General features: G+C 43.5%; 2 protein-coding genes across 2 annotated transcripts in view; one reads left to right on the top strand and one right to left on the bottom strand.

Annotated features, from left to right (window-relative positions):
- The window catches only part of SPACA7 (sperm acrosome associated 7), a 10,038-nt gene extending 8,297 nt beyond the window's left edge, over positions 1–1,741 (top strand). The window contains exon 3 of the mRNA XM_087435777.1: positions 1,614–1,741. Coding sequence (XP_087291903.1) covers positions 1,614–1,741 — 128 coding nt within the window. The remainder of the gene's footprint in view (positions 1–1,613) is intronic.
- Positions 1,742–59,529: 57,788 nt separating this feature from the next.
- TUBGCP3 (tubulin gamma complex component 3) lies at positions 59,530–139,845 on the bottom strand. The gene is made up of 22 exons (XM_004423180.3): positions 139,637–139,845; positions 131,328–131,435; positions 130,207–130,274; positions 125,258–125,335; positions 123,881–124,098; positions 122,163–122,335; positions 119,897–120,015; positions 119,043–119,168; positions 115,752–115,820; positions 115,247–115,379; positions 113,349–113,515; positions 99,499–99,609; positions 99,051–99,159; positions 94,970–95,159; positions 91,497–91,632; positions 90,356–90,424; positions 85,987–86,122; positions 76,890–76,978; positions 76,627–76,758; positions 70,169–70,309; positions 63,028–63,144; positions 59,530–60,620 (listed from the first exon to the last, which is right to left on the bottom strand). Exons 1-22 carry the CDS (start codon positions 139,710–139,712, stop codon positions 60,462–60,464), a joined length of 2,724 nt encoding a protein of 907 aa, XP_004423237.1. The 5' UTR covers positions 139,713–139,845; the 3' UTR covers positions 59,530–60,461.
- Between the last annotated feature and the right edge of the window lie 4,334 nt (positions 139,846–144,179).

Here is a 144,179-nt window from a genome sequence, read left to right as displayed (position 1 = left end):
GGTCAGAGTGCCCACTGTGTTGCGGAGATGGGGGGCTGGTCAGAGTGCCCACTGTGTTGCAGAGATGGGAGGCTGGTCAGGGTGCCTGCTCTGGTGCAGAGATGGGGGGCTGGTCAGGTGCCAGTAGTGTTGCAGAGATGGGGGGCTCCTCAGGGTGTTCACTGTGGTGCAGAGATGGGGGGCTGGTCAGGGTGCCTGCTCTGGTGCAGAGATGGGGGGCTGGCCAGGTGCCGGTAGTGTTGCAGAGATGGGGGCTCTTCAGGGTGCTCACTGTGGTTCAGAGATGGGGGGCTCGTCAGTGTGCCAGTAGTGTTGCAGAGATGGGGGGTTCGTCAGGGTGCCCGCTGTGTTGCAGAGATGGGGGGCTGGTCAGGTGCTGGTAGTGTTGCAGAGATGGGGGGCTTGTCAGGGTGCCCACTGTCTTGCAGAGATGGGGGGCTGGTCAGAGTGCCCACTGTGTTGCAGAGATGGGGGGCTCATCAGGGTGCCACTTGTGTTGCAGAGATGGGTGGCTGGTCAGGGTGCCTGCTGTGTTGCAGAGATGGGGGGCTCATCTGGGTGCTCACTGTGGTGCAGGGATGAGGGCTGGTCAGGGTGCCCACTGTGTTGCAGAGATGGGGTCTCGTAAGGGTGCCGGTTGTGTTGCAGAGATGGGGGGCTGGTCAGGGTGCCCATTGTGTTGCAGAGATGGGGGGCTCATCTGGGTGCTCACTGTGGTGCAGGGATGGGGGCTGGTCAGAGTGCCCACTGTGTTGCAGAGATGGGGTCTCGTAAGGGTGCCGGTTGTGTTGCAGAGATGGGGGGCTGGTCAGGGTGCCATTTGTGTTGCAGAGATGGGGAGCTGGTCAGGTGCCTGTTGTGTTGCAGAGACGGGGGGCTGATCAGGGTACCCTCTGTGTTGCAGAGGTAGGGGGCTGGTCAGAGCACCCGCTGTGTTGCAGAGACGGGGGACTCAGTGCTGCTGTTTATTCATTTAGCCTCCACCACGGACTGGACTGTGTTAAGTGCTTCCTACGTACACTGCTTTATTTGAACCTCATGAAAAGCCCAACGAGATAAATACAGACCTCGTTTTACAGCCGAGAAAATGGAAGGTCCAAGAGAAACTTGCCCACGGTCACGTTCTGGAGAGAGCAGAGCCAGCATGTGGTCCGGGTCTGTCTGACACAAAGTCCAGGATCTTAGGTTAAAAGCTTCCCAGGAGAGGTCAGAGGATGTAAAGGAAGAAAACAAGGCCGTGTTATGTAGAAATGAGGAAAGACATTCGCGCATACACGGGACAGCTGGGGCCGCCTCAGAGAGGGCCGGAAGGACAGCAGGGGCAGGAAGGAGCGTTATGACCACGCCCCGGGCCAGGTTTCCCGCCGTGTCTTTGGGGGCAATGTTTATTGTCCAGGGTATCTGGTTGGTCCCAGGTTTCAGAGATGAGGTAGGGAGGCGGTGGTCTCCCCGCCCCAGACAAGGTTCTTTAGAAAGCCCGTCCCACAGCCGCGGAGCTCCCTGAGTCCCTGTTTCCAGTCTCTGCGTCCACAGGCTGCCTTAGGTCCCGGGGAGCAAAAGGGTCTGGGTCCTGTGTCGCTGGCTTTAACGTGTCCCTGTGTGCTTTTCCCAAGATGAGATCCTAGTCCAAGAGATGCTGGATCAGAACAAGTCATCAGTGCCTATAACACAAACGCCAGGAGCCACTTTATCCACAGGGTTATTCAAGGAAAAAAGCAAGTATCATTTTTTAAACGCATAATTGCACGTCATCCTCGAGGTCAGTGGTTTGTGTGCTGGTCCCATCGTGTTAGCGTTCTTCAAGGGGCAAGAGCAGGGGAGATGTGAAGGAAGCCGTTGTCCCAAACCACTTCCATAACCTCCCGAGACTGAGGAGTCAGACCTCGACTGGCAGCGACAAGGCGCCTTTATTTTGGGGTGTCCCTGGGGTGCACGTGCAAGCAAGGTCTTGTGCACAGGCTGCAGATGGGGTTTAGCCGCCGCAGGAGCACGGGGCCCAGGAGAATAGGCGCTTTCCAGCAGCCAGGGCGTCCGACGCTCACCTGAGCCTCCTGAGAGAGCCAGGCAGTGACGATGCCCCCATCCACAGGGGATAAAGCTGGGGTCTGAGAAAGACTTGCCCAAGGCCGCACAGCTAGCAGTGAGCAAAATGAAGAGAATCCTTTTCCAAAGCGCAGCTTCTGTTGTTCAAAATGTACCAGATAAATAAAATAGCGTGCTGAGAGCCAGGACAGAATATTTGATTGACACTTGGTCGGGCGAGAGCCGGGTGTCAGGAATCTACAAGTGGTGCATGAAAATGCATGCAGCAGCAGCGACGTGCAGCATTTTCTTGAAATTTTGCATCCAGGTGTCAATTCCAGTTCCTAGGATTAGCTCACCCAACACCTGCCGAGGCCCAGGTCCCTGGGTTCAAGGTGGTGAGATGAGGCCTGACTCTGTCTACACACTGACTTTCCAACACACGTTTTCAGTAGAACTTGAAAACTCTAGTAGCATTCTAACCCGATGTGTTAACATAAAGTATGGACCCAAATGTTCCTAAGAGTGTAAACAAGAAAACGTTTCTTCATTTTTCCCATGTTCTTCTCAAAGATTCCGGCATTGATGAGAAATATCAAGTTGGTGGTCCTGAGAGTCACCATAAACTCTCAGATAATTCACAATTCTCTGTCGGCAGTGAGGACAAAAGTCTCAATGATGGTAAATACAACCCGGTAATGCCCTTCCCGAGTTCAGGACGTGGTGGGGGGACAGAGGAGCCGGACAGAGGCCGGTGGAGACATCTCCTTTACGGAGGATAAAAGCAGGGCTGGAGCGATCCCTGCCGGGGCAGGCAGATATCCCCAGTCTCTGTTGGGCTGAGGGACCACCCGCCCCCCTGCTGGGGTCTGCCCGGGGAAAACCAGAGCCTAGAGGAGCGGGGCAGAAGTGTTGTCCCAGCAGGGGGACGCCAGAGGGAGAGGAAGGCGCTGCCGCACTGCCCCTTCCTCCCCAAACTTTCAGTTGTCACTGCTCCCCCCCTGGGGTCAGTGGGCAGCAAGAGCCCAGAGTGGCCCCCCAAGGGTGCCCCCAGGAGTGGGGAAACGTGTCCCTCCAGTGGACGAGTTTGTGGAAATGAAACCTGTGTGCCAAGGCTCCGAGACTGGGGAGCTAGCATCCCAAGGGGTAACAGAGTCTTTTACCATAAAGACCCCACAAAAGAAAGGGCATGTGTAGCTTGTGGGACACCCGGGTGAGGCCCGGTGGAGGGGCTGAGAAGCAGGACCAGGTCACGGCTCCCCAGCCCAGTGGTGCTCCCGGCCCAGGGGATGCGAGCTGACTCAGACACATATTCCCAGGCCCCACCGAGGGGTTCTGCAGGCAGGGCCTGGAAACCCGCATTTCAGTCCATTCCCCAGTCTCCTCCAGTGAGCCAGCCTCTGGTGTTTGGAAGGACTGAACGAGAATAGGATTCTAGTTACAGTTACTATTTCTGACACCTCTGGATTCGTCCCCCTCGTGGACCTCTGCAAGTTGCCTGATAGCTAGTGTGGTGTTTGCAAAATGGCGATTTTCTATGTCTATCATTTTTTTCCTCTACTTATTGTTGGGGACTCTGCTTTAAGGAGGACCTTGTCCCTTATAATATTTAGTTACTTATTTGAATGTTTATTAATGTCCATCCTGGCTCCTCAACATTTACTTTATTCTATGGATTATAAAACATCAACGCCCTCCTTTTCTTGGCCAGATTCCCCAGATTTGCCTCGGGAGCCCCTTCCCTTCAGGTCTTCTTTCCTCTTTACGTGCCCGTCCTCTTCGAGCACTTCCTTCCTTTCCGGCCCCACAGGATGTTCTGGACCTCTTGTACTTTCCCTGCCCCGGCCCTGGAATCTGGTTTCTCTTACTAGAGACCTGAACTTAGAAACCAAGAACTGGGTGCTGGGAAATTCAACAGAATGTCATCTTCCAGGCTCTCTGAGCAGACAGAGCAGGGAAGACTATGACACACACAGAGACGCACACAGAGAGAGACACACAGACACACACAGACGCACACACACACACACACACGCAGATGCAGACGCACAGACACATCTGTATTGAGCTCTGTCTCCCTCCCTCCCCTCTCTTTCTCTGCATAAAACCACGAGTTCCAGTGACACCTCAGATTCCACTCCAGCATGGAGGGGTGCTTTCGGGGTTCCTTCCTGTTCCTTCTTTGTAACTCTTTGTTAGAAATCCCGCTCCCATTTCCCACAACGTATTTAACCATTTGCTTCATCCTAGAGTTTTAGAATTGCTAGCCTGCATCCCTGGGAAAGTCGGATTTCCCGACAAGAGAAGAGTGAAGAGTTGTGTGTCCAGTCTCACAGTCTATAGCGCGTATTGTCTCCAAAGTTACCTAGGGCAGGCCTTTCCTGCCCTCCGCACTGTGGCTGTTACTCGTTTCTCATAAAGTCAGGCTCGTTTGTTACTGTTTGCATTTCCTTTTTGGTCCCCTCATCATGTTTATTTTAAATATTTACCTATATTTGAATATATGAAGGATTGCCATGGTTTTAAAAGTCGTAACTGTAGAAAAAGATACATATGAAAAACCACCACTCGCCCAGATCCCGTCTGTCCGGTACGTGACAGTCTCATGAGCTCTGTGTTATCCTTCCTGTATCTGCCTTTGCACAAAGAAGGACATGTGTGGATATTCATGTGACCCTCCGTCATTCCCTGAGGGGCCCACTCCGTGAATCTCCTCTAGCCTTCGCTTTCTTCACTTAACATTGCAAGCTGGAAACCACTCCACATCGGTTAACAGAGATCTGCCTCTGTTCTTCGCAGCTGCCAAGTACTCCACAGGGCTTATGAACCGTACTTAGTGCCCCCGTTGTCTTTGTACGGTCTTTCCACTTGTTTCCAGTCTTCTGCAGTTACAAACAACGCTGCAATGAATAGCCTGGTGCATGTGTATTTTCGTATTATTGGAGACATATCTCCAGGGTCAATTCTTAGAATTGGGATGACTGGGTCAAAAAATGAGTGAATATGTAGTTTAATAGTCAGGTGATGCCTGACTGTATTTACATAACTTTCCAAAACATATCTTCAAATAAAACTTGAAAACAATATCAGCATTTCAACTTAACCTTTTAAAATAAAGTCTGGGCCCGGGCCGGCCCCGTGGCTTAGCGGTTAAGTGCGCGCACTCCCCTGCTGGCGGCCCAGGTTCAGATCCCAGGCGCGCACCGAGGCACTGCTTCTCCAGCCATGCTGAGGCCGCGTCCCACGTACAGCAACTAGAAGGATGTGCAGCTATGACGTACAACTATCTACTGGGGCTTTGGGGGCAAAAAAATAAATAAATAAAATCTTTAAAAAAAAAAAAAGTCTGGGCCCAAATGTTCATAAGTGTGTATTCAAAAAAATTTCCCCCAGTTTTTTCCATGCTCTTCATCAAAGAACCCAGTAGTGATGAGAATTACCACGTCAGTGTCCTGAGGGTTATCATGAATCACAGTTCTCTTCTGGCGGTGAGGACAGAATTTCCAGTCAGGGCGAATGGAACCTCGTAGTTGCCCCCACCTACATTCCGAACGTGGTGGGAGAGACGATGTGCGCATCTGAGCGGACTGCTTCCCACAGCCTCGCCCACAGTGTGTTGTCGTACATTTAAATTATCACGACTTACGGATGAGGATCGGCATTTCAGTGTCATTTTAATTCGAAATTCTCTAATTATGAGCGAGTTTGAATATCTCATATGTGTAAGGGCCATTTTAATATCATTTCTGTGAATGTTCTGTTCATGTCATTTTCTCATTTTTCTACTAGGTTTTTCATCTTTTATCCTCAATCTCTGAGTTCTTTGTATTTTGAGAATATTACACCTTTTTTCTGAGATACACGTGGCAAATGTTTTTTCGACTTTGTCAGCTGTCTTTTGACTATGTTTATGATGTTTTCATGCAAAAAATTTCAATTTTTGTGTAGTCTAAATTATCCATCTTTAGTTGCCTTTGGCTTTTGAGCCGTAGCTACAAAGTTTCTCCCTACAGCATGGCTAAGGAGGAATTGGCCCTGTTTCCTCTAGTACTTAAATGACTTGATCTGCTCTGTTTGCCGTGATCCTTCATCTATTTGGAGTTATCTTTGGGTGTGGTGTGAGGTCTGTTCCTAATTTTATCTCTTCCCAGTACCACTTATTAAAATTTTGCCGCCGAGGTTTGCAGTGCCATACTGATTTTGTACTAATCGTCCATAGATGTGATTATCTCTCCTGGGCTATGCGTCCTGTCCCGCTGCTCTCTTTATCTACTAACGTGCCAGCCCCACTTTGTTTCATTTAAAGTGTATTTTAACTTCTAGGAGGCTAGTACCCCTCTTAGTTTTTCTTTTTCAGTGTTTTCCTGATTACTCTTGTATGTCTTTTGGCAACATATCTAATTTCTGTTTTTCAACCTGTGTTTTTATTGGGATTGCATTCCATTTCTAAAATAACTTGGGAGGAACGGACGTCTTCGTGGTGTTGAGCTGTTCTACCCGAGAAGAGGTGCTGTCCTTCCATTTGTTCAAGTCTACTGTCACGTCTTGCAGGAGAATTTCTAAATTTTCCTTGTTGTACATTTCATGTTAAGTTTATTCCTAAGTATTCAATCTTCTTTGTTGCTATTGTAAATGAAATTGTCTCTCCCACTGCATACTTGAACTGGTTTTTATTTGTGTATATAAATGCTATTGATTTCTGTAGGTTAATTTTTTTATTCTACTATCTTATTGAATTTTTTATTGCTTGAGTTCATTTTATCATTGATTCTATAGGGTTTTTCAGATACACTGTATTATCATCTTCTTTTTTTACCAGCGTTCATGCATCTCATCGATTTCTCTTACCTAATTGCACTGGCTCATCTATCTAGGATGATTTTATAGTTTTTTTTTTTTTTTGAGGAAGCTCGGCCCTGAGCTAACATCTGTTGCCAATATTCCTCTTTTTTCCTTTTTTCTCCCCAACCCCTAGTACATAGTTGTATATCCTAGTTGTAGGTCCTTCTAGTTCCTCTATGTGGGACACTGCCTCAGCATGGCTTCATGAGAGGTAAGTAGGTCCCTGCCTAGGATCCAAATCAGCGAACCCCGGGGCCGCCGAAGCAGAAGGCAAGAACTTAACTGCTACGCCACCGGACTGGCCCCTGGGGTGATGTTTAACGGTGGTAGAGCAAGTGGGCATGATTGCCTCATTCATGATCTTAGCAGAAATGCCTCTAGGCTCTACCGACTAAGTAAGGTTCTGGCTTTCGGACAGAGGTATATATATTTTAAGATGTAAAGAAAGTATCCATCAATTATTTTATGTTTTGTCAAAGTCTTTTTCATCATCTTTGAAGACAAGCATGTTTTTTTTCTTGAGATCTGTTAATATGGTGAATGATGTATTAATGGATTTCCTAATATTGAACCAATCTTGCATTCCTGGAATAAATTTCAGTTGGTCCTGTTGACTATTTTCTTAAAATAGTATTGGATTCTGCTTGTCAATATTTTATTTAGTATTTTTGCACCAAATACACAGGTGACATTAGTCTTTAATTACTTGTACTCTTTATCAGATTGAAGTATCAATGTTATACCTGCTTTATAATAAAGAAATAGCAAATTTTCCTACCTTTTTGATTCTCTTAGAAAATTTATAGAGCATTGGAACCATCTGGTCATTTCACATTTGTTAGAAATGCCCTGTGAAACCATCTCATTCTGGTGCTTTTTCCTGGGGTAGTTCCTTAGTAACTTTCTCTATTTCTTCTAGGGAAAGTGATTCATTTATGCTTTCTTAATCAAATGGGGTCAATTTTCACAATCTATATTAAATATAGAAAATTATATAGAGAAAATTGTCCGTTTCTTCTGTATTTTCGATTGTATTTGCACAGAGGTCTTCAAGTCATCTCATGATTTTTGCAGTATCATTTATTTCCACTACTGTTTCCTCCTTGTCACTTCTTATTTCGTCAATTTATGCTTTTGCTTTTTCTCCTTGATCAGAAAAACTAGCAGTTTGTCTAGCTTATTAATTTTTTCTAAAATCTAAGGTTTTCATATATAAATTAACTCCACTGTTTTTCCATCTAGTCCTCATTAATTTCTGCCTATATCATTAATATTTCCTTCTTCATACTTTCTTATAATTAGGTGACTCTTGCCCTTTGTCTAATTTTTAGAGCTGACTCATTCTTTTATTTAATTTTTTTCATTATACCAATAGGTGTCTAGTGCTATGCTCTTTTGAATGTATCCCATAGATTTTCATATATAGTGTTTTATTATCATTATTTTCCAGAAATTCTATAATTTTAGTTGGTACTTATAATTTTAGTTGGTACTTTCGTTTTACCCAAAAGTTGTCTAATAAAATGTTTTCTAATTTCCAGTTGGTAGGGTCTTTTCTCTTTGTTTCTGTTAATAATGTCTAGTTTTATTGCACTATAATCAGAAAGTATTGTTTCTATGGTCCTACTTTATGAAATTGACTTATATTTTCTTTGTGACGTAGTATATAATCAATTTATGTGACTATTCCATGAGCACTTTAGAAGAAAGTGTATTCTCTACTATCAAGATGTAAAGGGTACTTGGTGTATATTTATAATGTCTACCTTATTATGTTGTTTAAGTCTCCTCTCTCCTTACTTATTTCTTTCTTTCTTTTTTATTTTTTTGTGAGGAAGTTCAGCCCAGCGCTAACATCCATGCCAATCCTCCTCTTTTTGCTGAGGAAGACCAGCTCTGAGCTAACATCTATTGCCAATCCTCCTCCTTTTTTTTCCCCCCAAAGCCCCAGTAGATAGTTGTATGTTATGGTTGCACATCCTTCTAGTTGCTGTATGTGGGATGCCGCCTCAGCATGGCCAGACAAGCGGTGCGTCGGTGCACGTCCAGGATCCAAACCTGGGCCGCCAGCAGCGGAGCGCGCGTACTTAACTGATAAGCCACGGGGCCGGCCCCCTCTCCTTACTTATTTCTTATCCTCTTTATCTCTTATTGAGAGTGGTGTACAAAATTTTCCTACATAAATATGTTTCTGTACATGTATCCTTGCATTTCCTGTAGTTTTTGCTTTATAACTGTGACTCTTGTGTTATTTGGTGCATAGGTTTTCAGGACTACTATGTCTTCATTGTGAACTCTAGCTTTGAGTATTAAATAGAGCCCCTCTTTGTCATATTTAATGCTTTGGGGCTTGAATTTTACTTGCTCTAATATAAGGATCACTATTCTCTGCTTTCTTCTTATTTCAATTTACCTGATATGTCTTTGTCTATTTCTTTCTTTTTAATCATTCAGCATCACTTTAAATATAGAGCATATATTTGGATCTTGCTTTCTAAGGAGAATTGCAACAAAAAACTTAATGGATGAATTAACGCCCATTTAATTATTCACATGACTGACACATGCTGGAAAAGCCTGAGAGTTTTACATTGATAGAAGTTTATTTTTTAAAAAAAACTTCATAAAGGAGTAAAGCAGGAATGGAGAAGTGAGATGTAAGAAGCAACAGTGAACAACAACAAAAAGAACTGGTAAATATGGGAGTGGATCCAAACAAGGGCTCCCTGAGTAAAACAGTAATCACAAAGCAGTTTTCACCTCATGGAATTAGACAACACACAGGAGCGCTGGTTTCCCCTGATCTCAAACAGGCATTTCTGCTGCTGGCCAAAAAGTTTAGGCAGGTTCCGGTGTGTCTGCATGATGATGGTGGTGGAAACACTCCCCTCGGGCCCACTGCTGCCATTTTGATATTTTTTCAATCTTTCTCATTACACAAACATAATGTCTTCTACTTCCTAATCAGACACTAGTTCCCTCTCCTTTTGCTCTGCAACAGTCCATTTTGGATTTTGCAGTGCATCTAGGGTGATGGAAAGCCAGAGCTGGGAGAGATCTGGACGATCCACCAGAACAAGCCGGTTTTCAGAGAAGGATGGAATGGCAGAGAGGCACACGTGGCTGACGGGTGGCTGGTGACGTTGCGTTAGAGGTTGAGCTCTTTCAATTAAAAGAAAACTGTATCAGGAAGTCCACACCCCCTCTCGGGAGTGGGGTGGAAGAACAGAGTCTGAGCTTGACAAAGGGCCTCCCTCGGGGCCGTACCTGCAATTACTGGCCTGCTTCCTCTCACTTCCTCCTACAGCCTGAGTCAGACCTTTTCATTTTTAGAAAAAGCTAAATGGAAGTGTTAAGGCAGCTCCCAATTTAGCTCAGGTCCTAAAAATCAAGGGAAAGATGCGGGGCAGAGCTGGTGGGAGCATTGGCCTCCTGAGGGAAAAGCACTCTTCGTGCTTTGTTTCAGCACCTACCACTACCACACGGCACTGCGCGAGTCCCTTGGCGTGTCCCCCCCCCCAGCATGTGGCCTCTTGAGGGGAATATTGTTTCCTCCATGCCATTGACTCTGAATGAATGGATGGATGGATGGATGAATGAATGAAGTGTCACAACTGAAGGGAACATGAAGCCTTGGAGCTCATTTGAGCAAAGGACTGGCAAAGACGTTCTTGTGGGAATGTGTGGAGAAGACTTAGATCCATTAACACGGAGAAAAGGCAAAATTCCGTAACGGTCTAATAACTTTGCAAGCAGCTGAACACAATTTGGCAGCGTTGCTGTGTGTCGCACAAGGTGCTGGGTTCTGGGGCCCACAAACGGACAGGCCAAGGACCTCGCCCCGAGGAACTCACAGTCTTGCTGGGAAATAGGCCAGGAAAACAGTATACTGGAAAGACACGTGTGTGCACAGAGGAACTGAACTGGGAAAACAGCTGAAGAAAAGATGAGGAAATCTTTTCTCCACGTTCACTGAAGGCAAGTGACAAAGATAACTCCGGCAGAAAGAGAGAAGAGCGCAGACAATGAAACGGCTGCAACTGGGGAGAAACCCATCTCCTCCCTGGGGGTCAGGATGCCAAAGGGCTTCCCCTCAGCTGGCCCGGTGAGCTGGACACCTTTCCAAAGGAAGGAGCCCTCCATCAAGCCAGTGGTTTTCAAACTGTGGGTGGCTGCTGATGAGAGGGTCATAAAGTCAAGTCATTGGGTTGGCACCAACATTTAAAACAGAATGAAAACAGAGTGCATGTGCTGATGAAACTTTGGAGAGAGAGAGAGAGAGCGCACCCTTGATCACAACGTAAGGCCGTTTCCTTACCGCGGGTAGAGATCTAAAGAACGAGAAGCCACTGCCTCAGGTGTCGCTCTCTCCTCCCCTGTAAGTCACTGAGACCTGAGCATAAGTTGGCTGCACGTTGCTGTGCGAGCCCTACGGTCTCCTCCTTGCACTGGAGTTGGAGCCAGGATCAACTTCTGGAGGGTGGATTCACAGCATGTTCTGTCTTCGCTGGAAGCCTCCCTTCCTGGCCGGATGGTCCGTTTTCCCAGGGAACTGTTTGCTTTCAGCATTTTATTTACCCTAAGCAAAAATGAGACCCATAGCCTGCAGTAGTAACCAGTTTATCCCTCTGTGTTCGTTTTTATGGTGACCACAGCAAGGACGGGGTGGCTTAAACAGCAGGAATTGATTGCCTCTCGGTTCTGGAGGCAGAAGTCTGAGATCAGGGTGTCAGCAGGTTGGTTCCCTTGAGGCTGTGAGGAACAGTCTGCTCCACGCTCTCCCCCAGTTCCTGTGGTTTCCCCCAGTCTGGCCTGCCTTGGCTTGTAGAAGCATCACTTGATCTCTGCCCCATTGTCACATGGTGCTCTCCCTGTGTCTCTGCCTCTGTGTCTAAATTTCCCCCTTGTTAAGGACATCGGTCATATTGGATTAGGGACACCCTACTGCAGTGGAACCTCATTTTAACTAGTCACACCAGCAGTGACCCTATTTCCAAATAAGGTCACATTCTGAGGTCCTAGGGGTCAGGACTTCAACACATGAACTTTAGGGCGACCCCTAACACCATGTGCCAGCAAAGACCTTCAAAGTCAACTCCCGGAAAGTCAGTCAGGCCAAGGGGAGTTTCTAAACTAAATGCTGACTGCATTTTTTTAAAAATAAAAGTAAATACTTTTCACTTTATTTTAATTAAGAAAAGAGCACGGCCCAGGGAGCCTTGTCTTCTTCCTGTATAATTTCCTCTTGTGCTCAGATGTGGCCCCTGACACCTGGGGCCCCACTGGGTGAGCGTGGAGCCTACGTTTCCAAGGAGACTGCAAATGTGGCTGCCACGGCTGCTGGACCCACGCGGTCGGTCAGAGGTTGTTTGTGAGGGATCCGCGTGCAAAGCCCATTAGGATATCAAATCCATCATCAGAGCATTTCTCTGAAGAGGCTGTGGACCGGTAGAGAAGGTGTCCTCTCAGACTCTTCCCCCTTCTGAGCCAAGATTGGCGTGTGTTCAAGTTTGTCAAGTTGATTCTATGCTGTAACACCAGGAGCATTCAGCTTTCTTATTCGTGGGCTGGAAGTGTTTTTGTCTTGATCCTGGTTGTTCTGGACAAGAAAATGTGTATAGAAATTCAACTAGCCCATGGTGGCCAGTAATAGTAAGATTAGTAATGATGCTGTCTCAACGTGCCTCTCGGTACCTCGTAGAAGAGAAACTGCCCCACAAATCTGTGGATCCCCATGGCTGCCCTCGGGCCACGTGTGGACGCATATGGTGATGGGGATGGTGGTAACTGGCTTGTGGACAGGCCTGACACTGTCATGTGCATCATCTTATGCCACCTTGCCAACACGCTCATGAGACAGGTGTGTGTGTGTCTCTTATGGAACAAGAAGTTGTTTAAGGAACAGTCTGGGTAAGGAACCCACTAGGGTAAGAAGCCACATCACTGTCTTCTCCATTCTAGAAAAGTACAGACTTTGCAGCCGCGCCACAATGGCCGAGAGAACAGCCGTCTCCCAGGGGGTGACTCCTCCGTGAGCACTCAGAAACTCGGACTACAGTGAGCATGGTGGCACCTGCTAGGAACCCTGCAAAGTCCACACTCTGCAGAGGTCCAAAGCACCATACGTAGGACCCAAGAAGGTGCTGCCCAGGAAGGTGCTGTGCTGGGTAGCTGCATACAGCAGGCACTCAATAAAGACTTCCTGACTGAGTGGCAGAGAGAGTCAATGATTGAACCTAGCATCTGCCAAATTCTTACTTTCTTCCAAGGAGCTACATAAATTCACCCCTCTCCAAAGAACTAACCCATAATACTAAGAAATCTGCCATTTGTGCTTATGTGCCATGTATCCAGCCAGACAGACGACAGAGAGAGATGCATAGATAGATAGATATAGACATGATTATAGATACAGGTATGGATTCAATTTGGGGAAAAGAAAGCATATTGTCTAAGATGATCTTTTGACTTGAAAAGCAGTTTCTTCAAGTAAGTAACTTTTATTCTCCTTTCAGGAGGGACCGGAGTAACTTGTGGTTGTTTGCAGTCGTTCTCTAATCAAAGCATTCTTGTGCACAGGATTGTCCATGTCCCTCTCTATTTGCCCTTAATCCTCCTCCATGTACGTAACTGGAAGTGGGCTTATAACAAATAGCAACACTAAATATGTGTGACAGTCACTGGACTGGAAGCCCCTCCAGGGCAGGTGGCAGGAAGCAGTGGTTTACGTCCCGCCCTCCAGCCTGGAAGTCAGTATCTGGCACACGGTAGCTGCTGACTAATGTTTGCTAAATAAATGAATGAGCTGATGAGTAGTGAATGTATAATTATCAATAGTGCATAATTATGAAGAATAATGAATAATTGTTCCTCTGTAACGGTGATAATCATTACCATCACCGTGACGTCATCGCTCTCGAAGCACTCGCCATGGGCCAGCACTGTGGGGTTGAATTACCCCATTGGACCCCATGCCAATTCAATGTGGGCCACGTCTCTCTTATCCCCATTTCACAGATGTGGGTTGTGAGGCCCAGAGGCTGAGTGACTTACCCCTAGTGAGCCCTGGAGTGTGAGCCCCAGGACCTGTGAGAGACCCCAGGGGTGATCTGAGCCCTTTCCAGGGACACCTGGAGAACCTGCGCTAGAGAGTTTCCCGGAGGCCACCCACAGCAGTAGTGACCACTAGTTCTCAGTTTCTCTAGCTCTGATGGCCACCCAGCACTCCTCCCTGTCTTTCACTTGGTGGCTCCACCTGTGCTGTTAATGTGCTGGAAACGTTGCCCTCGAGCGCTTCCTGCCTCCCTGTTGTGACCTGGAGGGGACCACGAGCCCTGGTGCCCCACGGAGCTTGGCTCCATGGAGCTTGGCTCCCCGGAACAGACATGAACCGCGCCCCCCAGCCTTTGCGGGCAGATTTATCTGGAACTTTCTCATGTCGCCAAAGATAAAATCATCTCCACTACAGTGCACTGGAGTAGTCGGTTTCCCTGATATTCTCTTCCCGTCAGGAGGCGGCCTCCACGGTCAGCATCGATTTAAGTACAGGATGGACTTTTGCTCCTTCATCTTCCAAGACCCAGTGGTTGCAGTGCTTCGTCTAAACTAGGTGAGAAGTTAACCCCATAGTCTTCGTAGACAAATGTTCACCTTAGGAGACAGTCATCATATTTGTCTCTGGCCAACAGTGGTTTTGGGAGCCTCAAAATTGGAAGGGATGAGTAGATTATAACACCTCCCTGAGGACCAATGTATTAGGTTGGACTATTAGAAATTACTGTTTGTGCAGATCAAAAATGGTCCAATACCTGCAATTTCATTGGTCCAATCCAATCCCTGGAACCCATTCAGGAGCCCCTGCCCCATGGAGCAGCTCGCCCACACCTTGGGCTTCCTTCAGGAAGGGTGTCCACCTGTCTTCTCTCCATCCATGGTTCTCGCATGACACCGGACCTCTGCTGGGAGCACATGCAGACCCTCCTGGTCCTATCACCACAGGCACAACGTTTCCTTTGCTGAATGACCTTCTTCGGAATTCCAGCTTCCTCCCCAAATGGACACAGACAATGCCCAGCACACAAGCTTGCTCACAGCTCTCTGTGTTGTGTTCGTTTACCCCACAAGCAGAGCAATCCCAAGTTCTTAGGACTCGTCGTTCGGGGCTACACTGGCTCCACACTGACTCCCCAAAGATATGAAAGCACAGACACCGTAGCATCGTCCTTACAAGCCTCTGTAACCCAGAATTATGAGGCAAAGAGGTTTTTAAGTAGGACTCCAAGGAGTGAATCTCTGATGTGAAATTCCAGCCACCACAGCAGGGACCTCTTGGAAACTCACTCTCCTTCCTGGGTGGGAACAGTTCTCTCACACCAGTAGATGGCGTGATGCCACTGACGACGTACTATTACCTTTCCCTGATGTGTGATCATTTTTAGCTTAATCTAACTTGGCTTCCTAATGGTGTCTGTCATATCCCAATGGAAATCCACCTAACCCTTCTAATGTCTTCCTGGCTGAAGGGGAGTGGAAACGAGAAAGTTTCTGTGGGACAGGGAGGCGTGCGAAACAGTGCGGGGTAGAGGCAAAGAGCCCATCAGATCCTGGCTCCACCTCTTACTAGCTGTGAGATCTTGCTCAAGTTACTTCACCCCTCTGAAATCTGTTTCATCACCTGTAAGCTGAGGGTGATGGTACCTTAACCTATGGGGTTATTGTGAGGATTAAATTAATTGATACAGGTAAAGTACTTGGGCAGAACCTGCTCCATAGGAAGTGTTAGGCATTATTACTAAACTTTTTGTCTTTTATTAAGGTATAATTTACATACAGTGAAATTCATCCTTTTTAGCCTACAGTTCTGCAAGTTTTGACAAACGCTTAGAGTCATGTCATCTCGCCACAAACAAGATATAGAACAGGTCCATCACCCAAACAATTCCATGCTTCTGTGTGGTCAATTCCGTCCACCATCCCCAGCCCTGAAAAATACTGCCCTGTTTCCTGTCCCATAATTTTGCCTTCTCCAGAACTTCATACATCGTACACTATGTAGCCTTTAGAGTCTGGTTTCCTCAATCAGCACAACGCGTTTGAGATTGATCCGTGTTGTTGTGTCTGTCACAGTTCATTTCTTTTTGTTGCCTAGTGGTCTTCCATCCTAACCACAGTCTGCTTATTCATTCGCCAGTTGAATGATATTTGACTTGTTTCCAGGTTTGGGAATTACAAATAAAGCCACTGTAAACCTTGGCATACGAGGTTTTGGGTAAATATAAATTTTCCTTTCATTTAGATAAACATCTAGAGGTACGGTAGCTATGTTTACTGTATCAGAGGCTGTCAAACAGATTTTTCATTCCCATTAGCAGAATTTTAGCTGCCCTGGTTCTCCTCAACACTCCATATTTTCTTCTATTTTTTTTTAGCCGTTCTAATAAGTATGCAGTTGTATCTTACTGTAGCATTAATTTGCATTTCCCTAATGACTAATAATGTTGAGCATCTCTTCATGTGCTTATTTGCTATCTGTATGTCTTTTTTGGTCACGTGTCTCTTCAAATATTTTGCCTATTTTTTATTAGTTTATTTTCTCATTATTGAGTTTTGAGAGGTATTTATGTCCTCTGGATACAAGTCCTTTATCTGATCTGTGATTGGAAAACATTTCCTACCAGCTGAAAGCTTGCTTTTTCACTTGCATAACTGTCTTGCAAAGATTAGAAGTTCTTGATATGGATCAAGTCCAATTTATCAATTTTCGTTTTATGAATTACACTTTGGTGTCAAATATAAGAAATCTTGGCTGAATTCAAAGTCATAAATATTTTCTATGTTCTTTTATAGAAGTTTTAAAGTTGTGAGTTTTACTACATTTAGGACTATGATCCATTTTGAGTTAATTTGTGTATAAGGTGTAAGGTATGGATTATTTTGTTTTGGTTTGATTTCTTGCATATTGATGTCCAATTGTTCCAACACCATTGTTGAAAAACTCAGCTTTCTCTGTTGAATTGCCTCTGCAAGTAAGTCCACAAGCAGTTGACCATACATGTGTGGGTCTATTTCTGGACTCTGTTTTGTTTCATTGATCTAAGATCTGTTCTTTTTCAGATGTCACGTTGTCTTGGTTACAGTAGGTTGATAACAAGATTTGAGATCAGGCTGTGTGAATCTTCCCACTTTGTTCTCGATTTTCAAAATTGATTTGGCTGTCCTGGTTCCTTTGTCTTCTCACGTAAATTTAAGAGACAGCTTGTTGATTTCTACAAAAATTATTTTGTTGGGATTTTTATTGGAATAGCTACAAATTGATATTGATCAATTTGGCAGGAGCTGACATCTTAACAATATGCAGTCTTCCAATCTATGAATGATTCCATTTATTTAGGTCTCCTTTCATTTCTCTCGTCAGTGCTTTGTAGTGTTCTGCATAAAGACCTTGCATATAGTTTATTAGATTTACATGTAAATATTTCATAATTCATGGTGTTCCAACTGTTCATTTCTAGTAGACAGAAATGCAATTGTTTTGTACATTGACTCTGTAACCTACCATCTTGCTCAAGTCACTCTTCAGTTCTAGGAGTTTTCCTGTAGATTCTTTGGGATTTTCTACGTAGAGAATCAAATCATCTATGAATGTTGTTTTCTTCCTTTCCAATATATACACCTTTGTTTATTTTTCTTGCCTTATTTCACTTGCTGCAGTACACTGTTGAATGTTAAACAGGAGTGGTAAGAACAGACATTCTTTCCTAACTTAGAGTGAAAGCATTAAGGATGCATTTCCTGAGGATGATATTAGCTGTAAGTATTTTATAGACTCCTTTTATTGGGCTGAAGAAGTTGCCCTCTACTCGTTTGCTGAGAGTTTTGGTTGTGAATGGGTGCTGAATTTTGACAAATGCTTCTTCTGTGTCTGTTACACGCATAGTGAACTTTTTTGGAAAAAGTCAGGTAGTAAATATTTTAGTCTTTGAGGGCGATATGGTCCCTGTCACAACTACTTAATTCTACCGTTGTACCGCAGAAGCGGCCAGAGGCAACGCTTGAAAGAACGGCTGTGGCGGTATGCCAATGCAATGTGGTTTACTAAAACAGGTGCTCACCCATATTCGACCCATAAGCCATGGCTTGCCGACCCCCGCTCTATTAAAATGCTGAGTTGGTTTTTCTTTATTCTGTTCATATGGTGAATTACATGTGATTGATTTTAGAATGTTGAACAGCCCTGTATTCCCAGAATAAACCCACTTGGGCATGACATAGTTGCCTTTTTATATATTTTGGATTCAATTTACTAAAATTTAGTTAAGAATTTTTGCATCTATGTTCATGAGTGATATTGGCCTCCAGTTTTTGTTCTTCCAATGCTTTTCTCTAGTTTGGTTTCAAGGTAATAATGGCTTCATAGAATGAGTTGGGAAATGTTTCCGCCTCTTTAATTTTCTAGATACGTCTGTATGAAGTGAATATTATTTCTACTTAAAATGTCTGGTAGAATTTACTAATGAAGACACTTGGGTGTGTATTTTCTTTGTGAAAAGGCTTTTAACTACAAATTTCATTTCTTTTATAAATAAAAGGCTCCTTAGTGTATCTATTTCTTCATAAGTGAGCTTTAGTAGTTTGTATTTTTAGAGGAATTTGCTCATTTCATCTAAATTGGCAAAAGTTGTTCATAACAGTCTCATTATCTTTTTCAATGTCTGCAGGTACTGGGGTGATGTCACTTTCTCTTTCTTGATATTGGCAATTTGTGCCTTTTTTATCCCTATTGGTCTAATTAGAGGTTTATCAATTTTATTGATCTGCTCAGAGAACCAGGCTTTTGGTTTCATTTTTCTGTACTGTTTTTCTGGTTTTTGTGTGTGTGTGTGTGAGGAGGACCAGCCCTGAGCTAACATCCAATGCCAATCCTCCTCTTTTTTGCTGAGGAAGACTGGCCCTGGGCTAACATCCGTGCCCATCTTCCTGCACTTTATATGGGACACCGCCACAGCATGGCTTAACAAGCGGTGCATCAGTGCGCGCCCGGCATCCGAACCAGCAAACCCTGGGCCACCGCAGCGGAACACGCACACTTAACCGCTTGCACCACCGGGCCAGCCCCTGTTTTTCTGGTTTTTTTAATAGTGATTTCTGCTCTTAACTTCGTTATTTCTTTCCTCTGCTTACTTTTGAGTTTTATTTCCTTCTTTTTTATGATTTCTTAATGTGAATACTTAGATCATAGATTTCAGACTTTTCTTCTTTTCTAATATGAACGTTTAGTGCTAAAAATTTCCTCTAAACACAACTTAATCATATCCTACAAATTTTGATGTGCTATGTTTTTATTTTCATTAAGTTCAAAATACTTTATAACTCACCTTTAAATCTGTTTTTTGAACCACAGGTCATTTAGAAGTGTGCTATTTAGTTTTCAAATATTTGGAGATTTTTCCAATACCATTATGTTGTTGATTTATAATTCAATTCCATTTTGGTCAGAGAACATACGTTATATGACTTGAATAGCTTTTAACACATTTTTAAAACTTTAAATATGGCTCAGAATACAGCGTACTTTAGCAAACATTCCATGTGCACTTGAAAAGAAAGTGTATTGGTTAACTTGTGGAGTGTTTTATAAATGTCAATTAAATCAAGCAGGTGAATAGCCATGTTCGAGTCTTCTCTATCCTTCCTGAATTTCTGTTTATTTGTTCAATTGATTATGAAGAAAGCAGAGCTGAAATCTCAAACTATAATCATGGATTTGCCCATTACTTCTTTTAGTTCTAGCAATGTTTGTTTCACGTACTTTGAAGCTCTTTCATTACATTTCATCGACACACACAAACGTGTAGAATGTTATGTCTTCTTGATGAATTATCCCTTTAACAAGTAGAAATGACCTTCTTTATCCCTAGTAATATTCCTTGCTCCTAAATATACTTTGTCTGAAATTTAAGTAGCCACTCTAGCTTTCTTTTGATTAATATTAGCATGGTATATCTTTTCCATCATTTTATCTTTAGCCTATTTGTGTCTTTATATTTAAAGTGGGTTTTTTGTAGGCAGTATACTGTTGGGTCTTGCTTTTTTAATCTAATCTGACAATCTATGCTTCTTGAACATACAGTATATAGTCTAGTGTTATAATAGTTTTTAATATCCATGCTTTCTAATTCTACTATCTATGTCATTTCTGGGTTAAGTTTTATTGATTAATTCTTCTCATTATAGGTCACATTTAATCGCTTATTTGCATGCCTGGTAATTTTTGTTTGGATGCCAAACAGTATGAATTTCACTTTGTTGGCTGTTGGAGAGTCTTGTATTTTTGAAAATATTACTGAGCTTTGTTCTTGGACCCAGTCAAGTTACTTTGAAGCAGTTTGGTCCTTTTGAGGCTCACTTTTAAGCTTTGCTACATGAGACCAAGCAGCATTTATTCTCAGGCTCATGGGCCCCAGTACCGAGGGAATAAAATTCTGAGAACTCTACCCAGTGGTGGACTTCTGGACTCTCTCCCCGGACCTCTTTCTTGTACTCCGTCCTTTGAACTCTAGCTGCTTTGGCCTCTCCCGGCTCCCAACTCCATCTCCTCAACGTATTGAGACCTCTGGGCTCTGCCTCGGTCCCGCTCGCCGCCCTGGCCTCTACGGGCAGGAGCCCGGAGCAGTCGTCGGGGCCCCCACCGGGCCCCTCTCAGGGGTCACTGTCCTTTGCTGCCTTTCGTCTGATATATTGGAAATCATTGTTTCATGTTTTTCTAGCTTTTTAATTAACTTGCGTGGATAAATCTTGTCCTTGTTACTCCATCTTGTCCAGACATGAAAGTCCATATACTAGATTTTTACTCACGTGGTCCCATCAGGAATCCTGTAGCTATGAAAAGCTCTGCATTTCAACCCCAGGAAAAGCTTCAGGGAGGCCTGGAAGGAGCAGGGGCCAGAGGCCCTAGCCCCCTCGTTCTTACCCAGCGAGGCCACACACCGCCTCAGTGACCTTAGGCAAAAGCTGCTTTGCCTCACTGGGGTCTCAGCTATACATGGAAAGCAAGCATCACCCACAAGCCTCCTCAGGTGCACTGATGGTTGAATGGAACCTCACCTACACCGGCACAGCGTGAATGTCGTCATGACACGTGCTTCCTCAGGACTCCTGGAGCTGAAGCTCATACTCCACAAGCAAGCAAACTTAAGTTTTCTTATAAATTCTGTATATTTATTGATGTAAATTTTTTATATTTATTGATGAATTATATATGTTTCCATAAATCAGTTAGCCTGAATTATCTGCCAAAATTTCCTAAGCAATTTCTTCCAAAAAATATAAATGTGGTTCTAAATATTCAGTGAGAGTATGGTGTTGGAAACAGTCTCTACAGTGTAGATGATCCGGGGAAAGGACACACAAGAAACCAATGACACCTGTGGTCTCTGGGAGGAAACTGGAAATGAGGGGTCAGTTAGTGGAAAGGGACTTTTCATGGACAGTCTATTTTTTTATTTAAAAATTGTACCAAGGGCTCGTAATATTTGTTAAAAATATAAATTTGGTAACCTAAAATAATTTACATTAATATTTTCAAAGCCTGATGCAGCTTGAAGGATAACAGATCTATAAACGTCTTCCCTTTCTTGTTGTCAGAACAGCCAACTCCCCCTGTGTGATTCCCAAGATGTCCGAAAAGTCCTCCCGGTCCACAACACCATCCCTGACATCTTGATTGCAGTCTAAGACCCTGGGCTCTGTTAAAATCTAAGTGTTCAGTGGGACATACATAATTTTATGCCATGATCATTAATTTCCTATTAACATTAGCTCTAACAAAACATTCCTTCACTCACTCAGTAAAGACCTCCTGAGCACCAGCTACGAGCTGATCGGTACACGAGCGGGTGTTCTTTTCCAAGAACCTGCAGAGCAGTGGGAGACCCAGGCCAGCCAACAGCTAGTTACTACTTGTATGTTCAACAAATATACATGTGCTAAATGCAAAGGTTTTCATAAGTGTTCCAGGTTGTACTCATGGAGTTTTGGGAAAACTGAAGGGAGGTAGGTCGTCTTGATGCGCTTTGAGAGTGGGGGGCGGGGGGGGGGAGGAGAAGGATGAGAGCAGCTTGCAGGACAGGGCTCAATGAAGGTCATACCCCAAGAACAGGCAGCCTCATGGGCTTGAGCTGCCCTGAACTGAGCTCACCCACCCTGACTCTGCAGGGGCCACAGGCAGAGCTGCTCCTGGACCCACGCAACCCCACATTCCGCTCCTCCGCAACAGAGAGACCAGTCCCACACAATTATTGGTAAAAAGGGCTGGACAGGAGGAAGGGTGGGGAATTGCCCTTTTGAGGAGTGAAGGGTCTTACAAAACATGTGTCCAGTTCCCAGGACAGTGTCCAAGCAATCAGGAGCATTATCCACAGAAAGATCCAGTGCTCACCCCTGGGAACGAGGTGCCCTTGCTACACACGGTTGACAAAATAGATGCCTGCTAGGGCACCCCAGAGTGTGGGGAGAAAACACAGCAAGGGCATGATGAGGTCAGCCTCCTCCCGCACGATCTTGGTTCTGGGGTCATCGAAGGAAACAATGTTTCAATGGCCTCACCTGAGGCTGTGCCACCGTCGCGTGCTCTGTGAGCCGCTGCTCTCTCCGAGCTAAGTTTTCTGAAGTCGAAAAGAAAAGGTGTTTGGGATCGGCCTTGATTATTTACCAAAGCTTGATCGTTGTACTTACTTTTCCCACAGTAAAGAAGAAATCAAAAAAAGACCAAAATGAAAAACTATCAGTTCTGGACAAAATCCTTCAAAATATTGGAAAACCTTCAGGTAAACTGGAATAACAGATAAGTGGCCCCTCGTGCTGGGATTTCTGTCCCTGGTATGAGGAGAAGGGAGGCGTCTCCTCCAGGGACGTGCGTGCGTGTGAGCAGCTCCCTGAAGGAGCAGGTGACAGTCAGGCCCGGGGTGGACCAGCCGGGACCACACAGGAGTGTCCTGGTGGTTGTCAGTGCGGGACACTGGCCGGAGTCCACATCCAAGGAGTCCTGGGCCACGTACAAGGGTGTCCCCTCTCCCTCCTCAGCCAAACTGAGCGAGGGCCGTTCCTCTTTCCCAGGAGTAACTGGGGCGCGTGAGGCCACTGTCACACACCAAAGTTTCAGCAGGTGCCTGCCCCTTGTGCCCAGGCCCAGGAAGGTCCCCAAACCTCCCGTCAGACCGGCCCCTCACTGCAGGCGGCCTCCCCCCTGGGGCTGAGCCTCACATCGGTGGGGCCCCTTCCCTCCCGCCCTTCCCCACTGCCTTTTCAGGTACCACTTCCTAACTGCTTAGGTTAGTCCACGCATTTCCTCCCGTGGCTCCTGCCCCCACCCCACACTTCTCCCTGGAACTTTCCAGAACACCTCTGAGCCTCTTCTCCAGGCCAGTCCTCCTCCTGTCCTCCTGCCTGTCTGAGGTGGACGTCCACAGTCACGCTGATGGCTCTAATCAGCATCCAGCACTCTACACAACACACGTCTGTCCACAACCCTGAGTCTGCATTGTTCTGGGACACATCACACCATCAATTTCAAGCTAACGTTAGTGGGAACTTCTAAGGCTTTGGCACGTGAACTGTGCTAAGCCACATCAGCTGGCTTTTTGCAGATCCAGGCGCAGGACCAAGCATTTAAACCTGGTCACCTTCCCTCAACCTTCATCTTATGTTTGTTGAGCACCTGCCGTGCGCTGGCCCCATTCTGAGTTCTCGGGATTGATCCCCGTAGACACAGAGCCCTGCCCTCATGAGCCCACATTCTAGGGGTGGTTAGATGTGCCTCACCGTTCCAGCCTGTCGGGAAATTTCTGGGTCCTGACTTTCCTGTCTGCCACCCCTCCAAGCCCCTGTCATCCTCAACGAGGCAAGCCTGCCATCTTGCCCCTTGTCTAAATGCCGATGAGGATGGAGTCCCAGACACGTCCCTAGAGACCTCCCAGTCATACAAGTTGCTGTCAAGCACAGGCCAGGAGCTGCTCTGAAGTGGGACCCCCCAACTTTAGACTTCGCGGGGTCAGAGCGAGTCCTGGGGCCACGAAATCCCAGCCCCACGGTCGGCACCTCCTTCCTCAGCAGGACCGTCCTACACAACCAGAGGAAACAGGGAGGTTAGCGTTGCTCAACCTGCTGCACGTTTACCAGCCTGCACTGTCATCCAGCCAGTTTCTGCTGCTCTAGACACAGATTTCCAGGGAGACTTTGCCACATTCCCAGCTCCCTGGCGCTTGAGTGTTCCGACACGAGAACAATAGCATCTCCCCTAACCCAAGTGTCTAAGGACGGGGCCTCTCCACCTGACGAAGCTCCTGTACGTTTGGGGACAGGCAATGGAAGCTCTGGGGCTTGGGGCCCCAGCAGTGCTTGGACAGGGAGGACCAAGAGTCCTTGGTCTGACATCACAGGAATGGCTCCACAGAGGGCCACCCCTGGGGGAGGAGGGGACCGCCCGGCCCAGCAGAGCTCAGAGAAGTCCCACTGGGTTTTGAGGCAGAGATGGTGGAAATGAGACGCTGGAGGGGACAGATTAGCTGGGGAGAGCAGACCACAGCCTGGCCCCGTGGATGCCTCTCCTCCACTCTGTCCTCCGTCCCTGTGACTGCCTCCGCCTGGCTCCTCCCACCTCTCTGCTGGCTCCTCCTCCGTCTGGGCCACGGCCTCTTGTTCCCCAACATCCTGCCAGTTCTCTTCTCTCCCCCTCCTCACTCACTGCCCTCTTCACCTAAACCCCACTTTCCACTTTTCCCTCCATGCAAACACTGCCCTGTTAGCCCGACCTCTAGAGTTCTGTCCTGCGTCTTTAACACCCTCTGAGCATCTCCAGGTGGTGTGCAGCACCTTCAACTCAGAATATCCCCAGTGGCCTCATCCCCACCCCTCCAGGACTCTCTCTTCTTCCGTCTCCTTCCAGCCCACACAGCTCTTCTGATTGCAGCCCACAGACCAGGGACGCATGAAGCTTGTCTCCGGCCTCTCTAGTCCTGCAGCTGCGGGGCTCTAGGGGGGGTCTGAAATGCAAGCTTATGGAATGAGTGGGACACCTCACATTTCTCAAGAAAATCTCTCTCCAAACAGGACACTCTTTGCAGTAAATGGAAGAGGAGGCGTGAGGCTCAGAAGAGGAGCAGAGAGTGGTCAGCGTGGCTGTCAGCTCTGAGGGAGCCCCCTAAAGCAGGAAGTCCAGACTGCATGAGAACACACCCACCCACCCCATCCTTAGCAATAAAGGACATATATGTACACACACATATGTATCGTTAGCCATTCCTTAGGAGGAGAGTTGTTTTATTCATGTAATCCCAAGTAGAGTTCATTTATTTAGATGTTAAGCTAGAGGGTATGCGGGTTTCTTTTCATTTTTTTTTTAAAGGAAACAGAACAAAAAAATTATCCAGTCTGAGAAGAAGAGCATTGAAAGGTTCCTGTTTTCTAACAGAATAAGGTTTGAGGAAAGTTAACCTCGGAGCTTCTGAGAATTCTGTCCATTTAACAACCAGAGTTTATGAAGGCCTGAAAGCCAGCCAACCACCCCTCCTCCTGTAGCCCGCTGCAAAGTGCACAGGCATGTGTACAAAACACACACACGATTTCTCTGCACCGTCACGTTTACCAGGCCTGGGAAAACACCGATTGGGTCTCTGTGGTGTGGGAGGTGACAGCGTGCCCCAAATGGGGTATTCGCCCTACAGCACTTTCTGGGGGTGACTGGAACCTATCTTTCAGGTCACATAGGCAGGTTACAGCTCTGCTGACTTGTGAGGTGACCACGCTGGAAAGAGTCACTCAGGATAAGTGTAGTTGTCCCATCTCTCCACAATGGCAAGTCGGGGGAAGTTCGTGAATACTGTCTGAGAACAACCCTGGATAGAGAACTCCTGTCGCTAGGTACAATCTTGGCAATGGATTGGTATTTGTTCTAAGACACCATTTTTCAAGGCAGTTGGAAAATGAACTACAGTAAACCATTTTATTTGTAATTGCTGGCTATGGGCTCTTCTCAAGAGAGACAAAAGTCTTATCTTCTCTTTCCCTAATGTCATCAAGTCAACTGTAAGATAGAGGACTGGGGATTGGAATCAGAGAATTGAGGCCTTAATCCAACCCCATGATCCCAAATGAGGAAACTGAGGCAGAGAGAGGTCACAAGACTTGCTACTTGCCAAGTAAGTTGGTGGCAGAGCAGGATGGAAATATCTGATTTGCAACCCTATCCTATTTCTACAACACCATTCTGCAGCCTCTCTATCAATAAATAGATATTTCAGTGTTGGAGTTTTTTCTGGTTTTGTGCATATAGTTTTAATTTTTCTGTTTTGTGCTTGAATCTCACAAAACATTTTTTGAGTACTTTGTGATTTGGAAGTTGTTTCCATGCACATAATGCCACTGAGCCCTCACCACAGTGCTGGGACGGAGGTGTCACCTCCATGCTACCTCCACCCGGAGATAGTACGTGGCTTTCTCATTGTCACACTGTCATGTGGTCCATGGTGGACCCAACACTCTGTCTCAGGATGGGATCTTCCTGCTGGATGTTCTAACAGTCAATAGCATCACTGTATCCAAGCAGGACCTTCCAATGCTTGTCCCCAGGGGAACTTTGACAGAGGAGGACTGACCTCAATAAGACAAAATATAAAAACATCGTTGACTTGGCCTCTCCCTCTCCCTCACTCTGTTCCTGATCTTGTGGGATCCCTGATTGCAGTGATTTTCAAAAGTTGAAAGTTTAAGATTTCATAGTTTGACCACATCAAAATGTCTCCTCTCAGTGATGGCATCAAAAACAGCCAAGTCCAATGTTGGCTCTCAGTGTCACTGAGAGTCATGGAGTGTCCAGGCCTGCTTCTGAATGCTGTAAGGACATTCTGTCCCTACTGTCAAAAGGCTTAAAGTACAGCTGAGGAACTAAATTTATGAATAAAAACATAAATATTAGAAATAGCTAGCAAAAATCAAGTGGTGACTTGGCTTACGGGCAGTAAGCATTAAAGACGTGCCTCTGAGCTAGAAGTGAGCCTTCCACTGGTTCCCAAGTCTAAGTGGAAAGGTGCTCCACAGAGAAGATTCAACCCTCTGCAGGTGAGAAGCACAGGTGGGTGACTATGGGCACTGCCACCCTGGGAGCCAGAGTGGTCCCCTAGTACATCTTATGGATTGGAAAAAATGTTGAAAAATACTGATCTACTCTGTATGATTTCAATTTTGTGAAATTTCTTGAGGCCTGCTTTATGACCAAACATGGCCAATTTTGGTGACTGTTCCATTTGGAACTTGCAAGGAACATGTATCCTGCAGTTGTTGGGTGCAGGGCCCTACAAAGTCAGTGGCATGGTTTACCTTTTCTCCTTTCTGATTGATCTTTGCCTGTTTAGTCCATCAGTTTCTAAGGGAGGTGCATTCAAGTTCCCCACTGTGATTGTGAGGGATTTATTCCTCTACAGCTCTGTCAATTTTGCTTTATATATTTCAAAGCTATGTTATTGAGTTCATAAAGACTAAATTGTTGTATCTTTCTGGTGGATCAAAGCCTTTTTTGTTGTGAAATGTTCCTCTTTATCTGTAGTATTTCTTCTTGCCTTAAATCTACTTTGTCTAATATTAACATAACCATACTAACTTTCTTTTGGTTAATGTTTGCATGGTATATCATTTTCCATCCTGTAATTCTCAACTTTTTGGTGCATTATATTTAATGTATATTTTTTTAGACAGTATATAGAAGGATGTATTTTTTTAATTCAGTCTTTTTGTCTTTTAATTAGATTAATCCATTTACATTAAATATAATTAATGATATAGCTGGACTTTTATCTACTATATTACTATTTGTTTTCTATTTGTCTCACATACCTGAATTTTCTCCTTCATCACCTTACTTGGATTAATCAAGTATTTTTTCACTCCATTTTTCCATTAGATTGTTAATTATACATTCTTTTAATATTACTTCAATGGTTATGTTAGAGATTACAATATGCATCCTAGACTTATTGTAGTTGAAAATAAATTAGTACTTTTACTACTTCCTGGGAAATGCAAGGATGGGAGAATACTTAACCCTATTTACTAACCATATTTTGTATTATTTTCATCATGAATTTTAACTGTACATATATTTTAAATGCTACAAAACATTATAGAGTTTTATACAGTTAATATTCATGGATATTTACCCTTTGATCTTTATTTTGTTGTGCACTTTAATGGTTGTAACTGATAGTATATTGCATATGACTGAAGAACTCCTTTTAGCATTTTAGTGTGGGTCTGTTAGATATATTATCAAGTTTTTATTTGTCTGAAAATATCTGTATCTTCATTTTTGAGGAATATTTTTACTAAATATAGAAATCTAGGTTAGCAGTTTTCTTTCATTGTTTTAAAAATGAGTTTCCATTGTCTTCTGACTTCCATAATTTCCTTCTAGAAGTCTGCTGTCTCTGTCAGGGCTCTTTTTGCCCCTTTGACAATAATGTGCCTTTTTCCCTCTGGCACTTTTGACAATTTCTCCTCGTCTTTTGATCTCAGCAGATTTACAGTGATGTACGTGGGTGTATTTTCACTGCATTTATTATACTTGGAGTTCGTAGTGATGTTTGAATCCGTGGCTTGATTTCTTTTGTAAGTTTTGGAAAATTCTTGGCTATCTCTTCAATTATTGATTCTGCAAGATTTTATCTCTTTCCCCTTCTCCAATTATACATGTTAGATCTTTTTGTTGTGTCCTATATGTTTCTTATAATTCTTTTCATTTTCCACTCTTTGTTTTCTTTGGCTTTTATCCAGACATTTTCTACTGACCTATTTCCAGATAACTTGCTCTCTTTAGCTGTGGCTAATTATCTATTTTGTACTAAATTTCAATCACTGTGTTTTTTAATCCTATAATTTCCATTTGATTCTATTCTATGGATTTCACTTCTTTGTGAGGTTCACCATCTTGTCATTTGTTTTATTGAATTATATGTCAGTTATTTTTTACTGTATACAATAACTCCAATATCTAGACTACCTGGAGTCTGTTTCTATTGCTGGACTCTTGGTATGATTGGTGTTTTTGACCGAATGCTGGACTTTGTGTTGTGAAAAACTGCAGAAACTGTGGAGGGCTTTTAGTTCTGGCATCCAGTTAGAATAAGGACAGATCATCTTGGGTTATTTTGACACTAGGCTTCAGTCTGTAAGATCTGGTCTATTTCCAGTTTCTCTTATTTTTTTATTTCTACAGGAGTTCTAATTTAAATAGCAGGCAATTTACCAGGAATTTACCAGAATTTCATTTTTATTTTTACACTGTGAGACTGCTTGAAAGCTTTTTTCAGCTGCTCAGCCTCTTGGCTACCACTTTCTGCTCACTTTATCTCAGCATGTGCAGCTAAGGACTTAGAGAGTGCTTCAAGGGGACAAACAGATCAAATGGTTAGACTCACTACACTTCACGTGCTTTCTCTCTGGCACCTCAAGTCCTGGCTGTTTCAGAAGCCCTGAACTCATATTTTTGTCTTCCCAGCCCTGGGATATTACTGAAAGCCTCTTAGCATCCACTTTCTGCTATGCTTCTCAGGCTCTCTAACTGTGATTGCATAAGAATTAATAAATGCCTCAGGGGGGATGATGGGCTTAGAATATAAAGCTCACATCAATGAATTTTCCTTCTCTCTAGAATCTTGACCCCTCAAGTTCTTGGTAGATTTCCAAGCTACATATTTGTGTTTTAACAAGGTTTACTAGTTGTTTTCAGTAGGATAATTGGTCTGCTACAATCTAGTTCACCACTTCCAGAAGTGGAACTCTGAGAAACATTGATCTATCCTGGGCAGTAAGAATAGATAATGAAAGAAAAAATATTTTGAGGAAAGATTTATGACCTCTCTATTTTTATATTTAGAAAAATAGCACAAAACAGTATTCCCTCTTGTTAACTTTTGGTCTTTCTGATCTGAAAACAGTGTTATTGGCTATCATGAGGGAACATTTTGAGTTATTTCATAGAATTGAGGGGAGATTCCCCTGAATCATTCACTGCCCCCCATTCACCATAGATCAGTCTATCCAAGAACTCCCCCTCCCACCCCAGCCCATGCCCTAGATTGGGCATCATCCTCCAAGAGGCTTAAAGTTGTATAATCATTAGACTCTAATCCACATGTGCATCGGTGTCTGCTCCACATGTGTCCCAAAGAAAGGAGAAAAAGTAGATTGCTACCTTTGCTACTGTGTGTCAAGCTAAAGATGCAAAGAAGATTAAAAGGAAAGAGAAGAATGAAAAATTAAAGACAGTAAAGGGGCCGGGCCAGTGGCGCAAGTGGTTAGGTGTGCGTGCTCCGCTGCGGCGGCCTGGGGTTTGCCAGTTCGGATCCCCGGCACGCACCGACGCACTGCTTGTGGAGCCATGCTGTGGCGGTGTCCCATATAAAGTAGAGGAAGATGGGCATGGATGTTAGCTCAGGGCCAATCTTCCTCACTAAAAAGAGGAGATCAGCATCAGATGTTAGCTCGGGGCTGATCTTCCTCACACACACACAAAAAATTAAAGACAGTAAAGAATCTATTTTAATTTGATGTGCAGGGAATTTGTCATTAACTATCAACATCTCCTAAGAATTATGGAAGAAACTATGAGGAAGCAAGTAAGGAGTTTTTCTCTCCTGTCTGGTGCAAATATAAGTTTTTCCCCAGGTAAATCTAATAAAAATGCAATATCAAGTAATTTTACTCTTATTTTAGGTATCTATTGTTTAATTGTATGAGAATGGATTCTAAATCAGCCCTTTAAAGAACAACAAAACAATTGATTGAGAAACCCAAACTACAAAAGGAAAAATACATAGTTTCCTGATAGGTAACTTAATCCACAAACACAGAAGAGAAATTCCAGATAATGTATGGGTGTAATTATTTGTGATTCTAATGCTAAATTTCATTTCCTCCTCAACAGTAGGAAGAGCCCTTTGCCAGCAATTCCTTCATGCACACACCCACTCATTCACCACTTACGTATTGAGATGTTTCCTTCCGCAAAGCACCTTGCCAACATCATGTGGGTACCAGTCTTACCCTGATCCTGAGCCCGCTCCCTCGGTTCTTCCAACAACCAGGTCTTATTGTGCTGTTCCTGGCACATGTGCCCTAGCCATCCACCGATATTGGTGCTACTGTGCAATGCTCAGAGAACTCTCAGTCCCTCTGTCTGCAATGAAGTAACACTCAATCCTTCAACTACACAGAGTTCAGGATGATCTCTGCTGACCAGAGGCTCTTGTTATTTTGGTTTGTAGTTGGTATTACCCAGATCCTTGCAGTGCTGGACTTGTGATGGTGAGACACTGAGGCATAACTCCCTGCAGATGCGCTGGATGCCTGCAAATGCCTTGGGGCCAGCTCTGCCCTTCCTGGTGCTGCCGCAACACTCTCCACCAATATGTGCAACGTATTTTCCTTTGGGGTTATTCTGATCTATCCCGTCCCCAACCCCAAGTGCAGAAGCCTGTTTGCAGCAAAACCCTGTGTTCCTTGCAGGCGTCAGGATATAGCTGGTTACCTGTCGCTCAGATTAGTGGGTCTCAAAATGAGGTTCCTGGATGAGCAGCATCCACATCCCAAGGGAGCTTGTTAAAAGCAAAAGCCCTGTGGCCTGGTGGTTAAGTTCGGCATGCTCGGCTTCAGCAGCCCAGGCTTGTGGGTTTGGATCCCGGACATGGACCTATACCACTCATCAGCCATGCTGTGGTGGCAACCCACATACAAAATAGAGGAAGACTGGCACAGATGTTAGCTCAGGGCGAATCTTCCTCAGCAAAAAAAAAAGCAAAAGTACTCGGGCCCCATGTTCTATGTTATTCCAGGTGATTCCAGCACCTGCACAGGTTGAGAGACACTGCCTCAGGCTGTTCTATTTCTAAAACACACACCAAGGTGAAATGAGGCTGTCATCCGTACCTTTGTCCAAGATCCCCCTCAACTCCTGACTTTGATTCCAGAGGAAGTTCCCTCCATCACAAAGTCAGCATCACAGGCCAACGGCTGTGCTTAGAGAAACAGATTCCCATCCTGCGTCTTCTGAGAATCACATGTCAGAGGCCAAGTGATCCAAGGGTCCTCCCACCCTCCCGTGATACGAGTGAGAAACTTTAAACTCCAGTGGGTAGAAGGAAACTCGAGGAAGTCCGCAGTTCAGATGGTCATTTACAGAGCCGATTGTCTGCCTCCACACAGACGACTCCAGTGCGTCTCTGCTGCTACGTGTTTTCACTGAGCACACGTCGACACACCTTTACTTCACTCACAAAGCACACACTCTGCAGCTGCACCTGCTCCAGGACTCTCACCCACCTCCCGAAGACCCCGCCTGCGTGGAGCTCCCACACAGGCCTTGCGGGACGCGGCTGCTGTCAGTGAGCTCCTCCGTTGTGCCCCCACATGGCTTTCCCATGGGGAGGTGGACGGAACACAGTGGTTCACTGGCCTCTCACTGGCCCGACAGCTTCGCTCTCCAGCCAGCTGAGCCCAGCCCCCGAGTGACTAAAACAAACCTTCACAGCCGTGCTGGCCCTAAGCCCCACACTGCGGCGTGTGCGTCCGAATGCGACTTCGGCTCTGGAAGACTTCGCCGTCAGCGCCGGTCACCGTCATTGCTTTGGTTCCAAGTGGGAGCTTCCCCTCCTCTGGAGTTTGTGCCGCTCCAGTGAACTTCATTTTCTAGAAACAGCCCTGCAGAGATGACTCTGGCTCCTGGTACAATTGGGAATAAAGCGCCTCTTTCCCCAGGGGACAGTGAGCCAGGAGGCCTATTATACCCGTGGTCTCTCTGGAAAATAACCTGGTGGCCTTTTCCTGTGAAAAAGGTGGTTTCTGCTCTGGTGTGGTCCTACCTCTCCCTCTGCCCTGTAAAAGGAAACACAGCCTGTCCTGCCACTGCCCATGGAATCATTGCTCGCAGGCAGGCTGGATGTGCACCCCACAGGAATGTACATACACACTTGTGCACACGCATGCACACACACGAAAACACATGCACACCTGTGCGTGCACACTCGCGGCCGTCTGTCCCCACGTCCCCCACCCCAACAGCCTGCTCTGGGACTTGTGCCTGAGCTGGTGTGCACAGAAACCCCCGTGCCCCCTGCCATGGCACATCCTGACCTGTCCACTCCATTACATCACAGGAGGCCAGCACTCAAGAGCCCCTCGTGGCCGGCATCAGTCAGCTCGCCACAGCGCCCTCACAGACACACCCAGTTTGACCACAAACCTGTGGTCTAGTGCAGGGTCAGCAAACATTTTCTGTAAAAGACCAGATAGAAAATATTCTAGGCTTTGCAGTCATGCAGTCCGTGCTGCAACTCAGCTCCGAGATGGTAGTGCAGAGGCAGCCCATGCTCACTTCAGCAGCACAGACACTGAAACGAACGACACACAGAAGACTGGCGCCTGGGCAAGGAGGACACGCAAATTCATGGAGCGTTCCACACACACAAAAAAGCAGCCATAGTCCATAAAAAACGGGTGTGCTGTGTGCAGTAAACTGCATTTACAAAACCAGGCAGGAGCTGGGTTCGGACCGAGGGCACAGCCAGCCTGCTTAGGGTCACACCGTCCAAGGGGATTTCTCAGTGAAGCAAGTCTTCTCCGCGGCACCACCCAGGGCAGGGACCACTAGCCGCTCGGGGCTGGTGAGCAGGTGAAACATGGCTCGTGTGACTGGAGAGCTGAATTTTTAATTTTATTTGATGCTGATTAATTTAAACGTAAATGACCTATGTGGCTGGTGGCTCCACCACACACCCCAGCCCGAGCGAGGCTCTGAGACCCCCGGGACTGAAGTCCGAGCAGGATTCACAGCTCTGCTGCGACTCTCATTAGCAGCATTTCCATGTATGCACAGCAGCCAATGTCCCAGCACTATCCTTTCTGTCCTTAATGTTTCATTTAGACCCAAAGAAGGATTGCTCCTTGTGACAGACTAAATTGCTGCATAGTTTTATATGAAAGAGAAAAAATATCATTTGAGTCTTTAAGAGGCTAAAAGTGTCAAGCCCAGAAAACTCTTCTTAAAAAAACATTACCTTTTAAGTGGCCAAATAGACTTTAAAAATATTTGTCAGAAAATGTTTTTTAGCTAAAGATCCCACATGATGTTTTTCAACTCAGAATGCACTTTTACTGATCAATTCTAAATCACTGATAATAGAGCTTGACAAGGTGGCTCTGACAGCCCCACACAGCAGGGGCCCGGCAGACAGTACCCAGCAGGGAAGTCCCTCACCGTGTCCAACAGGAGGGGAGGCCAGGGGCTGGACCAGGGGGGTGAACGGCAGGGTGAACCCAACGCCGCCACTGGCTACCCCATATGTGCTGGGCAACACCACATCCCCAGAGTTGATTACAGGTTTTTTAACTCAAAATAGGAGACGGTGGCACTCAGCTCACAGGTGGGTCTAAGGATTAATTTATGCAATTATGAAAAATAGAAATAACAATTTTGAGTAAATAATGACCACTATTAATAAGAACAACTGACACTCCCCACCACCACTGAGGGTTGGCTATGTGCCAGGCACTGTCTCAGGGGTCTTTATTTAGATTATCACATTCCATCCAACTGTCACACTGCTGCCAGAGCTCACTGCCATCACCCACGGCCATCACCTCCTGCCATCACCACTGCCATGACGACTGCCATCACCACAGCCATCACCTCCTGCCATCACCACTGCCATGATGACTGCCATCACCCACAGCCATCACCACTGCCATCACCTACTGCCATCACCCATGCCCATCACCACTGCCATTACCACTGCCATCACCCATGGCCATCACCACTGCCATCACCACTGTCATCACCCACAGCCATCATCCTACTGCCGTCACCCATGACCATCACCCACGGCCATCACCACTGCCATCACCTACTGCCATCACCCACGGCCATCATCCTACTGCCGTCACCCACGGCCATCATCCTACTGCCATCACCCATGGCCATCACCACTGCCATCACCTACTACCATCACCCACAGCCATCATCCTACTGCCATCACCCACGGCCATCATCCTACTGCCATCACCCACGGCCATCACCACTGCCATCACCCACGGCCATCATCCTACTGCCATCACCCACAGCCATCACCACTTCCATCACCTACTCCCATCACCCACACCCATCATCCTACTGCCATTACCCATAACCATCACCACTGCCATCACCCGCTGCCATCACCACTGTCATCACCCACTGCCATCACCACAGCCATCACCCACTGCCATCACCCACGGCCATCACCACTGTCATCACCCACTGCCATCACCACTGCCAACCCCACTGCCATCACCCACTGCATCACCACTGCCGTCACCACTGCCATCACCCATGACCATCACCACTGCCATCACCACTGCCATCACCACAGCCATCACCACAGCCATCACCCAGTGCCATCACCACTTCCATCACCCACGGCCATCACCCACTGCCATCACCCACGGCCATCGCCCAGTGCCATCACTACTGCCATCACCACTGCCATCACCTACTGCCATCATCCATGGCTATCACCACGGCCATCACCCAGTGCCATCACCACTGCCATCACCCACTGCCATCACCACTACCATCACCCACGGCCATCACCACTGCCATCACCCACTGCCATCACTCACTGCCATCACCACTACCATCACCCACAGCCATCACCCATGGCCATCACCACTGCCATCACCCATCCCATCCTCCCTGTAGCCCTGTGAAGGACACACACTATCACACTTTCATTACCTGTATTAGTCAGGGTTTTCCAGGGACTCAGAATCAATAGGATATGTGTCCCTGTTTGCATGTGTGTGTGAGAGATAGAGATTTATTTTAAAGAATTATCTCATCCAATTGAAGGACTGGCAATTGTGAAATTTGCAGGGCCAGTTGGTGAGCTGGAGACGTGGGAAGAGTCTGGAGCCTTCATTTCTAAAGGCCGTCTGGAGGCAGAATCCCTCTTATCAGGACACTGTTTTTCTTGAGTGTTCAGCGGAATAGTGAAGCCCACCCACATCATGGAGGGTGATCTGCTTTGCTCAAATCCTACCAATTTAAATGTTATTCTCGGGCCGGCCCCGTGGCTTAGCGGTTGAGTGCGCGCGCTCTGCTGCTGGCGGCCCGGGTTCGGATCCCGGGCGCGCACCGACGCACCGCTTCTCCGGCCATGCTGAGGCCGTGTCCCACACACAGCAACTAGAAGGATGTGCAGCTATGACATACAGCTATCTACTGGGGCTTTGGCGGAAAAAATAAATAAATAAAATTATTAAAATTATTAATAAATATTATTCTCATGTAAAAACATACCTTCAGAGCAACATGCCTAGCGGAGTTTTACCAAACGTCTGGATGGTGGCCTGGCCAAAGTGACAGGTCACATGTCCTATGGCTGTCACTGCTATTAAAGAGATGGGGTCTGGAGGCACAGAGGTGAAGGCTGAGGGAGGATGGGCCCAGAGGTAGAGCCAGGTGCCTGGCTCCTGGGTCCAGGACCTCAGTCACCGTCCTGCACTGCCTCTCCACAGCTCGCCTGAGAATGACCACCACTGTGCCTTTGGGAAGTTCAGGCTTTGTCAGTTAGGTGTCACCTCAGCTTAGGACTTGGCCACAGAGTGGAGAGTGGGGGTCAAGGACTCGTCTCAGACATGTGTTCCCCTTGAAGGCCCTCACCCCCCATACCTCCCTCCTCTGCCTGGAAATGAGATGCCCAACTCACTCTGATGGAGTGAGGCAGGGCCAAAAGGAGACCCTTTGTAGAAGGATGTGTCGGCCCTGGACAAGACGGCCCCCTGGGGACCAAGGCACTGGGCTGCACCAGAGGCTGGAGCAGTGGGTGCACCGGGCAGAGCCAACCCTGAAAGGGTCTTAGGAGACGGGGGGGGATTTGCATGTGACAAAGCCCCCAGGTTTACAGTAAATAGACGAGGGTGAGACTCTGCCCACCCCTCAGGATCCATGTGACCGTACACAAGGCGGTTACCCTGTCTAAGCCTTGAGCTCCTCTCCTGCAGAACAGGTGAACAGGAGGAGTGGGGGAGACGTAGGGAGATGCTGAGTGGACAGCATGCAGCATGTGAGCTCAGACAAAATGCTCAGCAAACGCGAGTTACTGTCATGCACGATTCTGGACCTGATGCCGCCAGTCAAGATGCTACCGTCGTGATGCGGAGCGTTAAAAACCCCGGTAACTTCTGCACCTGCATCCTCGTCGCTGGAAAGGCTATCAGTCACGAAACGGCCTGGGAAAGCACCGTGCCAGGTCAGATCCGCCTCCAGGACGACCTTGTGGGGCGACCCAGGAGATGGCCGTGTCTGACCTGCCCCCGTGTCACTCCCTGCCTGTGTCCCCATTGGTCTCAGAGGGCATCACAGACTGACACTGACCACAAAGCGTGTGGGGGCCGGAGGGCACCGACCCCTCCCCTGACATCCTCCAGCCTCTTCCCCATGCTTTTGTGGGGCAACACGCCGGGCTTTCTCTTTCCACATCTTCTGAAGGGCCCCGCACCAGACTGAAGCCCCGACTCCAGCCAGAGGCCCCACTGTCAGAGGCACCACTGTGCTGACGTTCACAGTCCCTGTTTCTAGCGCCCTCTCCCTGATCTCCCCACGAGAGGAGAGGCAGGGGCGGCAGGCGGGAGTGAAGAGGCTGCACGGCCCTGAGCACCAGACAGGCTGCGTCACAGCTGCTTTTGCTATGAGCTGTGTGACCTTGAGCCAATTCCCTGACCTCTCTGAAACTCAGGTCTCCATCGGGGAGGTGGCAGTAGCTGTCCCTTGGAGTAGCTGGGTTAGCCTGGTGGCTGACACGCGGCGGGGCTCAGGGCCTGCCCACGGCCTCCTCTCTTCGTTGCCAGCACCCCATCACCTGCCATGCTGTGCGAGCCGAGCCAGGCCCTTTGCCATCCACACTGGGCAGCCACCAGGGGCCCTCGAAACTCCGAGCAGCCGGAGCCCTCACGGCCCTGGAGAACACGCAGCCGCCCGGGAGACGCACGCTGCCTGCTGGACTTTGAGGAAGGTCACTCCGTGTGTCCACACTACCCCGTCAGGCTTCCCAAGGAAACGGCTGTGATGGGTGGGGTGATCAGGGGTCACAGACGGTCGCCGCCCACTCATCGTCGTAGACAACCAGGTCGGTTTGTCTAGTTTTGACTTGTGTCACACGCAGTGCCCTGAACAACAGCACATTTTCATAACCTTCTGTTGGCCTAAACTGAACTGAATTTCAGTCCCCCGAGGGGCATGTGACCCCATGAGATGGTCGCTCGAGATGGCGAGTAGGGGAGAGGAACAGCGGCTATGTCACAGAGACCAGCATCCACCCAGGCTCTGCTGGTCTGCCCGGGGCAGGGGACGCAGGTGGGACGGGGACAGATGGGTGAAATGATGGGAGCAAGGAGCACACCTGCACCGAGGGTGCGGCTTCCGGCCCTTCCCTGACCACACCCACGAGGCAACAAGTCCCCTGCTCGTCCAGATCCCAGCTCACCTGGATCCCAGCTCGCCTGTAAATTACAGCTGGAACAGCTCGTCTCCACTGCCGTGTTCATGCACCTACTGAATGCTGAGAGAGGACATCGTAAAGAGCCTGACATGCATTTTGATGGGGTTTACCTGTCCTTAGTTCTTTCTGACACCCAAGGGCTACAGTAACATTACTTTTGAGGAAAGCAACCATTTCTAATCAACAGCAGCCCAGAATGATGGGCCGAGTCCTGCAAAACAAAATTTATAAGAGTCAGTGTGAGATCCTGCGAGGGGTCCTAGGAGGAGTGTCTTAGTGACAGGGTGTGGACGACCCGGCTGTTTGTCCCCAGGAGCTCAGCTCTCAGCAGCAGTGGGGCCGCTACACCAGAAAAAGAGGAGTGTCTACAAAGAGGCGATTGCCATCTCTAGGGTGAACCTTCCAGGCCAGCTGTGTGTTCAGCTGAATCAAGAGGATATCAGCAAACCAGAGCGCTTGAGGGGACGTGGAGCCAAGGTCACGAAGGGACTCCAGGTCATGTTCAATGAGAAAGAGTTGGCCTGAGACAACACGAGACACAGACAAGAGGTCCAGTGGATAAGAAGACACTCCGGCACACCGAGGGAAGACCTCTGGCGGGGGCGGGGCTGAAGGCAAACGCTGGATGGGGGAAGGGAAGACCCACACCCAGACCTGCCATTTCCCAGCCCATGGCTCCCTACACCTCCCCTTCAGCCAGTTATTCAACAACCACCACCACTGCCTAAGTCACCTCGCGTCTCCTGCTCTGACGACCAGCAGAATAGTCTCCACACGTGCAGTTAACCTCAAACCAAACTGCAGTTGTTTTCCAAAGGCCTGGTGTGGTAGGTGGCCCCTAAAATGTCCCGGTGACCCCTGCCTCCTGGTGGCTATGCCAGTGTGTAATCCCCTCCCAAGTGTGGGCTGGACCTAGCGACGTGCTTCTAACTGGCAGGATATGGCAGTGATGGGACGTGCCTCCCAGGAGTAGCTCACTCACAGACCATGGCTTCTGTTTGGGACATCCTCTGGTGCTTCTCTCTCCTGCTCACTCACGACGGGGGCAGCTGCCACGCAGTGACCTGCTCTGTAAAGAGGCCACGTGACAAGAACTGAGGGAGGTCTCTGGTCACAGGAACTGAGGCTTCCACCCAGCTGAATCCTGCCCCACCACGTGGGTGAGCTCAGGGGTGGATCCCTCTCCAGTCGACCTTCAGATGAGACCACAGCCCGACAGCTGGACTGCAACCTCGTCCCTTCCTCCCCCGTGCATCCCTCGCCACCACTGCTGCCCCTCTGTCCAGCCACGCCAGCCCCATCCCCCCAGACCCAGCCTGATCCAGTCTCCCCCAGCTCCTAGAAGCCTCACTCCTCTGAAGCTCTGCCTCCCTCTGTGTCACTCGGCCATCACCATCTGCTCCTTCTTATTACAGTTATCTCCCACGCTTCCCATCTCTTCAGGTAGCCTGAAGTGTCTCACAGGCAGGACGTGGTCTTACTCATCCTCGCACCCCCACACGTGGACAGGGGCCTGGATTTGAATTTTGGATAGTAGTCTGACCTTCGGATAAGTTATTAAGTGTCTACAAACCTCAGTTTTTTCCATATGTACAATGAGAATTTGTAAATTATAACAACAGATACATATTGATTTGTTGATTAAAGAGGGTTGGCGTCCTCAGTTGCAGTTCTGTGCCAGCCCTTCAGAAAAGGTGCTCCACCCCAGAGGTGCTGTCAAGTTTCTTCTTGCTTCTCGTCTCCGCCTGTAGTCGAGCACTTGGGCAATCCCGCCTCCGCTGACCGCCACCCTGTCTCCGGATCATACAACTTCACTGAGTGTAAGCTAACCACAGCCTGTCAGCGCAGCGATCTCTTCTCTGCTCTCTCCTCAGGTGTCTTCGTTTTCACCGACAGGAGCGCCATCCTGGCCCAGACGCGCCGGCTCTTGGGTCATGGGTTCCGTCAGGCTCCAGCCTTGAACTCTGCCCGAAGCCTCACTGCGTGGATAAGTATTTTGTTTCCTTCCACAGACATGGGAAAGAAGAACAAGAGCAGATTTTGGCTTCTGAATAAAGAAAAAGGTAACCATTTTACAATCTTATTTCCTTTGCGAGTCTCCCCCTCCAATGCTGACTCATTGTGCCAGAAGACTTCCGTAGGCCTTGATGAGAGATGAACTGCAGACACAGTGAAATATTGAGGAGGGCAAGTTGAGTTTTACCAGCAACACTGGGCTTTGCTGTCATTTAATCCTCGACTAGTCTATTGACATATGAAGCTCTTCCAACCCTCGTTCTATTTCTAAACTCTGATTTATGCCTTTCACTTGGAGCCTATTCAACGAAAACTGTACTGTGTGTTCAGCTGACAGAGAGTAAACACATTTTCATGGCCATGGCAATATGTTTGCAAAGACCTCAATTACAAAATTAACAGGGCAGATTTCATTGTCTTTGCTGAGCCGAAGAGATGACAATAAAAACCTCTAATGAAGGGAGACATGAGAAATAAGACCTAAAGACAATACTAAAAGAGAACGGCCGATGTATTCACCAAATTTGATTTACTAACCAGCTGTGTTGCTTCAGCTTTAGAATTCAACAAGCAAGAACATCATCCCTAAATTGCAGCAAACCTCCTAAACCCTGGGTGGACGCAGAGGGTGTGCGGGGGGAGGAGGTGAAAATGAAGACGAGAGAGGCAGCTACCAGCTCACGCCTGCCCTGGGCCTGCGGTAACAATGCAACCCAAATTCACATATGCGATCTAAGGGCTCTGGAAATCTTCTTGCCCAAGGTTTGACTCCATGTCCCGGCCCTGGAGGAAGGCGGGAGGTGGGGAATGGCTACCCAAGCCCTGTGATAGAAAGGTCCAGAAGGTCCAGGCTGGCAGGGTAACCACACAATGCTGAATTATTCCAACAGAGTCCCAAAGCAGCCTGATGCAACCCTTGGAGATGGCACAGACGCCCCGGAGAGAAGGCAGGTGAAGAGCAGGCCCCATTCCCTCCCCGTGGGGCTAGAGGCCGCTGTGGGCTGGACCAGACCTGTTCCCACGAGGGAGCATCTCGAGACAGAAGCAGCAGTGGAGGCCCTCTGGCGGAGCGATTGGAAGATGGGCATATTGACGTGGAAAGCAGAAAGAAAAAGTCAGCTGAGAGGGGCAGAGGGATGCAGCTGTGCAGGAGAGGGGAGCAGGGCTGAGCCCCACTAGGCTGCACCGGCCGTTACAATATTGAAATATGTCTCTGTGGGCGGGTCAACGGCCACCTCCCTGAGCACCCCCCAGGGTCATATTGCCCTACCACCCTAGACCACCCCCAGACTCCCAAACTGCCCCATGAATCAACTGAGAGGCTAAGGCCTGGCGCAGCAGTGGCCCTCAGAAACACGCCCGGCATGGCCATTCTAAGCGGTCAGCATGAGCTCAGGGGGAGAGCAGCCACTGAAAGTCAGAGAGAGCTTGTGACATAAACCACACGCTATGGTCGCAGCTGGAGTTGTGCAGCTCTTTCTGCCCTCCACCCAGTCACTGGCTCTTGGTAACAGGAGAAAGGGCAGCTCCTCCCACGCCCCCAGAGCTGGAGCCGACTCCACGTTGTGCCCAGCTTGTTCACGGGCATGTGGGACAAGGGCCGAGGGCCCTGCTGCTCACCCGCAAACACCTCCCCGCCGACGCTGCAGGATGTAGACGCCATCACAGGAGGGCTATGGCGGTCTCTGAAGCACCCTCTCCAAGGTTCCCAAGACGGTGAGCCATTCGGAGCAGTCCTTGCCGCTCTCTCCTCTGAGACAGGGAGCGGCCGAGCCCTGAAAGTGGCAGAAGGACAGACACTTTACAGAGCAGGACGGTCTGGACCGCTAGTGTCTCTACAGCGACTCTGCTGCCTCCCATGGTTCTGAAGGATCATCTGACCCCCACTCACCACCAGAGCTGTGACAGTCACTGAAGCAGCAGTGCAGGTGAATGGGGCAGCCATGTCCCCAAGCTGTCCTCCCACAAGGCTGGGACAAATCAATGAAGGACTTCATACTAGACTTAACGGTCAATTCTGTGCCAGTTTTTATTCGCCACCTGGCATCAAGGTCAAAGTAAAAGAAAGGAAGAAAAGAAGATGCGACTTATCCTAGAGGTTATATTCAGGATCTCCAAAAGTCTAGGTGCCTTTAATCTTGAGCGGACAAGAAAGTCAACTCAGTCAGAACCTCATAAGGAAACAGGAAGCATACTCAAACGTGGGCACCCAAGAATGTGGGCACTGGAGAACATGGGCACCTGAGAATGTGGGCACCAAGAACGTGGGCTCCGAAAACGTGGGCACTGAGAACATGGACACCCGAGAACGTGGGCTCTTAGAACATGGGCTCTGAGAATGTGGGCACCGAGAACGTGGGCACCCAAGAACATGGGCTCCAAGAACGTGGACTCTGAGAATGTGGCCACCAAGAACGTGGGCTCTGAGAATGTGGGCACTCGAGAACATGGGCGCTGAGAACACGGGCACCGAGAACGTGGGCACCGAGAGGGCAAAGACAGGTGGGCAGAGGAAGCAACGGGGATGGAGGAGCACCTGCCGTCAGCAGGAGCAGGGGGCCGTCAGCACCAGGGTAGGGAGCAGCTGCCAAAACCCAGGGGCTCCAGATGTAGGCGAGGGCCACAGGGCCGTGGTGTGGCCTTGATGGAGGGACAACAGGAAGACACTTGGGGGGGAAACACGGGCATAACTTTCCGGCCCCCCCACCCCGCCCTCTTGTCTCCCACCAGCGACTCTTGACTTCTGTTGGGCAAACCCAACAGGAAGCTAGAAGGTACAGGAGTGTGTTCACGGGATCAATGGTGAAGGTGAGCCTCCCAGGGCTGGTGGACAAGGGTGGACAGCGTGTCTGGAGAGGCAAACAGAAGATACCCAGCAGAGTCCATCTCTTCTGTCCCTCAGCGTCCACTTGATCTTTTAACGGATAAGAACAAAGTACTACAAACCAGGTGGCTTAAAACAACAGAAATTTATTCTCCCATAGTCTGGGGACCAGAGGCCTGAGATCAAGGTGCCAGCAGGGCTGCGCTCCCCACAAAGGTCCCAGGGGAGGATCCTTCTTGTCTCTTCCAGCCTCTGGGGGCTGCTGGCTTTCCTTGGCTTGTGGCCGCACTTCCTCCAATCTCTGCCTCTCTCTTCACGTGGCCTCCTGCTCCATCTGTGTGCCTCTCAGGAGAACACCCACCCAGATAAGCCAGAACGATCTCCTCATCTCAAGAACCTCAACTTTTCCAAATAAGGTAACACTCGCGGGTTCCTGGGATTTGACATGGACATATCTTTTGGGGGCCATCACTGAACCCACTGCAGTCCCCAGCATAAAGGACACACAAATTCCCATCAGACAGTGCATCACTGCTGGGTGATGCCACTTCCATCCTACTCCCACCTGTGACGTTGAACGACAAGCGGCACCTCCTCTCTGAGCTTCCGGTGTCCGGGGAGGAGCAGAGAAGAGGAGACGCTGCATCAGCCAGAAGAGCCAGCCTAGATGGCGGCAGGAGGCTGGGCTGCTGTCACACGATGGGGTGGGAGGAGTTCACAGCAGGTGCCCCTGCCCAGGGCAGCTGGAATGGACAGGCGCAGCAACCTGGCCTGAGAAGGGTGTGGTAAGCTGGGCCTCAGCCCCTCAGGAATGAGGGTTTGGGGCACACCACCAGGTAAGCCACCAGAACCAGCAGAGGCAATGCTGAGAGCGGGGGAAGCAGAAAAGATGCTGCAGGACGGAGACGAGGAGGACCAGTTGAGGGGCCAGGACCACCTGCACCGACAGGGCTGGTTCCTCCACGGCCCTCTGTAAACGTCCCTCAGCAGGACAGGTGTGCCCCGCACTGTATGGGGTGATCAGCCCACAGCAGCGAGGGCCGTGGCCCAGCAGGCAGTGCCGCTCACCCCGCCAGGAGCAGCCTCCAGCCCTCGGCCTCCAGATCGGCCTCAGCTGTTGGGATGACGGTCACTGACCGAGCAAGGTGGTGGCACAGGGCCCGGCCGTTTCTGCCCGATGCTGGCCTCACCAAGGAGCAGGCCCGGCCCGAGCTCCTCAGGAGGCCGCTCCTTGTCCAACCCTGCACACCCCCTGTCACCCCCAGGTCTCTCTCCTCCACACAGCGTTTACACCCTGTGTCAGCATGTTTCCGGACAAGCACACAGAGTTCGCTCCATGTCAGGCTGGGTAGAGGCCCCGAATGACGAGCCCAGGCAGGCAGTAAGCAAGAGAAGGCAGGAGCCGGCCCCCCCACGGCTCGGGTGCCCTCCTTCCTCCGCCAGGTTACGAGCAGGGCAGCTAACCGACGCATCTCCGATTTTCTCCGTTTATACACCGCTGAGAATGACGACATCTACAAGGCTCTGGGACGTGATGAATGGGCACTTCAGAGCCACGTGGGTCCTGGCACAAAAGGCCACACAGTGGCACGAAATACCAAACAAGGACATGCAGATAAAGCCGGCAAGCTAACGACACGGGAGACAACGCAGCGGCGTGGGCCGGGCCGGGCCGGGCCGGGAGCTATGTGCTCACTTGGAGACTAGGCAAGGCTCCTCTTCCCTCTTCAGAGGGAATTAATAAAATATTTGCAGATTGTTATGAAAAAATATATCAGCTCCTGGAGTGATGACTTAAACTCAGTTACCTGTGAGAACCCAGTTGACACAGCACATCACGATGCAGCTGCCCTGACGCTGACGCAGCCCCGGATGGGAGGGGCGGCAGGGCTGGGCGCTCGGATGCCACGGTCAGCAACGTCCCGGGTGGTGAAGCCAAGCGGCCACAGGGAACTTAACTTGAGGACTAAACTGGCTTAATCCTGTTACCTCATCTTTTAGTTCAGAACCAGAACAAACAGAAGTGCTCTCCGGGGCACAGACTGTCAGTCTCAAGTTGGGCATCCACACTGCTGGGCCCACATTTGTGCTGATGACAGTCACCAGGTGGGCTGAGGTGGGCAGGGGTCTGGGTGCCAGGTGGCACAGCTCAGCTGTGACCTTCTGCTCCGTATGGGGGCCCCAGACACCTGCCCAGCCGCTATGCCAGCCTGGCCCCAGCTCCCTGCACCGTGAGAACTTTGCTGGCCTCTGGCCCTTCCTGAGTCTCGAGTCCCAGAAGCAAAGTTACACCAAGTCAACCGAGGCACAGAGCAGGATCCGAGAACGTCTTCCTGCACCCTGAGGAAAAGAACTCAGCACTGAGTTCTCGCTCCTGCACCCCTCCCACCCCTACACTGTGGAACAGCCTCCCCGCTGGAACCTGCCGGGGCAAAATGCAGCAGCCTCCCTTGCTCCAGGAGCATCAGGAAAAGGCCCTCGTGGATACCGCGTGGAGAACTCGTGTAACAGAGCAGGGTGACCTCACGCAGCAAGGTTCCTCCACCACCCGAGCAGACACATCGCACCAGTGGGCACCCAGCCCAGCAAGGGCAGCAGGGCCGCTGGGCTGAGGGCACGGCTGACACGCCCATTTGCTCAGCCATCTCAGTGGAACACACGCGGACTCAGACAGTCCAGCCCAGTCCCCAATTCCCACGGCCCTCCAGGGCACACCGCCGACTGGGTTTGAGAACTAGGCCTTGGGCTGGGGAGCCTAACCTTCCGTTTTCCAGCAGCAACAGGACGAGGGTGTCCTCCCTGCCATCGTCCCCTCTTCTTCCACTTGGCAAACCTCCAGGACGCAAGCCAAAGAGAAGGCCACAGGCGTAACTTTGAATCTGTTCTATTGGTGTGAAGAAAACGAATCATGGTTCTCCTCTGGGACTTTATGATTAACAAATTATCTGCAAATCCCCCCAAATCCTAACTACACCAGTGCTCTTGATAGTGCAATTAAGAACTGATCAAAAATAGTGATCTCTGAACTTTTTAAAATGAGAACTATGATTTAAAACTTCGAGCATGTGTTTCAACGAGCATGTTCATTTATTTACAAACTGTATACAAGAAGTAAGAATGTATTATGCATATTATAGTATAAAAACTAGAAATTTTAGAAGGATGAGATAAGGATGAAATATTTTAAAATTTTCGATTTATTAATGTTTTTGCTTTACTAAAATATGGTATAAATAATAATGATTTCAGTAAGTGCCATGCTTCTTTATTCATGAAACACTGGGTTTAACACTTTACAGTACAAACATTTGACATATTTAAGTTCCGTTAACTTTGATACTTAGTTTTAAGTACTATCACATCTGAAAAAAGATCCCTCACAAGGAAAAGTAGACCAAAATGGAGAGGTGCATCACAGGCACTACTTCTAAATCGTGTTGTGCATTACTCAACCCCATTGACCAACGCTGCCTGGGTTTTGTTAAAATTTGGGCCACAAATTTCTATGCTCCATGATAACAGTCAGTTGTTGCTCCAGACTAATTAGAATGTGCTGAATTTTAACAGTTTTAACAAATGGATCCAACCAACTGAAACCCTTTGCTTGGAATATTTTAAAACAAGTTTAAGTTTTTAAACAAGCTTTTTAAGTGTTTAAGTCAAACTTTTTTAAAAAATAAATGACACACATCCCTCTTAGCAACAAAACCACATAACAATAAGATAACATTTCTGAACATTCATTTTCAAAATGTTTTCTCTGAAGACACATTTCTCTTGAAAAGTAGCTGCTTCCTTCCTCATTGTCCAACACCGTTAGCAGGGTTCTCCTTTGCAGGAATGACTGAGTGTTTCAATGCTGTTGGAAATATTTGCTCTGTAGCGTACGACTGGGAGCCATTTCTCCTCACCGAGAAGATCTGCAAATTTGGAACATTTATTCTTTGGTAAAATAGAATGTCTAATCATTGTAAAAGCTCGGAATCCTTTCAGTGCACGGCCCCGAGGTCACTGGCAAACCTCTGTATGTCACAAATAGGTTCAGGGTCACTTCCCAGCTCCTTACAAGCTATTGTAAAGATTCCACTAATTAAAATGATAAATTGACACTTCTGCTTCCACATGGGCTGCAGAAGGTCACGAGGAGCGCTCTTCCCGCCCTGGGATCCTGCAGCCCAGACCCTCTGCACAGTCGAGCTCGAGGGCTGCCCACGCGGCCGCAGCCTCGGCGGAGCAGTTCAGGAGGAGGCGCCAGACACGGAGAAGACGGAAGGAGGTAAACCTGTGACAAACACGGGAAGGCAGGGAGTGGAGTGAGAGTTTATTTACAGTGCCTGTGCGTGCCAGATGCAGGGGAATCTGCAGACACACTCCAGGGATCTTCCACGGGAGGAAGACTGGGGGACAGCGGAGAGGCCCCCTCAGACACAGGATGACGAGCTCGTGCAGACTGAGGGCGCAGCAGCAGGGCGGTGAGAAACACGGGGGCCCCAGGCCTTCTTTAAAGGCAGGAGAGCCGAGAGGGACCCCAGCTCTCAGGTGCCGCACAGACACTGCACACCCCACCCTGAGGACCAAGTGGAGGCCTTCACCAGGGGAGGAAGGGGAGCAGGGCAGGGGCAAGACGAGGCAGCAGAACTGAGACGAGGCCCACAACCACTCTGACGAAAGGGAACCATTCAGCCCTCAAATAATGTGAAGCCTCTGGTGGACTGAGTCTAACTAAATTAACAACGAGGCCCAAATCCAGCTCAGCTACAGAGCAGGTGACTCAGCCACTGCAGCGGGGACAGGGAGAGGCCCATGTGGGTGTGAGCATCATCCACTCCAGTTCCCGAGATTCTTTTTATCCTTTTTTCAGCTTTACTGAGATGTAACTGATGAACAAAACTGCAAGACACGCAGAGCACAGATCGTGATGATCTGATACACGTACACAGTGTGGAAGGGTCCCCGTCTGGCTAACTCGCACACCCATCACCTCACGTATTTGTCTTTCTAGTTTCTACTCTTCTTACACAGAGACAAACTGACTTCTGACAGTCAAAAAAAAGTTACAAGACACATAAACAGCAAGAAAATGTGACACCAACAAGAGAGGAAACAGTCAATGGAAGCAAACCTGGAAATGGCCTGGATCCTGGAATTTCAGACAGAAACTTTAAAATAACTATGACAGGTCTGTCAAAAAATCTATGGGAAAAAAAGAGCAATATCCATGAACAGAACCATATGGAAATGCTAGAAATGAAAAATGTGAAATCAGAGAAGGAGAATTCTCTTTGTGGGCTTCTCTGCAGACTGGAAGCAGCACAGCAGGCATCAGTGAACTTGAAGACACGTGACCAGAAATTATCCAAACTGGAAGATGAGGGACAATTGAGAGGGGAAGGAGAAGAGAGCATGAGGTCCAGCGTAAACGTTAACAGCCCAACACGCACGTGATTGGAACCCCAGAGAGGAGAGAGAGAAATGGGACATGGAAATATATGAAGAAACATGGGCGAGGACATTGAGAAAATAATAGAGAGCCACCAAGTCAGGAAGCTGGCACACCCGAGGTAGGAGAAATACCAAGAAACCCTCCAGGGCTCGTCACAGTGAAACTGCTGAACACCCAGGATAAAGAGCAAATCCGGAACACAGCCAGGAAGAAAAGACGCAGCGCACACAGGGGCAAAGACGAAATACGACTGACTTCTCACCTGAGACAAAGGAGAAGATGAAACGGGGTCTTGAGAGGGATGGAGGCGTCAGCCTAGATTTCCACATCCACCAGAAACATCCTTCGAAAGGAAAGTGTCAGAGGGCGGGCCCTGCATCTCTGCGGGCTGTGGACCCCACACCTCTGCGGGCTGTGGACCCCCTCGGGACAGCTCACGACAGTGTATGACATGTGTCCTTCCCACATATGCACAGTGGCATACCACCAGAGTCCGTCTGGATTCTAAGTATTAATAAGGCGTACCTTCCGTTTCCTACAAGTTTAGGGGCTGCTCTGTCAATCTGTGTGAATCCGTCAGTCCTCTTTCAGGGTGCTCCCAGACTTTGCCTACAGTAGCCTGGTCACCAGGGTGCCCCACGGTTGGAGCACATTTCTCCACCCTTCTGGAATCTGCCCTGCAGCCTCGTGTGAAACTCCTCTGGATTCGAGATGAGACAGCTCACAGCTCACAGGCCCAGGTGTCTGATTCATCTCGGCCTCTGGCTCCCAGGTGGCGGGGTGAACCCACCCCCGCACCGGGCCTGCAGCCACAGCCTCCAGAGGCAAGGACACCTTACCCTTCACATCATGGGCGTCGAAGGGAAGGAACCTCACTCTCTGCAGGGTAGTGTGGGAGGCATGGCGCCTGCTTTCCAGACTGAAGGACAGGGCGGCACCCACCAGGTGGGGTGGAGGCTGAGACAGGCCACACCCGGCCCGGGCGTCCCCAGCCAAGTCCCGTGGCCGGGGAACTCACAGGCCCTTCCAATGACACAAGCCCCAGCTTTCAGACTAGAAGGACAAGCAGAGGGTGTTCTGAGGGAGGAGGCTGGGCCCCTGCATCCCCGGGTGGGGGCCAATGCAGGCTGTCAGACTTTCCGGTGTCCCTCAGGGGTGATGGGGTTAGATTACAGGTGGAAGCCTGCGAACTCGTGTGAGACAAGGCAGTCTGAAGCTTTTGTCAGCAGCGTAGATCTCGGCTCCAGACAGGCTGCTATGCCATATTCCCTCGCTGCATTTTTACTAAACCGTAAGCCCAGAATAAAGGCAGAGAGATACAAATTTATTTCTCTTCTTGAAGAGACACCTGGCAACATGTCCACAGAACAATATCCATAATCATTTAGCCAAATTTCCATTCCATTTGAGCCAATTTTCTGGAAAGCAGAGGTACATTTTCGGAGCGCAGAGAGATGTGTGTGTAAGTGATGCTTCCCCAGCTTCTTCCCGAGCCGCCCCTGCGGCCCCTCGCTGAGCTCTGCAGATGTGCCCCTGCTCCCAGCAGGGCAGAGGCTGGGCTGGGGGCCCGAGTGCCAAGGCCCCGGGGCAGGAGGGACGAGGCTGCAGTGCCAGGCCCTCTCGAGCGCCTCCTCTAGGCAGCAGGCCCTGCGTGTGGAGGGAGCTGGGCTGGATTTTGGCCCTGCGTGTCCCTGGCTGGGCACCCGTGCCGGTCACAGCCCAGCTAGGGCTGGCCCTACTGCTGGGGTGGGGCTGAAGCCACTTGAGCGCCTGGCAGCCTGCTAGTGCCAGGCCAGGTGACCACTTCACCTCCTGTACCCGGGTGTCCCCAAATTACACAGGAGTAGAAACCCCCTCGGGGTGGCTGTGCGGGGACAGGCGAGCTGCAGGAGGTCCTGGGACGCATCAGGGGCTGACTATTTTGGAAACCATCCCTCCCACGGAGAGGCCGCTCCCAACCACATGAGCCTCAGGGTAAGCAAGACCTCTGCATGCTGGGAGCCCACACACGAAGAAAAGGTCTCAGGTGAGGCTGTGACCCCTTGGGACACACCTGCCAGGTGACACTGGAGGTGTCTTCAGACATGCAGGTGTCTGGCCGTTGATCCAACAGGGTCTTAGACCCCAAAGCCCAGTTAGAGCCCCTTGCTGCTCAGAAGGGGAGAAGGGCTGTCCCAGCCCAGACGGCCGCACTCCGGGCATCGCTGACCTGCCACGGAAAGCTCACACAACAGGCTCTCCAGACTGCAAATAGGTCCTTAAACGTCCCGAAGCTGACTGTGGAGACTATGCAGTATTTTCAAACAGCGGGGAGATGAGGAGCTAAAAACACACGTAAACGAAAAATATTACTGGTTCTTCAGTGCAGCCTAAGAGGAAATCACCTGAACTGAGTGCGTAAATATCTGCAAACCTGTCACGCTCAGGCGTGGGGACTCACAGCGCCCTGCCAATCGATTCTCCCTCCAACACCAGCGTCCAGTAGACCCTCCCAAGCCATTGATCTCGCCCTTGTGCTTTCTGAGCCCGTACATTGGTCCTATTTCTATTTCACTCAGAAAAATGATTCGTCATGTTATTAAAGTATGAAATTCATGCAGTACAAAAAAGTACAAAGAAGAAAACAAAAGTCTCCATAAACTCTATAATCACAGAGAACCCTTGTTATTTTAGGGGCATATCTTCTAGTCTCCTTCTCTCTCCCCCTCCCCTCTATAAAGCTAATATACATATATGTAAATATTTATATTTATATATAAATTTAGTATACTTACATATGTAAATAAAATTTATATATACTTACATATATGAATATTTATTTAAAAGTATACATGTATATATATGTGTATACATATACTTTTTTAACAGATTGTCTACTGAAAAAAAAATATAGCATACTTTCTGTTTTGAAGTCTGGTTTTTCTTTAACCATTTAACAGTCTCAAAAATATCACATATTGGGGGCCGGCCCAGTGGCGCAAGCAGTTAAGTGCGCGCGCTCCGCGTCGGCGTCCTGGGGTTCACTGGTTCAGATCCCGGGTGTGCACCGACGCACCGCTTGTCGAGCCATGCTGTGGCGGCGTCCCATATAAAGTGGAGGAAGATGAGCACAGATGTTAGCCCAGGGCCAGTCTTCCTCAGGAAAAAGAGGAGGATTGGCAGATGTCAGCTCAGGGCCAATCTTCCTCACAAAAAAATAAATAAATAAATAAATAAATAAAATATCACAGATCATTATATCCTGCCATAGCCTTGGTTTTAATATCTAATCCTCTTTAATCATACGGTCATACAATAATTCACTAATCCACACCTCTGTTGTTGGCCATTCAGGAAGTTTCCAGTTTGCCCCGAACCAGTGCAGCTACGACGACCCCAGACACTCGGTATACGTTGCTTGAGGCCGTGGACAGACACGTGAGCTGCTCAGACTGGGAGATACCCCCTCGAGGGCTCAGGGCCTGCCACTCCAGGGGAGCTTCAGGAAGTTGGGAGTGGACTCATGACCAGGGCTTGCTGGCTGAGCCACACGCTCCGAGTGGAACACGGCTTGGCCTCCCGGGTGCTCCTCACAGAGCCACTGCTCTGCAGAGCAGTGATGAGAGCCACTCCACGGCACCGTGCCCTACAGCAAGGCTCCCAGGACCACGGGGATGGCTGCTGCCACCTGGGCATCTCGTGCACAGGGACCACGGGTGGGGAGTCACCACACGGCAGGAGGGGGGAATGGCACACACACGCCAGGACAGGAAGTAATACATGTGGGACCCAGGGACCCCACCTAGACACCTCCAGATGTCCCTGCCTCATTTTAATGCAGCAGCCCTGGCCTGAAAGGGGTAGGACTACAAAGATTCAGATCTCTCCCCTCTGCCCCCTCAGGAAGGAAGGTTTGGGCCACGTGGTGAGCAAGCCACCAGCATCAGCCAAAGTGAGGCCTAGGGGTGAGGAAAACTCAAAATGAACAGTGGAGGAGGGAGAGGACGACCAGTCACAGCCTGGCACACGGTGACAGGGCGGGGGCTCCCCCCACTCACCACTTTCTTCTGTGCTTTCCCTCAGGAAGAGAGGCTCATGGGAATACAAAGCAGCAGCCCCCCAAACCTGTGTGGGGAATCAGATCTAAGGGCCATGGAAACACGCCTCCAGATCTTCACCTGAGAGAATGTCAGATCTGAGACCCGATGCCACACTCTGAACCCACTACGGCCTCGTGCCCAGGCCATGCTTCCCACAGGCCACTCCCAGCCACGACCAAGAGGTGCAGGGACACTAATATAGACCCATCCTTGGAGACACAGGACTCCTCTGATGGGTAACTCTGGCTCAGAGACTTCCCGGTGCCTGGCCAAACGTCCTCAGACCCACACTGCAGTCCGAGACTCTTCCACACAACCTTCCCTCCCTCGTTCCTGCCCCTCCTCACGAGGATCTGAGCCGAATCATGGTCTGCTGGCTTTCCCAGGCTCCACAGAATCCCTCCTCATCATCCCTCTCAAGTATTCCTCCCAATAAATCTCTTGCGTATCTAATTCCATATGCTATCTGCTTCCTGGAAGATCCAGACACAGGTACACAGAAAATCCAATGAACCTACAAATGAACTATTAGAATTAATAGATAATTGCAGGAAAAAAACATTATTTTAATGTGCACCCAGAACATTTACCATGATAAACTCCATCCAGGGTCATAAAAAAAGTCTCAATAAATTTGAATGGATTCACCTCATACAAAGTATGTTCTCTGACCACAATGGGATTACGTTAGAAATCAATAACAGAAAGATATCTGGAAAATCCATAAAAATTTAGAAATTAAAAACAAACTTCTAAATAACTCATGGGTCAAAGAATAAATCAAAAGGGAAACTAGAAAGTACTTTGAAATGAATTAAAATGAAAAAACGTATTAAAATTTGTAGAATGCAATTTGTAGAAAGATCGTAAGTCAATTACCTCACCTTCTGTATCAAGGAAAAAAAGAGAAAAACTCAGAGTAAGCAGGAGAAAAGAAATAATAAAGATCAGAGTAGAAATCAACAAAATACAAAGCAGAAAAATGAGAAGATCAATGATGACAAAAGTTGCTCATTTGAGAAGATCAATAAAATTCATTATCTCCAACCAGACCAATCAGGAAAAAAAAAAAACACAATTTACCAATATCAGAAATAAGAGAAGTGAGATCATTGGTTTCTATAGACATTAAAATAAGAAAATACTATCAACAGCACTATACCCATAAATTCAACAACTTAGATGAAATGGACCACAAACTACCAAAACTCACTCAAGGAGAACAATTCAAGAACAATTTAAGCAACAAAATAAATAAAGTAGGATTGAACTATAACCCAAAGTATAAAATAAATATCTGTGAGTCCATACTGATATTTTTAAATGCTTGAATAAATAAATATATGGGGGAGAAGAGACAAATCTCCCATGCAGAAGAATTTTAAATATGTAAAACATCTCCCCCTCGAGTATGAAAAAGAGGAATAAAGGAGGAACCCTGCGGTGGAGAAAACGACCTCAGCCAGGTGACCAAGGTCAACATCCACAGTGATGAGCCATGCTGACGGTGTCCACCTTGCACACCAGAGGACGAGAAGGGCACCTTACCTCAAACACCTACAACCCCAGTCTAAACATGACAAAAACATCAGACAAAACCCAGTCGAAGGACGTTCTGAAATGTCTGACCAGGATGCCTCAAAACTGTCAAGGTCATCAAAAACAAGAAAAGCAGAGAAACTGTCACAGCAAAAAGGAGACATGCAACTAACTGACATGTGGTGTCCTGGATGGAATCCTGGAAAAGAAAAAGCGCCGTCCAACAGAAATATACAAGAGCCACTATGTAATTTAAAAATTTTTAGTAGTCATATTAAAAAATTGAAAAGAAACTGTTGAAATTAATTTTAATAATATTTTTTAGGGGGCCGGCCCCATGGCTTAGCAGTTAAGCGCGCGCGTTTCGCTACTGGCGGCCCGGGTTTGGATCCCGGGCACACACCGACTCACCGCTTGTCTGGCCATGCTGTGGCGGCATCCCACATACAGCAACTAGAAGGACGTGCAACTATGACATACAACTATCTACTGGGGCTTTGGGGAGAAAAAAGGAGGAGGATTGGCAATAGATGTTAGCTCAGGGCTGATCTTCCTCACAAAAAAATAATAATAGTAATATTTTTTACTTAAGCAAACATATACAAAATATTGTCACTTCAATACATAATCAGTAATGAAAAAATATTGAGCTATTTTACATTCCTTTTTCTCCTACTAAATATTTAGAATTTGGGGTGTACTTTACACGTTTCAGTTCAGACGAGGCACATTTCAAGTGCTCAGTAGCCATCTGTGATGGAGAGGGTAGATCTAAAGTTGACACAATTACATTAGTTTAACCATGGTGATGACTCTGACAGGCTAATACATAGATGTTAGTTCCCCTGACAAATGTCACTTTGTTGTTAAGATGACAACAAAAAGAGCAGTGGCAGCTTTGCTGTAATTCTCCTCGCAGGTTTTTTTGTCTGGAGTTTCTTTCCCACAAACTTTACCCAGGGAAGCGTCTGTCCACACGACTGACTTAAATAAAAATCTCTATGCTGATGAGCAGAAAACCTCGTAGATGCTCAATTAAAACAAGAGAAAAAAAGACAAGCCACAAATGGAGAAAATATTCGCAGATCACCTGTATGATAAAAGACTTATATCCAGATATATAAAGAATTCTCAAACTCAATAAGGAAACAAACAATTTAATTAAAAATGGGCAAATACTTAATAGACACTGTGTCATGGCAAATAATCAAATGAAAACATGCTCAACATCATTAGAGGTTAGGGAAATGCAAATTAAAACCACAATGAAATGCCACTACACATCTAGTAGAATATCTACAATTAAGAGGGCTGACCACACGAAGTGTTGACAAGGCTGTGCAACAACTGGAACTCACACACACAGCGCTCAGGATGTAAAACGGTCTCATCACTTTGGCAGTCTCTTAAAAAGTTACATGTAAACCTACCATAGATGACCCAGCCATCCTCTCCTAATCACCCAAGAGAAATGAAAGCATTCATCCACAGAGGCTTGTACACAACTGTTCACAGCAGCTCTATCTATAACTGTCAAACACTAGAAACAATGCAAATAGCCATCAACAGGTGACGAGATAAACAAACTATGATATACCCACAGAAACTACTCAGGAAGAAGGCAAAAGGAACTCTATACAGGCAACTAAAAGGAACACATCTCAAAACATCTATGGTTAGTAAAGAGGCCAGACACACACAAAGCACATTTTCTATAGTTCTATTTGTATAAAATTCTAGAAAATGTAAATGATCCATGACAGAAAGCCTAGCAGTTGCTGGTGGGGGAGTGACAGGTGGCGGGGGGTGGGTTACAAAGGAAACTTCTGCGGGTGGTGGGGTGCTCTCTGGTTCATACACACATCAGGGCTTGTCCGACTTTGACTTGAACCATGTGTGGTGTGGTTCCACTAACTAGTGAGGCTGCTACTGCATGTCTTGGGGTGTTAAAGGTTTTCACGTGTTTGTATTTCTTCTTTAAATTACTAACTGACATGCTTGGAACTGTCTGAGGATTTTATATTGGTTTATAGGGGTCTGCTGTAATTTATAGACTTTGCTATAAATGTTGCAATTAGATTTCTCAGCCTGTCATTTGTCTTAACTCTTGTAATGTTGCCTTTTAATGTGTAAGTTTTCCACTTAGGTAGTCAAATCTGTCATTATTTTCCTTAATAGTTTTGTCCTTGATGCCATGTTAAGAAAGTGTTTACAAACTCTGAGATTATAAAAATATTGCTTCATTTTTTTCCAGTAAATGTAACGCTTTTACTCTTCATATTTAAACCAAGTCCTCTGAATTTGTTTTCTTGTGTAATATGAGTTAAAGCTCCTAATTTAAATTTTTTCCAAATGGTTTACACAAAACCATTTACCCCAAAGCATTTGTTGACTAATCAGACATCTCACGTATCTCTGAAGTGAACCTTCAATAAATATACTAAAGACCCATGAAGACTGGCATCTTTTGGACACTTTATTCCATTCCAGTGACCTTTCTTTCTATTCTTGTGCCATACCACTCTAGACATTGTAGCCTTATATTTTGATATATGGTTTGGCAAATTTCCCTTTATTCTTTTTCAGAAAGAAAAAATTGAAAAAAAAAAAAAACTTCCTGGAAATTCGAAAATTTTAACTATATCCAGAGTCAAAAGAAAATAACAGAATCCCATGGTAGTTAGGAATTAAGGACATGGAAAATTCACTCTATGAAAACCTGTGATGTAACTAAAGCTAGTGCAGAGGACGACTCCGTCAGAAATGCAATGAGAAAGGAAATTCTAGAAGTATTCGACTCAGGAAACAATAAACCAAAAGAGGGAGGTATTAAATATAGAAGAGTAATTTATAAATAAAGCCAAAAAAATGTATCTGTAGTAAAATATAAATAACACCATGAAAGAGAGAATTTTTGCAAGACCTAACTGTAATGACACTGGTCAATGTGACCAGGAAGAAAAAAGACACACAAATACATAATGCTAGGAATGAAAGGAATAGTACTCAAATATGAATATTTCAAAAATTATAAAGGCACCTATGTAAAAATTAATGCCAACAAATTTGAAATTCTAAATGAAAACGCGTGATATTCTAGGAAATAAAACGACCTCAGAATTAGAACATCTGAACAGTCTAGCAACCACAGCAGAAAATGAAATGGTTGTTCATAATCGACCCACTAAAAAGGTGCCACGTAATTCGGACACTATTAAAACTAAGCAGGTCACTAGGAAGAATAATGGCGAGTTCAAGACAGCGATCTTCTGACCAATTGCCAGAGCTCTGAGAACAGACATCTCTGAGCACATCTCACCCGTCACTCTTGGTTTTCACCCAAATTCCAGCAGACCCTCACGATCTGGTCCAAGTCACCAAATCAGAATTCACCAGCTTTCCCTACCATTTACATAGCACATTGCATTCATCTGGTTATGCCCATATATCTATAGTTGTTATTTCTAAATACTAAATTTCAACATGCTGTTCCACGCCACACTTCTACTTAGATGAATATGAACAGGGAAGGAGCCGTTCTTGCTCACCTGGGGCCACCTGCCACCCTCAGTCCTACAGAACTCTTCAGGAAGACCGGATAGGCGGCTTTTCCCGGCTACCTGTAGCCACAGCATCCACACCCAGTACTCCCAGCCACGAGCAGCCCGTGTTCCCCATGGGCCACGAGCGCAAAGGGCAGCTTCAGCTGTCAACAGGACCTACGGGTAACTTGTCCCTTCACATGGACTTCGTGCCTCGTGACACAATTTGAGTATGACCATGCTATTTGGTGAAAGTGCTCTCTTCCTAATAACTGGGACTTTGAAGTTGGCGGTACCTTTCTGTTGTGTATTTTAAAGTCTGGAGGACACATTCTCCAGAGACGGTAGAATCACAATGCCATGAATTCTGCTGCAGACGTGTAAGGCAGGCCTACTCCCCTCTTCAGTCAAGCCCGTTAACTCAACAGGACAGAAGAGAGACGAGTCCTCCAGCCCAAGGATAAACGTGCCTTCAGCCACAGTAACTGAACTTCCTGGGTGGATAAGAGGCATCCTCAATGACAGAAAAGCTAGGGTGGGCATACTTGAGCTGCCCAGGGCAAAAGGCTTCACTCCACCAAAACAAGAGCACCGTTTACTAAGAACTCACTAGGAGCCAGACCCTATGCATCAAGTTATCTCCAATCTTCACAACCTTGAAAGGTGATGATGATTATCTTTCTCCGGGTGAGGAAGGGACCTCCCCAGGGCGATGCCGGGGGCACCTGCCTCCAGAGAAGATTCACCCCCTGAGGCAGGCTCTCCCATCTCAACCACCCAGTACGGGGCCCCACTCATCAAAGCCTTTGCTGATTCTGGTTGATGAGACCCTGCCCCGTGACACACCCGCCCGTCCATTAAAGTGACATTTTCAGTGGGTCTGAAATGAGTTCTTCCAAGGTGTCCTCTACCCATCACCCCCAGCCTGCCCTGACCCTCTGTGGTCCACGCCTCCATCCTCCAGACGCACAGTTCTGTTCTGAGCAAGACCCGAGACCCTGCCCTACAGAGCTGTCCTGGCTCCATAGAGGGCCCCTTCTCAGAAGCTCCTCCATAACCCACAAATCAAGCCTAATCACTTGATGGCTCCTGAGCTTAAATAGAGTTTTAGTCCCCAAATCTAGAGTAGCATTTTCTAGAGTGGTTTCCACTGAGGATTAATCTCTGGAGAAAGCTTCAAATAAAATAAAAGCAGACTCCAAGTTCAAAAAACTTTGGGACATTTCTCCTGGGGATACACAAAACACCACCATTTCTGGGACACTTTGCAGCAGAGAAACCTCCTCCAGATTTCTCATTTTATGAATTTTTAAACTAAAATTAAATGTACATCCTAAGAAGTTCACCACAGATGCACTTCCGCATAGCCAAGACTCGCGACCGCCCCTTTCACTTGAGAGGGACTCTATGTCCCCAAGAATCAGGTGTGGACAGCAGATACCGGAAGGGCTATGTCACACAAGCCCTGAGTGGTGGCACTCCCTTCAGCTCTACAATGCAAGCTGCACAGCCTAATTTCTTGGTTTCACTGATTAAATAATTCATATACTGAAGCACATTAAATCAAACCCTGTCAACCCCTGCCCTCCAAACCTGGTGAGTGAAGCGTGTCTCTCCGCAGACTATTCAAGAAATAACCAATACATGTGAAAGATAATTGCTTTTAATTTTCTAAGTTTTCACTTATTATGCAACATAATAAAGGCAGATTTATGTGACTCGATATGACATTTTTACAAAAACATTTCCCTCCAACATCTGATCAGTAGTATATAAATATTTACAATGAAAAAATAGGCAAGGAAAAAGGAAATCTTCATTATTCAAGTCAATTTCTTTCCAATGCTTATTAGAATTTTGAAAATAAACATTAACTTTCTAGTCACCCATATTTACACACTGCTTCAGGTGACGGATGTTTTTGTTCCATAGCACTCCTACTTTGTTCTACACTGTTCTACAAGTTATCTGAAAGAGTAAATTAAATATAAAAATGTAAACTTTGAAGGAAGAGAAAAGAATAAACATGTGTAGACACAGTAAGATATAAACGTTCTTAATATTTTACAACACTAAAAACAAAATAAAATATTCTATATATCTTCTTAGTAGGGACATTTTGTTTTAATTTAATTTGATTGTATTAACAAAAATTGCCTCTAAAGAGGATGTTAAAAAAATAGCGATGACATCACCATCTCAACTGATGGATATCCATCGCCCTAGTTTTTGCTAAAAGAAACTGATTTTTTTGTGGCAAACATAAATTATATCATGGAGAGTTTAAGAAGCCTCAACAAAGTGTGGCATCTTTTAAACATGAAGACTTTTAGAAATAAATCTGAATAGTGCAAACCAGCCTATTTAACTGAGCGATATTACAAATATATTCAACTCCGATGTATAAAAACAAGACTGATTCCACCAGACGCCATGCCATCGCAACACTGAAGTGTCTGGGGCAGGAACGGTGGATGCCCGCAGCATGCCAGTTGCCTTGAGAATTTAAATATGAATGTTTATGTCCAATGATGCAATAAACAGCACGGGCAGCTCCTTGCAAGGATACGAAACCCCTCACGTGTGGGAACTGCGCCGCCCTCTGGTGCCCAGGGACACTCGGAGTCTTGGCTCTCTGGCTTTATAATGCTCATTAAAGTCCAACCTGAAGCTGAGAAACTGGAGACTCTCATCAGAGCTGGTCGTCAATAACACCAGAAACTGCTGCACAATCCCCTAAAAAGAACCACAAAGAATAAAACACTCATTTCAGAAAGGAAGTATCCACAAAACCCATCACCCACACCCCAGCCATTTTCATCTCATCTGGGGCTGTTTTTCCTCCCAAATCCACAAGTCTTACGTGAACCTCCCATGGCAGGCAGCCGGGTAACGGGAACTGCTCCAGGAACCCAGAGCTCACAGAGCCACCGCAGCCCGGATTGGGAAGACACCCATTTTACAAACACAGATTAGCAATGCACACATTTTGTTTAAAAGAACTAACCAACAGATTGTTCCTCTTTGCTCTAAGTTCTACAGAATAAGCAAAACAGCCAAGCAACTGACGTTAAAACATTCTATCCTTTGTATTTTGAATATAAAGCTCAGTGTTAGTTACACTTTCATCTTTCACATGAGTTATGAGAGAGTATGTAACCATAAAGCCCTGATGGGAGAACAGACTGAGACCGTGCTCCAAACCAGGACATCAGGGTCCCAGGGCCTTTGTGGACGTCAGGCTGTGGTCGCCTTCCTGAAGGGTGGGGCAGAATGTGGCTGTATCACCTCCTCATCAAGGGGGCTTTGTAAAGATGATGGGCTTTCAGAAGTTTATGAAAGCTTTAACAGGACAAAATTACTGACTGCTTCTATTCAGGGTTGAAAGAGTCACTCAGTAAGCACAAACTCCATCCCTGTCAGGTTCCACAGCCTGCCTCACAGCTGGCAGACATCTCTCTGGTCAAGGTAAGTGCTGCTGTCTCTGCAGCTTCAGTATGGAAAAGTTCTTATCTGCAGAGAAAAGTCACTGAAACACCATACATCCTTATCAATCCTCTTCAACTCTAACAGCTGTCATTTTCCCTCTCCCTGCCTCTGGGGTAGTCCTGGAGAGCTGGTAGGTGTGGAGACTCATATATATTACACACAGCAATTTTACATTTGAACGAGCAGTGTGCCTCTGTGTGAATGTCACTTTGTCTTCCTAGGTAAAAGAAGACTTAGGAGAAAGTTCCTAAGGATGATATTGCTAAAAATATAGACAGTGACTTCCTGTTAAACGATGAAACTAAAATATGATGATGTGTGAAACTCACTACAAGGAAATCTGGGGAACACTTCTTTCCACAGGTTTAGGACTCTGGGTGACCATTCACAAGCAGTAAATGACTGTCATCACCCTACCGTTTCAAGCACCGTCACAAAGAGAACAGAAAAGGACTTTCTCTGTTAAGAAAAAGAAATCTGAATGGTAATGATTTACAAAGAAGATTAAGACCGTAAATCGAGTAAAACTGGGATTATACTGATTAAGATTACTTTTTAAAAAATGCATTAACTCTATCAGGAAATTGTGTAGCCATCATTGTCTCTTTTAGAAATGAGCGCATGGACACATTCTTAGGTTATAAATCACTCCTTGTGCAGCTGTACAAACACCTTAATTAACAGTAGGACATGACCACCAGGTATCCACCTTTAAGAAATATGAATACACACTAGGTACACTACATGGGGTCAAGAGGGCAGCTCGTCATCACAACATCTAGCCAATAAAGATATTTTTGCACTGAGCATAAACCAGTCATTACCACCATTTATGAAACATGTTTTCAACAAAAATGAACTAGTAAGCCAATGTCAGAGTAAGACCACTTGCAAAACGGACAAATATCCCCCTTAGTTATGCTGAAGAAAAATACAAAATTTAAAATGTACAACCACCCTGGGAAGCAAACTAGATGACCACAGAACAGTGGGGTGGTGTTTCATTTTAAATTCTGAACCACATGAAGACACTAGCACACAACAACATAAGCTTTAAATGTCTGAGGGTCAATGCTTGATTTGTCTAACAGTCATCAGTAACTGAATGGAAAAATCCTTTATAAACTCTTTTCATCTATATTTCCATCACTAAAATCACACTGAGAAACAGATAAAATCAGAAACCACACCCACAACATAGAAATAAAGAGCAGAGCACATGGACCCTGTCAACTGGCTTCCCTCAGCAACTTCAGATCTGCCACCTGAGCTGAACCGATCCCGACGCCGGCTGCCCCGGCTCCTCACAGCTCCCTGCACACGCCTCTCCCCAGCGTGCCTGCAGCACACGCCTCACCTCTGGCTCATAAAGAAGCCTGAGCCGTCTTCCAAGAGCTCCCACTCACTGCCCAACACCAAAGCCAGCCCAGGCCAGGGTCCCCAGTCCTGGCCGCACCACAGAGTAGTCAGACCAGAATCCCTGGGACGGGTCCCGGCCAAGGTGGACACCGCTGTGGGTGCTACTCACATGTGCATAAAAAGTGCTAGGAAATGATGGAAATGACTCCTTCTTAATCATTTTGACGGCACCTGTCAATTACAGAAAATGAGCATTGCGAGGATTTGGAAAGCATTTTGTTCCTCTAACACGTACCTGGTAGAAGTGTGTCAATATTCGCAGCTGTGAACACATTTTTGGTATAGATTCTTGAAATTCTTGAATCCTCTTGTTCTCCTCCTCCTCCTCTGCTGCTGTCACTCCCCACTGGCCCTGAAGAACCAGAAGGACCAAATTAAGTTAAAATCTGGATGGAGAGGCTGTCAGAGGGGACTGAGACGGAATGTCAGGAGCGGGGATGCATGCTTTGTGTGCCCCTGGACTGCTAAAACACTGTGATCATTTTCTGATGCCAAACTGTTCTCCAGCTTACTTTTTCCAATTACTAATGTACCCTGGAAATATTTTATATCAATACATATGACTACACATAGAACTCCCTGGGTTTTTTTGTGTGTGTGAGAAAGATGAGCCCTGAGCTAACATCCGTTGCCAATCCTCCTCTTTTCGCTGAGGAAGATTGGCCCTGAGCTAACATCCAGGCCCATCTTCCTCTATTTTATATGGGACGCCACCATAGCATGACTTGACAAGTGGTGCGTCGGTGCGCGCCCGGGATCTGAACCTGTGAACCCTGGGCCACCACAGTGACACGTGCGAACTTAACCACTATACCACCGGCCTGCCAGAGAACTCTGTTTTTAATAACCACAGTATTACACTGTATAACATGTAACAATTTAGATAACTTGTCACAAGCTCACTAGTTTTTTGCTATTACCAACAATGCTGTAATAAATAGCCTTATATTTTTCTGTCATCTTGTACACATTTTTAATACAGACAGTATACATAAAAGTGAAACCAGGTGGTTTCAAGTACTGGCACCCCTTAAACCTCACATTAACTCTTGACTTTAATGGGAATGCTTCTTACTATTTCCCCTAAGCATGATGTATGTACTGGAGATATATCCATCTACGTCTGTTTTTAAAAGATTGTTCTCAATCAATGGTGAATTTTTTTTTCCCCCAAAGCCCCAGTAGATAGTTGTATGTCATAGTTGCACATCCTTCTAGTTGCTGTATGTGGGATGTGGCCTCAGCATGGCCGGAGAAGCGGTGCGTCAGTGTGCGCCCGGGATCCAAACCCGGGCCGCCAGTAGCGGAGCGTGTGCACTTAACTGCTAAGCCACAGGGTCGGCACTCAACGGTGAATTTAACTAAATGCCTTTTCAACCAGCATATATAGGAATTACCATAGGATTCTTTTCCTTTTATCAATTAACATGCTGAATTACACTAACAGATTTCCTTGACCTTTGCATTCCTGAAATAAACCCCAGTCTTGGCTAATTATTCTTTAAATATTCTGTTAAATATTTTCCACTAATATTTTATGTAACATTTTTTCCATCAATATTTATAACCCAGATTTGGTCTTTCTTTTTCCATACTGGTGTCAACTTCACAATGCTTCATACACAGAATTTGGAAGCTTTCCTCTTCTATGACTTGGAATAATTTACAGAGCACTCGAGCTCACCACTGCTGGAAGGTTTGGTTAGATTTCTCGGTGCTGTCCGACCTGGTCCCCTTCAGGTGGCCAACTACACAACAACTTTATTTCTTGTTTGGTAGTTGTGCTGTTTAGAATCTGCCTTCTCTTTGGGGGTCAATTTTGAAAATTTATAGAAAATCATTAATTTCCCTCAAATGAGGTAGGTTTATTTCCACAGAACTGAGCAAAATCATATATGGTTTTTCTCTCACTTATTCTGTATATTTGTGCTTTCTCCTCCCGTTACCTATTAGGCTAGTTGATAGCTTATTTTACTTCCCCACTGTCCCTTGTACCCCAAAAGGCGCTCTTGGATTTTATTAGCTCCTTTGTTTGGTTTTCTGCCTCACTAACTTTTGCTCTTGCCACTAGCAGACAAGGCCTCTGGCCCCCTCAGGGGTATTTCACTGTTGCTTTCCTAATGTTGAGTGGGGTGTCCAGTTTACTCACTTTCTCTCTAGTTATTAATACACGCATTGAGGAGGACGGCGTTTCATTACCGTGTGCTACTTCTTTATGCGCATGTGAGCTCTCATGGTCTGAGAGAAGCTGGATTATATTCTAATACTGATGTGTTTTGATCCATTTCTTCCTGTAGTTCCTACTCTTGTTTCGTGACCACTGATACTGGACTGTTTCGATCGTCATGACCTGCACCTGTCACTGTTATAAGGCATCCTCATCTTGTTTACCGCTTTTCGCCCTGATCTGCAGCCTGCTTTCCTTTGCAGAATTTCACTTCCTTAGTGTGCCTGTCCGCTCTTTTCTCTTCACACTGTCTGCATCACTCTGTTCCAAGCGTCTCTTCCATACCACAACTTCCCAACTAGCAGGTCGGCCCGGGCAACTAGCCCTTCAGTCCTCTAACAAGCCACCCTCAACGACAAGCAATCCAGTCCACTTACCGGGGGACCAACCCAACGGTGTCTCTCTCTGAGAGGGCTTTTCTTTTACCAGGTGGCTTCAATCTAGTTACCTTTATCGACAGGACGGTATGTCTGGTCTTTGTTCTGTCATATATTTATGACATGCTTTCTGGTTTACTTGAGGGTGGTAATTTTTTACTACATGGTCTGTGTTTCTTCTGATAATCTGGAAGATTTACATTTTTGTTCTAGCGGATACCTTTATAACTGTACCTTCATAAAACATACCGTTTTCATCATTTTTTACTTGGGATGGCATTAACACCCTAACCTGAGCAATAATGATTAATGCCCTCCTTCTTTTTGCCACCCAACTTTAGAAGACATTATTTTCATGTTTATATCTTTTAATATATTTATAACTGTTTTATTTACTTTTTGAGCTTTAAAAAATATTTTTTGATGCTGGGTTTTTAAAGATGATGAAATTACAAAACTTTAATATTACTTCCTATCTCTTCTTCTCCTACCAACCTCTTTTATTTTTTTAAACCAATTTTTAAAATATACGACTTTCTTGTAGTATAATCCATACAAAGAAGTACAAGAATCCTAAGTGGACAGCATGATAAACTGTCACGAGATGAATATACCAGGCACCACCATCTAGATGAAGAAACAGGACATTACCAGCGCCCCAGAAGACCCTCTGGGGGTCCCTTCCCGTCGCTACCACCATCATCTCCTGGAAGTATCCCAGCTATGAGGTATGACAGCTGTGACATCTAAGAATGCATTCCTGTTGAGGAAACACCTAGGAGTACACATGCTGGGTCAGAGTGTTCCTAAATTCAGCTTTAGGCCACAGCCAACCAGCATTCCAAAGCGACTATAACAGCTTAGCCTCTACCAACAGGGCATGGCACTACTCCATTTTTTATATCCTCACCAACATTTGCTGTTGTCTATTTTAAAACTTTAGTCATTCTCTTGGGGGGTGTAAAGTATATCATTGGGGTTTTTAATCTTCGTTTACCTGACAATTAGAGGGTGAGTACCTTTTCGTAAATGTAAGGCCTATTTTCAACGGAGTTATCTTATCGATTTGTAAGAGCTCTTTATACATTCTGGATGAGCTGTCACTTACGTGTACATAAATATCTTCTCCCTTGCCTTTTCATGTTCTTAAGGGTGTCTCTGACAAACAGACATTACTAATTGTAACATAATAATTCATCTTTAATTTCTTTTATAGTTATTGTTTATGTTGCCTTCTGAAAGCTTTAGCATTTCACCTTCATGTTCAGATTCGTGGTGGCTCTACATGTGTGTGAGTGAGGCAGGGTCAGGACAGTCACCTAACACCACTGACGATGCTCTATTCTCCACTGTTCTCAGTGCCACCTCGTCAGCAACTGATGACCCTAATCCTGCGGGGCTGTTTCTGGACATTATTCTGCTCCACTGACCCATCCTTCCTTGAGCTAACACCATTAATTACTGTAATTATATTTTAAGTCTTGACTATATATGTATACTCAATTATAAATGTATATCCTCTCATTCTGTTCTTGTTCAATATTCTCTTCACTATGCTAGGCCCTATGTATTTCCACATAAATTTTAGAATTAGCTTATCATTTTCTATCTCCCCAAAAAAGCATAAACTGTTGGGATTAGAATTGGGATCCATGAACACGATATACATCTCTATTTAGGGTGGCTTTAACATCTCTCAGGGATGCAGTAGTCAGCAATTTTTCTTTTTGTAAAGGGCCAGATAGCAAATATTTTAGTGTTTGGGGGCCATATGGTCTTTGTCACAATCACTCAACTCTAGTGCTGCAGCCCAGGGCAACCAGAGACAAGATGTAAAGGAGCGGACACAGCTGTCCCAGGGAAACTTTGTCTCCAGAGACAGGCGGGAGGCCAAACCTGGCCTGCAAACCTTAGGTTGCCAAGCCCTGTTTTACAGTTTTCTGTATAGAGGTCTTACATATATTTTATTACATTTTAATGTTCTTTTAACGGCATTTCTTTTAAAATTTCGGTATGTTTATTGCTGATAGGAAAAAATACAACTGACTTTTGTATACTGACCTTGTTTCCTGAAACCTTGATAAATTCACTTATTAATTCTGGTAATTTATTTAAAGATCATTTTGGATTTTCTACGTCCACAACCATGACTTTTGCAAAAAAAAGAAAAACAGCTTTCTTTCTTTCTTTCACTTGGTATTTCTTTTTCTTGGTTTATAACATTGGCTAGCCCACCAGTGCAACACTGAATAAAGTGGTGACAGCACGGTGTCTCGATCCCACAACCAGAGAGATGCTTCCAACACTGCACCATGAAGTACGATGTTTTACTGTAGATTTTTCAGACAAACCTTTTATCAGATCTTACTTGGAATTAAAGTACTTTCTCCATCTATTGAGATGATCATATAATTTTTCCCCTTTAGCTTGTAAATGTGGTTAATTACAATATTTTTACTAGAATGACAGAAGAGCTTCATATTCTTGGAATAAACCGGCACTTGCTGGTAACATCCTATCCTTTGATACATCACAGCTTGGCAATATTCTATTGGGCTTTTACACCCACATTCACAACAGAGACTAGTACAGAGTGAAGAGCAACAAAAGCCAGACTTGTCTAAATGCTTTGTTTCATAGATTTGACTTTAGAAACAAGTAACTACGTTACATAATTAAATTCAATTTTGTTTTATAACTAAAAGCTATCCCTAAAAATTAAAAGCACAAATGAGACCAATCATTCTAACTGTATTGAGTTGGTGGCACAACCTTACGGGAGTAACTGTTTGCAGGAGCATTACAATGTGGGATCTGATGCGCTCACCCGGTGGGACACACTGCCACCGACTAACTGCTGCTACACTGCCGGGGGCAGCACCAGGACTCTTGTTCTAAGACAGGTGTGTGTATAGATGTGTATGGGGTGAGTGTCGTTGGATAGCAAATAACTGCATATGCTAATGTTAGAAACCAAGATTTCCAATGTCTAAGATACTAAAAGAAAAAAAGCCCTTTAATCCCAAATTTGAAGTGGAAGTATCACTATAAATGGAGGAGTTTTGAGGAGAAAAGCTGAAAGAAAACAGAGAACTAAGGACAAGGGACTGAAGGAGGAAGAAGACCCTTGGGAACCCTCTGTCCAAGAGCAGGATGAGAAGAAGAAAAGGCAAAATGCTGACTGTAAAGCAGGCAGAGCCAACTTACATCACAGCACACTCGCAGGATTCTGAAACCTTTTTATGAGTCTTCTTGCATAATCTCTTTAAAATCTCAGTGGACTTTAGGTCTCAATGATTGCATCATAAATTATTTTCCCTACCAAATTTAAATAATTTCTCAGATATAGGTTCAGCTTTTAGATCTCCTACTGTATCCCTAAGCATATCTGAATAAAATACAGTGAATAAAGCTGACTTATTATGTAGATCTGTTCCACTCCAGCGCTCATGGTTAACAGTCTGGAGAGCGAACCATCAACTCCCACACAATTGGCCGCCATGCTTTCATCCGAGTGTGAAAATCCTAAGGACTGATTTTTGTAGATTTTACATAGTTTAGCAGTCCTCCAGAAGGGCAGATTCTCTGGGACATGGGGGCAGTTTTAAAAATCACAGCATTAGCTAGCATTTACTAAATACTCACTAAATGCTAAATAACTGGCACACATCCCCACATGTAAACAAGTAACTCACTCCCATTTTACAAATAAGGACACTACATCTTAGAGAAGTCAAGTCACCCAGAGGCACAAAGCCACTGAGTTACAGTCAGGGTTGAATCTTCAGTCTGCCTAAGCACAGGTCAGGAGGCTCTTTGCGCACACTTTTACATTTCAGAATCACAAACAACTGCTCTTGGCAATACAAATGAAGTACTATTCCTGTTTCCAAACTACCCTGAAGAAACAACATGTGCTCTAAGTAGTTGTGAATTTTCCAACCTAAATACGACCCTCTAACACAAATTTTAAGGGAACAAATACTCAAAAATAAACTAATCAAACCATATTAACCAAAAAATTTGTCACCACCCCAAGAATAAGCATCTTTAAAGAGTAAAACACTGGGGCCGGCCCCGTGGCTTAGCGGTTAAGTGCGCACGCTCCGCTACTGGTGGCCCAGGTTTGGATTCCGGGCGCGCACCAATGCACCGCTTCTCTGGCCATGCTGAGGCCGCGTCCCACATACAGCAACTAGAAGGATGTGCAACTATGACATACAACTATCTACTGGGGCTTCGGGGGGAAAAAAAAAAAAAGTAAAACATTATACTGATTATATCAAATACAAGAAATCCCATAAACCACCAAACGTGCTCAATAAATCTTTGTAATTCAAGGTCTTGGAAGACATAAAATAGTTTAGTAAGGTCACAATGAAAATAGCCACAGGTGCAGAAATTTGGTTCCCATATGTACATATGTATCCACCAGCTTCAGACAATGAAGTGGTGCAGTGTCAGGGTACCACTCTGCAGAGACACCGATACAGACGGATATCTGCATCTCGACATTTACTAATGAAAAGTGGCAAGAGATCTGTGATTCTCGTGAATACTGTTGTCTGCATTTTTTTAAAACATAATGATGATAATGATGGCGACCACTCCCTTTAAAACAGGCAATACCTCCTGAGGACCCCAGAGGTAGACGTGAGCACAGCCTTAGCTTCATGAACACTTCAGCAGGAAAGCTATTTGTTGCATTTGTGATTACTGTGGCAATAAGTTCATTATTTACATTGATAAAGCCACCAGTTTAAAAACCATACCTCAGTTTCACGCTGTTTCTTTTTCTCTTCAAACTGTAATCGTCTCTGCAGTTCTTCCAGAGCAGCTCTATATATTGCATCTTGAGTGTTCTGAAGCTCAATGATTTGATCAAACACGGCTCTAAGCTGGTTTAAAAGTGCCTGAAGAGATAAGACAAATTTCTTTCTTTTTATCAATAGAGCCTCAACATGCTTATTACTAAGTTTTTCAAATAAAATAGTGATAATTAGTAAAAAGATACTACAAAACAAGCTATCAGCTCACGTTCCCAGTGCTCACTGTTGCTCACTCACTCATTATCAGACGTTCACCAAACACCTACCAGGCAGCAGCACCGCACCGGGTCCCGGGAAAGCACAGCAACTCTGTCTCACCAGAACAACACCAGCTCTCCCTGCAGATCACCTCCGGGCCTCACAACAACCTCACAAACCCCAAGTGCCACCCCAAAGTTCAAAGCTAGTAGTAAGGAGCTGGGTCAGGAGTGGAACTATTCCAAGGATTAGAGAGGAATGGAAAGCATCTCAATGTTCATTTTTGTGTGTGACACAAACCAAAACCAGACATGGAGAATATGGAAAAGGGTACTCTTAATAAAATATAAAAAACAAATTCTGCAAGGTTTTAAAAAACGGGTATTATATTTTATACCAGGAATGAAAGGATGGTTTAACACTGAGGGAAAAACTCTACACGTTTTGAAAACGTATCAGTGTCACAGTACATATTTCTAGTTCACTGCTTGTAAGTGTTGCAGAGTATTCTTCAGTATAAATCTACCATATTTTAGTTATTTGTTCTTAGTGTGGCACAGAAAGAAGGAGGAAACAATGAGATCCACTGCAGAAAATCATTTATGTAAATATAAAATATATCCATGCAAAATACCATGTATATACCTAAGGTCAGACAGCAAACACACTAACCCTGGTGCCAATGGTAGGGTAGGGGTAAGGGACTGGGGAGGGGGTGACATTAAACCGAACAAACATGAGAGGTCTTCTGTGGACGTGGACAACAGTGCACCACAAGTGAAGAGGAGGATTAACTCTATCCTCTGCCATCTTAGACTTTTTAAAAATCCATTAACAATTTGAGGGGGACAAAAGATAATCTCAATAGCGCACGGAAAAAAATCGTGTTAAAATTGAACACCAACTCGTGATTTATATAAAACATGTAAACAAACTAGGACTCGAAGGGAACCTCCTTAACTTGATAAAGGTCCTATCAGATGTCTTGGCAAACACCACAGTCAATGGCAAAACAAGACAACATCTCCTTAATCTCAAGAATAAGACAAGGAGTCCCACCGTGCTCCTAGTCAACCTAGCTAACACACTAAGGCAAGAAAAAACAGCAGAAGGCATACCCTGTGGAAAGAAAGAAACAAAACTGTTTTTCCTTGTAAAAAATACGATTTAAGCAGATCTAGAAAATATTGGAATAAAAAAATAGATAAAAGATCAAAGTAAAGAAATTAATAGCATTCCCTATAGACCAGCCAAATTCCACAAATTTAGTAATAATCTAACAAAAGATGTGTAAGATGTTTATAGGACAAAAATGGTATGACTTTATTGAGAAACATAAAAGAAACTAGACAACTGGAGAGGCTCCAGGTTCACGGATGGGAAGATACAACAAAGCCGATTTGGGGAGAAACTGAGACCTTGGACTAACTCCGTTGTTGAAGACAATTTGAGAGTTAGTGCAGACATTTGCAGTGCCATTCCCCTCACCATTATCTGATGGACACCCGTACCCTGCTAAAACACGTCCCTTTGTGAAGGGACAGTAATACGCAGGCTCAGATTTCATTTACCAAGTTGAGGCGGCACCATTAGCAGGTGAGCTAATGTCTGACTCTTACGTGAAACAAAACTGACTAGTATTTGCTGAACCATCCCTGGAACAACCTAATCCAAGAGAACTCAGATAATGCAAAGGGAACAGTTCATGTTCGCTCTCCCTCACGACAACACACTTGTGGGAAACAGCGCGCAGACTTGGCTGGGCCGACAGCAGGACCTGCGCAAGTGAAGCTGCTCCTCCAGCTGTGACGGCGACCCCGAGGTTCACACAGCAAACACCGTGCGCATCCCAAAAGTGGTCTGTTCTCTTGGAGGGGTCTTATTTTATAACATAAAAGCAAAGCAAAAGATAGAGACGGTCTAATTTTTTGTTTTTAATATTTCCTCTACTTTGCTTTTTACCATAGTCAAATAAAAATTTATTATTTTTGGAACAACTAATCTATGAGGTGATTTTCTGCTGTTTCGTTCAAGCTAAGGGTACAATATGAGCTTCATTTAGCAATTTATTCATACAGGATAACCGCAAAAGTGTGTCTGTGGTGACACCAGTTTGCTACAATTTACTGTGATTCAGGATTTTTCTCAACAATGCATAAACACAAATTACAAAATGTACACATACACCTGCAACTGTCATGCCACAACCTCCAACTTCAAAATTATGTGTATCAAACAGGCTTGTTTTTCTTACTAAGCGATATAATAAAAATATACTTAATTTATGTCAATAACAGATTGTTTGAAATATTGAGTTTCTTAGAAAACAAAAATATCCCTAGTGGTCATTTTAAATAAACCATCAAATTAAAAGTAAAACCATCAGCCAAGGGACCATTTCAGAAATGATTATAAAGCCTTTAGCATAATGACTCCTTCAGTGAAATTAGCTGGCACCAACTCACATGTAAACATTCCATTATCACAAGAAAACTATGTTACAGGCAAAAATATTTTCTCCTTGGATTCTGTTCATATCAGTGGAAATCTTCTAGAGGCAAGAAGGGTGACTACTGAACTCATTTCACACAGAATTTTCATATTTAAGTGGGCTAAAACTCCTATATTACCAACTGAGTTCTTATTTACCACAATTAATCTGATTTCAGTGTGGGTGTAATCCTCAGTAGGATAATATAATCCTGAAAAAAATTAAATCTATCATAAATATCTCCATAAACACACACACGAGATGACTTTTAATTGTTTAAAAACAGTAGCAACTAACAGTTACGTACCAGGTACTATGAGAAACAGTTTACATGAATTACGTAACTTACTTCTCAAAAATCTACAGAAGAGAGGCGAGTATCGTACCCTTTTAAAACAAGAGAACACTGGGGCCAAAAGCTGTGAAGTGAGACCGAGACCTCGGTCTATCTGCCTGCAGAGCCCCTGTGCTGTCTGACCAGGACACTTAGGACACACGTGGCAGTGAAGGCCTTGAGTCCAGGAGCAATGTCCTAGTCGTTACTACATCAACTCATCCAACAGTGTATGACAATACTCATCTACATCTACTGAATAATAAATGTGTCAACTGAAAGACAATTCACAAACTTTCTATGATCTCAGCTTGATAAAGATGAGGTTTAGTAATAGTCAGAGGCTAAAAGTCTTGAGACATGCATTTTTTTTTTAATTTTTTGTTTATTGCAGTAACATTGGTTTATAACATTGTATAAATTTCAGGTGTACATCATTATACTTCTATTTCTGCATAGATTACACCATGTTCACCACCCAAATACTAATTACAACCCATCACCACACACATGTGCCGAATTATCCCTTTCTCCCTCCTCCCTCCCCCTTTCCCCTCTGGTAACCACCAATCCAATCTCTGTCTCTATGTGTTTGTTTATTGTTATTATCTACTACTTAATGAAGGAAATCATACGGTATTTGACCTTCTCCCTCTGACTTATTTCACTTTGCATAATACCCTCAATGTCCATCCATGTTGTCACAAATGGCTGGATTTCATCGTTTCTTATGGCTGAGTAGTATTCCATTGTGTATATATACCACATCTTCTTTATCCATTCGTCCCTTGATGGGCAGTTAGGTTGCTTCCAAGTCTTGGCTATTGTGAATAACGCTGCAATGAACACAGGGGTCCGTGTATCTTTATGCATTGGTGTTTTCAAGTTCCTTGGATAAATACCCAGCAGTGGAATAGCTGGATCATATGGTAGTTCTATCCTTGATTTTTTGAGGAATCTCCATACTGTTTTCCATAGTGGCTGTACCAGTTTGCACTCCCACCAGCAGTGTATGAGAGTTCCCTTCTCTCCACATCCTCTCCAACACATGTTGTTTCCTGTCTTGTTAATTATAGACATTCTGACGGGCGTGAGGTGATATCTCATTGTAGTTTTGATTTGCCATTTCCCTGATAGTTAATGATTTTGAACATCTTTTCATGTGTCTGTTGGCCATCTGTATATCTTCTTTGGAGAAATGTCTCTTCAGGTCTTTTGCCCATTTTTTAATTGGGTTGGTAGTTTTTTTTGTTGTTGAGATGCATGAGTTCTTTATATATTTTGGAGATTAAGCCCTTATCAGATGTATGGTTTGCAAATATCTTCTCCCAATTGTTAGGTTGTCTTTTTGTTTTGTTGATGGTTTCCTTTGCTGTGCAGAAGCTTTTTAGTTTGATGTAGTCCCATTTGTTTATTTTTTCTATTGTTTCTCTTGCCCAGTCAGACATGGTGCTTGAAAATACATTGCTAAGACCGAAGTCGAAGAGCGTACTGCCTATGTTTTCTTCTAGAAGTTTCATAGTTTCAGGCCTTACATTCAAGTTTTTAATCCATTTGGAGTTAATTTTTGTGTATGGTGTAAGGTAAGGGTCTACTTTCATGTTTTTGCATGTGGCTATCCAGTTTTCCCAACACCATTTGTTGAAGAGACTTTCTTTTCTCCATTGTATGTTCTTGGCTCCTTTGCCAAAGATTAGCTGTCCATAGATGTGTGGGTTTATTTCTGGGCTTTCGATTCTATTCCATTGATCTGTGTGTCTGTTTTTGTGCCAGTACCATGCTGTTTTGGTTACTATAGCTTTGTAGTATATTTTGAAATCAGGGAGTGTGATACCTCCAGCTTTGTTCTTTTTTCTCAGGATTCCTTTAGCTATTCGGGGTCTTTTATTGTCTCATATAAATTTTAGGATTCTTTGTTCTATTTCTGTGAAAAATGTTGTTGGAACTTTGATAGGGATTGCATTGAATCTATAGATGGCTTTAGGAAGTATGGACGTCTTAACTATGTTAATTCTTCCAATCCAAGAGCACCCAATATCTTTCCATTTCTTTTTGTCTTCTTCAATTTCTTTCAGCAATGTTTTATAGTTTTCCATGTACAGCTCTTTCACCTCTTTGGTTAAGTTTATTCCTAGGTATTTTATTCTTTTTGTTGCAATTGTAAATGGGATGGTATTCTTAATTTCCCTTTCTGCTACTTCGTTATTAGTGTATAGAAATGCAACTGATTGTTGTATCCTGCAACTTTACCATATTCGTTTATTACTTCTAAAAGTTTTCTGGTGGATTCTTTAGGGTTTTCTATACATAAAATCATGTCAAGATGTGCATTTCTTAAATTACTAATTACATTCAAAGTATTTTAAATTATTCTTATGCCATTATTTCAACGTATTTATAAAAATTCTATATAGAAGCATCTTTGATCTGAGCAATTTTTTAACACATATGATCAATAATTCTTTAATAATGAAATGTGGCATATCAAAGTATGTTTTCCCAGCCATGTGTGACTAACCCAGATAGATATACTAAAAGTGAAGACAAAACGAAAGCCCTTTCAAGCAGTGTTTGAAGAGAGTGGAGGCCTAGTCAGAAGCAGCCCTCTGCAAGCCTGAAACTTCTCTGAAGTCGCATATTTAACATCAAAAACGCACTTGAAATTTTGCCTCCTACTTCAAGATACATTTGTTTCAAGTGAAAGCAACATGTCCCTTATTTCCCTAGATCTTTGAATAAAATCAAAACTCCAGGAAGACTTGCCACATGGAATGTGCAACTTTGAGAACAGGGGCCTAAAGGAAAGGAGAGAAGCACAGGCCTGGGAAGCTTAGGGTTCACCTCCACAGACACCTACGTTCTAACTCATGCAGCAAGATGCTGACTTCACGAAGGCAGAACAGAGGAAACAGAGAAGACTGTCATCCTAGATGAGAAAATGTACGTGCAGCCTGGAGGGCTCCGTTCTCCTGAACTTCCAGATAGGACACCTACCGTTTGTTTTGTTCTTACAGCAGTCTACTTGGTTTATTGTGTTCAGATATTATCCCTCTGCAACTCAAAACCATCACTCATGATTAATTTTTCTCTTTTAAACAACCAGAAGAAGATATTATTATTATATCTAGAAATAAACAGGTATTATCATATCCTTCACCATTTTTATATCCATTTTAGAGCATGTCTTGTTTCAGCACTACTGTTCCAATTGTGTTCAGAAACAGTACTCCTGGAACATCAAACTACTAATAAAACTGCCTTAATTACTACTAATGTGGGCATCAGGCGATTTCTAAGATCCTCCATTTGACAGGAACCCAAGGAAAGAAGACTATTATTATTTCTGCTTCCTGTTTCTAAACAACACATCAGTCTTACTCTGGAGTCGGCATCCAGCAGGCACCGGGAGATGATGGTATCCAGGAACACCTCGTGCGCTGCAATGATATGGTCCAAGTCTTGGGCCTGCTGCACTTTGTTCCAAAGTTCATCCCAAGAACATTCAAGCACCTGGGAAACAACGACGAGAAACTAGGGATAAGGTCATGTTCTTCCCAGTACAGTGTCTTTTACAAAATACACCACACACAAGCAGAAGGCATGACTTATTTAAACTAAAATAACAGATGATGGGAACGTACCTCAAACGTAATGTAATACTGCATCTGATGAATGAAATGGACCATCTCAGATGCCAGGATATGGCAGTGATGCAGCACCCCAGAGAACTCTGCAAGAGAGCCACAGAACTGATGTTAGACACCATCGGGAGCACACTTAAGACCAACACAAGGCTCTCCCTCCCATGTATCTGCAATCTACCTTAAAAAAAAATCACTAGCTTTAACTCTTGACCCCTTAAAACAGGAAACAACCTTTCCATAATCAATTTCTGTGCCATTCAAGCTAAACAAGGACTTCGCTATCTAATCAAGTAGCACTATATAATTTTACAGAATATAAGGACGTAAAAAGAAATGGCATAAAAAGAAATAATTGTATTTGAAAACTAAATAAAAAAATTTTATTTTATAATAATGCAACATATTGAATAAATATAAGCGCAATTTTTTGGCTTCTTTACAATCAGACTGCCTGCTGTGCATGAAACATTTACTATTCCCCAGCTATTTGGAGAAAAAATTAACATTTCCTTAAGGACTCGAATGTGACCTTGTCACCTGAGAGAAACATGAACCTTGAAGGGAGATGGGCCTGAGGCCAGACTCCGCTTCTATTCTTTACGAGATTATAAAACCATCAAAAAGCTCAAAGGTCACCAAGTAGCAGCCGTTCTTTGCTCACACTGTTCATTTTTCATTCAAAGCCCTACCAGAGTATCATGGGCCACTACCATACATGAGGGTTCATCGGAGATGGGCCATCAGAGGAATGACTACAAGGAGATTTCAATATGGGTCAGACTTGACATGTTTCTGTTACTGCTCCAAATGCCTTTAATAAGCTACCTACATAAATAATTTGTCACTGTTATTCGAGAAACTGTTCCTGTCCCTTCTTAAGAGAGTAATGAGGAAGTGAGATATATAGACAGGCGTGAAAAAAATAGTGGCAATATGTAATTTAAAAAATACTCCTTTCTACAAGTTAGGGATTAAGTGACACAGCGCAGATTTCACTGGCCTGGTTTAACATACACTATTTGGCCAGAGAAGAAACAGCACGGCCATCTCAGAAGATCAGCACATGCTTCAAATCCACCTGATATCTTCCACGTTAGGAATCTGTAATCCACGAAGATGGTAAACATTCATCCGAAGAACAGGTTATAAGCTTTAAATTTGATTTGTAAGCTTAGAATGAAGAATGTACTCTTCCCTATTAAAACTATCAAAGGGGGCTAGGATTTCTAGTCTAATACTCATAGCCTATTTAACTAAAATTACTTTCCAATGTAAAAGAGCATAATAAAATGCTGTTTTAACTGATACTCATCCACATTATGGTATAAGTAAGCTTCTCTATTTTGGGTTTTAACCCAGAGCTGGAACGGTAGTCTTCCTTGGAGAACAGGCTGCGTATATTAAAAGCAGTCAACATGCACACAGGCGTGCACAACACACACTGGTTCTCAAGGTCTTTCTTGGGTGTGATTTGAGTTCTCTGTAGCGTCGCAATCCAAGTTATACGAAACAGTCTAGATACTATTTGTGGAAGTTTTTTTTTTTTTATTGTTCTTAATTTTATCACAGAATTCTGGTGGACTTTTTCATCAGGAAACAAACGGAGTAATGTCTTTACAAATCATACATAACAATACTCAGGTCTCACTGTGCTATCCACCGTCTCTAGCACGCTCTGAATATTTCCTAAAACGCGCTGCTCTGCGTGTATTCACAGCGATGCCCTGGGTTAAGTATACAGCCTGGGGGACAACTGTGCAGTTTACACTTACTTACCATCCCTACGTTTTCCTACCAGAGGCAGTTTAGCATCACTGACAAACTTGTAGCCTTCATCACACACTCCTGAGAGACGACTTATGAAAATGTTAAGTCGACTACCCTCAGCACTCTCTCTGGGGGACCCTATATTTATTACAGAAGCATAAAAACTTTTCTGTGGCTACCCTCCATCATCTAGCTGCAAGTCAATTTTCTGTACGTAACGGAAGAAGCTCAATTCCACGAAAATTCAAGTTTTTAATGCTCTTTTTACTCTAAATTTCTTGGGTCTCCCTAAAGTTTCCCACTGGAGTTACACCGACAGCCCACAGCACTTGGAGAACAGGTAGATTTAGTAGCGTGTTAGGCATTTTTGCTAATATTCTCACATTTCATTTTCAAGCTACTTCATAATCCAGTAATTTTTCTCTGGCATTAAGACAGCTTGATAATAGATGTATAGTGATTAAATCATTAACTCTCTATGTTATACTCTCTGATTTACCTGAGTGCACAATTTCTCCACTACCAATTAATCTTCTAGATTCTTTTTTTTTTTTTGTGAGGAAGATCAGCCCTGAGATAACATCCATGCTAATCCTCCTCTTTTTGCTGAGGAAGACAGGCTCTGAGCTAACATCTTCTAGATTCTTTAATGTCATCCACATTTAGAAATAAAAATGCAACTGAATGACTCAAAACAAAAACATCTGCTAAAAAAATCATCACATAATGTTGGTGTCAACCTAAAATTTATGGCATTCAACCTCAGCAAGTCCCCCACGCTGCCCGGAAATCCTTTATTTTTTCTCCCTTACTCTCAAACAGCTGTTTTCAGCCGTCAGCATCCTCAAATCCTTGATCCACTGCCTTCTCTCCATTCTCCCTCCTCCTTCCTCTGTCATAAGGGAGAGCAGCCATCAGGTGGGGGCCTCCACCTTCTGGCCTCCAAGCCCACACACTCATCACCAGCACAGCTTTAAGGCTAATCTCCGCCCCACTTTCATACTCTGAATGTCCTCTTCCTCTCTTCCTTTGTCAACCTCTATTTTCTTCTTCACATCAGCATTTAAAATGACTCTTTAAACAAAGCTCTCCAGTCACCCCTGTTTCTTCTGTGCAAGAGTGACTATCGCCCATCGTCTTCTCACTGCAGAGTGAGTGCCACTGATCTGCCCTAGCCAAGTCACCTCACCTGACTGTCAGGAACAGTTTTCAGTCTTCACCTTAGCTGATTTCCTGCAGCTCTGCTCTATCTGATCCTCCCTGAAATACTTCCTCCCCCAGCTTGAGAGAGACTACCTTCTCCCAGTGCTCTGCCCACCCTTCTGGCTGTTCTTCCTCATCTGCTGTAGGAGGCTGTTCCACTTCTCTTTGCTCCACAACTCTTTCTTTTCTCTATTTCTAGGCCACCTCATTAATGCCATGGCTTCAAGTATCATCTAAGCTAATGACATCTAAAGTCTTTACCTCTAGTTCGATCTGTCTGGCCTTCAGATCAACTGAACCAAATGCGTTGCATACATATATCCTTAAAAACATCTCAAATTGGGGCTGGCCCAGTGGCGTAGCGCTTAGGCTCATGCGCTCCGCTTCAGCAGCCCAGGGTTCACAGGTTCGCATCCCAGGCATGGACCGATGCACCGCTTGTCGAGCCATGCTGTGGCAGCGTCCCATAGAGAGTAGAAGAGGATGGGCACAGATGTTAGCCCAGGGCCAATCTTCCTCAGCAAAAAGAGGAGGATTGGCAATAGATGTTAGCTCAGGGCTAATCTTCCTCACAAAAAAAAAAAAAAAAATCTCAAATTAATGTGTCTGAATTGGAAGCATTACCCCCAAACATGGTGCTCCTCCAGCGCTCCCTGGCCTGGTGAATGACACCACCACCCACCAGCTCCTCAAGTCAGAGACAAGCTTCCACCCTAACTCCAGCTCCTCCTCACCTCGGCACTGTCACTCACCAATCCTGCCTCCCACATCTCTCTCACATCCATCCACCCTCCCAGCCTCACGCTGCTGTGTTCACCAAGGCCAACGGTGTCCCTCACACACGATTACAACTGATGGTCTGCCCACCTCCATCCTCGCCCCTCAGATCCATTTTTCTCAATGACGCCAGAAGGACTTTCAGAAACACAAATCCAGGAGTATCACTCCTCAGTGTAAACCCTTCAATGTTCCCACTGCCATTAAAGTCAAACTAGCCAACACAGCCTCAAGACCTGGTCCCTGCTTCACTCTCCAGTCCCATCCCCCACCCTCTTTCTGAATATGCTATTCTGACAAGACCACTGCCCTACCCCCCACACTCTTCCCTTGACCAACACGCTCATCCCTAGATGCCAACCTGGTCGTCACCGCCTCTGGGAGGCCTTCTTTATCCTACCCACATCTGTCAGGTGTCTCCTTTTCATGTTCCTACAGCACCTGGTCTTTCCCATATCAAACAACTTATCACGGTGTATTTTAAGTTCTTGTTAAAATGCCCATTTTGCCCTAATAAGCAATGAACTTCTTGACGACAGGGACCTTGTTTGTCATATCCATCACTGGATACCAAGAACAGGCAGCACAAAGTAAGCCCTCAATAATTACATACTGAATGAGTGATTCCAATCCTCAAAATGAAAGAAGATAGTCTGCATTCACCTATGTCTTAACTATCTAAATTCACATGCTTTTCAAAAGGTTTCCAGCACCAAGGCAAATACAGCAACAGTGTTAAAATATGTGTTCTTTTCTTTTATAGTCTTAAAGTACTACCAAATAATATATTTTCTTTCTAGAAAAATCATCATCTTTTCTTGTGTCTAAAATGAGTACAGAGGATGGTCTTTAATGACATCTTTCTACAATAAAGCCTCTGAGGATGAAGAGACCTATGGCTACTGCTATGAGGACACTACTGAAAGGAATTCAAAAAAATAATCCACATAACAAACGTGTGAAATCCCTATAACACCACAAGTCTTTCTCTTTCCATGTGAGAAACCAGTCAACTGCGATGTGCTCTAAGTGTTTCAGACCTTCTCACTGCCTGGTTAAGGCTCTAACAACCAACTCCAAATCCAACTCATACGCAGATCAAATTCACAAGGTATAGTTTGGTCCTTTAATTCCTAAAAAGTACAACTTACACCTGCAACACCCCTTGAATCTCTTTACCTAGCACCTTGAAAATACATTTAAAACATACTTAAAATGTAAGTACTTGTGTTTTTATGGCTGACCCACAAATAACTATGTAATTTTAAGAATCCTAAAAGCAAGGCAACATTTGCACTGAGGTCCAATAAATACATAAATACAGTTCCTCTCCCACCAGGTTAATTTAACAGCAGACAGTTTTAAACACAAAATCAAGAATGACCATTCTTTCCTTTAGCCTAGTCAAGATCTAAGTGTTGGATTCATTTGTAATTCTCTACTGCCCTCTAAAGGTTGTTGAAAGAACTTCAAGTTTGATTTAAAAACAGAAAGGGCCCCTATAGGACTTGACCACATTGTTTAGGCATCTTCAGCCAGAAGCATCTGCTCATCTGGAGACAGACTATAAATAGTGCTGAGAGTTGTTAAAAACTATCAAAGTTTCTTCTTCTAAAATACCCTAAAACAGTTTCTTCACAATTTCAAAAGCCCCTCCTTCAACCTGTACTTACAACTGATGCTACTATGTTTAAAAGTGGCTTGATCAAAGCACCCATCTGATTTACTTCTCAAGACTAAGGGCTCAAAGGACGTTGGTAAGAACCAGGATATTTCACAGCTCCTGCTAGGAATCTCTCATCTGTTCAGGTCCTCCCGCAAACACCCCTGGTATCCATTCTACACCAGGCAGGGGGTCACGACGACTCTCCTGGGGGGGCACTAGTCTGACTGCTTTACACAGATTTCATCCTGACAGTCCTGGGAAGGGAGTGCTGCCATCATCCCCACCCCCCAGGCAGGGAAATTGAGGCAGAAGATCAGGAACTCAGCTGAGGCCACAGAGCCTGATGCTGTTAGAGAGGGACTAACCCAGGCAACACAGCCCAGCATCTGTGCTGACAAGGAACCACTCGGCCTCCAAGTCCAGCAGAGAGAATGTGGTATAAACGTATAATTACTGAGGACTGCTGACTCATCCATATACACAAAAATGATGTACACAAGAAGAAACTTTTAAAGAGAAAAATGTCTACTCATCTTTTAAGGTATCATTTCACTAAGTCTAGAACAGTCAATTGTAGATGAATCATTATTATATCAATCACCAAGAAAGAAAAACAGCTGCCAATTAACTGACAAAATGCCATTAAGAGTCTCACGGGGACATGTCACCTACGCCTCTCACTCCCACCACATTCAATTTTATTTCCAATAATGACCAAAAAGGAGATTATTTTAATACCACTCTTTTGGGGAGGGGGAACCTCCATTCACTCCCTCCCCTCAGTACACAAAAGTTCAGAAAGAATACAAGCTCACTTACCTATATTTGTCTATTTCATTTTGTTAAATGTTTCTTGAAATACAAATTTAGTTGCCACTAATAGCGACACTTTTTAGACTAATTAAATCTAACAAAAAAATTCCATACCACCAGAAAGAAATCTTTACACCATTTTAGTATCAACAACTGTTTTTTGTCCAGCTGAATGGCAAATATATAAAAACGTGTATAAACATCTTACTAGACCATTGTCAAAACCCTTTGTCCTAAGCAAATCATTTTCAAGTATAACTATTTACTCCAAACAACTTATTTTGGTGAATATTATTAAAATGATATCTGGGGTGATCATTATTGATGCTGTACTTATGACCAAACATTCTATACACACTATGAATACATGAAGACCTCCAAAGGCTGCTGACAGGAGCACTTTATGGAATCTTTCTATATTTTTGCCTCAGATTTACGGTGGGTGGGACGTTTCTAAATTTGCTGTATTAACAAAACTAACTAGCTGGTTGATTTCTGCTCATTAAGTTGCCTAGCCATTAACAACTTTAAAACACTTTCCTATAAACTAAAGGTAAGAACGTTACAACCCAATAGAAACATGGGCAAAAAAACAATTTCCTGGAAAAAAATGAACAAATAAATGGCAAAAGAAAAAGAAGAAAAAAGTGTTTACACTCATCAATAACGTTAAAAGTGTTAAAAAAAAAATTAAAATGAACTTCCATTTTCACCTATCAAATTGACAATTTGTTTGAACCCAATGTTAGCCATAAAAAACGGCAATACAGACAACTTTCAAGCAGTGAGAGCTGTGCTTATGGGGATGTAAATTAAATTGGTACAATCTTCCTGAAAAGTAATCTGACAGTATGTACCAACAGAGTTAAAATATAAATACTAAGTATTAGTAAATATAAAGTAAAACTAAAATTCATACCTGTTAACCCAGCAATTCCATTTCCAATTCATCTATTCTAAAGAAATATTCAAAGGCATATAAATATATATTTATAAAAAGCTTATAACATTATTTATATTAGTGGAAAACAGTTTTAAAAAAACTACATGTATGTCCAACCGAAGAAAAAAGATAAAATGATATGGACACATGAGGCAATATTATGCTACTAAAAATATTTTAGAAGAAGTTTTAATGAAAAGGGAAAAGGATCAGTGAAAAAAGATGAAACTAAACTGTATCAAGGATCAAGTTATGTTAAAGTTACTAATTTTATGAAAGATAAAAATATATATTTTTCCCTTGCACAGAAAATTGATCAAACAAATGTATTAGTTATCTTCAAGTAGAAAACAAAACTCATTGCTGTTTATTCAATACAAGAGAAAAGCAAATTCATATAGACATTGCTAAGCTGATATTCACATCAGAAAAATAAATCACGACCAGCTAATACTTAAAATTGTTATGAAGCTCAGATTTCCTAGGGCTAAAAATAATACAGATGCTTATTTTGAAAGGAGAAGAGTAACACAATGACAAAGTATTTGCATTACATTGAATTGATCTAAATCAGACAATAAGAAAGATGCTGGCACAGAGAAGTGACAGCTAGGAACCACTCTACTTACTAGTATTAAGAAGACTGCAGACAGAAGGAGCATCACCAGCAAACTGAATAACTTACAAGTACACACCCAGAGAAACCAGTGAGTAACCTGTGACACACCACAAGAAAGGCTCGTGACACAACGGGAAAGAGGAACAGATGCAGAGCCAGGAGGCAGTGCGAGATTCTCTCAGCGACTGATTCCTCCTGGCTCCTTTCAAGAGGCAACCCACATTTACCAGAAAGTGGAGGTTGAAGGCAATATTTACCGTCCACACCATTACAGTATTTAAAGAAAACGTCCCCTCTCACTTTCTTCTCAGCCATTGCAGAGGATCCCTACTGTTAACTTTCTATAAAATGAGTCTAGAGGAAGCTAGGCCAGGAGCATAAGAGTATCATGCTCCACCAGAAAAGACCTGCTGGGTACAGAGAAAGCATGGACGCCCAATAAAAACTGCTGATTCCATATGTCAATACACAGCCAGTCCCTACCAGGCCTCAAGCCTTCTAGGGTGTCATTATTCTGGAACTCTGGGAGTTGCTCAAGGATCAGCCTTGACCTAGTACACGAGTAGAGATCACACACGCCTTTCTTCAAATAACTGCTCCTTTTTAAATAATTACTTTCACCAATCAAAGCATTAAGAGTATAACAGTTTAGTTCTTCTTTAGAGACATTTGTTGAAATACTTTCTCAAAGGTCTTGAACGAATCGATTTTGATATAAAGATTTCAAAATTATTCATAATTGAAGTCATTTGATATTTATAACATTAAAATAAACTTCACTGTCTGGTATGAGAATTTTTACTATAGCTTTTAATTATAAAATAATATTATAAAATATTATAAAATAATTCCATTTCCATGTCCTGGTTTATGAACCAAAACAAAACATTAAAGCAATTCCCAAACAGACTTTAATTAAAACATTAAGTGAATTTTAAATGATCCAGTGATTTATTAAACAGCTTTCGTTGCTTAAAAATTAATTTTTCTAAAAAATTAAAGTACATATGTGAACACTAGAGTGAAATACAAATGTGATTCTAAAAGAAACTTCATGGTCTAAAAAAATCTAACGTGACGGTTTTTTTTCTGATTTGCACAGAAGTCAAGATGAGCAATATTTTAAATGAGCCTTTTCACAAAAGCCAAATCCAAAAGAACAATAACGAATCCCTTTTCAGTTTGATGACTTTAAGTACACTTTCATTTTTTGTTAAGCTGCTGGAAACCACCGAGTGTGAAGCTGCTGGTAAGCACACGCCAGACCGGGACGCAGCTCACCCCGCCTGCCTTCTGATGGGTTTACCTGGCATATTCCGCAGGAGCTTCGCATTGCACATGTGCCCCTTTCGTATGTCCGTAAGGATGTATTCCATCCGCTTAGCCCTCCAAAGGAAGTTAAATACTCTCAGGTAGTGGCTCATACATTCTCGAGTGAACACCTGAAAAGAACAGCAGAAGACAAGCTGATAGTATTCTGTGACACAAGGATCCTCCCAGGCAGTACAGGTCTCAATCTCTTTTTTTTCCCAACATACAATCAACTCTAACAAATTCTAAGTAGTATGTAAGCAACTAATATAGTACATTTTAGGGAAGTATCATTGTATCACAACAACTACACTGATTATTTATGTGCTAAGCAACATGTCAAGCAAACTCACAATAACAGAAGGTAGATATTTTTACACTAATTTTACAGATAGGGAAAAAGGGGCCTAAGCCCACACAGCTAGTAAATGGTGTTACCAGGATTTTCAAACCTAGCCTAGACCTAGTCTAAAATGTAAGCTCTTAACTACAACTCAAATGTGTAGCAGTGTTTTCTACCCCAACCCACTTGGGGGACATGGTGATCTCATAGAAGGCAGGCCTAGAAGAACCTCCAGTCTAAAAAGAGGTCTCCAGGTGATTTTAACACACGTGCTTATTGCTTCTGAAGACCACTTCACTGCAAACAGACAGCTTCACAAGCAGGGAGGATGAGCCCTGCAGGTAGCGACTGGTGAGGCATACCTTCTATGCCCACCTCCCTCCCATGGTGGCCAGATTTAATTAAAAAAAATACAGGACACCCAGCTAAATCTGAATGTCAGATAAACCACAAATAATTTTCTATTATAAGTATGCCCCACGCATAAAGGTAACAGGGTTTTCTGCAGACTGTAGCCAAAAACATTTCTGAAACAATGTGGGCACATTTTCATCCTTTTCTAGACGCCTGGAGCAGAGAATCCATTTACACGTGTTTCCAGTGTTCACCTTACGGTACAGAGAACTGGAAAGAGCGACTGGACAGGGCCTGTGCTCTCAGTAGAGCTCCGGGCTGGGCATCCAGGAGCAGGTGCTCCACTCCTGCAGAGCTTGCTTCACGCCCTTGGGCCTCTTCTCACGCTACCCTCTTGTACTGCCCCATGCCCTGGTCCACCCTTCTCTCCTGCCCAAATCACCTGCCCCTTTACACACCTTTCCCTAGTCTCATCAATCTCCCTCTCCTTCAGACACTTAAGACATTTATTGCTTGACCCTTACTATTTTAGCACTTAACTGTAGACTGCTTTACCTTGTCTTCTTATTTCATATATTCTTGGCACTTCTCACCTGTCACAAGGACTATCTGTTTATTCTTCTGTGTGCCTGTTTGTGCCACCATTGGTAGATGCTCAGTATTAACTGATGATTACATGTCTAAACATGAGCGGTTAGGAGCTGCTTTGAAGGGATTCTGAAATCAACTATGAATCTTTTGGAGATTATCCATTTTGCTGTGCTGCCCACATTATTAACATCCTTGCTATTACAGAAATAAAGGATTACCAGATTAAACAACTTGACAAATAACTTCAAGGATGTTTTGCTAGATAAATGATATCTTATCAGGATCCTTTAAGTACCAAGCTCCCAAAGCACATTTAACATGACCTGATTTACAAAAATTCAGTTTAATCACAATTCTTTAGAAATATAAACTGTTTCAGAGGAAGACATTCATATTTCACTGCATTTATATAGGGAAAAACATCCTCCACATTTTAGTATTGCTACGTATATGGTCTTTCAGTTCATCACTTACCACAGAATCAAGTTCAGGGAAATACTAAACAAATAAGCTTCTGACACCTCATCTAACAATGAGATCAATGACAGATATAAATGGATTTTATTTTGCCCATTATCAAAATGAGAAGATTAAAGATAATCTTTCCATATCCTTCTACAAAGAATTAGTAAGAAGTTAAAATTATACTATATTATATAAGATATAATTAACTAATATAAGATATGTACCCATTATAATTAAACCCTATAAAAATGATAATCTCAATGAGAATAGAAAGGGAATAGAGATAATAGGGTAAATTAAATTTAATGGGGGAAAAAAACCATTTACTGCCAAAATTTGACCCTAAAAGTTATTTCTAAATAGTCCTCTTTTTATCTTTCTAGTAATTTCTGTATACAACTGCATAAAATTTAATCTGATAGTTAAAAGTTATTTCAATTTCTAAAATTAGCCCCAATAACTATAGCTGTACAATAATATGGCCATAGGTATAGCCATTTAGCTGAAAATACACCAACCCAGGATATAAGCTAACCCCAGGACTGGAATGGCAAAGACCAGGCGTACAGGAGACCACTTCTCATACCATGTCCCTAGCAGACCCTACTCATCTTCTCCTTCCCAATTTAGCCTCTCAGGTTGTACCATCAACCCACTGGAATGGCCATACAAATTGGCACCTATTAGCCATAGACAGGGATCTATCTTAAATTTGTTTTTTAAAATAAATCTATGATATAAACTTTTTTTTTTTTTTTTGGTGAGGAAGATCAGCCCTGAGCTAACATCTGATGCCAATCCTCCTCTTTTCGCTGAGGAAGACTGGCCCTGGGCTAACATCCGTGCCCATCTTCCTCTACTTTATATGGACACCGCTACAGCATGGCTTGACAAGCAGTGCATCGGGCACGGCCAGGATCCGAACCTGCGAACCTCGGGCCGCTGAAGCAGAGCTCAAGCACTTAACCGCTTGCACCACCAGGCGGCCCCCAAGATACAAACTTCTTTTGACTCTTTCTACTAGAGCTTTTAAAAATCTAAAACTTTTAAAAATATAATGTTGCATGATCAATTGTTTATGCACAAGGTATGCAATGCTAACTCTGATACTCTTAGTAAGGTCTACAAGTATTATGAAAAAAGTTAAGTAATCGCATATACAGACCATGCTCATTACTCAAGGCACTTAAATTCTGTGAAACAATCAATGTAATTGCCTTTACTATGGTATATTTTACACTATGAGTACATTATACTACTAAAAGTAGTATGTAATTACCAATATGAACAATGTAGATAGTATGAAAGTTCCTAATTTAAATAATTTGTGAAAATATCCTGTTTTGTACATTATAATCATTTAAAACTGTTTAGGATATAAGTCAAAGATGAAAAACTAATTTGCATATGACAAAAAATGAGAGAATAATCATGCATTTAAGACGTGGTAGCTTTGATCTGGTAGAGTTTAAACATCGGGAATTTATATGTAAAAAAAACTGCACCAGTGGGTACCATTGCACAGTAGACACGACAGAGCCATCCGTCAACAGCAAAGCTGTTAATCCAGAAGAGAACAGAGGCAGAGTACGGCTGTGATGAAAGTATCCTAGGGGGGTTGTGACTTACAGCTTGAGAGGCAGAAGGAGCGATGGAGTCTAACTCTACCAGAACCACCAGGAGAAATTTTAGAGCCAAATTACATTACTTCTTAACAAAATATTTTTCCCAATAATTAAAAGAAATGCATGTCCTTCTTGAATATTTCAGGTATAAAAATGACTGAAATAAGTTCAAAGAGGTATCTTGGTCAAGGAGAATTTACTCAAGTCTGAATAAAGAAAAAACGAGCACTTAAGGGCATTTTAACTGCAGACACATAAAAAGACAACTCGGGGGTCAATCTTTTACGATCTGGTGACTGTTAACAGAAACAGTACATTTCTTTCAGCACGGTAAAAGCCCTATGAACAAAGTACAGCTATTTTCTCATCAGTTTAAATGAATACTAAATATCAAATTTTATCTAAGTAGTAAAAATACTACTCCCCTAAAATACACTTTATGGTTCCTTTCAAATTATCCTAAATTAGTTGCTAGCGTCTAAGAATAATGGAATAAAATGAATAATCCATTTATTAAGTACTTGCTGAAACCTATGATAGAACCAATGATATTTTCAAGAATTCTTAAAAAAACAGAGCATCTCAGCCCTCATGAATGATTATCTAAACCACACACAGGGGCGGGCCCCGTGGCTTAGTGGTTAAGTGCTCGCACTCCGCTGCTGGCGGCCAGGGTTCGGATCCCCGGTGCGCACAGACGCACCGCCTCTCCGGCCATGCTGGGGCCACGTCCCACATACAGCAGCTGGAAGGATGTTCAGCTATGACAGACAACTATCTACTGGGGCTTTGGGGGAAAAATAAATAAATAAAATCTTTAAAAAAAATAAATAAATAAACCACACACAGTTCTGGCTTCAGTCTTCACTCAGGGGTACACTCTCGAGGTCAAGTGACCACTCTGACAGACGTTCTTAGAGAAGAAGCAATCTGACACAGCAGCCTGAGCAGTGTCTGCACAGCTGTGACACCAGAGAGGGCCTTACGGTTGCGATGGGTCCATCGACGTGGTAGTCCAGGCTGAAAACGTCCCACCCTGTGTCACCCGGAGACACCTAGGAGCAAAACAGATAGCGCAGGATGTTCCACCAGGCCCACGCCTGCTGCTGAAGCATCTGTCCAATCCCCATAGAAAAGGCAGTGATTTTTAAAAACCTCTCAGCAGTCCTGAGTGTTAGCTACTTGAGAACAGAGAACTGCACCTCTTTGTCACTCTCTGTATCCTCAGCGTTTGCAAAACGACAGGCACATGGTAGGCACTCTCCAAATATTTTGGAATAAATGGCATACTTTTGAATGATTATCATAAAATCTGTTTAAAATTCACCACTATTTTTTTTGTGTGTGAGGAAGATCAGCCCTGTGCTAACATCTGCCAATCCTCTTTTTTTGCTGAGGAAGACTGGCCCTGGGCTAACATCCGTGCCCATCTTCTTCTACGTTATATGAGACACCGCCACAGCATGGCTTGCCAAGCAGTGCGTCGGTGCACACCCAGGGTCCGAACCAGCGAACCCCGAGCCACCGCAGCGAAGCACGCGCACGTAACCACTGGCGCCAGCCGGCCGGCCCCCATCACTATTTTTAATGACAAAAACGCACTGCCTTTTATGTTTCAAATCCTTAAAAGTCAACATTTTAAAAAAAACCCAAGAGGTTCTGCTAATGGCCCTTCATCATAACTAAGCAAACAGTGTATGCCGTGTCTGATATTCATTCTCCTAAGAAATGCCATCTTCTCTCAAACTTGAACTAAAAACATCCTGTTTAATAAAATTATTATTATACATCATCTCTGTGATATCGACATTACAGTAACAGGAACTACGATTTACTGAGCACCCACAATGTGCTAGCAATGCCGTGACCAGCATTGCACATCCTCTGCCCGCCCGCCCTGTGAAGGGCCCTTTGTAAGGTGAGAACGGAGACCCAGTGTGGCTTGTCTAAGATCACACCACAGCAGGTGACAGAGCAGGGATTCCAACTCAGGTTGCCCAGTCATCCAGTAACAACTCTTACCCACTAGACGCGACTAGTGCCTTACACAAAATGGGAAACATTAGCAAGAACGCGCAGGGCTCAGTGAGAGCTCACAGCTTTGTGCAGAACCCCGAGTTGCAGTACCTCCAGCAGCCTCACATCCAGTCTTTTGAGGATCTCAGGACTGTCAAACTGGGCGTTGGTGGCTCTGACGGCGGTTTCAAGAATTCCAGTCAAGTTGTGTTGATACAAAGTGGTAGCTGGACGGACAAGTTCTGGTCTTAACAGAATTTTTTTAACATAAAAGAAAATGTTACTTGAATTCTTAATAAGCTTTGTAAAAACTTAACATTATAAAAAGAGTTAAAATTATAAAAACTAAAAAGACAAATGGAACCAATACAACATGGTAACAAAAGTTTCACAAAATTAACTATAAATAGGATTTCACTAAGTATTTTGGGAAGTAAAATATTTCTTTAAAAATCTCAAAAAAAATTGGGGCTGGGCCAGTGGCATAGTGGTTAAGTTCGCATGCTCCACTTCGGTGGCCTGGGGTTCATGGGTTCAGATCCCAGGCGTGGACCTACACACCACTCATCAAGCCATGCTATGGCGGCATCCCACATATAAAATAGAGGAAGACTGGTACAACTGTTAGCTCAGGGACAATCTTCCTCACCAAAAAAAAAGTTAAATTTGATTCAGCTTAAATTGGAAATAATTAAATGTGTCATACATGTTAACAAATAAAGTTTTCAAACTTAAGACTGGCCTCTGGTAGCATGAACTATCGCTATTTCCTACACAGATCCAATGGGAGGAGAGGTCTTCATTAAATCAAAACAGTTGGATACGTGGGCGTCACGACTCCAAAGGCTAAAAACTACTGCATTATCAGCAAACATTTCCTAAGGTTTACTCATCTGGGTTTCTAAATATGAAGCGAACATTTCTGTGACTGAGAGCTGACCGAGTTAAGAACACAGCCCATCACCCCAGGTGTGCACATAAACCATACCAACTGCAGGCCTTTATGGCAGTAAAAACATCAGACACGGGTGAAAAAGGACCCACAACGTCAGCTTCATGCGAATAAATCTGAAGCAAGCTAGAGATGGACAGCATTCCCTTTTTAAAACTAGAAACTTAGAACATGTCTTTGAGAAGAAATAAATTTTTCATTTAGTAGCAAGAATAAGACGCTGTAAATATTAAAACCCAGCATTTTGCAAATATGTTAAGTCAGCTAAATGATCTGATCTGTAATGTTACCAGGGACCTCAAATTTCACTTTAACTTTGAACTGTAAGAAGCGCCTGCTCACCTCATCCGCACATCTGCACCTGTGGGTCTGCGCATCCCACATCCCCATGTGCATGCCCATTTCAGCCCTGTGACATCTCTAGAACATTTCCCCTTTAAAAACTCATCACCACTCACACTTCCACCATCGACCTCACGACCAGTATCACCTCACTAGGGATCCCCTTCTTTACCTAGAGTGCAGAAATGCTACTTCAGTAAGCACAGTCACACAGCATTTACGTTTAGCAGATAATTGACCCTTTCATGAGATAACTGATGGAACACTGTTACCCACGAGCATGCAGAAGGTCAGTTATCACTGTGTGTGTCCCAAAAAATGGAATTACTTTTCCTAGTGCAGACTGACTCCTGGTTAGAAGTGGGACCACAGGAGCATGTGTGTCTGAAACAGAGGTTCTCAAAGAGCAGCCCTCACACCAGCGGCCTCACCTTCAGCTAGGACCCTGTCAGAATGTACATTCTTGGCCTCTATCCCAGATCTGTGAACCAGACTCTGGTGGACCCAGTGACCCATTTCAACAAGCTCTCTGGGGGATTCTGATGCACACTGAAGTCTGAGGCCCAAAGGCCTGAAACAATCAATGGTTAGCACAGGTAGGATTGAAAGGTAACGCCATTTTAAGTGTCCTAAAGGGAATGCCAAAAAATAATCGTTTCTGTTCTTATATGCCTGAGTGGAAACACTCATCCCGTGCTGTGGCCCCCACTCGGCATGCTCACTTCCAGTGCTGCTGGGAGCCCCAGATTGCACCCCGAGGGTCTGATGGTCTAGTCTAGGGCCAGGAGCATGACAGGCTCTGGGACAGAGCTGTCTGCGTCTCCATGGATGGAGGGGAAGGACATACATTTAGTTCTAGAAGGGAAGATGCCATGAGAAATGTCACGGAACAAAACGAAGAGTAGTAGCATTTGTTTTTTGAGTTTTCTGGGGATTTTTTTTTTACAAGAAACAATGTAAACTAAAAATATGGAACAAAATGTTTGTTTTAAAATATATAGTATTCATAAGGCGCATAAGCTTCTCCTTGACAAAGCAGAGCACAAGCAAAAGTAAAGGGACTTGACATAAAGGAATCTTTTCAGATGACATACCTACCCAGACTAGGGAAACTAAAGAAAAAATAAACAAGTAGGACTTTATCAGATTAAAGAGCTTCTACAAGACAAACAAAACCAGAATCAAGATGAACAGACAACCCACCAGCTGGGAGAGAATATTTGCAAAACATATATCTGACAAAGGGTTGATCTCCGTAATATATAAAGAACTCACACAACTGAACAACAAAAAAACAAACAACCCGATCAAAAAATGGGCAGAGGAAATGAATAGACACTTCTCCAAAGAAGATATACAGATGGCCAATAGGCACGTGAAAAGATGTTCAACATCATTAATCATCAGGGAAATGCAAATCAAAACAACACTAACATATCACCTCACGCCCGTTAGGATGGCTATAATCACCAAGACAAAAAACAAATGTTGGAGAGGCTGTGGAGAAACAGGAACCCTCATACACAGCTGGTGGGAATGCAAACTGGTGCAGCCTCTATGGAAAACGGTATGGAGATTCCTCAAAGAATTAAAAACAGAGATCCCCTATGATCCAACTATCCCACTACTGGGAATCTAGCCAACGAACCTGAAATCAACAATCCAAAGAGGCTTCTGCACCCCTATGTTCATTGCGGCATTATTCACTACAGCCAAGAAGTGGAAGCAACCTAAGTGTCCCTCAACTGACGACTGGATCAAGAAGATGTGCTATATATATACAATGGAATACTACTCAGCCATAAAAAAAAAGACAAAATCGTCCCATTTGCAACAACATGGATGGGCCTGGAAGGTATTAAGTGAAGTAAGCCAGAAAGAGAAAGACAAACACTGTATGATCTCACTCATATGTGGAATATAAACCAACACATGGACAGAGAAAACTGTATTGTGGTTACCAGGGGCAATAGGGGTGGGGGGTGGGCACAAGGGGTGAAGAGAGACATATATATGGTGATGGACAAACAAAAATGTACAACCCAAAATTTCACAATGTTATAAACTATTAAAACATCAATTAACAAAAAATAAAAATAAATTTAGAAAATTAAGGGACTTGAACATGACAACGTGATGATTTTCTCTTTTCAATTTTATCTTATCAGTATGTTCTATGAGATTCAACAAATTTTCCTCTAATGTCATTTATTCTTTTAAACAAAAATTCTAAGACTTTATCATGTTAAAATCTACTGTATATTTATAAAAATCAAAATAGTTTTCTTACTTGAGCAAATCCATTAAGTGCCTTATAAAGTCTCCTTGACCCAGAAGCAAGTACCGCCTCATGGCCTGCATGTGGTCCAGCAAGCTATACTTTCTATTGAGAACGTCCAATAGATATTTGCTGGTCTCAAAATAAGCCGCATCAATTTTCCCCTGAAATGCATTTTCCAAATCTGTGAATAAATCTGCAGCTGTAAAAAATAAAAGGGAAAAGTACACATACATACATAATTTGTATTCTAACAAGAGAAAAACTAAAGGCACACATGAACAAAAGTCATTGCCAACGCCTGCAAATGGCACTGGTGACAGGCCAAACAGGCCACAGGCGTGGTCAGGAAGGCAAACCGGAGTCCCAAGCCCCTGAAACCAAAACACTGATGTCCGGTTGGATTTACAGCAGACATCTGCACTGTGACCTACAGGAGGAACCCCTAACAGCACTGTTCAACACTGTACGCATTTAAGGGTCAAATTACCTTCTACAACATAGCTAACTCGAAATCTCACTAAAACACTTTGGTGAAAAGTGCAAAGAGCGTAGGGCGGGTCAGTGTTGAATCGCCTGCACACACCTACGAGACATTTTCAAAACTAGTCTCAAGAATAAACCAAATGGGACATGTAATGAGCTTTGTGAACTGTGAAATTCGGTGTAAAGGTTAGTACTGCTGCCATGCGGCCATATCAGAGCATCAGAGTAAAGACTGAGGACAGGTGTGGAGATTTCCAGGGACACGTAACAGAGCAGGCTGTCACCACTGAGGAAGCAAGACTCTAAGCAGTAACATAAAAAAAATAAGCATTTCCACAGCTTTACATTGGAAAGAAACAGCACGTGGAGATTATAGATATAACAGAGCTTTTTAATGCTATTTTATATCTGTATAATACAGCACAAAACTATTCATGAAATATATCTAAATACTTGATTTTATTTAAAAACCATAATAACACAAGCTAGAAAACAATTCCACTGTTGAGAAACAATCTAGGATTAAGAAAAGGTAGGATACTTGTCCAGGTTAAGCAAGACAAAGAGGCAAGCTCTTTAGGGTCCAGTTGAAGTCTAACCCCACTACCTCAGTTACCAACCTGAAGACCGAGAGACGTTAGGCTTGTTTTCTGAGTGTTCTGAGTACTGCTACAATTCCAATTACACGTGCATATGGGACCGCAGCATGTCCAGTGAGGAGAGAGTGCACTCTTTGCAGCAGTGAAGCCTGAGGACACAGTCACCCGAGGACACCCTCGGTGAGCTGCTCCATGGGCATATTTTGGGGTGGGGGGGTGGGGCATATATTTCTGTTGATCTACTTAGTTTTAAAAATGTAAATATTTCCCCCCAGAAATATTTTTACTGTACCATTGTTTGAGTCATTAAGGATTTTCATTCCAAAGAAAAGGTTTAATATTCACCAATTTCAGCCCAAAGTGGCCTATCAGAAGACATGTGATTCAGAGCTTCCTTGTACACAGTTTGTTCCTTAATGGCTTAGGTGTACCTTATCCTCCCGTTTGTAAAAACTTACTCTTTAGTCATACTTTTAAATCATCAAAATTTTTTCACATATAAGAAATATAAATTTGACTTTTTCCATTGTTTTTTGTATTATTAGCAGTCCTTCAGGGTTTGTATCTTTTATCTTCACTAATATACTATAAGCTTAATAGCAAAAACCACCCTCGTTCTGCAGACTATGAAGTGGAGAGGACGGGGGGCATGGCAGTGGACACCGTGCTGGCAGTGATCTAACAGCAGCAGCAATCTCTATGGAGCCTCCTGCACGCCGAGCCTTTACGAGACGCTGTACGGTCCACGCCTGTGGGTCTCCACAGCAGGCCTGGGCACGCCCCACTTGGCCTCTCAAGTTGGTTGTCTTCTCTAGGCACTAAGAAAATGTCAAAAGCTATCAAGGCAACTCCTCCTGGCTCTTCTTCCTTTTTCCACCTCTTAAACATAGGTATTTCCCGAAATCTGTACTAGGGTCACATCTCTCTCTATCCTAGGAACTAACCTGGGTCGATGGATCCCTAAAACGTATATGAAAAATTGTGTGTTAAATGCAGTTGTGGGGGGCAGAAGGGGTGAGAGGGAGAGGCGTTGGACCCCGACAGCTAGAGCTGCCGCTCTGCCCTGTGGCCCTGTCCTTAACCAGCACAGCGATTCCCAAGTGGCTACAGTCAGCCGCGACCTTGATCCAGATTTCAGTACAGCATTTCCCATACATTCTGGAAATCTCCTCTAGTGGGTCCTCTCAGATACTGAAAATCAAACTGGGCCAACAGCTACATGAAAAGATGCTCAACATCACAGATAACCAGGGAAATGCAGATCAAACCACAAAGAGATCTCACCTCACACCTGTCATCAAACAGACAAGAGATAACAACCGCTGCAAGGACATGGAGAAAAGGGACCCCGTGCACTGCTGGTGGGAGTCTAAAGCAGCGCAGCCACCGTGGGAAACAGTACGGAGCTTCCTCAAAAATTAAAAATAGAACTACCGTATGATCCAGCAATCCCACCAATGGGTATTTATCCAAAGGAATTGAAATCAGGATCTCAAAAAGATACCTGCACTCCCATGTTCACAGCAGCATTATTCACAATAGCCAAGATGTGGAAACAACCTAAATGACCACTGACAGATGAATGATTAAAGAAAATGTGGTATATACATACAACAGAATATTATTTAACCTTTAAAAAGAAGGTAATTCTGCCATTTGTGACAACATGGATGGAGCTGGAGGACATTATGCTAAGTGAAATAAGCCAGACAAAAGAAAGACAAATATTGTGTCTTTAGATTCCACTTATACATGGAATCTAACATAGTCAAACTCATAAAATAGAAAGCAGAATGGTGGCTGCAGGGGCTAGAGGGAGGGAGAAACAGGGAGGTGAAGGTTAAAGAGTACAAACTTTCAGTTCTGCAAGATGAGTAAGTTCTGGATATGTATTAGAGCACAGTGCCTATAGCCGACAATATTGTTCTGTGTACTTAAAGCAATTTCACTGTACATCTCATTTCATTGATTACTTTCTTTTATTAATGATTGACTGATTACTTATTATTTCATTTTATTGTACGTCTTATCTCCATACCTACATTTTAAGCTCATGAAAGGCATAGCCGTGGTGAATTACTCCCCTATAGCTAGCACACTGTCCTATGCAAAGTAAACTTGAATGAACCAAGATGACAATATAAATAGCAAATATACCCAAGACTGGCAAGCTATATAAGTTAGCCACACACAAAACACCATGAAATTATTGAAGTAGAGGCAGGCAGCAAATGGAAAAAATGGAAGAGAGGACAGCAGTGAATGACGAAAAACCACAGGACATTTACTGCAGACAGCAATTAATGCAGCATTTTGCATACAGACTTGTAAATCTTTGCTGATTTCTGAACAAGTCTTTGAGTTCCAAAGTATGGCTACCGTTAGCTACATTTTTTCCTTTCTGTTCTTATTTTGGCATACTATCACTCTATCACAGTAATACAAATTACTAAGAAGGGTAAAAGAGCTACATCTATTCCTATATCTATTGTTTAACTCTGTATAAAAAAAGAGAATTCAAAATTTACACGGTAATAGATTATTTTATATATATCACACTGTGTATTAAGGTATTTTGGATAATAATTCAGAAAATCTGTCAGTCTTGTTCAACAAAAAATACTTCAAGCAATATATATCACCACCACCACCATCACCATCATCACCACCCCACCATCATCATCATGACCATCACCACCACCATCATACCATCACATTATCATCACTGCCCCCATCACCACTGTCCCCATCACCAACATCACTACCACCATACCATCAAATTATCATCACTGTCACCACCACCATCATCACCCTCACCACCACACCATCACATTATCATCAGTGTCATCATCGTTACCATCACCGTCATGCCATTATCATCACTGTCACCATCACCACCATCATACCATCACATTATCATCACTGTCACCATCACCCACTGTCACCATCACCACCATCATACCATCACATTATCATCACTGTCACCATCATCATCATCACCATCATACCATCTTGAGGTGATTCTGCAGACTTGGTCACAGCTATCATCTTTGTAGTGGGTGTCTGGTCATGACAAACTTGGTGCAGGAAATTTATGGACTTTCCTATCAAAAGAACCTAAAAAACGAAAATATCCTAAAGTTATCTTTATATAAAATTAAAATGATCAATTGTCCAACCACTACAAATATTCATAAGAAATAAATTGACTATTGATTAAAAACTAAATAACAAGAACATCTGGGATAGTATCAAGTGAATTCTGGGAACTGAAAAGATATATTACTAACAAACATATTAATATGTTGATGTATTCAGTTAATACATACTTCATCTCAAGAATGTTAATCCTAAAATACAATAAAACTGTGTTTAACTGAAGATTAGTTTTGTCACATGATCCAGGTAGATATAGCATTAAAATATCAAAATCACACAAACCTCTTTTAACCCTACCTTCCTAGATTGATCCATCGTAATAAATGAAGGAATCATTGATTTCCTTAAAGTATACTTGTCATGCCACAGTCGATCTGTTTTAACTGTCGGATCTGATGCTACAAAAAACTGAAAACAAAGAGGCATTGAAACATTAAAAAGTGATATTTATGGCAAAATAGTAGCTAACAGTAATATCAAAGAATAAGTTATTCTAGAAAGCAAAGTTCTCCAGATACAGAGAGACTTAACCATCTATACCATAAAACTTGTTTTAAAAAGCATTTTGGATACATGTCCCTCTAAATGGAATCACCAAGTTGAGCTTTTTCTTGAAGACTTATGATCATAATGAATATCGATTACAGCCTCTGCTGAGGAACATCCAGGATCTGGTAGGGCTGCCTAGTCCATATGGAGCTCTTTCCCACCCCAGTAAAAACACGCAGAATCCTAAAGCTGTTGAAGATTCAATTCACGCCTGCTTCCAAGTTCTTCTGCCCTCCTGTCATGTACTCAGCTGCAGCTCTTTCGACCAGTGTGCCCGCCCTCTGCTCCACAGGCTCTCACTTGCAGAGTCCCCCACACCTGGAACACAGAGATGCCTAAGCTAACGTACTCTGCTCAGACTGTCAGCTACAGGTAGACCGTGCTGTACAAATGGCCAGCACCCAGTCCACCAATGGCCCCACAGGAAGTGATCTTTTCTTGATGGCTCTTCCAGAGAACCACTCACGCTCAGAAGCTTCTCCCTTGTCCACTGTGCTTCTCACACTCGTCACCCCCACCAACCAGCCTGATCACTGGCATCAGGAAGGACACAGGGTGGTAAGGAGAAAACTAAATTACTGTTGTTCCCAGTTCACTGGCTACTACAACGAGGCCATTCTCATTTTCCAGTCATATGTCCTAACAGACTTGTGCTTTTGTTTCTGTAAATTCAGTTTCTAATAGCAGAACTGCTGAGTCAAAGTAATTTTTAATTTTTGTAGACAATGCCATATTTCCTTTCCAAACAGTTGTGTCGATTAACACTCCCACCAACAGGATGCTCCATATTCTGCATTCCGGCTCATTTTAGATGTTGCTGATCAGTGAGGTGAAATCACGGTTGCTTGCACTGCTGTTTTACTGACCACAAAGGAAGCCGAGCCTATTTTGACAACACCATTGCCATTTCTTTTCTTCTCCTGTGAATTGTCTTTTCATATCCTTGACCTGTCTTTCTATTAATTTTGTCTTTTTCCTATCAATACATAGGGATGCTATTATGGATCGTGACCATTTGTGAATCATTATTACAAATTTAATTTTTCCAAGTTAATCATATGCCACTGTTTACAGTACGTTCCATGTTTCTGTTTTGTTCCATTTTTGTGTTAAGTCGGTAAATGTCTTCCTTTATGGCTTCTGAGTTTCTTGTCTTCCTAAGATCTTCCCATTCCTAGACTACAGAAATATTATCCATGATTTTCTTTTAGTATTCCTATTGAGTTATTTTTATTACCTAGCTCTTTCATCCCTCTAGACTTTATCTTGGGGCAGAGTATGACGTAGGGGTCTATGTTTCCTTCTGGGCAGCATTTTCTCTTTATCAGCCAGGCCAGCACCTTTTATTTAATTCACCATCCTTTCCTCTGAGCTAGGATGCCTCACCAGAAACTATTATTATAATTATTTATATCAATAGATTAAAAGGGGAAAAAATCTGACTATATCAAGAGATATTTGATAACATCTTTATCATCCTCCAACGGTGACAAATTTTTTGTTTTATTATCCCCATGAACATGGATTTAACTGTATCTGGTGTTTCAATCCATTACAGGTGTTATCCTCATTGGCGCTCCATGTTTCCATTCTGGGATGATGGAAGCCTCTTCAAGCTGGCTCCTGACTCCTTTAGACCTCACCCGAGTAGTCTTCCTTGCTCTCTGGTTTGGAAGATGCTCTAGGCTCATCTTGTTCATTTCTCCCCCAGACCTAGAATCAGCCACTTCTCCAAGGAGCCCTAGTTTCTTTTAGGGAGAAATAGCATTTGGACCATAACGTCAGTACCTTGCAGTTTTTTAAGTTAGAAGCTGGATGGTTTAAGACTCAATACTTGCTATGTTACACATGGCAGCTTGGTTCCCCAGGTGGACTGTAAAATCCACTTAAGTCATAACATACCTAAAGTGTCTTTTTAGTGATTCTTACATAAATTCAAAATCACCAATAGGTGAACAACACACAACCCTGACTAGGAAGATGAGTCTGTTCACAGATACAAAATGGACTTAAAGAATTTAAAAAATATTTTTAGCAATTATATAGCAATACAAAATTAACGGTTTCCTAGCAAAATGTAAATAACCTGAATTGACCCAAGGAGAGAGAGAGGACTCTAAAAAGAGCAATATCTTTGTAAGATATCGGAAACGTAGAATGCTATTACTAAGGCACAGGTCCTACTGAACTTTAAAAAAAGACACCACTCTTATGTTACATAAAGTATTCTAGACCAAAGAATGTCCTCGTTTACTTGAATCGAGTATAACTCGAGCAAAACCTGATAAAAATAATATCCAAAATGGAAACTATAGGCAAGTTTCATTTGTGAATACAGATAAAGAAATTCTGAATAAAATATTATCCTTGCATTACTAGATTAAAATATTTTCGGTCAGGGCATACTACACTTCCAAACTACTACTAAATGGCTAAAAACAAGGGAATATATAAGGAATTATAAATTATTATCATGTAGTCATTAAAAATAAAGTTTGTTCTTAACTACTACAAACCCTTCTGAGAATCTGATAAAAAGTACAGACCTTCTTCCTAGGAAAAAAATATATATCCATAAAATACACAGTTTTATGTACTATTCAGGAGTTTCAGAGATCACATTTTAAAAATTTTTGGTATAGAAGAATAATATTTAATGGCATAAAATTATTTTCATTACTTATTTCAAGAAAAAACAAAGGTTACAAACACTATGCATAGTACACACAGAAGTATATAAGAATACACTGTAAAAAAGGGATATACAAAAATATTAACAGAGGTTATCTGTTCATGATGGGATTACTAATAAATTTTAATTTTCTCCTCTGTGTTTATAGGCTCAAAATTTTTTTAATTGCACAAATATTTTTAAATCAAAAAAAACATTGTTCAAAAGAATTCAGTAATTTTAGCCAATGAGTGAACATGATACCAGTAGAAATTTTTTTAGTAACATCATTTCCCAGGGCAACTAACTAAAAAAGATTTTTTTTTCTGTTCACAGAAACCTTCTCCCAAGGGTAAATATTTAAGGAAACAAAATTTTTAATGATGTCAAGGTCTTATATTTGATCCTTGTAAGTCAGGGCTAGATGATATCAATTAAGTACAGCCAATCTCCTCTATAAGTAGGTATTTGAGTAAATGCCAACATTTTTATGACCATGAGGATAAGATAGCTACATTTATTTTCAACTCAAATTTCTTATCTTTAGGGTACCAATTTAAATGACTAAGTATCTATTGATCTTGATTTTTTAGACTTTTTTGATTTATATTCCCTTTCTAATGTAAACACAAGACGAATGATGGCTCTGAGGGATAAGCGGAACTGCTATAATGGAGGCTATCATCACTTGACCAGACTTCAATGACCCCTGAGGGAAACAGAGGACGTTACAGGCCCACTAGGAGGAATCTAAAAGGTTACTCAGCACCATGCTTGATCGCTCTGCAGCCTGCCATTCAACAGATTAGATTAACTGCATATAAATTGTATTTATCTGTTATTCCCTTAAACAGAAGAGCCAGTTTCTACAGACAACACACTAATTTATCCTGATAGTTGGAGTGCAGCTGGATTTTTATCAGTATGAACAATAAGAAAATTTAATTTAAAAGATAAAAAACCTCAGACAATTCAGTCGTCTTTACAAGTTCAGAAAGCATCACTTCATCTGAGCGCAAAGTAGCCTGCAATCACCCCCCTAGCACACATCTAGCAGCAAACACCGAGAGGCGTAGGCACACTTTAGAATATAATTAATCTTGCGAAAAATGCAGTTATAGAGGGGAAAAAATCAAGGTCAGAATATAACTGCAATATGCTTTTATTTTATTGAGCATTTTCCACTCAAGGTTCTTTAATTTTCAGCATTATGTCAAACACAGAAAGAACTAAGGGAAAAAATAAAATATAATTGTGCCATGATTTCCCATTAACTGTTGGACACAGGCCAAGGTCTCCCTATTAAAAACAGAAATGAAGAGGGTAATTTTCTTAGCAAGCAACTTCGTTTCTAAGAATCAGATCCATTAACACAGACCAGAGAGGACCCCAACTTCAACCTGTCAACAGGCAGATGGCTACCAAAAGACCTACCTCCAGCCACACCCAGAGAAGCTAACCTGCTGGGACCAGGGGATGATGACAAGGACACTGACAAGGCAAAGTGATAAATTACAATATTTCAGGGGTGCGGCATAAAAGTGCCAAAACAATAGGATATTTATACAGTAAACTTTTAAATTTCAATAATTTCTAGCAGAAGTATAAAAGGAACAAAATAACAAGAGTCTGAATGGATCAACAGAGACGGATATTCCAAAAAGCAGGCACCACATCATCTCTAGCTAGTCCACTACCTTCCAATGCAAGGATGGAGATTTTGAGAGAATTATTAAAGTTCTTAAGTAAACATTTGAAGCAAGTCTGGAAATTTTCGAATTTGAAAGCACGAGAGCTCATTTCTGACTTTCCCCTTCTTTGTTGCCGGTTTGAAGCTCTGAGCCTTTAGGGTTCTGGCAAGTTTATCCTGCAGCCTCTCCACCCCTCCATCGGCTTAACGCCGAGCTGACTGGTTCTCTCCCACGACAGGCAGGATTTGTTCCTCGGTCAGCTGATGGACTCAGAGCCCTGTGAGCCACGAAAAGGCAGACGGATGTGGCTTCTCTAGATATTTTGGTAACAAATGAGAGAAAATGTGTATAATATCACTTTTCTTCCAAAAATACTTAGAAACTTCTTCCCAAACGTTCAAAGTACTCTCCACACTAACCATTCGGGATATCTGTGAATTCTCACAGCCCTCTCTCTTCGCCTGCCACTGCGTTTCAGCGTCACACAAGATAAAATACAAGCTGGACACCAGCCCCTGCACCTCTGGGCTAAAGGATCCCGTCTTCATAACCATTAAAGTAAAATCCCAGCTGGTGGACCCAGAGCAGTTTCTAATGACGCCACATCAGGAACAGCAAAGCTCTGAGGGCACTGGAAGTTCTTCTCTCAGGTAAAACAGATAATAGCTAAGCCTGAGCTTGCAAATCAGCCAAACCCAGAAGCCTCTAAGGTAGACAACGAGGCAGGACGCCGAGGCGGGACACTGAGGCGGACGCTAAGGCAGGACACCAAGGTGGGGACACTGAGGTGGACACCGAGGCGGATGCTGAGGTGGGATGCAGAGCAGCAGAAGGAGAGAAAAGCCTTTCCTGGGAACCAAGTAAACCCGGGGTATTTGAAAGGGTTTCCTGGAAGGACAACAAAGCTACGTGACACATCAAGTGAGCTCTGAACAGCCAGTGACAGAGACGGAGAACTCACTGCAGTCAGCGGGAGCCTAATGCAGGCAAGTTCCTGAGGAGAGCAGGCCGGGCCACAGAGAAGATCAGAGAACAAGGACAGACAGGGGAGAGAGGGTCCTGTCCCCACCCCGACCAGCATCCCACCAATCCCGAGGTGGGAAAACTAGAGACGGATGCACACATCCACGCTCAGGCTAACTGCAGAAAACCAGCTCCCGGCCACAGTGTCAGGACCACTTGGACTCTTCTTGTGGGTTTTGTTCTCGCTCGGTGTTTCTTGACCTGGGGTCCACAGGCACAGAATGCAGAGGGGTCGGTGAACTTGGAAAGGAAGGTTATTACACCTTGATATGCACTCAATTCTATCCAAAATTTAGCTTTTCCTTAGATTGTAAATGCAGATAACAAACCACAGCACCTGTGACTTTGTCACCAAAAGAAATCACGTATTTTCACATCACATGTTAAGCTGGTGCACAGATCGTGACACAGCAATGAATCCTTCTCACTGAATGTGTTAATAAAACACACATTGATCACTGCATCACTAATTTACTACTAGGCTTGGAAACACTCAGTAAAGGAAATTTAAAGAGTTCTTTACTACTGATTTTTCTCTAGTATGCAGTGTTTTCTATTCTTAATTGACTATTAAACTTTTTTTCCTCACAGAAAAACTCCCAAGAAGCTATTCTATAAAGGAGAGCTGGTGTGGAACAAGGAGGCGCTCTGAATCCATCTCCCTTCCGTCATCCCCAACCCTTAAGACAAACTCTGATGCTGCATCTGGCTGGAGCTGCAGGGAGTAGAGGGTGGGCATATAGGGGTCCTCAAGCGCTGCTGCACGTCAGAAACACCGGGGAGCCTTGGAAATCCTCATACCCACATCACAGCCCAAGTTAAAACTCCCCACGAGGCTCCCAAGTGCAGCCAAAGGGACATGCAGACAGAACCACTGGGCTCTGCTTAGGCCTGGTGAACACGAGGTGGACAGCAAGGACTCCCTAAACCAGCAGTGAGGCTGAAGCAGGACTCAGCAAAGGAACCAGGGAGAAAGTTAAATCTTAGGAGTCCGATGTAGCTGGCACCCCTTCACATGACATAAAAGTCACCATTTTAAAGCGTGCAATTCAGTGACTTTCAGTATTGCTCACAATACAGTTGTGCAACCATCACCACTATCTAATTCCAGAACAATTTTTATCACTCAAAGACAAATTCCATTAAGCAGTGACTCCCTATCCCTCTCTCCCTGCAACTCCTGACAACACTAATCTACTGTCTGTCTCTATGAATTTGCCTATTCTGCACACTTCATATAAATGATATCACACAATATGTGACCTTTTGTGTGTGGCTTATTTCACTCAGCCTACTGTTTTCAAGATGCATCCACGTTGTAGCATGTGTCAGAATTTCATTTCTTTTTAAGGCTGAATGCTACTCCATTGTATAGATATACCACATTTTGCTTATCCATTCATTCATCAGCTGATGGACATTGGTGGTGTTTCTACTTTTTGACTATTATGATTACGAATAACTGCTATGAATATTCATGTACTAGTTTTTATGTGAATGCATGTTTTCATTTCTCTTTGTTATATACCTAGAACTGCTGGGTCTATGTTTTAATTTCTTGAGGAACTGTCAAACTGTTTTCCTCAGTGGCTACACCATTCTATATCCCCACCAGCAATGTTTGAGGGTTCCAATTTCTCCAAATCCTCATCAACACTTGTTTTGTTCTGGTTTGTTTCGTTTTGTTTTTCTGTGAGGAGATCAGCCCTGTGCTAACATCTGCCAATCCTCCTCCTTTTTTGCTGAGGAAGACTGGCCCTGGGCTAACATCCATGCCCATCTTCCTCTATTTTATATGGGACGCTGCCACAGCATGGCTTGCCAAGCAGTGTGTCGGTGTGCGCCCAGGATCCGAACCTGCGAAGCCCGGGCCGCCGCAGCGGAGTGCGCACACTTAACCGCTACGCCACCGGGCCGGCCCCTGCTTTTGTTTTTTAATACCATCCAAGTGAGTGTGATGTGGTATCTAACTGTGGTTTTGATTTACATTTCCCTGATGACTAATGATGATAAGAATCTTTTCCTGTGCTTACTGCCCATTTGTATATCTTCTTTGGAAAAATGTCTACTTAAGTACTCTATTTTTTAATTGGATTATCTTTTTGTTGTTGATTTGTGATAGTTCTTTATATATTCTGGATACTAGACTTTTACCACACATATGATTTGCAAATATTTTCTCCCATTCTGTGGGTTGTTTTTTACTTCCTCAATAGTGTCCTTTGATGTACAGAAGTTTTTCATTTCGATGAAATCCAATTCATCCATTTTTTTCTTTTTTTGCTCATGCTTATGCTGGACGTGACATATCTAAGAAAGCATTGCCTAATCGTCAGTCACAAAGATTTACACCTGTGTTTACTTCTACAAATTTTACAGCTGTAGGTGTCACGTCTATTTTGAGTTAATTTTTATATACGGTATGCAACTGAGGTCCAAATTCATTCTTTTGCATGTAGCTATCCAGCTGTCCAAGCACCATTTGTTGAAAAGACTATTCCTTCTCCACTGAGTGGTCTTGGGACCCTTGTTGAAAAATCAATCAAACACAAATGAATATTTCTGTTTATTTCTGGACTCTCAATTCTACTGTTAATATACTAGTCTATACTTATGACAGTACCACACTGTTTTGATTACCTTGCATTGTAATACGTTTTGAAATCAGGAAGTGTGAGTCTTTCAACTTTATTCTTTCTTTCAAGAGTGTTTTAGCTATTCAGTGCCCTGTGCATTTCCATATGAATTTGAGGATCAGGTTTTTCATTGCTGCAAAAAAGGCCACTGGAATTTTGATAGAGACTACATTGAATCTGGAATCAGTTTGGGGAGTATTGCCATCCTAACAATATTGAGTCTTCCAATCCATGAACATGGGGTGTCTTTCCATTTATTTAGGTCTTCCTTCATTTCTTTCAACAATGTTTTGTAGTTTTCAGTGTACACATCTTGCACTTTCTTGGTTAAATTTATTCCTAAGTATTTTACTGGTTTTGATACTACTGTACATGGGATTGTTTTTTTAATTTCATTTTTGGATTGTTTATTTCAAGTATATAAAAATATAACTGATTTTTGTGTATTGATATTATATCCAGCTAATCTGGCAAACTTGTTTATTAGATAAACATCTGAATACTTTCATTTTTCTGCATATAAGATCATGTCATCTGTGAACAGAGATAATTTTACTTCCTTTCCATTTTGGACGTCTTTGTCTTTTAATTGTTTGCCTTGCCTAACTGCCCTGGCTAGAACTTCCAGTATAATGCTGAAGAGAAGTGGTGAAAACGGACACCCTTGTCTTGTTCCTGATCTTAGGGAGAAAGCACGCATTCTTTTACCATTAAGTATGATGTTATCTGTTCGTCTTTCATAGATGCCCTTTATTAGGTGAGAAAGTTCCTTTCTTTCTAGTTTGGACATTTTATCACGAAATAGTGAATTTTATCACGTTTTTTCTACATCAATTGAGTTGCTGTTGTGTTTTTTTCCTTCATTCTATTAATATGGCATATTATATTGATTTTGATTATGTTGAACTACTCTTGCATTGTTGGGGTAAATGTCACTTGGTTATAGTGTACAATCCTCTTCAGCAATTCCATTTTTTGGTATTTTATGGGGATTTCTGCATCTATATTCATAAGGGATATTGGTCTGTAGTTTTCCTGTGTTGTCTCTGTCTGTGGTATCATAGTAATACTACCTCATAAAATGAGTTAAGTGTTCCTTCCTCTTCTATTGTTTGGAAGAGTCTGAGAAGGATTGGTGTTGATTCTTTAAATATTTGGTAGAACTCATCAATGAAGCCCTCTGGTCCTGGGCTTTTCTTTATTGCAAAGTTTTTTAGATTATTGATTCAATCTCTTTACCTGTTATATAGGTCTATTCAGATTTTCCATTTCTTCATGAGTCAGGTTGATAGTTTTCTTAGGAACTCTCAGGCTTTATTTATCTGGAAATGTCTTCATTTCTCTTTCATTATTTATGAAGAAGAGTTTTTGCAGGATACAGAATTACTGAAGGATATTTTTTCTCTTTCAGTATTTTGAATATAAAACCCTACTGCCTTCTGGCCTCCACAGTTTCTGATGAGAAATCAGCTGCTAATCTAATTGAGGGTCCCTTCTATTTGATGAGTTTTCCTCGCTTGATGCTTTCGAGATTTTCTCTTTGTCTTTCTTTGTCTTTCCACAGTTTGATTATAAAGTGTCTTGCTGTGGATCTCCGTGAGTTTATCCTCCTTTGTATTTTTTGAGCTCCCTGAATGTGTAGATCAATGTTTTTCATCAAATTCAAGTACCAGAGAGGTCTCTTAGGCTCTTTTCATTTTCCTTCCTTCTTTTTCCTTTCTGTTCCTCAGACTGCATAGTCTCAGTTGATCCATCTTCAAGTCCTTTTTCCTTCTTCCTCCTCAAATCTGCTGTTGAGCCCCAACAGTGATGTCTTTCATTTCAGTTTTTGTACTTTTCAACTCCAGAATTTCTATTTGGTTCCTTTTTACAATTTCTATCTGTTCATTCATATTTTGTGCTTTCTTTTGATTAGAGAAAGCAGCATTTCCCTATGCAGACACTTAATTAACTAATATTAAATGAGTGGTTATAAAGCTCACCTATAGCTATTTAGAGTTAGCTATACACTTAAAGAAATACGATTTTACAACCCAGTTATAACTCATTATGCAGACTGAGGAAAAACTAACCTACATAGGTACTGAAGAGACAAAAATTCCCAAATTTTAATTACATACAAGTCAAACACACAATGCAATTGTCTAAACTACCAAATTCTTATGGTAAATATATTATTTAGAGTAAATTAAAGAGAATTTTCCCAAAATTAAGCAAAGATTTCAATGAATATTCATAAATTTAGGGTTCAACAGAAAACGAAGAAGACAGAGGACAACGCTAATAAGAGAAAGGCCACAGACATCTTAGGGACATCATATATTCATATTTTATCCAATGCTCTTTTTATATTAATTAAAAGCAGGTTATATATTACACACTTAGCATTTGCCTGACTCAATCCTCACAGACACACAAAATCCCAGGAGACAGGCACTACTATTGTACACATACGAAAGGTGTGGAAAGCAAACTGAGGAAAACTGTGGAGGGCAAACTGTGGAAGGCTAAATCACTCGCCCAGGATACAAGGTCAAGGTATTTCTCATAAATTTACACAGCTAAGCATGGTTCACCATATACAAATCATAATATAAAAAGAACATACATCCTGAAAAGAATGTTCATTTTTTATTTTCTTACCCACAAAATCATTTAGACTCTCTCAAGTTCATAACAAATTTCTAAAACTCAGATAATTTTTCTTATTATGATAACAGTCAGGAGATTTAATAAGCATTGTAAATAATCACTTACACAAGTTTTTAAAGTTTCCAAAATTCCCCCCATCCTGTAATTCCAGAAGACTTCAAATGCATTAAAAATGACAAGTCTCACTCTATCAAAGGAAAGGCATTACCTAAAAGTCTCCTCATCACAACAGTAATGATGGATAAAAACTGAACTGTACAAGAATTAAAGTCTCCATTTAATCTTGAACAATTAAGTCTGATTTAAAGTTCTAATTAAATAAACAACTTTATGGCACTTTCCAGAAATAGTACCTAAAACTAAAGATTCATACTTAACTATGATGAACACAAAGTATGCTTTCCTGTAGATGGCATGTAAATGTTTTTTAGCATATACGAAATCTATGACTCCATTTATGAAAAATTTAAAATAAGACAAAACTATGGTGTTAGAAGTGAGGACAGTGTATTCCTTTAGGAATACGGAAGGGGCAGTGATGGGGGGCAGATAACAATGGAGGTGCTGCTGAGGTGCTATCCTGACCTGGATGGTGGCTCATTCTGTAATATATATTAAGCTTTACACTTGAGATCTGTGTACTTTTCTGTATGGATATCTCAATAACAGGAGTTATAATTGAGCTTGGTGGTAAGGAATGATATCAGTTAACATAAGAGATATATGTCTAAGTAACTGACGCAAATCCAAAGGCAAAGCAAAACAAATGAAAATCCTGAAAGAGAAGGCAATTTTTATAAATTGCATATCAAAAAATGAAAAATTATAAAATTAAGATCTAAACAAAAGCTAAAGAGATTAACTATATGGCAGGGCAGAAAATGGGGGAGGTACAAATTCCTCATCTTAACGGCAGGAGCAGATTAAAGAAACTAGTTTACTCTTGACTTTAGCATTTAGAAAAATTCAGGTTAAAGAAAGTTCGGAAAAACTTAAAGGTTACCATTAGTAAAATGAAAACATAATACCTTTCAAAGCTTTCAATTCATAGAAAATAGCTCATTTAGCAAAAGGAATATAGGAAACATAAAAACATTTCTTCTTAATCTATAAATTCAATGTGCGATTCCTATCAATATAACAAAGTAACTTTTGGCAGAACTGACAAGCTGATCCCGAATTCATATCCAAGTAGAAATGTGCAAAAAAGCAAGGAAAACTTTTCTCTAAGTCTGAAATAATGTGAAAATAAACAATTTAAAAAAAATTAAAGGAAAAAAGTGCAATTACAGATACAAGATATCCAAATGTATAAAACTATCCCAAGAATCAATTCTAAAAGGACAGACAAATCCCCAGGAAAAATGGGCAAAGGATACAAACAGCAATTAGTAGAAGAAATAAAAATAACCAATAAACATGAAAAGCTCGTCAATCTCACTAGTAACCAGTGAAATGCAAATAAATACCATAGGAGACAGCACATCTCATATATTAGATTAAAAACACTTCTATGAAAGTTGGGTAAAGTGAAGTGCTGACAGGGTGGAGGAACAAGAACCACAATAGAAAGCTGGCTGTAGGGTAAACTGGTAGAGCCACTCCAGAGCTCGAAAGGGCAGAATCAAAGCTTAAAGTATGCATTGCCCACAACCCAGCAATCCCAGCACTCTCCCTAGAGAAACTGACAAATATGCACAAGGAGGCACATAAAAGGATATTCACTTTAACAATATTCATAAGATTTAAAACTACAAAGAACATAACCTCCATCAATGGGAGAGTTGCTAAATAAAAAAAGGATGTCTATACAGTGAAATAAGATGCAGTAATAAAGTCCAACGATAATACCGTCATGGCAGGAGCTCCAGGAAATACTGAGTGACTCACACGATACATATGCACATGCAGACTGTCACTTACGTGTTTCAAAAGTAACCAGGAAACAACACCATGTACAGTCAGTTCTGCCATCATGCTTGTTTAAAAACAACTTGTTATAGCACAACTGATACATCAAGAAACAATCTGAACATAACACAAACTTCATGATTGCATACGTGTAATTTCATCCATGAGAAACCAGAAGAAAACAGGAACACAGCCACGTGGGAATCCACAAATCACACACACAGACACATCTCCAACTCCACCAGTCACCTGAATTCATCGTGTGTATCAGCAGCCACAGCCTTCCACTCCACTGCAGATAACCTTCCTCCTGCCCACGGCCACAAGCCAACATCAGGCCTTTTTAAGGTAAATGCCATATTTATTCTAGGCTTTACACATTCTTAACCATTTAACGTGTTAAAAACTGTGCTAGAACTTCTATTAAGTTCTACCCTTTTATTTAATGTCAGTGACAAGGTTTTGAGTGTGGTGCCCCTCACTCTACTTTTTGTCAGAAGTCCTGTGGTTTTTACTATGTGCCTTTGAGGAACACATATGTTGCATTATGGCAGAACACATATGTTGCATTTGAGGAACACGTATGTTGCATTATGGTATATATACATATATACAAATAACTTGTTTTGTTAAAATTTTTAGCATCATAGTTAATCAAAGCAAGTTTAGTCTATACAGTAACCATGCAAAGCAATGGAACACGCAACACTGCGCTGTAAGGAAAACTGGACTAACACTTAGGAGACCCAATCCTAGCTTTGCTGCCAACTTGCCTGTAAACCTGGATAAGTGATTTGACCTTGCTGAGTTTCCCACTATTAAAATTGGGATAACAATTTTCCACTAACTAAACACAGCTCTGCTGATCAATGAGATAACTGGCTTTCAGAGCACTGTACAAAATGTGCACGGCATTCAAGTGAAGTGTGGCGGCATTACCATTAACAGAAAAAAGAGCAATGGAGTGCCCATGCTTCTACAATTTGAGTCTGAGACTCGAGTAGCATTCCTTACTTCATGGTAAGTGTCCTCGAGCTCCCCGTCGTATATCCACCGGTAGAGGAAGCTCAGGACGGGATGCGACACTAAGCTGAGAATGTGCTGCACCAGGGACCTTGTGTACGGGTCCCCTGTTTTCGTGTAGGCGTGGACCGCTGAGGCCAGCTCACCTCCTTTCCTTCCTGGGGGATACAGGAAAAACACCCAATTTTACATTCACAGTAGAAGCCAAAAACTTAACACTAACCAAAATGGCCAAATAATTGAGATAAAGTGTGTTTGTTTCCCTAACATCCCTTTGGACCTAGAAGCAGCGGTAAACATGTCATGGATCAGGAACCAAGAGATCAAGAGTCCACTCCGGACTTTACACAAGCCAAAGCGAGTCCCTCATCTGTTCACAACCACTACAGGGTTTGTCAGTAGCAAAAAACTTGACTCGCTATATGACCTAGAACATGACTTTTCACCTTTTTGACTGAGACACACATTAAGATTCATATTTTATACTGCAATCCAGTATACAAACAAACATACACAAAAAATAAAAGTTTTACAAAACAATACTTACACTTAAATATTTTCTTCCTTTATTTTCTTTTGGCATAATATGCTAGTCTCAATTCACTAAGTTGATTTCATAACCCATTAACTGGTTGCAACTTACAGTTTGAAAAATACTGCTCTATGTTGAGACAACAGTCCCCTGTGTCTTGGGAGCACAGCTCAGTATGATGTTTTGGGAGTAGCAAAAATCAGGTCCAAAAATATAAGCCCATGAAGAGTTCCTTATGTCATATTAAGAATTCAGGATTTTATTAGATTGCTGAAAGATCTGAAGGAAAGGACTGACGTGATCTAATTTTAATAAGATTCTTCTGGCATGTATGCACAAAAATGGAGGCTTGGAGACCAAAGACAGAGCCAGTCAGCAGGTTATACAGTGGTGCATAAGGAAAGCACAGAGCAGGGTTCAAACCGCATCTGACGGAGCAGCAGCGATTTGAAACATACAAAGGAGTCAGGCACCAGGACGTCTGTGGCTAATTGGACACTGAAAGAGACGGGGCAGTGGGACGAAAATAAAGGAGGAGTCTGGTAGGAGTCCAATTATGGGGGAGTGCTGGTAATTGGAGAAAAAGGAGATATTTATTCACTGTATTCAACTTTTTTCTAGGGGAAGTGCCAGGCGGTGAAGGAGGCAGAGCACGGACGGCATAATGAACTTGGATTTAGACATGCTGAAGTTCTGGTTCTTGTCAACCGTCCATTAGGAGGATGGCAACGAACACTGAGCCATGAACTACGGGGCAGACCTCTGGCTTTTCACAATTCATTTAGTCCTAACAATCCTAAGAAGTCCAGACTATTAGTGTCCCAATGTTACAGACGAGGAAAAGTAAAGAAAAAGGTTCTTGGCCAAGGTAGCACAAACAGTGAGAAAAAACATTCAGAAGGCAACTAGAAATACAGACCGAGAGCCCAGAAGAGGCCAAAGCCAGACATGCAAACATGGGAAGTTGTAACATAAAGCTGGTGAACCCAGACAGAGACCATGACCTCAGGAAGAATGAAACGCTAGGAAAGGCAGCTAGTTAAGAGTCAAGTAAAAGAAGAAATAAAAAAACAGTTATAACACCAAGGACCACAAAAAGAAGAGAAATCTTCAAAAATCAGATACTCTCCTCCTTTCTTCCCTCATTTCAATGAAATCCTGAGCTTCTACAAGTGCAAATACTGGGCCACGTTGACAACTGGTTATTTTCCCCTATTAAGTTCATATCTATTAATTTTTATCAATCAGCATACTTATGGTTGTTAAGGCTACAAAAGAGCAGGCGCAAAAATAAACCTAGATGACATTCCTTAAAACCTGCTTTGAAATACAGCGGGTCCATGAAACGCAAAACAACCTTGGCAGTGGTCCACCAGGGCCGCGAGGGTCTTCAGTCTTATCTTGGGGTCGTACGTCCACACCAGGAGGCGCCGGAGTGTTAAGCTACTCTCAAGGCCCAAATTCACACCCTGATCATCCTCTAACTGTAGCTGAAAAACAATAATAATGTAATGTTTAAGTACAGGTCCCTAAATACGTCAATCACTTCTTAATCCATGTCAAGTGAATATGGGAAAGGGATTATTCTCATAAAAATGAAACAAAAGGTCCCCTCTGAGAGAACAACAGTTCCTTCAAGCTACAACTGAGCTGTTTAAATGGTAGACAGGACCCTGAAAATTAGCCATTAATTGGCTCTAGGATACATTGAAACTTTATAGATTTCCAGATCTTACAAGCAGTATTATCAAACAGATTTTTATCTTTTAACAGTAATTTATGAAGAAACTTAAAAATTCTATACAGTTGCCATTTTGTAACACTTCAAATCATGAACAAATTAATAAAAACAAAGTATTTACCTGGGAATGTAAAACAGAAAGTAATCGGTAGTATTCTTTGAGTTCTTGGTGCAAGGCAGCACAAAAGCTCTGTGTAGAAAGAGTAAGTATAATTAATGTACAACATAGTCATTACACATGACATAGTCATTACACAAAATTTGAACTGCACAAGCACAATGCTTTAAGACGAAGTTTGGGTGCTCTGCATGATTTAAATTCTGGTTCTGTCAACGGTCTTCTAGCAGGTTTAACCACCACAATATATATATTTAATAATGTTAGGGAAGTGTCCTTTAGCATGAACTTTGCAGAAGAGAAATGAAGAAAATGGAGTACGTATCTCATAAAGCTAAAAGCGTATTCACTTTGAACAATGATCCTTTATTTTAAGATTACGTTGCTTCTAAATTTTTAGAGTTAAATATAATTTTCTTTAATGTTCTTAATTGGCAAAATTTTACAATTGGCAACTCTACACCAATTTCCCCCCATTCTGGAGGGAGTCTATACTGCTAATTTTTCCCTTCCATCTTACTAAAAACTTCTTTGTACTTCTCCAATCTTAAATGCTAAAAAGGTGTCAAGTCAGAAGCTGTAAGAAGGACCTTCACATAGTCCAAGAACTTTCTGGAATGAACTATGGGATGTAAACCCAGGAATACTCAGCAGGAAGCTTTGGTTTCCAAGAGAACCTATAACAGACAGAACTTGCAAAGGATAAAATCTGTTTTCTTTAAATATCAGGCTTCACACTTTTCTGCATATTTTAAAGCAATACATAATCAGTCATCTCTAGGTTTATACTTACTGTATTTATGTTTTGTGGATTGGGTCTAATACAAACATTTTCATCCTTACAGTAGGCTATAAAAATGAACATAAAACACTGCTTTTGCAGACTCCAGTGAACATGTCAAAAGTGAGAGCTGCAAGATGGACTCTCTCAGTTTTCGAACCAGATGACCTCAGCGTGAAATCCTGGGCATACCCTGGGCATATCACCTTGGGCCAGCCCCTCCCTGTCCCCAAGCATCACTGGCCCATCTACACAGGAGGAATAAATGAGACAACATGGCACAAGGCAGACACGGGAGCTGCTGACACTTCAGGTCAGTTTTCCTAACTAATATTCACAGAGAAAACAACATGGCATCTTTGCAGGCCCAGCATCTCTTTTTACAAAAACCCCATCCCAGTGCCCAGGGCAGACAGACATACACAAACACATAAAAGTTAAAAGCAAAAACAATACCCAAACTGCTGATCATTAGAAATAATGAAATCATAATCTATCATGTAGAAGATAAATATATACAGGAGTATACCAGTCAGCCTGTAAGTGGTCTCCAACCAAGACCACGGAATTACACTGAGTAACTCAGCACCTGTGTGTTCACACGGAGGGGTTCAGTTACCTGAGGCTGTTCTCACCCTGGGTTATTAAAAAGCAAATACAAGTTTCATACTTAGGAAACACTATCTTCCTTTATAAATAAGACTTTGTTCCATTTAGCATGTCTAGAGCCAGGATACTTCTGAGAGCGAAAGGGGGCTGATAATAACCACACTGGGACAACAGGCAAAAATCGGGACTCCCCAGCTAACTGGGACACAGGGTCGCCCCAAGGAGAGCACCAATCATTCTTCTAATAAGCAAAACCACTACTTCCTCAGTAACTAGACAGTACAGAGTAATGATTTAAAAAGCAGGAAATGAGAGCGGAATGGAAAGAGCTTCTGAGCAGAAGTTACACATCATATTCTGGTCCCACAGAATATGTCAGGGCAATGTGGACAAATCAATTAAACTTTCTGAGGTTTAACTTTTATATCCACAAAATGGGGACAATTAACCTTTACCCTGCTAATTTTAGAGGGTTGTTAAGAGAATCAAATACAAGAGAAAAGATTTTAAAATACAGTACTATAAAATATTGTATGACGCTACCACAGTGATTACCAATCAATCTGCTGCAATCAGATAACCATATAATAGTTTATTCAGTTTTCCTGTCTTCATTTTCTGTTTGCTTTGCATCATATCTAATAAGGTGACTAGGACACATCAGTGGAATTTGCATTCATTAGGGAATGATACAAAGACATGATAAGATGGTCCTTTGGAAAGGAGGCAAGGACTCCCAGAAACCACAGCATGCTGCTAGGATGGATGGCCAGTGGGCTCACCTGGCTTGCGAACTCCACGCGTCATTAATGCCAGGTGGCGCCTGGTCCTGAAGGCTTCATCTTTCCCATCTGTTGCAGTGAGAGGGGAGAAGGGGACCTGGCCCATCCAGCCAACTGTCTGTCTATACTGGTGAACAGGATTAAGGCAACAGCGCTGGGCTAGGGACAAGCAGCATTCTACGCACTGTCTCCTAGTGCTCACAACCTTGGAGAACATCATCTTGCACGTTATCATCACCTCCATTCTACAAAGAAACTAGGGCCAAGAGAAGGAAATCTGTGCAAGATGCCATAACTATTAAAGGGTGAAGCCAACATGTGACCTGGGTGGTCTCACTTCAAAGCCGCTCCTTGTCACCAGCCGTGCTGTCATGCTATGCTGTGCCCACGTGCAGTCTACTTACTTGTCACTCTCTCTCCCTCTCGATAATTTTTTGGAGATTTCATAGGAAATAATTACTGCCCAAGAATCAACTTGAGGGCAAAATCCTACGCTGCTTAACCTTTAAAAGGAGTTGGGACTCTGTAAACTTCACTTCTTTATTGGCTGCCTCCTGTCTGTTTCCAGAAGGAGGAGGAGGGGAAGGACCAGTTCCTTCCCAACTACTTGCCACCCTGTAGGCATTGCCCCAGCCGTGGCCGTGCTGGCCAGCAGCAGCAGTTGGCTGCCTGCCTTCTGGAGCATTCCCCAATCCAGTCTCACTGTGCCGCCTGGGGCACCCACAGCAGCTGGGAGTCCCCTGCTCACAGGTCTGTGTCCTAGCAGGCCCCTCCTCAGAGGGTTGCATCTGCTGGGAGCCCCTCCCAGAAGCTACTGGATTCTGATAATCCCAACCTCTTCTCTCTGCTCCCCAGTTCTACCTCTGTTTTAAATTAGCATTTGTATTCTTTTGCTTTTATGGTCCTCCTACAGCTAGGTGAACAATTTGCTGTATTTGGTTATCCTTGTCAATACCTACCGTGGTTTCTATTCTCTTGAGTGGACCATGACTGATACTGTCGTCTATTAGCTTCTTTATTTAAAAACAAGCCTCTTAAGAATTATTTTCATAAGATTTTAAGTAGATGAAGCATTTCCCAAAGTGAACGGCATCCTGAATGTTCTAGTAATAATGAACATACCTGACCTACGAGTCCAAATGAACGGTCTAGACTCCTCTGGTCGGTGTATTTTCTGATTTTATTATGTAACCATCCCAGTTCAGCAAGTCTGACTGCCGTATCCCTCAAGGACTTACTTAAGTTTGCCTAAAAAGTAAATATATCAAGAGGTAAAGATAAAAAAATTACACTAGAACTTTAATTATTATTTTTTTCAACCATTTGTACTTTTAATATTATAATTCTTAGGCTTCAACACATGAAATTTAAAAGTAAATAATATACCATCATTAAAGTGAAAACAATGAGATTCTGGGAAACAAAAAGCATCAGGTGACAAGCAGGAAAGTAAAACACCACTTGGGTCGCGTCCCCCTGTGGAGGGATTGGCCAGGGACAGTCTGTGTCGTTCGTCACCTCGTGAAACAGCTGTGAGTTGCAGAAGAGCACAACATCAACAAGAAGGGCTGTGGGAGAGGAAAGCAAAAGCAAGCAGAGCCACCTCATCTGGAATCCTGTATCAGCGCAAAGATGCCAAGTCGTGCCTGTCGCTGAGGTACCTCTGGCATCCCCACCACAGGATGCAGAAACCGGGTAGTGGGGTGGCTGCATCAGTGAAAATGAGGAAACGAAGAAACAGAAGGGAAAGGAAGCAAGAATTGATGACAAAGGGCCCCATAACAAGATTACACAAGCCAAACACTGCACAGGGAAATAGAAGCCAGAATTTAATAGTGCCACTTGACTGGACATCAGATTTTGTAACTCCAGCCCTCATTACCCCAATAACATCTCAAATTAACAGCTCCTATCTGGTCTTCATGACATTTATTCTTTATTTTTGAATATTTTATGCAGGGTTTTAGCTACTGTACCTTTCCCTCCACTTTGTAACAATTCTCAGTGTTGCTCATCTTGATGTTTTTGCCATCTATGCCCTGGAAAACATACAAAATGTCTCGGACGAGGGCTGCCTCAGTAACTTCCACGATACCTGTAAAATGGTTTTCATAAGAGAGTAATTACTGAACAACACATTTAAAATGAAATCAATTTTATGACACAATTAGTTTTAGAGTATATATTTTGCAACCAGGACAAAATTTTAAAACTAAATAAATGAGCTTAAGATGAAAAAGAGAGTATGAAGTTTTAAGAAACAAAGGATTTTCTGAAAAGGATATGGAGATCACGTAATTTCTTACACAAAAGTCTTCTAAAAAGACAAAGCTGTGTGTGGGAACTTAATATATAATCAAGGAGCAGCACAAATCAATCACAAAGGGATGCGTAATTATTTCTTAGATGGTGCTTGGAAAAAGCAGCTTATTACAGAGTAAGCATACAAACTTCAGTCCATTCCCAACACCAAGTAAAAAGGAGTTTTAAAAGCATAGAAGTTACTATGGTTTCCATAAACCTTGGACAAGCTACGTTAGAATTAAGGTGTTACCCAAAATAATGACAAGATAATGACAAGCAGGCAATGCCCAGAAATCCAAGATCTCATCAGTGGGAGAAGAAACATGGTCAGAGTACACAGTCGGGCATCAGGACTCTCAGAACTAGGCATACAGAGTCAGAAGGTGAGGACAGATTTGTATTTCATAGTCGTGGGGATAATATTCTATAAATATCAATTACATCAATTTGCTAGTAGTATTGTTCCAATCTTACCTATCATCATTGATCATTTTTATTTACTTTTTCCATCAATTACTGAGAGAAGCTGAGTTAACCAACTGTAATTGCGGGTTTGTGTCTTCTTTGCAGTTCTGTTGGTTTTTCTTTGTGCATTGAAAGCTCTGTCGGCAGGTGAATATACATTTAGGAATATGACTTCTTCCCCAAGCACTGACCTTTTCGCTGTTGTGCAATGTCCCTCTGTCCTTGGCAACACTTCTACCACCGTTTACTTGATATTAAGACAGCCACCCAGCTTTCCTATGGTCTGTGTTTACAAGAGGTGTTTTTTCCATCCATTTACTTTCAACCTATTTGTGTTTCTATATTTAAAATGTGTCTCTTGTGACCAGTACATAATTGTCTAAATAGCATTTTTTTTTAAAAATCTGTCTTTTAAACAAAGTGTCTAATGCATATAAATTTAGTGTAATTACTGATATGTTTGGATTTAAATTTACCTTACTGCAGTATGTTTTCTATTTAGCCCACTCTTCTTTCTTCCTTTGTACTTCCTCTCCTGCTCTTCTGGGTTAATCAAGTATATTTTTCAGTCCTTTTCTCTCTTAGCTTTGTACAGAATATAGGTTTGAGGGCACGTCAGGGGTCAGGAGTCACACAAACAGGAAGCAAGCAGAGAAGAGCACTCTGACCCCATCTGAAACCAGCTTCTATGCCCCAGAGCACACAGCTGTCACCTGTTACAGGACAGAGCAAGACTGGCAAGTCCAGCTACACAGGGGTAGGCTGAGCTCTATGCTCCAAGCCGTCCTCACAAGTCTAAAAGACACTGCGCATCCTCACATTCTATGCAAGGATAGACCACAGCTAGAGGAATTTCAGAATCTGTAGATTATGAACCATAAAGCCCCTTCTTCTATTTTCAGGATACTCATGTTCCAAACACTGCTATTCAGGTGGTTCTCATGAAAGAAACTCAAACTTTCTTTGGAATCTAGCAGAACTTTAGAACTCTCAATGAGGCATTCATTTAACCACCAAATAAATCTGCAACGAGCTTCTTCACCAGCATGGTGAACGAGACAGAAACAGCCCCTCCCTGGTGGAACTTAGACTGTCGGGAAAGATGGTAACTTGTACTAGAAGCCTGGCCCAGCCTGGAGACACTGTCCCAGGAAGAAAGGCAGAGAGTAAAAACAGAGACGGGGGATGTGATGAGGAAGAGAAGAGAAGAGCGCTCCAGATGGGGGAATCCACTTGGACAAGGACCTGAAAAGTGAATGGCGGTGCAGATTACAAGGTCAGGGCGACATGGAGTGATTAAGCCAGAACTTCCCAAGGCATCACACACCACAGTTAGGATTCTGAGCCTCATCATGAGAGCAAGAAACCACCCAAAGGTTGAAAGTGGGGATTCCTGACCAGTATTTTAAAGTAAGGGAAGCATGAATTCTAAATGTCCAAAGAAAAGCTACATTAAAATATATCCTTACTCACCACCCGCATCCCCTTCTCTTCTTGGCCTTGTCCCGGTGCGAGAAACAGGGTTGGGGATGCCTTTTGAGGTAGTGGTTTGTAAAGAAGGCTGGTTTGCAGTTAAAGTCCAGGCAAGACGCGACCCCAACTGCTGTCGAAGACAGTCTCCTACTCCTGGAGCTTGATGAGACTGTCTAAAAGAAGGAACAGACATCTCATATCTCCAAACACCCAGGCTATTCATTGAGGAGACAAAAACACTTCCAGAAATTTTTCTTACCTTACTATATGGAATTACCTAATCTTATGACTGCAACACATGAGTGACATAACCCTACTCCAGCGTTCTAACAATGATCAGTCCAAGGCCTCCCTGGAATCCTGAGGCTGGCATTCAGCCTCCAACTGCCACCTCCACATTTCTAACCATAAAAATCAAAATCTATTTGATTTTTCTTTACAAACACATAACATACTTTACCCATTTGAAACCACTTTGAAATTCACTACTAATTTTAACTTCAAAATTAACACCTTTCATTCACTCAGCATTTGTTGAGCACAGGAGTTAAAACCCTGGAATACGGACCCTCTTCCCTATCCTCACTTGTCTCCTAGCCTTCACGGTGCTCAACGTAAAAAGAAATACCATAATTTTCAATTAATCTCAAAACCGTACAAACATAAAATCTACGCTAAAAGCACATCCCAGGTTAAGAAAGCTGTTAATGAATTTGGAGAATATGTAAAGCTGCTCTCTGAAGATCTAAGAACCTGATGGCTGACTTCTAAGGACATACATTTCGACAACTGTAACAGAAATACACTTCCTGGGACTGCAAATCACAAAAACGAGGACCTCAATGGCACTAATACGTATCATGTATGATGTAATGTATATTTTTATATTTATGTTTTGTGCATGTATTTCCTAAAAACAGGATTAGATTTGACAACACGTGACAACACAACAGTAAAGTAACATTCTAGTTGTGTGTTCCTATAGTTCCTCATCTTAATTCACATGCACTGTAAGATGCCATAATTCTTAGTTTGAAGATCTTAGCGCTTGAGGATAAGACAGCTTTATTTTACTTAATTTTTAAATAATTCAATGAAGAGAATAGCCTATGTTAATGAAGGGGAAAATAGTCACATAAATATGAGCATACAGAAAGAGAAATGTCAATCAGTCACCTCAAAATGAAAGGCTCTGCACATTGTGCTTAGGAACTAGGTCCTTTAAAGGTAACATTTTAAAGATTTTATTTATTTTATTTTTTCCCCCCAAAGCCCCAGTAGATAGTTGTATGTCATAGCTGCACATCCTTCTAGTTGCTGTATGTGGGACTCGGCCTCAGGATGGAGGGAGAAGTGGTGCCTCGATGCGCACCCGGGATCCGAACCTGGGCCACCAGCATTGCAGCGCGCGCACTTAACCACCAAGCCACAGGGCCGGCCCTAGGTCCTTTACTAATACGCATGTGCATTAATAGCTTAAGAGTTGGCCAAAAATCTTACAGTCAACTATGACTAGAAGCAGAAAAAATTCCTATCTGAAAATGAGTTCTTAGGAAGAGTAAAATCCTAAGATAAAGCATATCAGACACAGTGCCTAGAAGATTCCGGCACATACAAGGCTCTAAAGATGGTTTCAGTGAACACAAAATGTCTGAGTCAAAGCCTGAGGTTTTCCTGTTTCTACTAATAGAGGGGTCTATGCTGGTAAGCTCGTTTACCCTGGGAGGAGGGACTGTGGCGTTGGGGCCAGGCCATTGAGGGCACACATGCTTATACTGCTGATGCCGCTGCTCCCGACGCTGCCAGAGCTCTGCGCCGACTGGGTGCTGCGGTCCTGGTAGTTCAGCGGGAGGGTCTGAGGCCTGGCATAGTAGTAGGGAGTGGAGTGAGCATCTCTTGGTAACGCTTGAGCAAATAACGTGGCATAGCTAGAAACCTGAAAATCAATTAAAATGCATTAACAATACAGAGATATAAAATTACAGAACACTTTTCCCAGATCAACAAAGATAATTTATATCAGATTTTAGTTCTGTTTCTGTAACTGGATTTTGCACTTATTAAACAGTAAATCAGTTATATTTTTGAAATTGCCAGAACTGATAAAGTTGTAGGAAGTTTTCTGAACTCCAAAACTCCCCATGGTCTGATAACTGAACACTTTATTCAGAATCCATGTAAACTAAAACTCAAATAATTACTCAAATATTTTTAAAAGTTTGGCATTATAATATAACCAAAGAATGCTCATTACTTAGACTAAGATTTTAGAGATAAATATGACTCTTTCACCCACATTCTTCAACTTTTTAAACACTCAAATTTCTGTAGTAGAATATTTTATTACACCAGACTGTCTGGGACATGGAGGCGCCAAACTGCTTTTTCAAACACAGCACAGGTCAAAAATTGAACCCGTGAGACAACAGAGTTTTCACTGGTCTAACAGTAATTAATGTTCATAAGGATATCTGAAAACACAATAAAATCCTAAAAGGTCTTCTAACTCAAAGAATATGCAGCTGTGCTGACAGTAATAACTTCACACAGTAAAAATTTTGAAAACTGATAGTTTATGCTCTATTTACACACTTCTATTTGAAGCAATAATTCTGAAAAACATCTTAAAGAAACAGAGCACACTCACTAAAAATGCCCTTAAAAAAAAAAACAAAAAGAGGGCCGGCCCTGTGGCTTGGTGGTTGAATGCGCGCACTGCAATGCTGGTGGCCCGGGTTCGGATCCCGGGTGCGCATCGAGGCACCGCTTCTCCCTCCATCCTGGGGCCGAGTCCCACATGCAGCAGCTAGAAGGATGTGCGGCTGTGACATACAACTGTCTACTGGGGATTTGGGGGGAAAAAGTAAAATAAATAAAATCTTTAAAAAAAAAAACAAAACAAAACAAAAACAAAAAGCAATCTCTTGACCTTCTGTGACTGCCCAGAAAACCAGACACATTCTTTTGCTTTTCTCACATCATTTTCCTAAGAAGAGAAGCGGATTTCTATCAAAATTTGGTATAACTTTTCCAACAAAAGACACGAAGTGTCCTTTAAAAAAGGCATTGAGCTGCCCAAACAGAGCCTCTCTCACCTTGTTTGGCTGCTTGCGTGGATCTTCACTAAGGCTTAGCAAGAGGTAGAGAATTGACCATTTATTTTTCAAAACTCCCTGTTTAGAAAAAAAAATATTAAAAGAACAACTTTATACTATTTCCCAGTTCTACCTTCCTCCTTCCTAAACTATTCTTATTTCCAAAATAGAAATGCATTTTAAAATTCACATGGTAATATCAAATCTAAATTTGTTCATTTTTCAGGCATTGCAAATAGTGCTATCCATCTGAAGGCTAGAGATAAAGTTCTCAAGAGGTCAAAACCCCTGGAACTTCCAACCCCCTGAAAACTAACTCCAAAGTCCCAAATAAAAACATGTTTTTTAAATTACCCTATTTCTGAATAACAGTATTTCCTCCCTGAAATAATTCTTATAATAACCAACTTCCCAAACATGGTGATTATAAGAAAAATGCCATCATAAAATATGTGAATGACTTTTCCCCCTTTATCAAAGTCCCATTTAGGCCATAAAATAGAGTATTATAATCAAAAGAATTCCGCAGTGCAAGAGGTAAGTCTCAGCATCATGCATCCCTACGCTAGAGGCTCTGAAGCACTTCGCTGTCAGGATAACTAACCCCTAGGTTTCCATCGAAGATTATCATACAGATCTCATTTATTTCTCATAATTGTCTATCCTTCTGCCCCGATTCACAACCATTAACAGTAGCCCACTCTCAATACGTTTTATCCCAAATTTACAGAGCATTCTACTCTATTCACATAGCCTTACCTTTTGGATGCACAGGCTAGAATATATAAATACCTTTATTTACAAAACAAACTATGGTACTTACATTATACAAGTTCTTCATTATATAAAACATCCTTTAAAAATTTCTTTAAAGAATAAGCTCATCCCAAAATATGGTTTAAATTTAAAAATTGATTTATTCAGAATTTTTCAGAAACAACAAATTCCCCAGCTGGGGCAACACAGACAAGGAGGCCCAGCCTGATGGAGTCCTCAGTCCAGTGGTAATGGACTGAGGATGGGCCAAACACTGTGGTACCATAAATTGCACTTCAGACACGTGAGGATCACTCGAGTGATCCAGGCTCAGGGAAGGACTCCAGAGGAGACGTGAGTCTCTCAGAAAGATGGGTGATGCAAAGGCAAGGAAGGGGGACGGGCACAGCCTCTTGAGGGAACTGAAAATAGATTAATTTGGCTAAAGCTAGGCATGAAAATGGAAACTGAAAATGGAATGAAGGATCAGATCAAAGGGGGCCTTGGATACTGTACCAAGAAATTTAGATTTTAGGCTGCAGACAGCAGGCAGCCTTTGCAGGGGAGCGACTGGACCCCTCTCTGACAGTCCTGCAGAGGTGAACCGGAGGGAAGACCAAGGACACTACAGGCCTGGTTAGGAAACCACAGTCATCTGGAGGGAAAGGAGCAGTGACCGAGCACCCACTCAGGTAGCCCTGACAACCCCCATAATCAGGTACCCAGCTCTCCGAGGCTAAATGACTGCCTCAGGCACAGGACAAAAAGGAGCCCAACCTCGTTTGCCTGCCTCCAAGAGCGCTCTCTACCCAACCCCATTTCCAACAGGCGTTAGAGCGCCGGCAGCAGCAGCAGCAGAGCCATTTAAAGGAAGCCCACGTGGGCCAAGTCCTTACATACATCATCTCTTGTAATCATCGCAACCATGTGCGACACAGGCTTTATCTCCTCACTCCATAAATGAGAGAAACAACAGTGAAAACCTAAATAACTTACCTGAATCACAAAGCTACCTGCCAGGATTCAAACCAAGGTATGCCTCACTCCAAAAGGACAGATGAGAGGTGTACCCAAGAGGAATCAGGAAGACTTGGGGACAGACTGAATTTGGGGAGAGAGGTGGAGTCCAGATGACATCCAGGTTTCTGGTTTTTGGCAATAGATGAATGGTGCTATCATTCACCAAAAGGGATAACATAGGGAAAAAAAAGCAGGTTGTACATGGGTAGATGTGAATGGATGCCTAGAGGTATGAAAAAAGACAATGAAAATGCTCCTTTCAGTTCTGAGGATGCCAAGCTGCAAGTCCCTGTGGGAGCTTCCTAAGGAGTGTCTGCGTAGAAATGACCAGCAGATATTAGGAAGACGGCAGAAGTTCTCCCTGTGCAGCAAGAGTCCTGGGTCAGAACCTCAGCTCTTGTTTAAGAAAAATAAAGATGTATACAGGGTGGAAAGCAGAGAAAGTTCCAAAAACAAACAAAATTTGCACAAAGAAATCAGCAAAAGGCATATGTAAGGAAGGAGGCACCACTTTTGTTAACATAAGAAGAACACGTATTAAACACCCAGATCCGTCTGCTGAAGAAGGTTTGATGGGGGACTGTGCACTGAGCCGTGGACAGAGACAGGGAAACAAGCGGAGGAAGCAGGCAGGGAGGACCACCAGCAAGAAGCCACTCCTCTCCCTTGGCCTGAAGGGGCGGGGCGGACAGGGATCACCAGAGCCAGTGCTGGCAGGACATGGAGGCCTGGGGGCATGCGAGAGGGACTGTCCGAATAGCCTGTGGGCATAGCTAAGCCATCGCCAAACTGCTGCCTGGCAGAAGGGGAGTACCAGTTTGGCCTCGTTCTTCTCCCGCCCTGCCAGTTCCAGTTGAAGCCAACCAGGGACTGCGATCCACACCCGTCAGCCCTCCAGAGCCCAAAGCAGGGCAGAAAAGGGTAAAGAACAGATCTCGTGGGACAGAGTAAACAACTCTAGCATCACAGATGTTTTAAATGATTCTAAACCACCTCAGACCCCGTTATCTAAGATTTTGAAAGCTAAAGGACCTCAATTTAGACATAAACTTTAAACACTGTGCAGAACTGAATGTTAAATGTAAAAACACATATTAGGGCTCCCTAAGATCTAGAGGAACATCAAAACAAGTGGTTTTGTAAAGTGGTTATTTAACTAGTCCGCAACACAGCTTCTTCCAGCATTTGCGCCTGACCAGCCGGGGTCACCTCTTCAGCGGAGCCAGTCACCCACTAGTCCCTCAGGCCCCCCTCCCTGCCCAGGCCCTTCCTCATCAGTCCCACGTCCACGACATGATTGCTGCCTCCCCCAGACAACCCATCCTTCTCCTCTTCAGCTGTCAGCCACACCCAGAGTCGAGCCCAGGAACACCAAGACACCTTCCCAACATCTCCACCGCACACCAGACCCCTTCCGCCACTCCCGACTCCCGCCTGGGGGTCTAGAAACAACACAGCAGAGGGTAAACGCACTTCTAACCTTTCCTCCCCTGGTGTGCACAGCGCACACTGCAGAGAAGGGCCTTCAAAGAGCAGAGGAGGAAAACATCAGCCACCTCCGTGGTTTTGAGGAACTGGACATCTTAGCAGAAAGATGGAACGGCGACTAATCTGTACAGATTCTTCTACTTTAACTACTAGTGTTACACTGTTGTTTCCTAATATTTTTCATCATGTTTCACGCAATAAGCCAAGCTGGTTTTCTGGGTTAGCCCTAGGAAGCTGGGTACTATTTAAAAAATTGATGTTTAGGAATAAACATTCAGGGTTCCAAACAAAATTTTGGAAAACAATGATTTTAAATTAGAAAATTCCTAAATATGTTTTCATCTAATGGCCAATATTAACAGACACAACAGCTTTTACTGATGAAATCTCTCTTCTGGGACCTCAGTGAGGCTAAGCATCTTGGGAATGTGATATCCGATAAGCAGATCTTGGTAATTTTCAACGTACAGAAGTTGTTTTGAAAAACAGAGAAAGATTTAAGAAAAACAAAAGATACAGCAGTTTGAAACTATTTGCCTGGAAATGAATGTACAAAAAACGGTTCCTGTTTCTTAATTTTATAAATATCATCAAATATTTTTAGAAAAGCATACTTAAAATAGTAATCCAAGTATATCACATCAAATTAAGGAATCAAAATGGTCAACAAATGAATTTAAGCTTTTTTTTTTTTTGAGGAAGACTGGCTCTGAGCTAACATCCATTGCCAATCCTCTCCTTTTTGCTGAGGAAGATTAGGCCTGAGCTAACATCTGTCCCCATCTTCTTCTATTTTGTATGTGGGACGCCAACACAGCATGGCTTGATGAGTGGTGCGTAGGTCCACGCCCAGGATCTGAACCTGCAAATCCCAGGCTGCCAGAGGGGAGCACGTGAACTTAACCACTATGCCTCCAGGCTGGCCCTTAACCTTATTTTTAAGGGTACAATATTCAAATAAAGAGAAAGACCTGAAAAAATTATGAGTTTAATTACTAGCAGCATTATGCTCAACTCAGTAATTTTTGTTGTTAACACTAACTTAATATTTGTTGAGCAAAGCATTAAACTTCTCTGGATTTCACTTTCTTCTCTATAAAAGGAGGGAGAGAGCTAGGTGAACTAAGTTCCTTTACAGTCAGAATCACAAAAACACCACCCTATGATTCAATTAATTTATTGGTGTACAGGTTGGCAGAATCTTTTATAAAAATAATAGGTTAGAAAAACCACTCGTGTGCAAGTATCAACATCCAGTCACAAGATGTTCAACATCAATTTTTTTTAATTATTGACTATAACAGTACAAAATTGACCTGATGAACAATGAAGTACATCAAAAAGATGTTTTTGCTGTTATACGCAGACAAGTCAAGACTTCTACCAATGCTTCCTCACAGTAACACAATTAACGCCTCTGTAATACAAACTTATTGTGTACTTAAGTCTGATCACTTTCCCAATGTAGCTTCATTCATCTTTATAAGCAATTTAGCGTTAAATCCAGCTAAAACTTACTTCTAATATTGAAAATCTTTAAAAAGCAAACATTATCTACAATTAAAAGCCATTACCCAATATGGAAAAGTTTAATATGATACCACAAAAAAAGGTTAAAATGTTCCCAGATCCCTAGTACTAGCATCACCATTAGTGGAATGGCTTTCAGAACACTTGTATGATACCTGTGAATGAAGTTTTCTGTGGAGTTCTGAAAATAATGCAGCATCTGCTTCTCTTCTTTGTCGAATAACTGAAAAGTTAGAAAAGAAAATAAGCATGTTAATCACACACACCAAAATTCATTTTTATGATACTATTTTACCTACAGTAACAGATAACTCTGAAAAGAATCCTGAGCTTAAGAATCAAAATAACTAGACAATAAGTGACATTTCAGCTTTATGAATTTGGTCAATTCATTTACTCTCTCTGATATTTGTGAAATGACAATAGTAGGCTAGAATCAAAGAGTTTATGTGAAAATTAGCTAAGTAATAGAAGTGATGAGATCTTCTAGATTCTCTCTACAAATATTAATAAACAGAACAGTGAGGCAAACCACCACCAGTTTAACTAGTTAATAATGGCTACCCAGAGGGAAGGATGGGAAGTAAAAATATCTTTGGAATCCTAAATTTAAAGGGCAATAACATGGGGCCAGCCCCGTGGCATAGCGGTTAAGTGCGCGCGCTCTGCTGCTGGCAGCCCAGGTTTGGATCCCTGGAGCGCACCAACGCACCACTTGTCAGGCCATGCTGTGGCGGCGTCCCATGTAAAGTGGAGGAGGATGGGCACGGATGTTAGCTCAGGGCCAACCTTCCTCAGAAAAAAGAGGAGGACTGGCATCAGATGTTAGCTCAGGGTTGATCTTCCTCACAAAAAAAAAAAAAAAAAAAGTAGAAGAAATATTGGATTCACTAAGAGTTGTTTACGCCCAAGATAGTGCTCTGTTATCTGATCAAAAGGTGCATAATATTAAATACTGCAAACCACGTGATAAACAGGAAAGTATATTAAGCCGTTTTATTTTTCTCACACTCGTAAACCAAATTATGTCATTTTAATAGTATTTAAAACAATCCTCTTTCACTATGTTCTAATAAAAGACAGAATTGAGCTGTCCTTATTTTTAATATATATTTTTATATACATGTAAGAGTACCTATAATTAAAATGTGCTTGGGAACTACATATATACAGAGCTATATAAATATATATACAAAATATATATATAGCTGTAGGTGTAGATATAGTCTTAAGCTTTGACATGTTTAAGAATCCAACATTTAAGAAAAATACGTACGTTCTTTCTTGATTTTTTCAGCTACTAGAAATTCATCTCTTTCAACAGTTGGGGCAAAGTTGCTGCCAATAACTCGCACAGCGTACTGGAATTGCTGGGCCACATCAGCTGAAAGGTAAATAAAAAAGGGATGCAAATTATTGCCAATCAGGTTAAGCTTTGATCACCTGAAGCTTCGAGTTCAAGACAGTGGACTGGGCGCATAGATCCACCTTCCACCTTGCCAAGATTTTAACTGAGAGGACACAGAAGCTATCAAGAAATCAAAACAAAATGAATGAATAAATGAATGAAATAACTGTTCCATAAAATAAGAAAGAAATAACAGTTCTATAAAATAAGAAAGGGAGACAGCAAGAGGCCAGAAAGTCTGAAAAGTCCTAGGAGATAGAAAACAAATTGGACTGACCATCATAAGAAAAGGAACAGGCAAAGTCACAGCCCACAACTGGAGGCCTGCGACGTAAGCCTGCTCAAGAGAGCCTCTGCGAAGCTCCAGATCAATCAACAAACAGAAAAAACCAGGAGCAGGCCATGAAGGAATCAAAATGGGCAATTACTTTATAAACTGTGCACTTCAGATAAAGATATGGCTTAAACTACTCTACTACACTACTCCCTTCAAAAACCCCACTAAATTGAGTATAAAGAGATTTTTTTTTAAAAAAAGGCATAAACCCACAAGGGCCAAGAAAACAAATCAGAACAAAGCCAAAGAGAAGTCAACAAAATATGAGAAGCTGGAAAGCAAATGGATTGGTGGGAACTGCTTCAGGAGGACATGAAATGAGAAGCTCAACGCCTGCTGGGTCAGAGGGGTGGGGGACAAAAGCCACGAGAAACGGTTCCCTCTGAGAAGCCCAGGGCAGCTCCAGAAACGAGGAAATTCCATACCTCGGAAGACGTGGATGAAGTGGGGCAGAAGGACGAGGACCAGCTGGAAGTCTGGATGGAAAACAGACTCCTGGGACCTCCACCCCGTCCCATACAACCAGACGACCACCTACTGCCCCACCCAGGCAAACCAAAGAGGGTGTGGATGGAATACCAGGACAGCAAAGAATAGGAAGTAAAAGTAGCAGACCGAACTTAAGGACCCCAGCCCTCCTTCCCAGACACTGGAAATCAAAATTCCTGCATCGGGGAATGCCAGCACAATGCAGCGCCCCTCCACCTCCCACTAAAGCACGCCGCCCTACAGTGCGCTGCCCATCCCCACCAGGGAAAAACTGTAACAAAACTAAAACCCCAGGCAGTCCCACAGGCTCCACCTCGAAAAGTGCCTTTCTCAGTAACCGGGAAAATAAGTGACGAGAAAGTGAGAAAGGATTTAGTGTTGAACACCACCACTGACCTACTAACCCTAAGTGATACAGAACATTCCATCCACCAATGAAAGAACACACATTCTCTTTCCAATGCACATGGCACAGTCATCAAGAAAGACTGCATTTGGGGGTCACAAAACAAACCTTATTAAATAAAAAATAACTGAAATTATTCAAAGTATGTTCTCTATCAATAGCAGAATTAAACTAGAAATCAGTAACAGAATGATATCCGAAAAATCCTCAAACATATGGAAGTCAATCAACATACTACTATGTAATATGGTGACCAGAGAAAGTCTCAAAGGAAATTGGAAAATATCTTGAACTGAATGAAAAAAAAATACAACACATTAAAATATGTGGGATACAGCTAGGGCAGTGGTTACAGGAAAAATTATAGTATAAAATGCTTTTATTAAAAAGGAAGATGGGGGGCCAGCCCAGCAGTGTAGTGGTTAAGTTCGCACCTTCCACTTTGGCGGCTCAGGGTTCACTGGTTCAGATCCCAGGTGTGGACATACGCACCACTTATCAAGCTGTGCTGTGGCAGGCGTCCCACATATAAAGTAGAGGAAGATGGCCACGGGTGTTAGCCCAGCACCAATCTTCCTCAGCAAAAAGAGGAGGATTGGCAACAGATGTTAGCTCAGGGCTAATGTTCCTCACCCAAAAAAAAAAAAAAAACGAAGATGGGTCTCAAATCAATCATCTCAGCTTATTCAGTAAGCTCTAGAAAAAGAAAAGCGAACTAAACTCAAAGTATTAAGAAATAACAAATGCGAACTGGGCCGGCTCCGTGGCTTGGCGGTTAAGTGCATGCGCTGTGATGCTGGCGGCCCGGGTTCGGATCCCGGCGCGCCCCGAGGCACCACTTCTCCGTCCAACCCGAGGCCGAGTCCCATGTACAGCAACTAGAAGGGTGTGAACCTATGACATACAACTATCTACTGGGGCTTTGCGGGGAAAAAAATGAATAAAAAAAAAAAATAATAACAAAAATAAGAACAAAAATCAATCAAATTTAAAACAAAAATAGGGGAGAAAAAAAAAAAAAATCAATGAAACCAAAAGCTGGTTCTTCAAAAAAAAACTTAACAGAATTCATAAACATAAATTTGTGACTAAGAAAACACAAATTAAGGAATGAAAGAGGTGATACTACCACTGATCCCACCGAAATTTAAAAAAAAAAAAAAAAATCGCTAAATAATTCATGTAGATCCCCCCCAAGGAGGTGCATAAAACATAAGGGTGGGCTGCACGGTGGCTTCCTTCCCAAGACTAGAGTACTGCGCAGTGGAGAAACCTGACAAACACCTCAGCCAGGTGACCAAGGTCAAGATCCACGGCAATGAGCCACACAGAGAGTGCGCACCCTGGACACCATGTGACGAGAAGGGCACTTTACCTCTGGGGTCTTCCTCCCAAACACACATAACCCCAGTCTAATCATGAGAAAAACAACAGACAAATCTCAATTGAGACATTCTACAAAATACCTGAGTTTTAATCCTCAAAACTGTCAAGGTCATTAAAAAAAATCAGTTTTGAAGTCTGAGAAATTGTCAGAGCCAACAGGAGCCCAAGGAGACATGACAGCTAAAGGTAAAACAGTACCCTGCATGGAACCCTGGAACAGTAAAGAGACATGAGGTAGTAACTGAGGAAATTGGAACAAGGTATGAAGTGTAGTTAATATTAACATTTATCATTACTGATGCGCTCATTGTAACAATTACACCATACTAATGTAGGATGCTAATAACAGAGAAAGGGTGTGGGGTACAGGGAACTCTATTATCACCACAATTCTTCTCTAAATCTAAACTCATTCTAAAATTAAAAGTTTGTTTTAAAACACATACTGATTCCAAAACCCATATTTCACAAATCACAATTTTATTGGTCTGGAGTGGGGCCATGGTATTGATATTTTTTTAAAGCTCCATTTTAAAACCTTTAGTCTTCAAGACAAGAATAAAACAACTTAAATGTGAAAAAAGCTTTCTCTGGCAAACTCAAAAAAGAATCTCAGCCTATATACCAAACACCATATACAAAAATTAACTCAGACAGATCACAAGTGTAAAACATAAGCCTACAACACTTAGGGAAAAAAAAGAGAAGAAATCTTTGTGCCTTTAGGGTAGGCAAAGAGTTCTTACATAAGACATCAAAATCAAGATCCACTTAAAAAAATCTGAGAAATTGAACTTTCATCCAAGATTAAAAACTTTTGTGTGCAAAGGACACTGTTAAGAGAATGAAAATACTGAGAAAATATTTGCAAAACACATATCCAACAAAGGACTTGAATCCAGATATATATAAAGAACTCTCAAAACTCAATAAGGGAAAAAAAAAACAATCCAATAAAAACATAAACAAAACTTTTGAACAATCAATTCACCAAGAAGATGAAAGGCAAAGAAACACATGAAAAGATCCTCAGGCAAATTAAAGCCACAATGAGATGCCATAATTCACCTATCAGAATAGCTGAAATAAAAAAATACCAGCGCCACCAAGAGCTGGTGAGGATGCAGGGGCCCTGGGGCGCTCATGCTGAGGGTGAGAATGAGAGTGGTACAGCCACTCAGGAAAACAGTTCAGCATACACTTACCATACGACGTGTAGGTTACGGATTCTAGAGAACTAAAAACTAGGGTCACATAAAAATCTGTAAACACATGCTTACAGCAGCGTTACCCATAATCACCAAAAACTGGAAACAACTCAGATGTCCCTCAATGGGTGAATGGATAAACAAACTGTGGTACAGTCTCACAATGGAACACCACTCTGCAATGAAAGGAATGAACTGCAATACACACACCACCATGAACCAAGCCCAAATGCTTCAGGCTAAGAGAAAGAAGCCAGTCTCAAGAGTGCAGACTGGATGATCCCATGTGCGTGATACACCTCCCAGCTGTGCTCACCAACACCAGCCACACTTTGTAGTCTTCCATTCCTTGAGCACACCACCTCCCTTCCAGCTCAGAACCTTGACATACTCTCCACATCTTCCCAGGACTCATTCCATCACATCACTGGGTTCTCTATTTAAATGACACCTCCTCAGAATGCCGTCCTATGTCAAGCAGGTACAAACGCACACACGCACATGCAGTCTTTCTCAAATACCACTGTATCAACAGAGAATGTGTTGATTACAGACCAAGAATAACTTAAGTCTCCTCAACAGATCTGATTAGATTTGTTTTCTAGAAAGGACTCTTGGTGCAGAGTAGAAAAGGAACTAGAGGAGGCACAACACCAGGGCAAAAAACACAGTGGAATTGCAGGGTCTCAATCCCAAATGTGAAAACTCCAAGCAACACTTAGACGTGGGCCCAAGAGTTTGTAAATGAAAGACAGTTGCCTTGAGTATCCCAAAACGGTTATATACACAGTCAGGTAAAAGAAGACAACTGAACTTAAAGATGCACAAAACCAAATGCAGCTCAAGTGCACAAAAACTCCACAGCTGCGTGCTTTCTATGGATTCAGAAAGTGAGTGGGGGAAAGGTGAACTGCTTTCTAAGACGTAAGTTTCTGCCTTCCTGCGTCTCCTCTGTGCTGGCTTGTACGTACACCACGCTGTTTCCTAAAGACAGGACCACAGGGCAGAGACTTGTGGTGGTGTGCCAGCTCAACCACAAGTGCTCTCTCCAGCACCTACCCCAGCAATTCCCCACTCCAGACGCAGCTCAGGATGACTGTGTGTTTAATGTTCCACATGCCAAGCTCCAACAGAGACCTATGGGACCAGAATCTCTGGAGATGGGGCCTATGATATAGTTGTGAATAAGTACTACATTTAGAGAATTCAAAATGAAAAGGCATCATGTTAAATACAGTAAAAAGTCTTCCTCCCTCAATTACTGTCCAGCCACCAGTTCCGCCCCCACAAGCAACCAATGTTATCAGTTTCTTGTGTAATCACAGGTGATTCTGATACACAGCTCTAGCTGAAAAGCAAGGCTCTAAAACAAAATCGAAATAAAAAACATTGCTCTAGGTTTGTGGTGCTCAAACTTGCTGGACTCAGGGCCCCTTTTCACTCTTAAGATTGAGGACCCCCCTAAAAGTTTTTTTGTATTTATGTGGGTTACAGCTATCAATATTTACTATATTAGAAATTTAAATCGAGATTATTTTTAAATATTAATTCATTTAAAAAAAACAACAAACACAGTAAGTACAACTTTCAAATGAAGCCTAAAACTCTGAAATTTCAATATACATATTAATAGACATTTGGTGAACAGTTTAATATACATTTAATATAATTTTTAATGTATACTTAATATACATTGATTTTCCCAAGCATATAATCCAGAGAAGACCATACTTTATTCGAAACTACATCAAGAGCTCTTCACCATTTCGGAAAATCATGAAACCAACAGCAACACCATGTGTGGCCCAAGACTCAGCACACAACACTTCTTTATCTGTCTACACATGGCTCACAGTGCACTCACGGTGGTGTTACAGATTAGGGCAATCACCTTACTTTACTATGTAGTGTACTTAGTCACACCTAAGCATTTGTGTTGAAATATTTACTAATAAAAACTCCCTTATTTCTTCTTTATCTCATAATTAAAAAGAAGGTTACAAGGTATGAAAAGGAACGCTGCCTCTGACAAGAGTTAAAACACTAAGATCAAGCACATTGTTTCCAAAGACAAATAATGACTATCCAAAGATATAATAAGTAAAATGTGCTCCAGGAGAGAGGCAGGGACATGGAGAGAGAATTCTCCTGCCACTGGCGGGCAGTTGTGGTTCAAGCAAATTCACAGGTGTTATAAGATGGAAAAGGTGGAATGACGGTTATACTAACTTTAGAAAAATGTCAAGCACCACTACCGTTAGGTGCTTTGCTTCGAAGGTCCCTTGAAGCCAACCGTAAAATTTTTTTTAAAAGATTCTTTATGAAAAATTGATTCATATGAAATTCACATTAAAAGTAACATGTCTATTATGCCTCAATTTCATAGTATTAGAAAAGCAATATATTACAAAAGCATAACAGCAACTGTTTGTAACATGTCATTAAAAAATGAAGTAATTAACCAAAGGTTCTACTTAGTTATCAGATAAAATACCCACTAATGAAAAAAAAAATTTTTCAAATGTCAAACACTGTAAAGGCAGCAATTTACATTGCTCCTTTGCCCACTAAGGTAGAACAAATTAAAACAAGGCAAGCTATTAAATAGTTGTAAATTCTTCAGTAAATAGTAGCATAATTTGGAATTATGAATATAATAACTGTTTGGCAATCCTAGCTGTCCAGAACAAAGAGAGCATTGTCATTAATGGATTTTATAATATATTTTACTCAGAGAGGATCCCCTCCGGATCTCACAGAGAGCCTGCCCACTCTTAATTTAGACACAATTCCAAATGGAGAGCCAGGAGGGTGCAGAACTTTGCTGAAGAGATATTTCAACCTCCTGGAAGGGGTGAAACTAAGTCAATCGAAAGGAGCTGCAAATATAAAATTTGTTTAAACTGAGAAACATCATGGTACCTCACAATGAATGGCCTTCCAAGTCCAGCTGTGACAATGGGAACGTATGTGGTTTATCCCTGGAGGAAAACCGCGGACCCACCGGTCTAATGAAAACACTGACATTAAAGTGAGCGAGTCATAACCAACAACCTCAGCTCTTGGGTTTCGCCCATGACTCGGAACATCAAATCAGAATGTAACTCCCAGTGCAGAGAGACACATACAGAAGAGCTGGAGACAAACGCAGAAGACAGCAGGCCAAGCTCGCACCCACCCCAAGACCTTTGCACCCTCCACCCGGAGCCCTCCCCAGATGCTCACAGGGCCCTCCCTCACTCCATTCAGGTCCTCGGAGGCTTTCCCTCACCTCTTCCCTCGACATCCCTTTACTTTATTTTTCATCACAGCATTGATCACTAATGAACATTATACGTTTACCTATTTTATCACGTCTCCTCCACTAGAATCTAAGATCTACGGGAGGAATGACCTGTCGGCATAGCTCTGCATCACCAGCACCTAACACGGTACCTGGAGTGCGCTGGGATGGGAGGAAAAATGTCTTAAATGAGTAAAGTGACACTGAAACTTTATGAAACGCAGCAAGAACTGCGTGAAGGCAGTGGCATTCAATAGACTGACAGAAAACTTCACTTTTTGCCCCTAAGGTTATCATAGAACATCAAACAACTGATGTCAGCTAATTGCCATGAATCCTGAAAGGCCAAAGTGTAGTCCCAATACTTTAGATGTAATTTTGTTTAAGGTCTTCCCGCAACAACTGAACAGTTTCTTCTCCACGTTGCGGTGCTTCAGGAATAAGTAACCCAGTTGCCTCCATTATTCCTTCGCGCTGCATCCCCACTACCCCCTCCCTGCCACCAAAACGACACACTGTGCCATTTTCACAAGCACCACGACCACAGAATGGCTTTCCACACCGTGCAGGACTGGGTTTTGGGAGCGTGTTCCCTACATAAACTCCCCCAAAACAGTTCCATATCAAATTCAATCCTCAGCCCCGGACAGAAAAATACGGCAGGTGACAGCCGTCGGCACCCCCTTCGCTCCGCCTCAAAGCTGCCACCTCCGCTAAGGGCCAGGGCCCCTGACGCGGCTCGGCCCCGCCGGCGCCCCCTGCGCGCGGCCACAGACGCGCGACGGGCCAGGCCGCCGCTCTCCCCACCCCGGTGAGCGCGCAAGCGCCCCCCGTGCGGGGACTCAGACAAGGGGCGCGTCCGCGAGCCGTCCTCGCGGGCGCCACTCCGGCCCCGGCGCGGGGAGCGGTGACTCAGCCGGCCGGGCCCTGCCCTCCGCCCTCGCCCGGGGCCGCAGCTCCGCGACCGCCGCGCCCCTCACCGCCCCGGGGACGCTCCCGCCCCGGGGACGCCGCCGAGCCGCACGCGCGGGGAGCGGCCTGCGAGACCCGAGCCGGCCCCGCCGCTACCTTCGCTCCGGCCCAGGATCCGACAGCACAGGCTCTGCAGCAGGACGTTGGGCGACTTCTGGTCGGGGGTCGCCATCCTCGCCCGGGACTGCCCGCGGAGCCCCCGGCCCTCGCCCGCCTGCCCGAGCCCGCCGCGCTCCGGAGACCCCGCCGCCCGGGCTCCCGCGTCCCCGACAGGCTAAGGGCCCGCGGCCACCGCCGGCGACCAGGGCGCCATTTTAACGGAACCCGCCGAAACCGCGGGCTCTTCCCACAAGGCGCCGCTTCTTCCGGGCGCTCGGGGCCGCGGGTGCGCCGGCCTAAGGGTTCCCCCCGACCACCGCCGGCGGGGTAGGAAGGTTCCGGCACCGAGCGCACTGGGCCTCGCTGCTCATCGCCTCCCGGTAGTCAGACCCTCAGACGTCCCCAGAGGGTCAGGACGCCTCAGACCTGTAAACGTCCCCAGACGTCCCCAGAGGGTCAGGACGGCTCAGACCCCCAAACGTCCCCAAACGTCCCCGAGGGTCAGGACGGCTCAGACCCCCGAACGTCCCCAAACGTCCCCAGAAAGTCAGGACGGCTCAGACCCCCAGACGTCCCCAGAGGGTCAGGACAGCTCAGACCCTCAAATGTCCCCAAACGTCCCCGAGAGCAGGACGACCACTGACTTGCTGTGGGAGTGCTTGGTGCCCAGCAGCGCATCCATAGTCCCTACTTTTTTAAAAACGTCATCGGTTCTTGTCACACTTTCAGTGGAAGAAGACTGTGTAAAGGAGTACAAGGATTTTATGATTTTACATCTGGTCGAGCGTGACACCTGCACATCATCCAGCTTTCCAGAAGTGTGTTGTGGCTGCTCACCATCTCAGAGCCGGTCCCCACCTGATCCCAGGTGACCAGTACAGTCATGAGAGACAAGTCAGATGAAGAGTGAGAGAGGGGAGAGGCCTGAAAAGGAGGAATAACAGGCAGTTAGGACAAGTCACTCTCCACGAACTTATAGACGTGTCACATGAGTGTGCGGAGAAGCCGGGTGCTGAGAATGGCCCAGTCCAGGGCCAGATGAGCCAGTCCACACATCAGCTGGTCAGAGTTGTGGGATCCCGGCAACCAGGAGTATACTGTTCAAGTCAGTAGATTAGACCAAGGGCGAGTAGTTGTCTCACGCTGGACCAACCTAAGTTTCTTTCCAGGGAATTTGGAATTAAGATCAAAAGAATTTGTATTTTCCAGTGGCCTGAACTATAACACAGAAAAACAGGCAACTTCCAACAACCAAGTAAGCAGAGAAAAAGCCACCCCTCCCCTCCCCAGGGTCGGAGGAGAACCCAAGCTTTACAAACAAGACCACCCTGCTAGCACTCGGGCTGTCAAATGGGCCTTAATGGGAGCCTACGGAGGAAGGGCCAAGGCCCTAAAGGAACACTATTCATCTGACGGCACATTTTAACACCTGCCTTGCATCGTTTGAGTTCTAGGAATAGGAAAACCATAAGAGTCACAAGACAAAGGCCAAAAGAGTGTCTGAATGAGGCAATTGGAGGCCAGGACTTCACACCAAGAGCGGAACCGCAGCTTCAGACTGCAGCATCCACAGCTCTCCTCCTTCCCAGCCGTCCTGCTGTGCTTGCCCGGGCTTTCGAGGTCATGGAGCCCCAGCCGCAGTCTTGCAACGTCACAGGGTGCAAAGACAGCAAGCGGCACAGAGAGGGAAGGAGATTAGAGAACACAAGGCCCAGCACAGTGGGCGATGTGCTCATGTGTCCTTACAACCAGCTCCTGTCACTGAAACTTACCTGCGTGTGCCTTTGCTCTTCCGATCTAAAGATGGAAATAAAATAACTAAAATACACAGTGGGCATGTAACAGGATGTAGAGAAGGACTCGTCCAAGAATTGGCAACTAGATACAAAACTGAGGACACTACATTTTAAAGAAAGCCATAGAAAGTGGGAGGCAGACACTGCCTCGGGGTCTGTTAGGACGCAGCCACGCTGGCGTTGCTAATTCTCCAACCATCACTCCCATTCCTGCAAGTCCATCTACAGCTGCTCAGTGACCGTGGGGAAGGAGGGCGTTCTGGAGGTCCTGAGACAATTTTAGGGACATCAGGACCTACCCTGCCCGGAACCATGCAGAGGTGAGACCCCTGCATGGAACCTGCAGGAAAAGTCATGCATGTGCTCCACAAGAGGGTTGGCCTGGGACACCTGCCACAGAGATGGCATCGACGGCCACTCAAGGTTAACCAGAAAGTGAGGACTACTGACAGAGGCCACGGTCCCGTGCCAAGTTAATTAAAAGATTTTTAACTTCTGTCCCTAATCCTTCCATAGTGACTCAAATTAAGAGAGTTAAAATTAGTAATGGGAGGTGGAGGAAAATAGAAGGGCAACTGATGTCCCCTCCCTTCTTCAGATACATCAGGCTGATGAGGTCTGGGTGCACAGGAATGAGGAAAAGTCATGAGCTGTAGATTGGATCTGACACAGACACCTTGAATTTGCCTGGTGATAAATAAATGACAAGCAGCAGGATATACTGGAGTATATGAGGAAGCCATCTGGTGTAAAAGGAATTCAGCTTGATCTTGTTTTTCCAAAACGGCCTGACTGGCCCTTGAGCATGCATTGTATATCTGCTTTAAATATTTACTATGCCCAAAGGCAAGAACAATACACTTAAGATAAAGTAACTTCCCCCACATCAGCATTTCTTTAAGGATAAGTATCTCTCTCTCTAGGCTAGGGATTGATTGCTGACCTGCCATGACCACTCAGCTTGAGACCACAGACCTGCTACCTGCTGTGTTCGTCAATTGCTGTGTGAATCACTGTGCCAGGTAGGTAGGCTAGGCAGTCACGTGACTGCTGTAAAAGGGACATTCCAATCATATGTGATACATGCTCTTTGACGGTATATAACCACTCTGTACACCCCACTTCTTTGATGCCCTTCCTTCCTTGGGGAAGGAAGGCCCGAGGCTAGTCCTTAGATCTGGCTCATAATAAACTCACCCCAATTTTGATTTATAGATTGATTATGGATTATTTGCATCAACACTGGACAGAATTTTTTTCAAAACCAAATATGACTAAAAGGCCGTGGGTCTGCCTGAGATGTCACTACAGACGAGAAGTGGAGAATCTACCTGGCCTACTTGGGGAAACGTAACTGGCAAAAAATAAAAACTTTTCAGAAGTCTAACCCCTAAAATTAGACTTCTTAAAAACAGGTCCCATATGCTATAGTAGAGAAAACAGCTATGGAGTAGTGTTCTACATTTCTTGCCCCCAATAAACCGTGCCTCCCAGAATTCTCACCTTTTGTAATCCCCTTCCCCTTGCCTTGGAAGATCTCTGACTTGCTTTAGCTAGTAGGATGCTGTGGGAGAGCCACTGTGCTGGTTCCCAGCCTCAGCCTCTGGAAGGCCTGACAGGTTCCTCCTAGCACTCTTGGGAGCGTTGAGCCTCCATGTTAAAAGTCCAGCTACCCCACAGGAAAGATCATGGAGAGAGGCCACATGGAAAGGGAAAGATCCTGAGACCCCATGAAATGAGAGAGAGGGGTCCAGCTATTCCATTATCCCAGCCCCCAGCCGACCCTCCAGCTAAATGCAGCCACACAAGAGAGAAACTGCAAAGCAAGCAGAACCGCGCACTGAGTCCAGCCCAGGTTGCAGAATTGTTACCAAATAAAATGTTCGTTGTTCTCAGCCCTCAAGTTTGGGGATGATTTGTTACACAACAGGTAACTAGTACAAATTACCTTTGCCTGGTGGGGTTCAAGCATGGCTCCATGGAGGACATGCCCATCGTTTGCCTATTTGCTCTCAGATCCATTACCTGCCCTTCCCTGATCTGCCCTACATCCTAGAGAAGGCTGTGATGCGAACTCCCTGGACGACTGGCAGGTTCAGCAGATGGGAGTCACTGGTAGAAACTGGAGGTCAGGAGGAGACAACCAAAGTTATCGCCTCACAGCATTCTGCCTCTCACTTTGCCTATGACGGTAGCTGAGTATCCCTCTTGGCAACATCTCCACCAGTGAGCCCCCTCTTTCGTGGTTCCAACCTCCTCTGTACAACTCTCATCATGGATCTCACTCCCATTGGAAGGTTTCAGAATGTGGGATACAGTAACATCAGTCTTCTTGCTGTCTCTTCAGCCCTGTGAAAAGTAGCCACTTTCTGCACTTGTTAATCTCCTAGTCCTCACCAGCTGCTTCAACCACCCACGTAAATAATTCCCTGTATTAAATCCCCCATGTTGAAGTTGCTAGAGTGGTTTCTGTTTTGCAGACTGGTGCTTACTATACAGTCCTTGCTAACAGGACTGATCCCAGGGGAGAGAGCCTCAGATGGGATTCCAGGATTGGGTTACTCACATGTCTGAGCTCCAGTACACTGAGATCTTTTTGAAGGTGGAATCCATGGCACGTTGGAGCACCAAAATGGCTCACATTACCACATGCAGCTGCGTGGGACAAAGCGCTGGCTGAGAGCCTAACCTGGGACACTGAGTAGCTGCTGTGGTCGGGTGCGTTGGTAGCGATGATAACTGCA

Source organism: Ceratotherium simum, chromosome 10, assembly GCF_057802395.1.
Source record: "Ceratotherium simum simum isolate JZ-2026a chromosome 10, ASM5780239v1, whole genome shotgun sequence".
NCBI lineage: Eukaryota > Metazoa > Chordata > Mammalia > Perissodactyla > Rhinocerotidae > Ceratotherium > Ceratotherium simum.
This window is presented reverse-complemented; position numbering and strand designations above follow the sequence as displayed.

What these genes read in the sequence shown, in the direction of transcription:
- TUBGCP3 (XM_004423180.3), bottom strand. Translation starts at nt 139,712, where the DNA reads ATGGCGACCCCCGACCAGAAGTCGCCCAACGTCCTGCTGCAGAGCCTG. An exon ending in GATCCTGGGCCGGAGCGAAG is followed by an intron (nt 131,436 to 139,636) that starts GTAGCGGCGGGG and finishes TTTACCTTTCAG; the next exon opens with CTGATGTGGCCCAGCAATTC. An exon ending in TATTGACACACTTCTACCAG is followed by an intron (nt 60,621 to 63,027) that starts GTACGTGTTAGA and finishes GGTTCTTTTTAG; the next exon opens with GGGATTGTGCAGCAGTTTCT.